We start from the raw sequence: 144179 nt of genomic DNA on the forward strand, positions 1-144179 counted from the left end.
GACCTGGCCACAGTCACTGGTAAGATTCTGACTGGTGTACCAGTCCGAGTATGCCGTAATTAAGTGAGTAATGAGTCTTTTTGCTTTACTCACAGGACTTCGTTCCACAACAGTTGAGCGATCGATCTAAAGTAATAATGGATCCAAAGGATAATCACAACATCATACTTGATATCTCACGGAAAAACATGTGGCCCAAGTCCCAGATGGCACCAGTTCCTGGAGGTTATGAACATTCACATGGACCTCTTTGCTCTGAAGACTCCTCCTTGGGCACAGTTGGAGTTCCTAGTTCAGAGCCACATTACCAGGATGAGAGCACTGAGTCCTCAGTGGTCTATGGTGGTGTGGCTGTCCATGTTGAGGACAATGAAGATTTCCACCAAATTCAGACTGACCAAGCCAAGGAGAATCCTCAGTGGATGGTCAATGGTGATGAAAGTGGACCTTCACTGTCGTCATTAAAGACAACACCATTATCCAATGTAGACGTTTATGAAAACAATGAAGCTCAACAATTATTGTTACAGACACAGAGGAACAGTGATGGGCTTCTTACACTGCCTATGCTGTCACTACAAGTACAGCAGCCTTTCAGTGGACCTACACACACACTGGTGTCTCTGGAGAGGAAACCTCTTCTATCCTACCTCACAGTCTCCTCAGACAAGGGGAGCAACTTTGTGTCTTTGCACAGTTTGGACAGTTCAGAGTGCTCAGACTTTGGGTCAGATCTGCCAACACCAACCCAGGACTACAATAACAGTACCTATTTACCAACACAACCGGAATTTACCCATTTTGATCCGGAGTCCCTGTCCTGTGGCACTTATGACACACCCTACAAACAAAACTGGATGCCTCATTCATGGAACTTCTAAAAATAAATTGTACTTGAACCTGGTCTGGTCTGGGAAGCAAAGAAGTGGATTAAGTTAAAGACAATAAGGAAGTGTTTAGGGAGTTCACCGGTATATACAGTACGTTGTGCGATAAATGAGAAATTATAGATTATAGATATTTTTGAACTCTGACTGAAAGGTTGTAAAAAATCAACAATGAAAATTCCAAAGAATTTACATAAACTCATTGATAATGCTTTGCTTTTGATGTTTTCTATTTTTCTATTTAAACTATGGCCAAAAACACTTACACCAAAGAATACTTTTATTTTGGCAGCTGAACACATTGTTAACTATCTTGGTTTTGTTCACATTATTGCTGAACAAGTCATCCTGGTTTGAGTGGTATTACGGCTTGTTTACATGGAGACCAGTTTCCTTGTAAGCTGTTTAAGGGCTATTTGAACTGTTGGACTTTAGCATCAAACATGCACATGCTGTAACGTGGCAGAAGTCTCATTGGTCTACACATTATCATTCTCTATAAAAGTGTTCAGGAAAAGACAGAGCGTTTAATCGAATACTTCAAGCTGATTGGGTGAAGGGTCACAACAGCAGAAGAAGCAGAGAAAACCAACCACACAAAACGTTTCCCTATGCTCTTTGTTCAAATGCAAAATCTGTATTTCTGTTCGATTTGTTTGTTTTTGGTTTGCTTGGGCCTGTAATTGGCACTCTCGGATCCAGCATGGGGTAAAGCTCAGACAGTACAGCAGGAGCTGGACAAGATAGAGTCCTGAGATATTGTTAGAAGACAGTGCTTTTCTGAATCTGTGCACTACAGGATCGTTTCTGTTTACAAAGCTCATCTCTGGGTTTCAGAATCATGAGAAATTAGGAACATCACCATAGCAATTCATCATTTTAAACTAAATGTTAGATATTTGAACGTGAAACTCCTGTTGTATGTAATGGGAAGCTGAACCCCATGAATTGGAGGACAAAGTGATTAGCATTTATTTTTTGGCCCATAGGCTTTATCAGACAGGACAGTACAGCGTGGACTGGGGTCGAGAGCCAGATTGTGGAGTGACACATGTGGAGTGCAGTGTAGTCTTACAACACTGGATATGAAGGCAGTCACCTTGGCAACATATTAAAATAAACACATAAACGTGTGCTGACCTTTGAGATAAGATAACAATGTCATATCCATGCTCCAAGATCTTGTCTCTTTCCTGTAACAGCTTAAGTACTTACAAGCCAGATCCAGACATGTCGTCCTTAACAGTCATGAAGTGTTGTATTTGTAATTTGATATTCTGTCTGATTGTGAAACTCCAACCATGTTAGGTGAGGTCAAAGTGCACCCCAGCCAGTGCTGATAACAGGTGAGGACTGCAATGTGATACAGTTATTAGCTCCTATTATGATCTACTTTATTATGAGCTGTTCAATGAAGAGCAGTTGTTCTCAAACTATTCTGGCTTTATTTATTTTAATTTCATCATATTTCTTGAAGCACCAGCCCTACTTTATTAAAATTGGAGAATGCTCATGTTTAGATCTGAATTTACATCAAGGGTTAGATGCTTGAGTCCCGTTTTAGACCCAGTTTGTGTCTAGATCACTCCTAATTTGTGGTGGAACCCCTTTATTGTATGAATTGTCTGTCCTTGTGGGTAGTACTTGGGTTTTTTATGATTTGTAGTTTTGCATATTGTTTTGTTTGAGTGTTGTTTGAGTGACTCTGAATGACTATGAAGTACATGATCTGAAATAAACCAGTGAAAAGGACATTGACGTTGCGAGTAATAAATTGACACACCTGATTTTATGCCTACATTCTACCTAACATCGAGAGTCAATGTCCGTGCTCTTCCGTGGTTGGGGATTTTCCACCTGTCAATATAATCCATTTTGTCAGAAGAGGAAATGAGCCTCATTTAAACACTTCAGTCGCCCATGACATTGTAAAAGTATTCAGTTTGCCTTGGGTGTAACTTTTGGTTTCTTTGTTTGTTTTGTGGTCCAATGTCTACGTGGATGATATGTATATACTGTATCACGTCAAAGCCTGACCTATTTCCTCAAATACGTGCAAGCTAAGTCACAATTTTGAGACGATAAATGTATGTTAAAGGGGATATTTCTATGTTTATTTGGAGGTTTTGGTGGTACACTACTACACACTTCTTTACTTTACTAGGATCACAATGACGCCTGAGAACAATTGGCAGCCTCGTGAACAGCAAGTCCAAGTAAACAAATGCTTTAATACGGACAAAATGCCACAGGTAAAAACAAGAAAAATCGCTCTCGGAGAGTTATCCGTCATCCGATGGAAGAGTATGTTGTCCAGTGTCTTCTCGGGAGCTTTTTGGCCCGCAGTGAAAAACACATTCTGTTGCTGACAGATTCTTTTCATTCTGTCAGGAAGAAAGCTGTCTCTCTCCTCTTTTCAACTCTCCAAACCCCAAAAGAAGATGAAGCGGTAGTCGGCGTGGCCCGATCTCTTGAGCAAAAGCAGGTAAGACAGAAAGTAAAAGAAAACCGGAGCGCAGATGAGTCTAGTATTGCTGTGGTCACATAAACATTTCTTCATTTTAAGACGACATAATTATCAAGTGTGAAAAAGGGGCGAACGACTTCAATATTCTTTTACGTCGGTTGGCTAGATCAGAACTCAAAGTCATTATACTGTACAACGACAGCGATTACATGTGTTTGAATTTTGTCTTTAGCATTTGCAGAAGTGTGGAAGTGGTGAGAAACGAGCTGCAACCTACGACCTACACCTACATTCAGTATCAGCGAACATTTGTGTTTTGATACGCCCCAAATCATCTCAACAAGCCAATCTTCAATGAGATCTCCTTGAACGAATCATCTGATGAATTGGAAGTCTGCGTGTAATTGGATGCAATCAGTTGGCCCCCGCCTCTTCCTGTCTCGCATCCTAATGAGTTCTTAATGGGCTTTTGATTAGAAAAAGACAAGAAAACAGCTGTCAAGGCCGGCCAGGAAATGATGCACCGTTCGGGAGATTTTGGTGTCCATTAAGCTCTATTTTAAGAAGCGCCACTGAGATGAAAAGAAAGTTTATTAAAATGTGGTTTCGAGCACGTGCATCCCCACAGGAACCAAGGCACTTAAATCTTTACAGAGGCTGATGAGCGAACTAAATCCAGTATCAAACTAAGCTTCAAACGCATCTTTCATCTGCTAATACCCTTGTGATTACGTTCCATTATCACGTTTAAGACATAGATTTTTTTTATCAAAGAGAATCTGTTTGTATAAATAGGACGTATGGGAGTTTTCTAACACATTTGTTCTCTTAACTGGAAGTTTTAAAAAAGCATTTAACTTTAAAATGTGTGAGTGCAACAATCTTATACAGCACCTTTTGGACACAGACTTTACTTCTACCGAAAGCCACTGCCTGGTGATGACTGACTGAGAGATATTCACATCAAACTCAGAGAGAAGGCAGTTGATGACTTGCCCAAGGACACAACAATAATATCCAGCATTGTAAAGCGTTCAAATTTCAACCCAAAATCAGATAATCATAATTGTTGTTGTTCTTTTGTGTGTTTTCTTTTAAATATTATTGTGGGATCTTATTGGTGCGGGGTCAAGATGTTGATATTGTATTTATCTTTTTTTTTTTAAATAAGAAACAGTATAATTTGGTGACATTAGGGCCAACAACACAATAAACTATAAAAATAAACAATGATAAAGTTGATTTCTCTGGTTGATTTTGTTTTGAGGGTTGTTATACAGTTATTCAAGGGGGTCCAAAAGTGTTTGAACCCCTGGGTTAGATAAATATCATGACAATTCTAAAGCAATAAAGGAAAAGTTCCAATCAGTTTTATTTATGTTTGCATTTTGTTATTCTCTATTGATATTTGTTCAAAGGAGTATCTACAGTATATCAATGCTAGTATCACTTAGTGTCTGGGTTTACATTTTTTGACAAACCATACCATCTGAATCTTACATTGAAGACAGAAGCAGACTTTTCTCACCTTGACCTACATTTCTTTTACACTTACTTTGCACCAAACATACATTAAAGCTCTGATATCCTCTTCGTGACTTCCATGGGTTCCATAAATTCCCCAACAATTTAGCAAAGAATTAACACTTGCCACTCAGGCTTTGATTCATAATTCATGGACATAAAATCAGAGCGGAAATGGATTGTGAATAAGCATTAATGATTCATCAAACTCGACGAGTCAGCCTGCATGTGCCACAAATATGTCGGCCTCATGTGAGCCTCACTTGCCACTGGTACAAACTCATACATATTTTTCTGCTGCTTTGCTTCAGGTGTTTTGGGAACGTGCCATCAACTCCATTAACACGAGCGCTCCAAATCAGCCTGGTGGTGGTAAAAATGTTACTTTTTCCTTCTACGTTTTTGCACCGTTTTAACCTCTATCTCGTCAAAGCTTATTCCATGCATAATTTCCCAGCCTTAATGACAACGTTGTATAGTGAATTCCATGAAAACAAATTTCTAATCCTTTTTTTTGGCCCATTGACCCAAAACAATGTCACCATGAATCAATCTCACAACGTCGAGAGTGCTGGGACCAAACCCCTTGTCTATAAAAGTCTCTGTTCTTGATATATTTTAGAGAGCTGTGTTCTATACAGTATTTCAAAGTTGACAACCCAGTCTTCTGACAGCAAAGTACCTATAGGAGTCAAGTTCACGATTCAAAACCTGTCGAGTGTAAATTTTCACTTGGTTTTCCCTATTTTACTTTGAAAACATCTGCGCTATCTTTAAGGCAGTTGATTTGTTTTTTTTCTTTCTCAAATGCTCTAAACGGCAGACGATCAGTTTAGTTTCCCAAAAGTAGAGGTGATATTGACGGTGGGGTTCAGCTGTTAGTCTATTCTCGGTGTGTCGCTCATGTGTGGTGTGTGCGGGCTTGTGCTGGCAGCCGGTGCTTGTATTGTGTGCCATATTCCAGAGGCAGGTGCAACAGTGTCTAAAGGGGTATAAATAACCCGCCTCCCTCATGATGTTGACTGATGCTGTCCGTCCTCACAGCCCCAGCGCACCTCTCACCACTGGACTCACAATTTCAGAAATAAAGCAGGCTTCCATGGCAACAGGGGGGGGGAATGTGAAGCTTCCTGACACAATTGTTGGTATAAAGGCAAAAATAAGAACAAGCAAGGATCGCCACAAGCCATGCAAACATTTGTGGTTGCATTATTGGGCCGTATTTACTGTTGGTTTTCTGAAAATTCCGAGCCTCTCTGAACTTATTGCAAAAATCATTTAATCCCACAAACACACAATGTGACTATGACATTACCATACAAATAGTCTAATGTTTAAGGCTACTTATATGAGAGCAGTTAATGGTGAGACTAAATGGAGTTTACTGGTAATTAAAATGTAATTGGATCTTGGCTTTTGAAATAGAGCCAAGGTCAGACAGAAAGAAAGTGGTTGGAGTGTTAACACCCTTAGCAATCCCTTTGCCTCCATTTTTGTTTTGTTTTACATATTTCTTACAGCTTTTTGACCCACAAGACCCAATTGTCTCCATCTCTCTATGACTGTGGCAGGTTTTTGGGTGGAACTATTCAACTGACACTGCGTCGAACGAGAAAGACAAGTTTTTGCTTACTCATCCAGGTCAGTGTAATTTCTTATTCTTTCCCTGTACAATTGAACGTCTTGACTATTTCTCTTTACTTCATGCCCAGTTTCAATATAAAATCCATTCAAAATATCCCCCTGGTTTTTGGTCTTTTCAAAATAAAACCAAACGGCTCTATTTCTCAGGGGTGCTGATAATAAGAGCGCATTGTATTGAGCTGACTTTTGTGGTCGGTTTGTGCCAGCTGTTCTCAGAGCACCTCCGGCTATTGCTCTTGTTGTTTGGGTCTTATTGTCGTGGGAGCTATGGAGTCATTCCTTAGCCGCCTGTCTGCGCAGCTTTCTCGCTGTAAGTGGATCTAGCTGATGATCTGTGCAGGGTTTAGTGAGCCCGTTTAGCGATACAAATTTGTGGGCTGTTCGTGTAAGAGCGTACGTGTCAGCGGGCTATATTTACCAGCCTAAGTATACGAGACGGTATTGTTTTGACCACATTGTTGGCACTGGAGGGGCCCTTTGTGTCCAGGGTGAGCCGCATCAGGAGGAGACGCGTTGGAGAGCGCCATCGATGCAGACTGACCGACGAAGCTCATCCAAAGGTGAAGCGACCGTTCAAGGAGGCAGAAAGGACACAGACGAGCGATTGCTTCAAAGCTTTGGACTCTCGCCTGCTTCTCTGAAAAAGTATGTGCCGTTTTCTATACTTGCAGACAAGGGAGGTTCTTGTGGAATCTTAATGATGGGCAGGGCATTATGTGTAAAACATGGCAAATCAAAAAGTGTGGTTTGTTTGCTGATGAAGGTAATCATTTTCTACACTATACCATCATGACATATTCTATAATTTGACTGAACGTTTTGCTTTAAAAATTCGTCAAACTTTTAACTTTCTCTCGCTTGCCTGTGTAATTCCGTCAGCTCTATAGTTGAACTTCTTCTCTTCCAGTGGCGTCAGAGAATGTGCCTTTTAAGTCATCTCCAGGGGATCCACTCAGGGACTTCGTGCTGTGTATTTTCTTTCAAGGGACACAATGAGTAATGTCTTTTGTCCACGTCTTCTGATTGTACTGTATTGCTGCAAAATGAAACTATAATGAAAGAAAAAAGATATGCTTTCCCTTTCAATTTACTGCCCATGTTTTCTTGATTCACTCTTGATTAAACCCACAGGCCCGATCACAGTAAGTAGCAAACAAAAACCTCCCTAAAGCAAAAGCAAAGTAACACAGCAAGCACAGCCAAGAGGAAATGTCCACATTGCAGGTCAAATCAGAATTATGAGATAAAAAATATATATACAAAATGTAATTATATGACGGACTTACCTGATTTGCTGCACTATTACCATCTTGTTGGTCTGAAGCTCATGGATATGGACAAACAGCTTCAGATCAAAATAAACAAAAACAAACACAGACACAGGACAGGACCAAAGGAACATTTTGGACAATTATAAATAAGAATTTAGGGGGAATTTGCTTTGATTTGATTTTTTTCTTGATAATGTGAAAAGCCTGAATCAGATTTTTTCAATTGCGACCCAGGCCACTTTCAAATGTGGTACTAAATCTGATTTGAATCTGATCTTTTGCAAAGTGTCCGCAGTTTGAACAGGCGGGTCACATTAATCTGACTTCTACTGCGCTGAAATGAAACTGGAGCCACTTAAACTTTCTAACTCCAGACATCAGTGACCTTTTAAACTGAATTGGTTTTGTGACAAAGAAACAATTTAACTTTTGCCTATTGAAGACAAAAGATTAAGATAACTATAGGCTTGGCAAATGTTGCTTCTTGTTAGCCTTTTAGCCCATAGCTTGCTGCCTTATGCACTTCAGGATATGCTGTAAGTGATGGAAATGCTGGAGGATAGTACTCATTGTGATGTTAGCAGGTACTGGCAGTTTGGAGGGAGTGAATGGAGCCATCAGTCAGAGCGGGCCTGGTTCTGAAGCTGTGCACTGACTTCCCCAGAGCGGCCCTGTGATTAATGACAACTGCGAGCGGGCAGCCGCATGGCCAGCCTCATCAGCTGAATTATTATTGGTACACAAAGGAGTGGAGGAAATCAATAAATCTGAATATTTGCTGTTTTTCTTCGTCATCAATGACAGTCGACACGGTATGTTTGGACCGATGATTGATGAGCAAACATCTAAGCGTGAGCTCGGGGAAAATGACATTAGCATTTTGCTGTAACTCAGCACAGGGATGGAGAATGGATCCATAAATTAGAATTATGATGAATGAAAAGTAGAGTTTTTATACTCTTAAACTGCTTACTTTGGCATTAACCTGACAGGTGTAGAATTAGCATTGCATCAGTCATGAATGTTGCATGTTAAAACTATTTTAGTGGCAAAACAAAAATGTACCTGGTTTCATTGTATTACTAAGAAGTTCAGACTTTGAGGGAGGGACTTTTTTGTGTTAAATGGCAATAATTTAGCTTTGTAATCACTTTGTATAATTTATAATGATGATTGAAAGCCTATGCCTATGAGTAGAACAAAATTAAATCTAATTAAACAAATCTAAAATCCTATAATATGCATTTCCAAATTAATTTGTCCAAACAAAAACTAAATAAAAAGTAATGCAAGATAATTCCATAAATCGTTTCATCAACATTTCATCAATAAACAAAACATTTAATGGAAGTGACACGTAGCGATAAACAGGATTATATTTCTAAATCTTTAAGAAAACATTGCTTTTCCCCCCGACTACATTCACATTTGTTACACAATCCCTTGTTTGCCTATCATGATGTATTTGTATTGATTACCGTAATATTGAGCTACTACTTAAAATATTCTTCATACATCCAGCACTATATAATTACTTATAGCTAGATTTCTTTTGTTTCTTTTGAATTCCTAACCGGAGCCCTCGCACCCTGTTCTCTACCGTCAACAAGCTGCTCCAGCCACCGGACATCACTCCACCCTCCTCCCCTGACCTCTGCAACTCTTTCCTCCTTGCCTTCAATGACAAAATTTCCAAAATCAACAGCTCCATGACTGCCGTCTCCATTAACTCCATCACCACCCCCACCCCTGCCCCCCCCCCTCTCCCTGACCACCCACCCTTCCCTCCCCTCACCACCTTCTCCTCTGTTAACTCCTCTCATATCATAGACCTCATCACCGCTTCCAAAACCACCACCTGCTCTCTCGACCCCCTCCCAACGACCCTAACCAAGGCCTGCCTCCCTGCTCTCATCCCCCATCTCACCACCCTCTTCAACCAGTCTTTATCCCTCGGCCATGTTCCTTCCATCTACAAACTGGCCTCCATCACCCCCATCCTCAAAAAACCCACCCTAGACTCCGCCAACCTCTCCAACTACCGCCCCATCTCCAACCTGCCGTTCCTCTCAAAAACGCTGGAACGCATCGTCGCCGCCCAACTTCACACCCACCTCCAGTCAAACAACCTCTATGAACCCCTCCAATCTGGCTTCCGCCCACTTCACAGCACTGAAGCAGCCCTGGTCAAAGTACTCAACGATCTCCTCACCTCTGCAGACTCCGGGGCCCTCAACATCCTGTTACTACTAGACCTCAGCGCAGCCTTTGACACTATAAACCATTCCATCCTCCTACAAAGGCTGCGCCAACTGGGTGTTGAGGGCTCTGCACTTGACTGGCTCACATCCTACCTCACCAACAGGCAAGAGTTGATTTCCCTCTCCGGTCACTCATCCACCCTCCCCCCAGTAACGCAGGAGGTCCCCCAGGGCTCAGTCCTCGGCCCCCTCCTCTCATCTGCTACATCTTCCCTCTTGGTCACATCCTCCGCCAACTCAACCTGGACTTTCACTGCTACGCTGACGACACCCAGATATACCTCACCACCAAATCCACCCAAAACCCTCCCCTCAGCCACATCGAAACCTGCATCTCTCAACTTCCTCAAACTGAACAGTGACAAAACAGAGCTCCTCCTCATTGACACCAAATCCACTCTCAATAAAACTGGTCCCTTTTCACTCAGCATCGACACCTCGACCATCACCCCCTCTACCCTGGTACGCAATCTCGGTGTCATCATGGACCCCACCCTCTCCTTCACTCCCCATGTCAGCCACATTGTCAAGACCTCATACTTCCACCTCCGCCGCGTCGCCAAAATCCGACACTGCCTCACCCTCCCCGCTGCTGAATCCCTCATCCATGCCTTCATCTCCTCCCGCCTCGACTACTGCAACTCCCTCCTCACTGGCATCTCCTCCCATTCCCTCAACAGACTCCAAATGGTCCAAAACTCCGCTGCCCGCCTCCTCACCCACACCCGGTCCCGTGATCACATCACTCCCGTTCTCCGCTCTCTCCACTGGCTCCCCATCAAGCAGCGCATAAACTTTAAAATACTCCTCCTCACCTTCAAAGCTCTTCACCACCTTGCCCCCCCCTACCTGTCTGACCTCCTCATCCCCCACCGCCCCACCCGAGCTCTCCGATCCTCCTCCTCTCTCACCCTGGCTGCACCAACATCCCGACTCAAAACTTTTGGCGACAGAGCTTTCTCCCGAACAGCACCCCGACTCTGGAACTCCCTCCCCCAACCTGTCCGCCACTCTCCCTCACTCACAACATTCAAATCCCGCCTAAAAACATACCTCTTCACCCAAGCCTATGACCTCCCCTACCCCTAGCCTCCTCTACCCCATTGCCTACTCTTCTACCCCCTGTTACATCCCCATCTTTTTCTCTCTACTTCTTCTGTCTTGTTCATTTTATCTGTATATTAATGTGTTCTGTACGTGTTGTCCCCCCCTGTCTGTAAATACCCCCCCCTTTTTTATTATGTTCAGCGTCTTTGGGTCACTGAAAAGCGCTATATAAATAAAAGTTATTATTATTATTATTATTATTATTAAATATATCTCCCCTGATGCTAAAGCCTTCAGCTGCCCTGGACTAGTTCAATATATAAGTGCTTTAATTTAAGGGCAGACTGTGAGCTTCTTCTTCTCTGATTGGCTGTTCACTCTCATACTCATCTCTTCCTTCCACAGATATCTGTTGGGACGTTACTATGGAAACAACAAAGGTGACACTGGAGGAGGAGTCATCGCAGATGTCTCACAGCATGAAAGTGTCCTCTCAGAAGAAGAAGAAAACTTTCACTTCCAGGTACAACTTCCGCTGTAATTATTAATTCGAGTGGAAACAGAGCACAGAATTAAGCATTCCTTTTCAGTATTTCATCTTTAAATTCCATAAGTCCTCACAGCGGTTTGTTCGGAAGGACCTCAGCCTGATCGGATGCAGAACGCTAAGTGATTTTTTCCGCAGTCACACCCACTTTTGCCACTTTTCCCACCCGCAGTGACACTTGGAGAGCTCCGTAGTGCTGAGTGCGGTGCTGTTTGTCCAAAGGAAAGGTCCGTGTGCTGCTGTCTCTAGTGTCAACACAGCGTGGTTAGTTAAGGTGTGTTAGATTGTGGGCGCGTGGTGAAAATATCAACGTTTTTCTTGCAGCGAGTGACAAGAAGCCTTTGAGCTGTTGGTCTCCGCGCTGATATGTCAACTTCCCATCCTTTTCTCATGCTAATACTTCAATGTGAGTTATATTTGCTAATTTGACAGCTGTGATACGTGTTTGGCATAATCCTGTCATCAGGAAAACAACCCGGGGTAAATCGAGGATTTGTCTGTCGTCAGTAAAACTTTGGTCTTTGTATCTTAGCTATCCTGATCTGTTTAACACTGAGGTGGAAAATGTAATTTATTTTAAGGAACAGGCTGGTTATTCTAAGCTCAGTGACACATTACATTGTTTCTAATGCGCCCCATGGGCTGGTGGGTGTTACCAGAACAATACATTCACACAAACAAATAAGGCGTCACCGCTCTCATTTGTCTGAAGTAGACAAGGACCAGCGGCTTGGGACCAATCCTCTTGTACAGCAGTCCTATCATATAAATGTGTTTTCAGATGTCATTTATACACATAATTATATGGTATTTTAACTAAGTTTTATATTATGTCAGATCAAAATAATGTGTCTTACAGGATAAGTGGTTTGAGTTCAAATGGAAGCTAGCTTGAATTACAGACATTTTGATTAGGTTTGCAAGATTCAGTTCACTGTGCTCATTTTTCATCAAATCCAAGGTTAGTTAATCATATTTAAGAAAGATATATCATTTTTAGAATACAGTTAGGTTAGCAGCATTTGTACCCTGGAAACCTCCATGACAATATCCAATGATATACAGCCTTTTGATTTCAGATAGCCTTTCAAATTATACTTTTTTAATCTTGCTCAACCCAGTGGATACATCAAGTCCTATAAATATAACTTGTCCCAGTCTGAAGGGGTATGTCGGGTATGTCCGGTCACGTACATCAAGAGATGAACAAATGGGGCTGGCCAAGTGCAAACATTTTAAGCCCCAGCAGCTATCAAAATAAGCTGTAAAGGTTTGACCTGTGGGATATATTGTAACAGCCAGTGGGATCGGCTTATCTGATATATGAAAGTGCACTAGGCCGGTGTCCCCAGTGAGGTCAGGGACACCGGCAGGACGTCGCACGTGCAATTTGTAATACGTGTGATTAAGCCAGTGTTATTTTTCTGTAATGACACTTTTTACAGTATAAAAAGCTGGAATTGGACCTCCAGATCTTGACATTAGCCTCACAGCAAGACGGTCCTGGGTTTGACTTCTGGGCAGCGTGCGGCTTCTGTGTAGAGTTCGCATGTGCTCCCCTGAAAACGAAAATGAGAAGACAGCCCTGGTTAAATAAAGAATAAATAAATATAGGCCTGAAATGGAATCTGTTATAATCTGCAAGGTAAAGGATTGGTTGTGGTAGTTGAATTCTAACTTGAATTCTACTCTCAGTTTTTGCAAAGCTTGCCTCGACCATTGACATTGTGGTAGATCTAAAATTGGCCGTGCCGGTCCTCCAGTGAGTTCAGCGAGATCTAATAAGGATCACTCCAGCCGCCACTGATATTCCCAAGTCAAATTTGCCTCCATTTCCACAGGCCCCCACACTTATTGAATTAGGCAAACAGGCGCGTCTACTGTCGCTGTCACACAATAAGGGAAATTTGATCTGTTTTCTTCTTGTGGTGACAAAACTAAGCATTAGTTTAACTTGGCGTGGCGGACGTCTTCTCCCTCCACCAGGGCGTCTGTTTCCATATTTGATAAATAAATTACCATCGTAGGAATTGTAGAAAGATTTGTAGAAAACACAGAAACTCTTGCAAAGTTTCTGAGCTTTAGCACATGAGTTCAGAGGTCAGGAGCGTTTACATCTGTGTTTGTTTATGTCAGTGGTTCCTCGTGTGACTTTATGTCATTTCTCTTGCAGGTTCCTGTATCAGATTCTTTGTAATCTACCGCAGCATCAGCTATAGAGTCATTGTTTACATGTGCAGGGACTGCTACGCCCAAATGTGTCCAGAAACGTGCTTTGTGCCACTAGATGTGTGAGGAAGTTGCCCATGAAAACAAAATGTTAAAAGCAGAAGTCCTTCTCTGAATGTATGAAAAGGGGAAATTCTCCAGAGCACAAACAAACGAAAAGGAGAAGTTGTCTTAATTCGCCTGGCTGGTTGTTAGACAGGGCATAGAAGGCAGTGCTCGAGGCGACATGTTTGCAGCAACTGTAGAAGAGTTTGGATAACATACACCTGAGCAAATACAACCCCCGGCGCTGGATCATTTTACTGTTTTTACTCCGATATGTTAATATTAAGTTTCAGATATTTGCTTGTTTGAAACTGTCATATGATTTTTGAAATATCTCTATGTAGCGTTTATTACAAAGGATTACTGGAAAATAACTAATGCACACGGCTATAATATTTGTAAAATGTGTACATAAAAAAAAAACATGAATGCAAGTGTTTTTTTTATTTTTTTTATATTCATTTAAATACTTAATTTTTCACATGTTTTCAGCATTCAGCATTTAGACAGTTGCAGATAAGTACAAAAGAAAAACGACTCCACTGCTTCACCTTTCCTCACGCGCAGTGCTTTCAGTCAATCTCAGTGAGTATGAGGCTTTTTCCACACTTTCAAGATGAGTATTTATTACTCTGACAACAGGTTTGTTCGAATATAGTTCTGGACACAGCCTGGGCGACATGGGCAGGTCTCATGGTAACCAGCCCTGAACGTAGTCCAGCACCTTCCTCCACATCGGTGACTAATCCATTCACTTTCACATGTAGATTCATTCTCCCTTCCTCAAATTATTCTGCAAATCCCAGCCAAGTGGAAGTAGTCAGTGCTGCATGAAGAAGCACAACAGTCGGCCGTGATCTCCATTCTTTGGCTCATGAACACACTCTGTCTGTTTGTCAGCCCTTGTTCCTCCTGATTAGAGAAGCTCCCAATAAACAAAAGTGTACAAAAGGGGAAACATTGTCCGTGTAAAAGGACTCGGCAGGTCACCACAGGGTTAATGTAAATATCATTTAGTAAACAGTGCCATTGGACTCATGGACACTTCCTAAACACTGTCACTTTAACCATAAATCAATCACGCACTGCACTGTTCACTTTCTGCACTACATATGTAAACTTAACTGTAAACTTGTGTACATATTAAGCCTATTTTTTATTCTTATTTTTCATCTTATAGCTTATTGTCATTTTTAGCCCATAGCAGATTGAAATTGTTTCTCTTTTTGACCTTTTCATTGTTCATTGTTTTATGTTGCACCAAATCACCAAGACAAGTTCCTATTTTTTGTCAATTCTGATCATTGACAATGGCTATAAACCCTTTCTGATTCTGATTCTGAATTTCACAATTACGTAGGGTTGTAATGATACACAAATGTCACGGTAAAATGTGAACACACTATTCATTTCCCAGAATGATATTTACTGCGATATTGTGGAGAGGCGAGCAGAATTGTAGAAAACCCTTTTCCTTTACAATACATTACAAGCCTTGCAAATCATTATCATCATAACCCAAGGAAGTAAGTAATTAATTGTGCTTAAGATGTATTTTTGTTGTTTTTGTTATTTTTTTGGCTGACAAACAAAAAATACACTTGTTTTCGGCAAATATGTCCTCGAAAAAAGTGGAATTATCTGCCAGTGCAGTAAGTGAATTCTTGAAATAAGCTTAGCAACATATTTATTTAGCATATATTTAGGAGAAATGTCTTGGCAAACAATCTGATTTGTCACGTTTTGAAATTTGCATCGTATGTCATTCCTTTTTTTTTAGTGGCTGCTGTAACAAAACAATGCATTTAAGCAAAGAAGCTTATAATTCAGTACATTATGACAGCCCACGATATCACAATGTTTTGGTTGTTGTTACATCCTAATTCACCTTGCGTTGTGTGTGTTGACTATATTGTGTGGTTTCTTTGTGGTCCCTTTTTAAAACTGTATTGTGTGTGTGCACCACGAGCTCAAGCAAATCCCCGTTGCCACAAACTGAAGCCTACTCGTGGCTTACCCTGAGCTGCACAGACTGACAGAGGGTATTAGTGCCGCAGACAATATCGACACTATAATTCACAAAGTACAGTACATCTTCGTAGCAGCCTCTCTCCTTTATGTTGCGTTGTTTGACTTCAGCACATCAGTGTTTACCTTGCCAATTTGTCAGCACACCAATAGAAGACAGAAAATATCCACTAAAGAGGCGAGATAAGAGCAGAGTTGCCAGTTTAAAGTCAATCCCTGGAGCGCTTAAATAAATGAACGCTCATGCATATTGAGTCGGGCTCCATTAGAACGGCCTGTGATCTATGGCCTCCTCTGCTGTTCACATTGGGGAAAGGAAACGAACCGTAGCTTTCTAAAATCGAACATCTGACTGGTTAATGCGGCATAGAGAATAACATATTGAATAGAGATGCTCTCAGCGATAATTGTGGTGAAATTTATTACCACTGAACTGTATAAAAATAGTTGGGAAGATGGTAATTTAACTTGGTTTTGCCTTCTTTCTTCAGTGAAGAGGAGACCTTCCACAACACCTTCCCCATTGTCCCTGCGGATGTGATGTCTGTGAAAGAGCTTCTGGATATAGGCAGCTTCTCCCGCAACAGGACATGGTGAGACTTTGACGTGCACATATGTAGAGTCCATGCAGCTGTGTGGACATGACCAGCTAAACCTAACTCATCATCAAGAATAAGTCTCTTGCCATTAATGATAGTTTCATATAATTGTCACACTGAGCACATTCAAGTACAGGAGATTATAGGTTGGTCCGACACACTATAACAGTTTATGATACTGTAAGTATATTTTACATAACAAGGTCAAAAATATAGTTAGATATAGTTTGTATAAATGAAAATCATTTGAATGCAGAATATTTTTCTTGTTTTGAGTAGCTTGGATAATTTTAGAAGTACATTTAATGAATAGGTTTACAATATTATAAATAACCACGTGGATTTTAGCTTCCTGTTATAGGTGAGGACTTTCATAATTCATAATATTTCAGTCTAATTTTTTTATCTGAAAGCTCGAATCACCTTGAAACAAGTCCAATAATCTAGCCCCACTATATCAATTCTGCATCTCTAAAAGTCATGTAGCAATACTCTTTTGCAGTAGGAGAGTTTTATTTATAGAAATCATATAAAAGTATATCCAAACCCAGAGAGATCGTGGTGACTTTGACCTTTGACTTCAGGCTATGTGGGATGCAGTTTTGTCCCATGTTGCTGAAAAGTTTGAAGACATTGCACGACTTTACAGCACAGAGTGTGTGACATGTACGCGGAGACACACTGCCTGGGGCGGCTGTCTGTAGATAACAAATGCAGTTTGTGCCTCGTGGCAAGACATCGTTCCCTGTCCTGAGCTCATGCTACCACACAGGATTTACCTCATGACATGCCACCTCACTTTATCTGTCAGATGATTCAACTCTGTTTTACTTATGAAGGTTATACTGTTCTGTCTGCAAACTGGGATCATTCCTCCTTCATGCCATAAGTTAATGCCAAATGCATTATCCTGTCCTCAAATAGGGCTGTGAGTTAATGGTGTTAATGCCATCCTGTGCACATTAAATATTGTTACCCAGCAGCTAATCAACCAAACTAAAACTACCAATCGTATATAAACTAGATTTTAGGGGGGGAAATTACAATAAAAGGACAACATGTGTTCCAGAATACGCACGCCAATTGTTCATAAAGAGTGAGTCTGGTCCCCACGTGCAATCAGATTTCATTTAGAACAAAATCAAACTCTTCTCACCTCAGATTAACAGCGTTTTGTGCTTTGCTCGTTGATTATTGATTCTGAGGAAATCTGTGATGTTTTTTTTTTCTTTTATCCTTGTAAGCAGCCATGTTTATTGTGATATCTACAGACCATGCGTGTCCCTGATCTCTCCGTATAAAAAACACAGATATAATTCTGGACTTTCTAGGCTTCAAAATGTTCAAAACGTTTTAGAATGGTCTTGAAAATATGTCAAAACCACCTACCAACTTTAAAGAAACAACATTGTTTTGTCTTTTTAATAAATATCGAGTAACGTAAAAACACAAGTGCACACAAGACTATGGCGTGCGTGCACACAAGACTATGGCGTGCACACAAGACTATGGCGTGCGTGCACACAAGACTATGGCGTGCACACAAGACTATGGCGTGCGTGCACACAAGACTATGGCGTGCACACAAGACTATGGCGTGCGTGATTGGTGCAGTCGGAGGCCATCGGCGCAAATTAGCCGCCACATTTCCATCAGCCAGCCCCAGGGACAGTATGTCAGAAGAATATTGCTGTAAAACACGCTGTTGACTCCATACGCATTTCTGTTTTCTATATTTCCATACGAGCAGCCTTCTCTGCTTTTCAGTCCTTCAATCTTTGGTGCATGGACCATCCTCAGCAGTGCTAAAAATAACCTGCAGCGTAGAAGGACAAAGGCCAGAATGCCTGCTGAAAGAACCAGGGGAACAGGAGATTGCGCTGGAGGAAACACACGCTGAAAGGGACGCCGCGGTGGTCCTCGTGAAGAGAAAAGCACATGCGATAGTGACGAGTCCCAGCTGCACTCCCACTGCTGCCAACTGCCCTTTTATTAGCCGGCCGTCTCTGATGGCCCTCCGCCTCGCCAACCTGTGTGCTCACATGCCACCTCGTCCATCCAAACGCATCTTCACTAAACCTGACCCAGACCCATCTCCAATACGCTGCAAAATAGAGAGGAATAAAAAAAAAGACAGAGGTCGTGTAAGCATTTTGGGAAGGGAGCTGAAAATCTAGTTGCACTTCACATAATTGACTTCTCCTTGGCTGAGAGAGGACGGAAGGATGAAGTCTAAAGCTCTTGAGGATTGGCATCCTATTTCGGGAAAGGATAGGGGAGCATGACATCTGTTTTGAAATGTATGAAAATGAAATGGCTTGATCTGTGTGCGTGGTTTCAATTGCGTATTATTATCTCGTCTATCAAACGGGCAACATCTTCAGTGGGTGGTTTTCAGCAGTTCGTAACATCCAAAATGAGTGATAAAAAAGTAATCAACTGTCATGGCCAGCGGGTGCAATGTGTTTTGACACTTTATTCCTCAGGGGTTTATACGAGTCTGCTTTGCTTCAAAACACGAGCAACTTATTTAAATCAGAACAGCGTATGATTTTGTACATATTTTGAGATGCTTGTTTTGAAATGAATGCTGTCACAAGAATATTTACTATTGTCTTATCTTTTTTTGAACTTAAGGGCATTCATTGTGTAATGCAGGGTTCATAATCACAACAATTCTTATCATGTGACATTTTAATCGAAACTAGTTCAGTGGTTATTTAGTTTTAGCCAAGTTATTGTCTATGAAATGTTGACAAAATCATTTAAATTGTATTGTAATGGACCTTTTTGCACATGGTCATGATTGTGTTATTACACCTCATAGAATTTGTAGTTAGCTCAATGGAGATACTGATTACTAAACTTAGCCTTCATTGGTTTAAAGTAATAAACTGCTGGGTCACAACAGGTAAATACATGTATTGGATATTTTGCACATTTTGACAATATCATAACGTTTTGGTGTTCAATCCCGTGTTCTATAAGGACCAGACTTGAATGTTGTATTGTAAATAGTATTTTTGTATTGTTTACATTCATATTATACTGTAAATTATTATATACCGGTACTATAATATCTAGTTTCCACTCGTCCTTATTCATTTTTGTAGTTACATTTATGACAAACTTATCCTTACATATTCCATAGCTTTACTCCTCATTAATAGCTTTTTATTTATTTTGAATCAACATAAAATAATATAAGAGAGACACTTTGTACTTTGACATTACAATCGGGCAAATGAACCAAGTTTGAAATAGAAATATGTTGCAAGTCGTATCAAAATACATCAAATTTTCACTGGTGTATTTATATTGAAATGTTTTAGGTGTTTTGCATGTGATTAAATAATTAGCGTCTCAGAGTGTCAATCACAGCGCGCCGCTAGAAGCTTCATACCCTCTGGTAATGTGAGGGATGAAGAAACAAGCCACAATCACAATTTGTGCTTTTTTTTTAACACTGCGTAAAGATGAAGAATATTACAGCCGGTACAAGGGAGAAGATAACAAGAATGTCGATTTACTTACTGTAATAAAGTCGGCATACACTGTTTTACTGGTTATATAAAGTATTTCACGAGGCCCGTCTCTATGAAGCTCATTTTTATTAAACACTTTAATACGCCGAGATTCTGGTGTGCAGCTGGAGCACATTAGCCGTGAGAAGCTGTCAGCAAGAAGTCCCGACTTTGCCCTACTTCTGCGTGCTGTCTTTGCAGATGATGTGGAAAAATAACAACTGTTTGCTTCTCAGAGTATCAAACCCGGCTGGTATCTCCATGACAACCAACACGACTAAAAGGAAAGGCAAAGATGTCACCCACCCAGCGACAGAGGAGCACTTTCAACTGTCTGCACTCAAAGGCTCCGCGGGGGTATGGAGATTCATGTGATTCAGAGCCAGGGTGCACTGATGTGAATCAAAACTGGCACCCGGGTTTGATGTTCTGCTCCGAAAAGGCCAGGTTCACAAACTGGGAGCAAATGTGAGGAGGGTGCTCATGAGGAGTGGCACACGGGTCCACGGAGCACGGAAATATCAACGTGAAATGGGTTTATTTTTCAGAACTGCTGCTGTTACGGCAACTTGAATCAAACCTTTGTCTGAACGTCCGTCACCCATTCCTGTCCACATCCACACTACAAAATGAAACAGTAAAAATGGTTATGCCCGGTGGTGGAGTGGTTAAAGTAGCAGCACACATGCCAGGCTCCACCTGCGGCTGCCATTACATGCTAGCTGTCCTGTCTGATAAAACCTACGGGCCAAAAGGTTAACACTATATTTCTGCAATCAGGATGCTTTTTCTAGTGCCTATACATATGCCATCTTTGTTCTGAGACTGAAGAGATGACCAACTGGACAAATATTGAAATTGTGATTTAATCATTTGATTAAATCCCTTATCTTTAGAGGATTTGTCTGTTAGAGAGCCAAACTAGAGCGTTGCAGACTTCAAGAAGTCTCCTAAATATTTGCCTTTGTGGTTAGCCATTTTCAGCTATTTCCTTTTTAGCTATTTCAAAGATACATTATAAAAGGTTCATTATGTAGCTGCCACTTTTCTACATAATGTTAGCGCTTTGCTTGGAATGTTACACTTTCATCTCTATCTTGCATTTATTCAACTGCATGTGTTTGTGTAACTTAATTGAGCCCGTAAAAAGTGTAATAAAATTAACTTGTGATGCACACAATATGCTGAAAGAGGTGAAAGTGACAGCAGTGACAAACCTCAAACAAAATGTTATTTCAGATTACGTTTCAGCAATTAGTAATCCGTCATCTGATCATTTCTTTCTTTCTTTGGACCACAGAGTACACTTTTAGATATACTCTTTAGATAGAAACGTTGAATGCCATTTTGTGGAACAGCAGGCAAACCAATAACATCTCCATGTAGACAAGCAGGTGGCAGAAAAGTGACATAGTGCACCTTTAAACACTTGTAGGGACATCATGATGGATATGGCTCAAGATGAATATCGCAGAATAAAATGGACTTTGTTTGGGAACGAGGCTGAGAAGATGGAGCAAGATGTCACGAGGACCCAGCACGTCCTGCGCTCTCGACTGGACAGAATAGCACTTCGAAATCGGGTCTGTATCAAACATTTCGTTGTCAATTTATTTTCACTTCGGGCTGCTAATAACATGTTGTTTTCAGGGTGAAGAGAAGGTCGCAGCACACAAAAGTTATCTGGAAGCTCTGAGTAGGAAAGCCCCTGATTTCACCATCCCCCTGCGCTCTCACTCTGTCTGGGAGGGCATGAGGGCCGTGTTCACATGCACTGTACAAGGCTGCCCTCCTCCTAAGATTACATGGTCAGATTTATTTATTATGTGTTATATTATAGTTCATATTTTAAATCATCCAAATTTAGAAAAATGTCTATCTGAAGAATATGACAGTCATGGTATGAAACAGATTTCTGTGAGACTTTTACAATGTGTTGTGCTCCATAATGTTAAAGTTCCAATTTGATTTGATTGATTTATGTTAATAACACATCAGATTTATTTTACAAGCTTCAGTTCAGACACTTTGAACAGGAGTAGAAAGATGATGGACTACTTTCAACTCTATTTTGGCGCCATCTGTTGGTAAAAGTAGTCAGATTATTACTTTCTGCAGTGCTCAATTTGGGTCAGTGAGTTGTTTTGAATCTTTTAACTTGTCATAAAACATTTTAATCTTAATAGAAAAGAACACCTGCAAACTCCCCAATTACAATACAACAATACAAGACATGTATTACTGTTGATGCTTTTGGTTTGAACTTGCAGCAGGAAGGTCTGAAAGCTGTAAGTCATGTGGAACCAAGACAAGCATGTTTACCGTGTGCTTAATGTGGAGATAAACACAACCCAGCTCTGAGTGGAATACATGACGCATATCAATATACAATGACCCGTGTTAATCCGAGCTCTGTGCCGCTCTACTGACCTTGATACATGACTCTGTGTGACAGAGGCAGATAAAAAAAAAAGCGTGGGCTCAGTATTCATGAAGCTGAGCGAAGAAAACATATTCTGGATTCCTGAGGTTTCAACAGCCTAATTGGGACCCATCCAGCCCAGCGAGCAGCCTAAACTGCCCCCAAACAATGCCCAGCACAACACAGACTGCCTGATCAAAACCTCACAGCCACACAGCTCATTCAGCTCAGCTAATATTTACCCGACATGTGCATAAATGATGAGGAGGCAGGCAAAGGGAGTCTCCAGTGCACGTCTCCCTATGTACCTATATTATTCACAAAACTCCTTCAGATGTATTTTTTACTTCCAACCTCAGGTTTAAGGACGGGGTTCCACTGAGATGTCCTCATCATCCATGGAATTACACCCCGAAGCAGAAATATGGCATATGCACCCTGGAAATCAGAAGGTAAGTCAATAATATAACACAGTTGTGATTTAAGTTTGACCACACTACTTAAAATGAATATTATAAAAATGCCTGGGTTATGCGCAGCATAAGTTCAAATGTAGGTCTTGAACTTGGAAAATAAATAGCTATATTACAATTTAATGATGGATAAGATTTTAGAAATTATATATAGGTGGTTTGGTCAGTATAATGGCCTATAAGTAACTGTGACTGCGATGTCCCCCAGGCAACGTGTAAATAGTGCTTATGTTGATGTATATGCAGACTGCTTTATCCAACTCATAAATCCTACATGTCCTCCCAAGGTGCTCCCCTGCTGATGCTGGCAAGTATAAAGTGGTAGCCAAGAGTGCCCTGGGCCAAGCTACGACTTTTGCAACACTTGTAGTCAACTGTGAGTCTTTCCCTTTTCTCTTCACCTTGTGATAAAACAAAAGTTCACCAAGAAAACCCAGGTTCACTAAAGTCTTCTGTTCACATGAAGGAAAATGTCCTTTTCAGCGACAGTAGTTAAGATTGCAAAATATATATATATATCACTACTAGGGATGTCAAGATTATTCGGTCAACCAATAATGGTAATTATTCAGGTTACAATATAACTAAGAACCAAAAGATAATAATCGTGACAATTTCACAAGCAAAATTATGTCTTTTTAGTTCAATATATAGTCCAAGAAATATACCTACATTTAACTTTAATCTGGCTGTTTTGGTCAAATTTAACTTTATTTTGTCTTTCAGAAAGTCACATTTGAGGAATAGCAACATGTCAGACAACAGGAATTAAATAACATTGATGATTTGCCTGTTGTTTAGTCACAGTCTCAATATTCACGATTAATCATTAAATCATGATGTTTTTTCTCACAATAGTTGTAACACTAACATTTGATATCGTGACAAACCTAATTGGTACACGTCATACATTTTAAACACAGCATTGTAGCGACAATTTCACACTGACCACACTGATGTCACGGATTCAGATTGACATGCTCTTTATCAGCCTTTTGTGTTTGCTTATTCTTTTACCCAGCTGTCAGGAAGTGGGTGTAATTATTACGTGGACTTTCAGTGTGTCTACATTTCAATATAAATATCATTAAAATGTTTTGAAGCGCGCTCAGATTTTATTAGCAGAATCCATATCTGTAATAATAACAAAGCCTGCAGCCAGTAACATGCAGCTGCTTCTGTGTAGGATGAAAAAACTTAAATCTGGGCACCTCTCCGATGCAGAGATCTATTTCCATTAATGTACTTTATTAAGTCATTTTTTATGCTTGATATAATCGTTTGAGTCCAGCAGACGGTTGCGCCTCCAGGGTGCTGACTCTGTTCTGCGGAATCTGAGAGAAAATCTATGAACTATCCTCCAAACTCGGCTGTGTAGAAATAAAACGTTTTCTTTCCAAAGCTCTCCAACCCCTGTCCCTGTGCTCATTTATGTATCTTGAAAAGGACTAAATAAAGCATCATTGTAGTGCAAGCAATAGACATTAAAAAGATAGAATTAGATTTATCTTGAAATTACCTGCAACAACTTTTTATATTTGTTTGTGCCTTCTGAACATTATAGGTTTTACTCTGTTTTATATTACCTTTCCCTGAAGATAACAATGAAATAGATTTGTTTTCACAAATAAAACACCACAATTGTGCATTCAGTAAAGACTAAAATGCTGCAATTATGTTTAAATTTCCTTGGTATAAAAGTAAACTTGGCTTTAGTCAATTCCAATGCGACATATTACGACATTTCAAGGTTTGCACTTCCCATCCAAACTTTGAACACTCCTTTCTGTTGTTTTAAATAGCTCCAAGTGAATATTTAATGTGACCTTGATAAAAGAGGCATCGCATCACATGTCATTTATCCTCCGTTTTTGCCCCTTTCTCTTTCAATCCTTCACAACCTCATCCTGCATCCTGGCTCCCATCTCTGACCTCCTCGTCCGGTTCACCACAATCTGTCACGCTCTGCTGCTCCACCATCCAGCATATCACGGTGCTACCTCGGGTTCGGAGCGCTCGCAGACCTCCGGTAAGTTACACGCGGGCCCCTAATGAGAAGTGTCCCCTTTAATCTACCTCGCCAAGCCTTTGAAGTGCAACCCTCCTCCAGCGAATTACGAAGGGCTGCACGCTTTGAAGCCTGCCGCGTCGTTATCTGGCGGCCGGACACATAGAACCACATACGGATGGACTGGGCCGGTGCGAGGTTTAGACAGTGTTTGTTTGTTGTGGCTCTTCATGTCTGCGTGCGCTTGACTGTGGCCGTAAGGGTTTAGGTAAGACTTTAGGTAAGACTTGGAGAATGGTGGTCGGCGGGGGAGAGAGACTTGGCATCCAATTGAGCGGAAAAGACACCTCATGTATTTTTCATTCCTGAGACGGTTTGGCTTCAAGCTTTGGAGCGTTTTCCTCTCTGTTTCAGCCTGACTCGTGTGGAAGATATTGGCGTGTTCTCCGTTTGGGCACAGGATCTGTATATCTTTCACATCTCCTGTCCATTGTTGTTGTTATAATATTATAAATGGAAGGGAAAAAATGATTCATGATGCGTGATGCGACGTGAGATCCAAAATTTGATGGCAGTTGCTGTTGTTTTATATTAATTATAATTTATTTAATTCATGTACTAGTAATGTGTGGTGTCTATTTGTAGTCCAACCTAAAGTAATACGTAAGGTGGGCGATTATGGTAAATAATGTAAGGCTTCTGTGCCAAGACTATTGACTTTGTTTAATTTAGCATTTTGCAAAGCTTTTGGCAAGTAGCTTTACCAGTACAGTACAACATATTTTCCTTATTATTGCTGAATTAAAATTACACATTGAGAATTGTTAAAGTGCTGTAGAAATTGTACAGATTATATTAAAAACAAATACAGAATCCTGATAACCGTTTACATTTTAGCAAACCATTTTTTTGTAATGAATAAGATACAAAACTTATTTAAGATTTATTTTTGATGTTGTCATTGGTGTTGTCATAAAATAATTCTAAGGAAACAGTCGATACTCAATATCAACTTCACCTTCACTTATCACCTCAATGATAATACAACTTTTTTGACAGTGGACTGGAATTTTCTACAAAAAACATAAACATTTAAAAAATATATATTAGTTTGATGTCTAGTTTTGACAAAGACCTTACTATATTCAGGAAAGATCAGAATTTGTTTATGTGATTCTTTTTTGGATTTTTTTGTTTTTCGTTAAATGTGTTGTCTGCTTTAGACTTATCCTCAAAGCAGTGTGTTGTGAAACGTCCCAGGAGCTGTGGGCGACCCAGTGGGATGTAGCATGAGGATATTGTGTTTTTAATTGAATGATTGAGGAAGAAACAGTGCCCAGAGGAAAAGCACTCAGCCATGATTCCTGAAGAATCCTTTGTAACTGTGACAACAAAAACATAACATGTGTATCCAAACACCATCAGCATCCTCCTTCACAACACACTAATAAGCCAGAAGGGCTCACTGGTCATTTAAACGTTTGGTCATCACTGAGTGGACACAACGACCATCACCATTGCTTACGTTTCCTCAGTGGCAATTATTTTCAATGAAGCTTTATCGGCATTTAATAGCATCGGGGCCAGTTTGTTGAGAAGATGGGCTGAGGAATTGCCTGCTGCCATTTTTATGTTGCCTGGCTGTGATTGTCTGATATGGAGCAGAACATATTTTCACAAACAAATCACTTAATAAACAAAAGCGCAACAGTGTGGCTTCATCAGAATCAGCATCGTGCGGTGGGACCGGGGAGTGAAACATGTGACGATTGGGGCGTGCGTTCTGCTTTATTATGGCTATAAAACTGCAATAACATAACATCTGTGTGAGAAGAGCAATTGATGAGGTTCTTTAAATGGAAATATATCAGTCAAGCATCACAATAAATATGAATCTGTAATATGTCATGCAGCCAATACATTAAAATGACAAGTACAGTAGTTATGTTATCTCTCAGTATCCCCAACTAGTACATCAGAAGAATCACATTTTTGCGTTTTCAAAAAGCTTTGCCGATAATAGTATGTATTTTTACATTCTTTTTTCTAGGGAAATGTATTGTATCCTTGGAGTAGTAAATTGATACAATAGATTTTGCATTTGTAAGATACAATAAGTAACTCGATATTCAAAAGACATAACATAACATCTATTCAAAAACTTTTTGTAATTTTGTAAAATACCTTTTTGCTGGTGACAAGCTGGCCAATTGGAGTGCAAAAAAATAAGGCGTAACAAGGGTAAAAACTGTGCTTACGACATGGAACATCATCCCTTTGCCTAATTAGGAGTCTGTGGTTTCCCATCACTCCTTCCCTCAAGTGAGAAATGTGTGAAGGAAGAGCTTGTTACCGCGAGCTTAAAAAGAAAATGAGGAGCCGGTGTCACAAACAGACAGTCAGAACAAACCGAATAGAACACACTCTATCTGCTTCAACATATGTCCGAGATTTCAGCATATTTCTGATCTGACGGGGGAGGATTCTGCATACTGACAGCTGTTGTCCATGCAGTAGTAGAAGTATTTCTTTCGTTTCTTTTTTTAATTAAGATTATTTTTTTACATTTTCAACTTTATGAAGATAAAACTAATTAAAAAAACAAACAAAACAAGACCAGAGAGAGAATGACAGACATAAATCAAAAGGCATCCTTCAAATCAATCAAAACTAAAACACAAATTAACCCAATCAAAAGTTTGCTCACTTTGCCCACTGTCTGTCAAATTTGTCTATTTTCAAACTTAGTCCAAATGTGATTTTTTTTTCCATTTGTCGAATGTCCATTATAATGTCAGTCCAGTCCTTGATTGTCGGTGTGTTTTGCATCATCCATTTTTTTGTGATTGCCTTTTTCGCTGCAGCCAACTGAAATCCATTGGGATGGTGATGTCAGAAATTGTACAGCACTACATGTATTTCATCTTAATTTGTCGTTGCTTGCGTTTGCGCTGTATGTTTAGAACCAGATGTCCGGTTTGGCTGCACTTTTCCCCCGACCTGGGTGACTGAGGGAGAGCGGCTCACCCTAAAGTGCACCTTCTCTTGTCCCCTCCTGCCCTTCCAACAGGACGTCGCCTGGTTCCGAGATGGTACAAAATGAAAAAGATTGTATTCCGTTTCAAACATCTTGCAGGACAATTTATTATATTTCATTTCTTTATGCGTTTGGTTTTGTAGGGGTGCAGTTGGAGCCGTCCAAAACTGTGGACATGAAAACTGACAGCGACGGGGGCACCCTGACATTAGAGCCAATGCATAAAGAGCATGAAGGGGTCTACACTGTTCAACTCAGGACAAGGACTGGGACCAAGGAACACAGCGCTTTTGTCTATGTCAAAGGTGAGCACAACTAACCCTGTAAAATCAAAATGTATAATAGCATTCATTTATTTCAACAGAGAAAAATGTACAATGCCCAATACAACCTTGAAATGACTCAGTATATTAAGTTTAGATCATTTATTTAATATTTTTATTCAAGATTCCGTAACTGGTTTCAACAAATTCTTATTTTCTCCAACATGGTGAGAAAGTATGTCCCATTGTCCCATTGTTTTATTTCAAGCTAATTTATCAAAACGAGTCAGAAATGTCATGAAACAGATCCAATAATACAAAAAAATAATTCTAATCTGAACCAAAATGCACAAATCCAGATTATTAAACAATTTGAACCCATGATGTACAACAATGAAAGGCTGTGCGACATGATTTGACAAAAGTTGTTCACGTTAACCTCCTCACCTGACCTTTGATACAAACACATGTATTCTTGTTGTTGCTTTTTCAGTTTATCCAGACTGAATAAATGGTGTTTGCACTGAATCTTTCTGTAAAAACTCTGTTTGTGTTCGCCATATTTGGTTTGTCTTTTATTTCCTGTCAGCGCACTTCTCTGATTTATATGAGGAAATTGCGCCATCAATCAAGTAGTTCTGCAGTGGCGAGAGCTTGTTAACTTTGTTCACTGAGACCATATATTCTTCAGACTGCTATTTCCTGACGCTCGTTCTGTTCTGAATGCAAATAAGGCTGGAAAACTCCCACTTGACTCATCAACATCTGAAATGTGTCTGGACAGCTGTGAAACGACTATGACATCAATATCCTCTGACATCAAAGATGTATTATCCCTATAGACAGAATTATGCAGAACATAATGGATACTGCGTTCCCAACAGTTAGCAGTCAGCTCTTGTTATCATTTTTACATTACAATCATGGAGATGTGATTTATATAACATAAAAATAGGCAGATATTTCACACTGAATAACATACACTATCCAACTTGTTTCCATGTATGAGAAAAGGAATCCCCCCCAGAATGTTTGTTGTAACAGAACTTTGTGACAATTTTAAGATCGCTGCACGCTGTCTTCATCGCATTCGAAAGCATGTATCCATAGCAAACTTGTGTGGCATATCGAGTGGAGTAGCATATTTACTATTTAACTTAGCTGATAGACAAAACAGTAAAAGCTCCAACAGCGCCATTTGTTTCCATAATTCCCAATTAAAATGTTGTCCATCGGTTGAAGTTCTTTTACGTTGAGCATTGTCCCACAGTTGGAGACATTTACTTATTGTTTTAACTGTTAGTCATTTAGTTACACAAAAAAATATCCACTAAACAAAGCATGTCCCAAAAAAGGTGAGATCGTCCCAGCACCCCATAACCTTCAAGTTAAACAGTTTATGTTTAGTTAAAGGCCAAGCTGAATAGAACAGGCCTACAAATGCTGTGACCTTTGACCTACGGCTGAGAAACACACACAGGACCCGAGCTTTCCCAAACTACCAGTCACCTTGCACAGACCCGGTACTCCTGACTACTCCCAACTATCATAATTGCGTTGTAACTTATGATTTCAAATACATTTTTAGTCTCATTGTAGTTCCCTCATCAGCGAGATACCTTTTACCAGCTTTTACCAGTGGTTACAGCTCATGTCTTGTCTTTGTTGCAGATTCAGCAGCGTCAGTGTTTGGGGGTCCAGCCTCTCCTCTGGCCGTACAGGTATCAGATATCAATAAGGATTATGTCTTCCTCACCTGGCAACCGCCCAGTGCTGACGGAGGCTCCCCTGTGGAGGGCTACTATGTGGAGCGGTAAGCCATGCACATGTGCCGTATGTTTTATTTCCATGACACAACAGGTGCACTTGTGATCAGGCTGGTTGTAATGTATATTAGACTTGTGTTTTCATTCTCCTGTCAATGATCAGAAATATCTGTATGTGCTTTTATGTTGTTTGATGGGTTTGATACTGATGAGAATTCCATGAGCATGTTGATTATGGTGAAGCAGAAAAATGCCCAGATACCTCTCAGTTCCCTAGCAACCCTTTCACAAGTCCGGTCTTTCAGTCATTTTTGACTGCCACACTTTCCTGTTACTGCTCCCTCCTTTTAAGATGACAAAAATACTTGATTTGTCTTTTGTTCATTGGAAAATACTGTATATATTTTGTTATCTCTCAATGAAAATAATCAAGCAGCTGGGTAAGATTTAGTTTGACATCAAAAGCACTTGCGATGCGAATTCTGAGACAAGGCTAACAAATGTGACATACCACAAACATGTATTAAAAGTTAGAAATACACTGAAAACACAATATACAAAATATAGGAGGTTAGGAAGTTAACACACACTTGTCAATCTAAAACTAACCCAAATAATCACATGAACTACTTTAACTTTTGTCTCTCTTCTTCGCAGAAAGGAGCTCAGCGAGGAGCAGTGGACCTGTTGCAACGTGCACATCCAGAAAGTCTGCCACTACCCCGTGTTTGGGCTGAAGCCTGGCGCTTACTATCAGTTCAGAGTGTGTGCTGTAAACAAGGCTGGTGCTGGACGTCCTTCTAAAGCTACAGACCCCATCCTCACTGCAGACCCCCAAGAAGCCACCAGGAAAATGGGTAACTCCACAAAGAACGTTTTCGTCTAATTTCCTCTGTCTGTGCTCTCACCCTGGTGCATAACTCACCCTGACTGCCTCTGGTGCCGCTTTACATGCCCAAAGAGCTGAGCAGCAGACAGAAAACAGCTGCTGTGTGTTGATGGGGATCTAATTGTATTCTCGTCTCAGTCATAAACCTGATGGTACCAGAGCATTCTAATGGTGTGCAAAAGTTCAAGGGTTTGTTCGATGATATGGCCACAGAATAATTTATTTTTGATATGTTTAGGGCCAAAGGGCACTTGTTTTTATTCTGTCTTTGTGATACTTTTGGACACCTTTAAGTTAGCGTAACATGTTGTGTTGTCTTTCGTCAACATCCGAATACTTCTCTGTAACGAAGGAATTTTAAGCTCTGAAATAAGTATGTCACAATATCACGATTATACAATTATACAACACCATGACCAAACAATTTTCTTTCATTGGAGTTGTATTATATGTTACCATATCACCAGCTTTATGAAGTAAGCTTTCTGACTGATAAAGAAAAGTTAATGTGACACAAACAGCAAGATAAAAGTGCTTTTACAGCATGTAGGTTTACTTTTCTGGAGTACAGATTTAATTGAAATGACGGCAAATTTAGCTTTTATGTATAGAGTTTTAGAGTAAATTATGCATTTTTCCCCCACAAAGTGCTTTTAGGCAAGGCAAGGCAAGGCAAGTTTATTTGTAGAGCACATTTCATACACAAGGCAATTCAAAGTGCTTCACACAGCAGGAGAAATGCACTCAAATCACAAAGAAATTACAGAAACAGAAATACAATGAAATTAACTAAATTAAAAATTATCAATCCAACTGATTGTCTAAACTAATAAAATCACAAACAAAAGAGAAGAGTTTTTAAAAGCATAACTGTGTGACAATGATATGTGCGCTACACTCAGCCTTCATCTATTTCATCTTCATCTAAACTAAAATAAATCTAGTCCCAACTTTTAAGAAAGTGCATCATTATGTCTCACATTGGGATGAGAGTGGCCCTGTTTCATGTTTAATTTTTTCCCCTTTTTGCTTTTTAAATTAACAGGAACAAAACAAGACACATGGCATAGAGTGTACATATATACATACACAAATGGGCCATAACATCCTTAATATGAAGACTGGCATATCGGTCCCAGTTTGTAAATTTTCAAATTTCAAATTTTCTCTTTAATCTCAGTTTGTGTCATCTATTTTTTGATGATAGTCACAGATGTTTGTTCTAACGGTATTAAACGTGTGGCATCCAAACATATCTATCTTTCATAGACAGATAGATGGATAGATAGATAGGTAGGTATTGTTTCCATTATCCATATGGTTTTAATTCTGAAGTCATGTGGGATGCGAATGGAGTACAGTTTGCAATGCTTTGTTAATATCAGTCCAATGTTAATGAACAATAAAACAGTCCAAAAACACAAGAAAATATCTACATTTCCCCAGCAACTAAACATGGTGTCACACGGTTCCATGTCTGCATTCATGTGATCGGTCAAAGGGTTTCAGAAAGCTAGTTAGACGGATTTAATTTAAATACATACTTCCTCCTTTCAGAGTTTAAAAATCAGGTACCCCAGCTTTAAGACTATATTGTGGCCTAAATAATGATTCTCCACAGTGGTGGCATCTGTTGCCACTGCTGCCATTCAATTAAATGAATTATGGTGAAATGCCAACCTTTTATAATACCACCAGTTAACCAACTGAACACTGTCGCCCCAGACCATTTTAGCTGAACTTGTGTTTATCTCAATAGAATATGGTTGAAGGTAACGCTAGAAGATACAGACGATGTGTGATAACGGGGGGACAGATGGTCTGCTGCTGTGGTCCATTAAACGCAGATGAAGGACAGGCAGAAGGTTGACTTGCCTCCAGCCTGATCTCCATCCCTCCCCATCGCTCTGCCTCTCCTCTTTGTGACTGGCTGCTCCTCTAACATTACCTCTAATACTGTTATCATGAGCCCCATAAAATTTCATTACTCTGATGGTCTGGTTTTTATGTCCCTTTCTTAGTGGTCAGTGTTGACAGAGGAAGGACGATCACTGTGACCAAAGATGAGCTGGAAGGTGAGAAAGCATCCCCTGTTTCATGTTGTGTATATTTTCATTACTTTTATTATATGAACCCTCTATAGTTAACTACATGCTATGTTTGCATTGTGTGTTCTATAAACTTGACACAGGCAGAACAGTCTATTGTGTTGGCGAACATGCACAATGGCCTATGTTGCAGTGAATGCCTGTGAAGAGGCCCGATAACCTTGGCAACGCTGCTTTTAACGCTTACAGTGAGAGAGATAACACACAACAGAATGTGTGTTTTAAAAGGCAACTTGCAACAGATGCACCTCTGGGGAATTCTGATTTCTGACCTCTTTTTCCTGCAGTTCAGGGTAAAATGGCTTTTGTATCGTGCTACGCTCTTACACAGACTGAATAGTGGTTGTTAAATCACAATTCTATTATCTTTTTGGACAAAACAAACAACAAAAACACATCTACATGTTATGGTCTTGTAATATGTGCAGAAATACAGCGTCTAGGCTTTTATGTATGATGTCCTTATCTTGTATTATTCTTTGTTCTTTAATGTGCTTGAAAATATAACATATTAGTACTGTAAATCAAGTTTGTATTTGTATGTATAAAATTATATTTAAAAGAACTATCATCCTACACACTTTGCATTTTACTTTCAAACTAATTTATCCATACAATAAAATCTCAATTTGCATCTAGAGCTCACTTTACACGACACATTAGAAATGTAAACAAGTTTAAAGAACTCTTTGAATGCATTTTTATATTGGTTTTAGTCTAATTAAACTTGTACAGTGCACTTATGTAAATTTGCCCCTTCCTGCACCTACTTATCTGTTGTATCTTGTTTTCTGTATCCTGGTAAAAGCCAAAACAATACCAAGAAAACTCCCACCATATGACTTTAAACTAGGCTTTCTTACATTTATACAGGTGTTTATAGCTCAAAGGACATTGAATAACATGCATTCTTTCTGAAAGCAGGCTTGCCTTCCCATAGATCTGGCCTGTAACTTGGGTTTGTAACATCACCTGCTCTTCATGGAGGTAGATATGTTTAATGCCAAGCTAAAGCATAAGCATAAAGATGTCCCTTTATGAGACAGCATAAGGACACTGCTCCAGACTGTCATCAGAACGGTGCTGACTCAAACCATTACACTTTAGTTATCTGCCATTATTTAAACTTTGTACGTACTATGCGCAGAGGTGAGCAGTGCTTTTATGTCAACTACTTTCAAGAGTTCTGATGCATGACGCGTAGGCGATGACTTTGTGTTTGAACTTTGCTTCTCCTGCCTGTGTGTCTGTGGTGCCCAGGTGAGGTTAAATCTCCCTTACCTCCGACCGACGTGCGAGCCTGCGAGGTGACAGACACGTACGCAGTGCTGAGCTGGAGCGAGCCGGAGCCCAGAGGAAGAGAGGCCCTCACCTACTACGTGGAGAGGGTCAGTGCCCACATTCAGATTATACCCTTAGGGGGCAGTCTTCTCAGCCATCATTTAGAACTACTTTGGAAAGAAGACTGAAATATGAACTTCAAAGGTCATGAGAATCAAATGCATTTCATATTTATTCATTTTTAGATGAGATACTCTAAATTACAAATGCCTATAGAGCTGGGGTGGGCAAACTGCGGCCCGCGGGCCACATGTGGCCCGTTTGTCTTTATTATCCGGCCTGCCAAACATGCCAAGTAATATTTTCTGCCCTTTGGCATCTGTCTGCACTTGTATCCTTAATAAATATGACGTGAAATGAATTAAATAATAGATTCAATAGCCTATATTTGACAGAAAAGTGATATTTTATTTGATATTTAATTTTTTTTATTTTTTTTTTTCACACCAATGATCGTGGGCCGGCCCTCTGCTACTTGCCTTGATTCGAATATGGCCCTCGGAGGAAAATAATTGCCCACCCCTGCTACATACACAATAAAACACCATTAAAGCGTTTCCCTATAACCTGTATTGTATGTGCTGTACATTTATTTTGAGTCTCAATTTCACTACAGTTTCAGCGCAGCCACAAACTACCCCCCTTTATAATCTAAAAAACTGCCAAAGGAAGTCGATTTTTATTGGTGTTTCATACATTGCATTGGTAATAAAAGTGTCAAATGTGTCAAATGTGGCACATGAGAAAGTGCCTGAGTCTGCTGATTCTCTTTTGGCTTTATAAAGGAGGAAACGTTCAAATAATAATCCCTTTGCCCCTCAGCATCCTATTTCAAAATCATCTATAATTTAGAGTAAATCTCCATCAAAATGCTGCTCTAGTAAATGTATTGTGGTTATGGCAGGAGATGTGGTACTAAAGATTGTGTATGTACCGTGGTTTATATCTTACAAACAAGTTAAGAATGCTACAAAATAAAATGGTTCAAGACTTATGTTTATATTTGTATTATTCAACTTTAAACAACTATTTGGACACTTATTCATTGCATTAAAATATAAGGTCAGTATGAGAGTGGTAAAGTTGTGTGTATTTTAAAACTATGGAGGAGCACTTGCTGGATTACCACCTAATGACTTCACAAAGTCAAACCAAATGCGGAAGACAAACATATTTATCTGACCGGAATCTTTTAATATTGAGGTTTTACCTAATAAGCCTCAAGTATAATTAATGTCTTTGTCTTTCTTGGCGCAGTCATTGGCAGGCACAAACAGTTGGGAGATGGCCAGTCTGGACATGGTGGTCAGCTCTCCTCGCTTCCCGGTGTTTGACCTGGTCAAGGGCAGGAAGCACTGCTTCAGAGTGCGTGCTGTCAACAAGTATGGAGTCAGTGACCCCTCGGCTGCCAGCGCGCCTGTATCCTTGGGAAAACCACAAGGTGACTGCGTGGACTTACCTGCAGTGTGTGCATTAGCCTCTGTGTGTAAGAGGTCAATTACATTTCACAGCACAACTCTCAACCTCAGCCAGTGCCTTTGTCTCAGGCAAGTCTTAAATGGGAATAACATTTAAGTGTAGCTATTTACACGGTGAGCACAATACTTTGTTTCAGACAAATTCCTTCAGAAACTAGAGCAACACAAGTAACCCTTATTTGAAAATCATTTTACTGTTATTATTTTTTTATTATTATTATTATTATTATTATTGTTAGGCCCGAGCGCCACAAGCTGGCGAGAGGCCTATTAACCTCGTAAGGCCGTGCGAAGCACAGCTGCGAAAGTGCGCACATAGTGCGCACGAAATCAAGCGCGAAGCGCTCGCCCACTTCCAAACACTCACTAACGCACTCCTTCACTCATGCACGCCCCGTGCATACTAATTAGTAGTAGGAAAATGGAACTTTACCGTTGTAAACGGGCGAAGCCCGTGCAAAAGTGCGCACTAAATGAGCACTTTAAATTGGGATGGCGGTCGTCATCCCCATATAAAGCACTCATTTGCGCTAAGTAGCTCACGAATATGTTCCCCATCTCTTGCATGTTCCGTGCATATAAGCATGTAATGCAAAAATTGAACATTATTACTGTATAGAGGGCCAAAAACACAAAGTGGGCGGAGCCCACTCAAAATTAACGAAAGTACCCGTCAGTGACCAGGGACCCACACCATTAGGTAGGAAAGCGCGAGCGCTTTCCGAAAATGTATAGTTTATGATATTTGGAAAATGGGAAACATTGTTTTCGCATCGGAATATTATTAGGCCCGAGCCCCAGCAGGGCGGAGGGCCTATTGCGCCCGCATGTTTGGTACCCCGTCGCCCCTGGCAAGTACAGTGAACTAGCCCATGCCGAAGGCATGGATCATGCATACTTACTCCTGCTATGACAGAAATAGTCAACAATGGGTGAATGGGCGTAGCCCATTCACCCATTGTTGACAACAGCAGCGCGAAGCGCTGCATTCCTCCAAAATCACTCCTGGCATCGTCCCGTACGCGAGAATCCATGCCGCAGGCATGGGCCATGCTTGTATCTGCTCAAATCAATGGAAGTCTATGGGGAGTGGGTGGGGCACCCCGACGGGAAAGGGAGTGACGAGCGCGTAAGCGCTCGTAATGATGATTCCACCCCATGGCGGCATCGGGAAGGCTTAGAGCTTTCAAACGATGTATAATTTGTTGTTATAGTGGAAACGGCTATATTGTTTTTGCTAAAAATATTATTATTTTTATTTTTCTTGTTCTTCTTCAGCGCTTTGAACTCTAATTTGACAATTTAAGTTGGACAACTTATTTTGGGATATTGCAGATCTAAAAATTGCTCCCATTTGATCAAAACCAGTCCGATTAGGACCAAATTTGAATCAGTTGTTAAACTTTCTAGTTTGGACCAGTTTAGGCTGACAAAATTGAAATGGGCGCGATAGCGCCCCCTACGGAGTGACCTTTAAATTAACATTGAAGGTCAAAAATTAGTTTTACCAAAATTGTCTCAACTTTACCCAAAATTCTATTTTGCCGTCCCGATCACAAAAGCCAATCACAAAAATGCCTAAATTTTTACGACGTAGTCGTAGCGATGACAGAAACCTTCCATGTTATCCCTATGGGAAAACCACAAAATCTCTCAAATTACCACATTTTTATGTTTTACACTTTACGGTCTCTGTGCCGTGGAGCCAGGGCCGGCCCAAGCCTTCAGGGGCCCTAAGCGAAAACATTTTTGGGGGCCCCTCATCACGTCATCAGAATCAGTTTTATTGCCATTGTCAGTGAACAATTCACATATGTGAATTTTCTTCCACGCTAACAAAGCGCACCAAAACTCCAGGGCATCCGTTTGCCAGTTAGTTTATTCTCAACACCTCACAAGCTCAAATATTGCTAACTTAAATCCCACAATGCAACTTGGTATTCCGCTGACATCACCTCTACTCCCTGTACAAATAACACACGTCCCAGATATGTTTTTGGGTGTATTTGTGGGCGTTAAGGGTCGACAGCCACATTAGCAGTTTAAATTAATGAACGGGGGGGGGGTTTCAGACTTTTTTGGGTCTTCTGGTGCATTTTAATGTGGTCCAGCCGGCTAAAGTAATTAATACATTAGTATATTCAGTAGTAGTATTCAATATTGGCTATGAAAAATAATTATGGTCAAATTGATTCATTTTAACTGAAAATGTAAAAGTAATAGTTACTTTACTAATTTATCTTTTACAGCTCCCAACTGTTCCTTCTTGCCAAAGTGACAAACAAGTTATATTAAATTAAACAAATGGCATAAGCATTGCTTGATTAACAATTAACACTGATAAAACAGTGCAAACATGTTATTCCCAGAGAATGAACAGAACTAGAAGTGAAGGTCCAAACCTCGCTATAGTGAAGAGACTGCGTTTCTGCAACTTTGCCACTTTTGTATAAAAATATATAGTATTATTCTATAACAGACGTAATCATAATATGTCTGGTTATTTTTCACTATCAATTTATTATAATTTATAACAAATAGTCTAATGATGCTGTTTAAATTGAAATGTTTTATTGCTCTATTAAAAGTTAATTACAATATAAATGTTTGTTCTGATCAGAACACCACACACTGGACTCCTGCACCTTTACGTTCCTCTCATTCCACGTTAAGAAGTCAAACTAAAACAGACATCACGAGTCACGATTGATCTCACACATGGTGATGTGAGAGAGGGACGCAAACTCAAACCGCTCATCTCTGACTGAGGCTGCACAGGGGCCCGGGACAGGGGCCCGGGACAGGGGCCGCACACTGTTCACTCCAAAGTCTCACGTCAGAGGTTCTGGACGAGACGGCGCTCGTCTGGACCGGATCTTCGCCTCTTAGTGACCTGGGGCATAGACGCCCCTCCCCGGCCTCACCTGCAGCTGACACTACGGGGCTGGTGTAAATGTTAATCTTATTATCTTTCATTCAGACACATATTGTGCGCGGGGCAGAGCTCTCGTCGCCTCCAGCCTGAGCGAACTAACGTGACAGAATCGTGTTGTTTCAAACAGCAGCATTAACCGTCTCTTTGTAAGAGAAGTTCAAAACCTGGAGAGTGTTGTTGAGTTTGCAGTTTCTTTACATCGTCAAGAAGTTTCTTCTTTTGTTTTTTGGCACCAGGAGATATATTCTTCTGGACATGAGGACCACGCAGGGACCACGTTGTGTTGTGTTTATGTTTTGCTCTCGTTCTGCTCGCGCACAATGAAGTTGACCAATCAGAGCAGGTTTGGTGCCTTGGTTGCCAGATTGTCATTACAAATAAATGCGGTTTGTGCGTTATATGTTACCGCTGTGTGCGCTGCCGCGCCAGCAGCGCTACTACACTAGTGGCGCACGCTGCGCTTGCACTTCTCATAAGACGGGTTGCCAGATTGGGGGCCCTTTTAACGCCTCGGGGCCCTACGCGGCTGCTTAGTTCGCTTATAGGCTGGGCCGGCCCTGCGTGGAGCTGCAAATATATGTCATAAATGGGAAAAACGCCAAATCCTTGAAATGTTCACATTTACGCTTCACACTTTAACAAACTCCTCCTAGTGCGTTTGGCCCACCAATCTCAAAATCGGTGTACCTCCTCTAGACAAGTGGGGCATCTAAAGTTATTCAAATTTTATGGATAACATTTACGGTCTCTTTGCAGCTGAGCCGCAAACTTTTCGCAGAATTTGGACTATTTGGCCTTCAGAGTGGCCTATAAACAAGAGTTTTTCCAAATGACATGACATTTTGCACACAATTCTCATTTGCCATCCCCAAATTAAAAGTATGGGAGCCAAAGTCATATTTGGTAAAGCGTAGCCGTAGCGATGACAGAAACATTCCATGTTATCCCTATGGGGAAACCGCAAAATCTCTCAAATGACCACATTTTTACACTTCACACTTTAACAAACTCCTCCTAGGGCGATTACCCGATCAAGTTCATATTTGGGGAGAATCATCTACACAAGCGGGGCATCAAAAGTTATGCATATTTTGATTTTAAGTACTAGGGTCTCTGTGCGGTAGAGCAGCAAATATATGTCACAAATGGGAAAAACGCCAAATCCTTGAAATGTTCACATTTACGCTTCACACTTTAATGAACTCCTCTGTGGGCAATAGCTCGATCAAGCTCATATTTGGGGAAAATAATCTACACAAGCGGAGCATCAAAAGTTATCCATATTTTTATTCCAAGTGTCACGGTCTCTGTGCAGCGGAGCAGCACATTCGACCGACATTTGTGTTCATTTGCACTGGTTAAGCACAGGATTGTACATGTCCAATGTGTCGCTGTCTTAGTTCTTAGACAATTGCGTTAGCGCCAACTCTGTAAAATGCAGAGAGCAGAGTCGGAAGGCCGGCGGCCCGCGAGGGCCGTTGGATGCCGCTTGCGGCTTTAATTATTATTTTTCTTGCTCTTCTTCAGCGCTTTGATCTCTAATTTGACCCCCTGAACATGCTCAAAAACTCACCAAACTTTGCCCAAAATTCAGAATCGGTGAAAAATTTTGTTTTTTCTGGGCCATTTTTTTTTTCGTTAAAAAATGGCGCGACAGCGCCACCGACAAAAGTCAAAATACATTGCGCCTATGGGAGACGCCCCGAGGTCAACTTTGGCGTAAAGCTACGAAATTCGGGACACGCATTCCTCTCGTGAGGACAAAAAAAATATATTATTGTGGCCACGCCCCCAGACTTACCCTATGGCCGCCATCTTCCTTTGAGAATGAAAACACGCTGTGTTAGCCATTTTGTTCACGTCAAACTTTGACGAACTCCTCCTAGGGCGTTTTGCCCACCGACTTCAAAATCGGCGGACGTCCTCTGGACAAGTGGGGCATCTAAAGTTATCCAATTTTTTGAGATACCTTTAACGGTCTGTGTGCGGCGCAGCCGCAAAGTTGGACAACTTATTTTGGAATATTGCAGATCTAAAAATTGCTCCCATTTGATCAAAACCAGTCCGATTATGACCAAATTTGAATCAGTTGTTAAACTTTCTAGTTTGGACCAGTTTAGGATGACAAAATTGAAATGGCCGCGATAGCGCCCCCTACAGAGTGACCTTTAAATTAACATTGAAGGTCAAAAATTTGTTTTACCAAAATTGTCTAAACTTTACCCAAAATTCTATTTTGCCGTCCCGATCACAAAAGCCAATTACAAAAATGCCTAAATGTTTACGGCGTAGTCGTAGCGATGACAGAAACCTTCCATGTTATCCCTATGGGAAAACCGCAAAATCTCTCAAATTACCACATTTTTATGTTTTACACTTTAACGAAGTCCTCCTAGTGCGTTTTGCCCACCAACCTCAAAATCGGTGTACGTCCTCTAGACAAGTGGTGTATCTAAAGTTATCAAAATTTTAAGGATAACTTTTACGGTTTCTGTGCGACGGAGCCGCAAACGTTTCCCAGAATTCTGACTATTTGGCCTTCAGAGTGGCCTATAAACAATAGAGTTTTTCCAAATGACATGATATTTTGCACAAAATTCTAATTTGCCATCCTGATCATACAAGTATGAGAGCCAAAGTCATATTTTGTACGGCGTAACCGTAGCGATGACAGAAACATCCCATGTTATCCTTATGGGAAAATCGCTCAAATCACCACATTTTTACACTTCACACTTTAACAAACTCCTCCTAGGGCGATTGTCCGATCAAACTCATATTTGGGGAAAATCATCTACAGAAACGGGGCATCAAAAGTTATCCATATTTTGATTTTAAGTGGTACGGTCTCTGTGCCGTGGAGCTGCAAATATACTGTCACAAATGGGAAAAACGCCAAATCCTTGAAATGTTCACATTTACGCTTCACACTTTAACAAACTCCTCCTAGTGCTTTTTGCCCACCGACTTCAAAATCGGTGTACGTCCTCTAGACATGTGGGGCATCTAAAGTTATCCAAATTTTAAGGATAACTTTTACGGTTTCTGTGCGACGGAGCCACAAACTTTACCCAGAATTTGGACTATTTGGCCTTCAGAGTGGCCTATAAACAATAAAGTTTTTCCAAATAACATGACATTTTGCACTAAATTCTAATTTGCCATCCTGATCATAAAAGTATGACAGCCAAAGTCATATTTTGTACGGCGTAACCGTAGCGATGACAGAAACATCCCATGTTATCCTTATGGGAAAATCGTAGAATTGCTCAAATCACCACATTTTTACGCTTCAAACTTCAACAAACTCCTCCTAGGGCGATTGCCCGATCAAGCTCATATTTGGGGAAAATCATCTACACAAGCGGGGCATCAAAAATTTGTCATATTTTGATATTAAGTGGTACGGTCTCTGTGCCATGGAGCTGCAAATATACTGTCACAAATGGGAAAACGCCAAATCCTTGAAATGTTCACATTTACGCTTTACACTTTAACAAACTCCTCCGTGGGCAATAGCTCGATCAAGCTTTACTTTGGGAAATATCATCTACACAAGCGCGGCATCAAAAGTTATCCATATTTTTACTCCAAGTGCTACGGTCTCTGTGCGGCGGAGCAGCACATTTGACTGACACTTGTGTTGATTTGCACTGGATTGGCCATGTCCAATGTGTCGCCGTCTGTCAAGTTCTTTTTTAATTCAACACAATAAGGGCGCCATCTTTATCAAGTCGAAAGCGCAGAGTCGGAAGGCCGGCGTCCCGCGAGGGCCGTTGGATGCCGCTTGCGGCTTTAATTCTTTCTTCTTCTTTCTTCTTTCTTCTCGGGACCAACCCCCCTATTTTTCACCCAGTGAACATTGACAAAAAGTCACAAAAAATTGCAAACCTCTAAAAATCGTGCCTCTCTACATTCTGGCTATTTCCCTTTTCTAAAATAAAAAAATTGGCGCGTCAGCGCCCCCAAATGTACAAAAATGCATTGAGAGATGGGAAATGACCCAAAAAAAATCTGATCGTAGAATCATGAAATTTGGCGCAGAGGTAGATGGTGACAAGAGAAGTAAAAAATATTATTACGGCAACGCCGTCCGCCCAACCAAATGTCGGCCATATTGGTTCAAAAATGGCTAAACATGACTTCGGAGTTTTTCCAAACGTGGTACTTTTACGAACTCCTCCCAGGGCGGTGGCCCTAAAAAGCTGAAATTTGGTGAAAATGCTACTGAGGAGTGGGACATCAAAAGTTATTCAAATTACATTGATACCTGTCACGGTCTCTGAGCGGCGAAGCCGCAAACTGTAGCAAGAATTTCAGAAATCTCCCAAATTTAACATTTCTGCCGTTTGCGCAGATAAAGTCCAAATTGCGTCAAATTAGAATCAGTTGTTAAACTCTTTGCCCTAAACCTACTTGAAGTGAAATAAATTAATTTGAAGCCACAGCGCCCCCTACAGATTTTATATGGAGGTTAAATATTTAGTTTTGCGAAATTATATGAAATTTGACACACAACTCAATTTTGGCATCCCCATCAAAAAAGTCAATGACTCATGTCATAATTGTTATGGCTTTGCCGTAACGATGACCGAAACCTTCCATGTTATTCCAATGGGGAAATCGCCAGAACATGTTAACACTTTAGACTTTCACAAACTCTTAGGGCGTTAGACATATTAACCTGAAATTTGGTGAGACTCATCTTCAGGGGTGGACCATCAAAAGTTATCCACATTTTTATTCAAAGAGTCATGGTGTCTGTGCGGCAAAGCTGCACATTTTGCCAAGAATTCAAAATAAAATAGCTTTTTGATGGTAAAACAAAGGGGAGAAGATGTGACAGCGTCACAGATTCAGCAGTAGGCGTAATAAAAGGACAATTGGGGCGCGTTAGCGCCCCCTCCTCTTGCGGCGTGGCGGCGGCGTAGCGAGGGCCGATCATTGCCGCTTGCGGCTATATTTTTTATTATTATTATTATTGTTTATTTATATTATTACTATTTTTTTTGTAAGTTGCACTATGTAACTTTTTCTTGTGGAAGATCTGCCATCTTGTCTCCATGGTGATGGTATTGCTTTGTCTGGAATATTCCACAGTATGGCTTTATACTTGTCTAATCTTAAATCGTAATACCTTGAAAAACAACTCTCCACAGACCTGTAATGGCCTGGTGGCGTGGACCACTTGTCTCCATGGTACGCATTTAATGTACATATTATGTACATTAAATGCGTACTGTGGAACACCACAGGCAAAGCAATAAGAAGAAAAAGTAAATTTGAACATACAAACTTCTTATTGTTCATCTTATTTTAGATTTATGGAAAACACTGCATTGTCATCTAAAAATACAGTTTGTGTCATAAAGTGCACTGATTGTATTACTTCTATCAATCAATCAAAATGTATTTTACACAATGTACTCTACGACTATAAAAACGCTTTGCCAAAAAATAAAAAAGGAATTAAACAATTAAAACAAAAGACTATATATATATATATATATATATATATGTGTGTATATGTATATGTATATGTATATATATATATATATATATATATATATATATATATACATATATATATATATATATATATATATATATATATATAGATTTATAGATTTATGTTAAAAAATTATGTAAAAAATTGTAAAATACAGACAAAATTCCCTCAGTCATATGCATACACTTTTGTTTTTTAGCTAAACCCGCTCCTCCTCACTCACTCATGCCCCTCAGAGACACAGACACCTCCGTGCAGCTCAAGTGGCAGGAACCCGAGGACAAAGAGGGCATCCTGGGCTACTACCTGTACTGCTGTGAGACCGGCAAACAGAACTGGAAGACCATCAACAACAAGCCCTATCCCAAGACCAGGTAACGGGGCTTTCAGTGTTTGTCGTATCCAAAAGTCGCCCTACTTAATACCCAACTGTATCTGTATGGTAACTGAATTCAATCTGTTATCTGTTACAGCTTCATTGTGCATGGGCTCAAGACTGGGAAAGAGTATGTGTTCAGAGTCAAGTCTGTGAGCAGAGCAGGGAACAGCATCTACTCAGAGCAGTCGGCCCCCATCACAGTCAAAGCGGCCATTAGTGAGTATGGCTTTCACTGTAAAAATACACAGAGAACACGATGCTACACTCAATATCAGTTGGTTCAATAATGTCTCCTGTCGATCAAACAAGATTTTACCGTTTTCCACACGTATTATGGATGTTTGAAGTGTCCAAAAATCAATAGCCATATAATGATTGAGACAAAAACTACTCTTTATATTCAGTTTTGCTGGTATTGATAGTATGAACTGTCATGAGCGTTTCATAGGTAGTATGATCACATGGTAAAATAAATAAAGCATCGGTTGAAAAAAACATAGCATAATGAACATGAACATTCGTGGTATAGGACTGGTACAATGACTTGCAGATTCACCCTATTGGTTCTACAATGTAAAGTTTTTGTTTCATCTACAAAAATGTATTCTTATATACAGTTTATTCTCTTTTGGTGTGGTCTAGGAGTGCCATCTGCTCCGTCTGCCATTGCTCTGCTTCTGTGCACCGGCTCAGAGATGGTTGTGGGCTGGAGGGCGCCTGCTCATAGTGGGGGAGACCCTGTGCGAGGCTACTACCTGGACAAGAAGGATGAGGGAGAGGACATGTGGAGAGAGGTCAACGTGAAGGCTGTCAAAGAGAGGAAGCTCAAGGTCTGGGGATTTTCAACTCTCATCCAGAGTTTTAGGGAACTTTATGAAAACATGCAGTAACTACAGTAACCTCACACAGCCTAAACAGTAGTTATTACAAAGTGTTTCATTTCATTTGTCTTGTCACTTAGCAACTGAGTGTCCATGGAGACATGTAAAGTTAAATCTTTCACCTTCCTCTCTAGATTCCTGCTGCTTTGTGATTACGCATTGCTCAAATTTGTACTTTTCTTTTACAGTAGTAACAAATGAATAAAAATGCGATTCATACAAGTAGAATGACCTTAACATTTTGTACATTTCAACATGGAATAACGCATGCTGAATGGTTGTTTTAGGAACAAACAGCTCTCCCTATTGATAAAAGTGAGAAACTGCAGGGCAATGTCACCTAGGCCAGTTGTACTTTTACTTTGGCTTGTTTTCCGGTTTGCTGCATAATGCAAATGAGCGTAATTGAAAAACTAATTTAATTTGGGCTCAGGCTTCTGTCCACTTTCCAGGTAGTTGTAGTGCAGTCAGTCAGACTTTGTTTTTAACTATATTTCGACTGTAAGGTATGCTACTGATCCAAGCCTATACATTTAAAACATCTCAAAAACCATGTATAAGTTTAGCAAGACTTTCATATCAAAACTTTGTTACATCACTCTGCCACGTGTCAGGTAGGGAAGGGGGCTTTTTAAATTGCTTTTGCTGTTACTGTGAAATACGTTCTCCTCGGTTGTGCATGTGTACAAGTCTCTCCATGGCCTAGCACCAAAGTACATCTTGGATATGTTAGTGCCATATGAACCATCTCGGACTCTAAGGACCTCAGGGACCGGCCTCCTGCTGGTGCCAGAGTCAGGACTAAACATGGGGAATCTGCATTTCAGTTTTATGCAGCTAAAACCTGGAACAGTCTTCCTGAAGATGTGAGACAGGCTTCTACTCTGACAATGTTCAAATCTAAGCTAAAAACAGTTTTGTTTAGCTGCGCATATGACTGAAAGGATTTTTTCTTTGCACTCTTCTCTTTTGTTTGTGATTTTATTAGTTTAGAAAATCAGTTGGATTGATAATTTTTAATTTAGTTAATTTTATTGTAGTTAATTTTTATCTTTGCACTCTTCTCTTTTGTTTGTGATTTTATTAGTTTAGAAAATCAGTTGGATTGATAATTTTTAATTTAGTTAATTTTATTGTATTTCTGTAATTTCTTTGTGATTTGAATGCATTTTTCCTGCTGTGTGAAGCACTTTGAATTGCCTTGTGTATGAAATGTGCTCTACAAATAAACTTGCCTTGCCTTGCCTTGCCTTGTGTCAGTTAGTTGCCCTGGAGCCGCAGCAGAAGTTCACAACTGCTTGCACAAGTGATAAGGGCCTTAAAGTCTAAATGGCTGTGAATAGGGGGATCAATGTGCAGATCGATCAGTCTGAATCCTTCTCTTCCCAATGCTAAAGTGCCTGGGAGATAGCAAAACATTCAAACAGCAGCTGTAGCACTAACACCCTGTACAATACCAGCCTCAAGGGAAATGGAACAACACAAGAAACTTTTTTCACCGAATCCAATTATCATTAGAGCACACTTTGTTATTGCTTTCTTTGATTTACCACTCAAGCAGGTTCTACTGTAATGGGTTTACAATGGACTAATCGTTTTATTCTTGATATCTAAGGTGTCTAACTTGACCAGTGGAAACTTGTACCAATTCCGTGTGTTTGCTGCGAATGCAGTGGGTGTGGGCCAGCCCTCGGAGCCCAGTGAAGCGTTCCTCTGTGAGAAATGGACAATGCCAGAGCCAGGTATATTACCTTTTAATATAGGATACAATCTCAACATCTTTCATCATCTCTGTGACCCGTTTGGTACACACATGTGAAATCTGGTGAACAAAACAAATTATACATCCAAGAGGGACTTGTCTGAATAGGTCATTACAAGCCCAGGCACACACGCACTCAGAGTCCAGGCTGTCTCGGCACAGCATGCAACCCGTTCTATTCCAGGCCTCTGACACACAGTGAATGGAGAGGCACTGGCTCACACATGCTACTGTTAAAGCGCACCTCATTAATCTTAGCAAATGGGCTCCCCTCGAAGCCTTTAATAATTGAAAAGTGACCAAAAATCATTAGGCAAATTAACTACCAGGTGCCACAAAGTCACTCCAAGATTAAGAACTGTACTTCAATGCTGTTTTCTTTTAATGTCCTCCAAACTTTTTTCGTTGTATACTTTTTTTATATTATTTCTTTCATTCTTTCTTCTTCAGGTTGTCCCTATGACGTACAAATTAAGGAGGTCAGAGACACTTCCCTGGTTGCAGTGTGGGCTCCACCTTTGTATGAAGGGCAAGGGCCCATTACTGGTTATTTCCTGGAAGCCAGCCAGGGCGACCAATCAGACGAATGGACTGCTATTATTGACCAACCCATCTCTGGTACACATTACAAGGTACAATTACAAATACATTTTCCAGTATGAAGCATGACGGTGTACTTCTACCAGTGTACTACCTGTGTACTTCTACTACTACTACTATCATTTCTTGCGTTGTTGTAGTTTCCATTGCTTTGATTCAGTCACAGATGAAATCCAGATGTTTGGTGTTGTAGGTGTCAGGTCTGGAGACAGGGCAGACCTATTGCTTCAGAGTGACAGCGGTGAATGCAGCTGGAGCTGGAGGTCCCTCTCTGCCCTCTGAGCCCGTCACTGTACGCACACCACCAGGTACTGCACATTTAGGCTGGCAGATATGTAGTTACTGTTTATATACAGTATCCAGTGAGAGCTTCACTGCCAAAACAGAATGAACAATCAACGTAAAAGATACTGTGAATTCAACTATTGTAGAATTCTGCTCAGGAATGGCCTGAAGTTTTTAAATGTTATAACAATTGACATTTACAACAATTATACATGTTTTCAATGAGTAAACAAATACCTTTGCCATTTTTGTAGTAATGTGAGAGAAATATATTTGCGAAACTTGTAAATTATGTCACTTTATGTCCAGTTAATTCTTCGCCCCCATTCCATCAATATCTATTAATATCCACATGACAATGAATGATCTATTGAAAATTAATCAAAGTGTGACTTTCTTTCTCCATATCACTTAATTAAATTCCCACCGATGCAGGCTCTAAAGACATCGAGATTGGTGTGGATGATGATGGCTTCATCTGTCTGACATATGAGGCTGATGAGATTAATGAGGAAACCCCTGGTCTCTGGAGCAAAGACTATAGTGAGCCTATAGATGAGAGCCGAGCACAGGCACACAGCCAGAACCACAGGTATGAGCCAACAGTCAGGAGAAGATTGCAGGTGTTTTTATTGCTCTGAAATCATTCTTATTGTGAGTATTATTAAGAGTGTAATGCAGTTCTCCTAGCCTAGCCGAAACGTTGCATAATGCATCTTTAAAGTTTAAGATTTTACATTTTGAAAAGAACTACAAAACAAAATGTAAAAAGACTGATTTGATGTTGTGACCTTATTAAAAAAAAAAGTGGAAGGTTCATTGTAGTGTGATTGAAACCTAAGGCTCTGAACCAACTGAATTAGTTCTGAGAAAAACCATTGTGCTGTCAATGATTATTTCTCTTTGGGATTTTGTGCCAACTTCCCCTGAATTTCCCACTCGCACTGTTTCATTTCTTCAGTGAATGTGAGAAGAAAAGTTTCATTATAAGTTGACTTGCTTTGGGGCTATAGAGATGGGAAACTTCTTTGTCTGCGTGTAACTCTGGGCTGTCTGGGAGGTAGACTCACTAATAAGAGGCTGGATTACTCTGTCTTGTCCATCAGAGCCGCGCTCACCTTCACTGATGCCTCGGAGGAGGATCTGGGCCTGTACTCAGTGGAGGTGACTGACAAGCCCAGCATGTCGTCCAGCTACGATTTCACTGCAGAAGGTAAGTGCAGAGCGTCTGAAAAGGGCCCCGAACATCCAAGGCATATGTAGAAAGGGAAACTAAATATGTGACAGTGAGGAGATGTGATTGGATGTTGGTATAGATGTGAGTGAGAAGTAAATAAACAAAGCGATTTGACTTTAATACAGTCTTCATTGTGAAAAATGTTAAAAGCATTTAAAAGTCTGATTTAATCACATTTCGACAGTGTGAAAAGTGTCTCGTTTTTGTCAATCAATCATGACAATCAGATAATCCCTGATAATAAAATAAAATAGATAAAAACAATCTCAAAGATGTATTCCAGTCGAGGGGATTTATTACTGACTTTAAATAAACATGTCATGCTGTAAAAGAAATATGTACACAGTGATTTTTATTGTCATGCCTCATTTTCTGAGTTGGTATTTACACATTTCATCTTATCTGCAACACAATTAAGTATTTATCATCGATTTATTTTTTGTGTACAGATCTAGAACGCCTGAAAGAGCTCAGCTGGCAAGTGAGAAATCCACGTATGTAATTGACTATGTTTTTATTCTTTGCTACAGTCATGATATTACAAAAACATGTCTTCCTCACACCAGTTTCTTGCACGTTTAAATACCATAATGAAAGCATATTGGAGTCAAAGCATGTGACTATACTGTATGTGAGCTTTATTCAACGATGGGATAATCTGATTGGGACGAGCTGTGTTAGATGAGCGTTTAATTTTCTGTTGGCAGTGATCGGGCTGAAGACGGGCTGGCAGGTGGAAGTCTCAGAAGAAGGCAGGGTGCGTTTGTGGCTTCAGACTGAGAGCCTGAGTGATGACGCTGAGCTCCGACTCATCTTCAATGACCAGGAAATCCATAGCACTCCTGTGAGGATAACACCAAAACATGAAGTATTTGTACCTCCAAAGTTCTCCACCAGGTTAAACGTTAACATGGCTTTTTGTAAATTCAGACTGTGTAAGTTCAAGTCGCCGTGCTTTATAAAAAGGCTATTAACACTGCATATAATGTCGTGGAGTTTGCTAACAAAGATGAGCAGGTGCATCACACAGCAGCGGGTCTGAAGGTGACACATCTGCCAATATCAGACCTGGACAGATGCCAAACAACAACAGAGCTGTTACAAGTCAGATATGTTGAGATTGTGGCTCTTCAACACTGTTTCATACGTTCAACAATCTTTAACGATTGTTGTGCGATGTCTTTGCTATTCTCATCATCATCGAAATAGATCTATTTTCGTTATGTACCACAATATAAGGCTTGGCAGCAAAAAAAACAAAATGGCATTTTCATACACATTCATTGTATTGACTTGATATTGAAAAGCCACAATGTGGAAAATGAGTTTTTGTGCCATTTGAGAGAAACGTATTTTGTCTTATAATAAAAAATTGCATAACCGGAGCTGCAGCAATGTATAATGTAACACAACAGGCTCAGAATAATCAATAAGGCATGTAGGGTAAGAGATGCAAACACACAGGTCTGGTATTATAGAAACCTTTAATTTCATACTTTAATTTAAGAATGATTATATGTGATTTCTAAATTATTATAGCTGAGGTTTATGAATTCAAAAACCATTTATCTGATTAGAGCCCTTAGGCCTGCCATACATCACAGAGCAGACATGTGCACGCTCAACATGTTAAGTACACTTATCCTGATGAACTAAAAAGACATATACCGGTAATGAGGCCTTTGTGCTATGACATACTAATATTTACTCTGTGGTTTGATACAATATCTCCTCCTCATGTGTCCTGGTCTGAGTATATTTTCTGTTTGTCTGCAGCACCGGAAGATCACCTTGGACAAGGCCCAAGGTCTGGTGGAGATTCTGTTCGATCCACTGTCCCCAAAGGACCAGGGCTCATACACGGCTCAGCTGAGAGACGGCAAGGCCAAGAACCAGTTCACTTTAGTCTTTGTGGATGATTGTAAGTTCATTAGGTTTCCCTGTTCTCATTGGGTGACAGTTTACACATTCAATAACACGGGTGTTAAATAATAATGATCAACTCTGGTCTTAACTACTACATGACAGAGAAGGACTTTGAAACTCTGTCATTCATGATTGCTGTGTGACATCAGTCTTACTGTTTATCTGTGTAAAATGTGTTCAAATTGTGCCTTTCTGTCTCTTGGTTAGTGTTTCATCAGACTTTGGCCTTGGCTGACGCAAACCGACACAACCATAAAAGGAAGTCTGGTAGGGATCTCTCTGTAGACCTGTAGACCTCTGATGTGTGCAGGTTCCCATATTCCTTTGTTCCAGACGTGAAACACCTTTATTCACAGCAGTCAATGTCCCCAATGATCCCCATGTGCAAACATTACACCATATCACCAGATTCAAGTCCATGAGACTGGAAAAGTCCAATAGGTCCATTACTGCGGTGCTTATTTGAATTGATTCTAGTACTGTGTCATTTTGCATGTAATTGTATGTTTAATGTTTGTGGTGAACAACTTATGTGTATTGTTTTCTAGGACCCCATTTCCAGGATTATTTGTCCTGGTCTGTGACAGATCGGTGTGAATTGGTTATAAAGTGCAAGGTAATATAACTAGACAATCAGACAGGCCTCGCACAAAGACAGTGTTCATTGGGTATTTATTAACAACACGCAAAACCCGTTGTTACATTTATATCCCAAATTCTGAGTTAGCGGGGAATATGACTATAAGACGGAGTTTACCAAATTGTGGATGCCAAGACTTCAGGCCCTTGGTCAAAACAATTTATATGATATTTAGCTAAACAGAACTTTTGTAAATTACTATAACAAAAACTGAAATGTACAAAATCATGTTTGCTTGAAAAACCATCTGTCCTTCTCATAGGTGACAAATACAACTAAGGAGACAACCCTGAAGTGGTTTAAGGAAGGCGCGGAGATGAAGGAGGTTGTGTATGACCAGACCTCTGGGCTCAGCTCATTCACCATCCCTCAGGTAGTGTGGATTTGTTGACATTTCTGTAGTACAGAAAAATATTGTCACCTTATCTTCACCTTCACAGCCTTAAAAATATTTTGTTTTAAAGTGTGGTTGTCTTGTGGGTATTCATATTTCATCTGAAAAAGTTATGATTATGTTTTTATTCAGTAAGGACAGTGGTTTCTCCTCAGGTGACCCAGGAGGAGACAGGCTCGTACAAAGCCGTGGTGTCTGATAAGAGAGGAGAGGATCAGAGTATCTTAAGATTATCAGATGAAGGTAGGGACACTATTCCACTGACATCCACAGCAACAACTTTATCTGTACTTGTGTCACCTTGCTCTAAACAAATCTAACCGTGAATATTTGTTTTGTAAAATCAATTCCTTCTGAAGGCTTAATTGTTCTCTTGATTTGCAGAGTATGACAAGCTTCTGCAGCAGCTGAGTAAACGCTGTGGTGAGTTATTTGTATTTGCATGAACAGCCTGGGCAAAAGTTATTTTCCTAGCGTGTGAATATGAACCTGTTGTAATTAAGTGGGCTTTATTTAGGATCATTATACTTCGCAGTAGCGTACGGTGACTTTTATGGATGGGTAAGCAGAGTTTGGGTCTTTATCAATATTTGTGGAAAACATTTGCACTCTAAAGTAAAAAAAAAACAACTAACATGCAAAAGTCAGTCTGGAACTTTGCTCCCCCACATGAAGGGCAAACACCTGTCCTACTGAGCTAAACCTGTTTATACTTCACTGATCAGTTCATTACAGTTAGGGCAAATGTTGCACCCTCGAATGACACAATGATACATTCCGTTTTGCAACTTTTAATAAGTCCACGGTTCAGAATACACACATTTGAGGCATGCAGGGTTCCAACACCCAGAACACACCTGGGCCACGCTCAACACAATGAATAGGCGTGGCTGACTTACTTTTAACTCCACACACCGTCCAGGTACAGCCCCTTTCATGGACGTGCACCCTAATTCAAGTGCTCCATGATAAATGTACAATCTAACACACAAAAGTAATAACAATTTAGCAGTCTATTGTACCATCACAATTAAATATTAGCATAATAAATTAGATGAGTATCACAAACACAGGTTTATTCAGCGTGGTTTGAGCATAGATCCATGGGTTTGAGGCTGTGTGGTCCTCAGAGCGCATGTGCTGGTTCTAAAAGCTCATATTAGAGAGCGGAACATGAACGGGCCTCTGAACACGGTCAGAGAATGAAAAGGGGCAGGAGAAGAAGGACCAAGCTTCCCACGCAGTAATGCTCAGCGGCCGTGACTTCCAGCCAAGCTTCAGCAGCAAAGGTGATGGGAAAACAGGCATATTTTGATATATTTCGGAACTATTAAAGTATAGTTGTGTGTGACATACAGTAATTTTACATTTTATTGGTCAATCACTGCTTGCCTTGATTGCCCTGACCGCACCCCACTGATACATTGCCATGACAACAGACGCCTATGTTAACTTTCTGTGCAGCGCTGTCAGCCGGGCCGCTAAGTATCGAGTGCACCGAGGAAGGATTCAGGCTTTTCTGCTCCCTCAAATATTATATTGACTACCTGAAGACCAGCTGGCTCTTCAAGTGAGTCTGACACTAATACTAATACTACTGCAACAACTACTACTATTACTACTACTGCATGTACAAGCTGCTGGAGGGATTGGGAAGGCCTTTTTAAGTAAATAGTGCAAAAAGGCCCTAACTTGGTCTTGTGGTGTCACATAGAAATATGTTTAGGACCATACAGTGGAACATTCCAGGCAAAGCAATAACATCTCCATGGGGACAGAAAAGTTACATTATGCACCTTTAATTATACTTCATCCACTAACATTTTAAGTATTAATCGTACTTTTTTAAACAACAAAAACATGTAAATTAGTTAAATATATCTTAAAGACTACCGCTTGGTCTTTTTGCTACCATTTCTATCAAAACATATGGATTTAAAGACAAAACACACTGATGATTTAAAATGCCCTTCTCAGATAATAAATGCCACGTATGGAGTTCTTGGACTGGTCTGGTAGCTCCATCTGCTGGCTAACTTATGTAACAGCATGAAGAATTACTAAAACTATCTTTGTACCAGAGCAGTCAAACTGTTAACAAACTACTGCTCTTTTGTCTTGTAGGGAAAAGCCCATTGACCAGACCAGATCAAGAACAGGCCACAGTGCACAGAAAGTCTGGATAGATGTCCTCAACCCAACTGATAAGGACAAGGGGACATACACCTTAGAGATGTTTGATGGAGGAGAGACACATAAACGCCACCTAGACCTGTCAGGACAAGGTAAGGGAGGCCACTTTTAACTCCTTCAATGTCATTATGTTTTCTTTTGTTGGGAATCAGCGAATAATCAGCGAAGAATATTAAGAAGGACAATAAATTGCAGTAATCAGCCATATCGTATACCATTTATTTCCCCCTCTACAGCCTTTGCCGATGCCTTGCAGGAGTATCAGAGGCTGAAGTAAGTGAAATAAGTGCCGTGTATCTAATATGAGTTGGTGTGACAAGCTTAACCCGGCATGCGTCAAACTCAGCTGAATATTTTACTCTCAACTGTCCTTAAATCTCTTTGTTTTGATCTCACAGACAAGCCGCCCTGGATGCAAAAAGTGAGTGTTTTGTGACCGTAGCAGAGGATGATTGTAGATGGGGTTTGATTGACAGATAATTTGATTTAATGTTTTGTGGTTTTAACAGGGAGAGCACACGTAATAAAAGGTCTGCCTGATGTGGTGGCGATCATGGAGTGCAAGGTATTATTAATTCAATTCAATTTATTTTTGTAACGCCCAAAATCACAACAATAATTGCCTCTGAGGGCGACAGTGAAAACGTATTAAACAATGTCTGTGGGGACGAGGGACGATGTTCCAGAGTCCTCTGTCCTTAGACCTTCCTTCTCGGCCAGGAAAAACTACAAAAAACCTCCTTGGGGAAAAAATAGAAACCTGGAGGAGTTCCAGAGTGAAGGAGAGATCTGACTCTCACAGATGGACAGGCGGCCGCGAGAGAGACAGTGGAGCTGGACCCACTCAGGACAAGAACCAGATCTTCTAGGCAGATGAAGGACCGTCCATATGGGGTAGAGACCGCTTCACCAGGAGAGGAGCATCTGGGTCCACATGTCATCAATGAGTCTATCCCACTCCCCTCTGGGATAGAGGGAAGTGAGAAAAAGAAAAGGCAATGAACAGATTGCAAGTGGAATTAAATATGAAATATTGTTTGATAGAATAAGTAGTCAGAAGAAGAGGATAGTGCTCAAGTTGCCATACTTCCCCCAGCATAGTTGCTCCTAGGGCAGCGTAGCTAAAGCTGTGGGTTTATATTTCTGTTCCTAACTACTCTGACCATGAGCCATTTCAAAGAGGAACGTTTTAAGCCTGGACTTAAATGAAGAGACTGTGTCGGCCTCTTTAACATGGACAGGAGCTGGTTCCATAACACAGGAGCTTGGTAGCTAAACACTCGACCTCCTATTGTGCTTTTAGAGACTCTTGGGACCACCAGAAGGCCAGCATTTTGAGAGTGAAGAGCTCTGTTTGGTACTATAGCATTTTTGAGGTAGGATGGGGCCATGCAATTTATGGCTTTGTAGGTCAGGAGTTGGATTTTAAATTTGATTCTAAACTCGACAGGAGCCAGTGAAGAGACTTGAGCATCGGTGTAATATGCTCTCTTCTTTTAGTTCCCGTAAGTTACTTTAGAGCAAGGCGAGGAGCTTTGGAGCTCTGGTTTACATTAACAAATTGGTACCTATCAGGGAGCAGGGCAGGGCCTCTGACACCTACATCACATTCTAACCTCTGCAGTAGAATGTTGTGGTCGATGGTGTCAAACGCTGCGTTGAGGTCCAACAGAACCAGGATTGAGACCAGTCCATCGTCAGCGGCTAATAACAAATCATTTGACTTTAACTAGTGCAGTGTCAGTGCTGTGGTGGGCTCTGAACCCTGACTGGAAAACTTCAAATAAGTTGTTGTCCTGTAGATATTAACCAACGAAGGAAACTGTATGTTTCCCTGTCTTTTGTACATGGCACAGACAAAATGAATCTCAAATTTGTCTTTTTTTTTTGGATAACGACTTTTTAGGTACCGGAGTACCTGAATAGAAGTAATCATTAAACTTTATTTATTCCAGGGAGGCTATTTATACTTTGTGCCCAGAATGGTACAACCAGTGCTCGATGAAAGTTCTTTATCCTGATTAATTATTTTTAATATGTTTCTCTCCTTTGTTCACTGGACTTACCTTTGCCCTATCACTGTTTTAGTTTAGTGTATAATATAATGATAATATACATTTTCAAGAACAGAGAGGGGAGATATCTTTTACATAACTTTAAAATCACTAAACATTTCCTCAAGCACCCTTCGAAGCAACTGGTGTTGGCATTTTAGGCGCTACAAAAATAATTTTAATTGAAATGTGGAGTAAGATTATGGAATATATCTATTTATATAGTAAACAAATATTCTATAAACCCAAGACAGTTCAAATATAAATATACATGGATGAAATGAGAGAAGTATTGATCATATCTATGCTGCAGCCAACTTTACTTAAATCAACTGCAGCAAGTATCAAATTGTAAACTTGTTTTGTCATACGGCAGAGCGAAAAATAAATGAACTACTACTACTACTACTAATAATAATACTAACACTAATACTTCTACTACTCCTGTGTCCACTTCGCTACACTTACAAAACAAGTGTGTGTTGTACATACCTAAGAAAGGCGTTTAAATTATTACCGTCAAGAGTGACTTTCGTTCATTTCCTGTTTTTCCATTTTACTGGAAGCATCTACCTGTTTTGTCAAACTAAATCATACTTGAAAGTACGGTGCAAGAAAGGCAAATAATGATGTCAACATAAAGCAGTTGTCACTTATAGATTTATGGTTTCAAGTCAAATAAAACATTTATGCTACTCTAGTAACTATACTATTTCTTCTAACTCATACGTATATTATATAAGTAGAAAACAAAGTATCCTGTTAGAAAACCACTCAGAGAAGAACAATATATTCAAACTAACTAAACTAAAATTCCTGTCTCACAATCTCTACTTTATTCATGAACTAATGGGTACATTATCCAATTTACAAATTTAAAACAATTAGCTTTCTCTTTCAAATCTATAACAGAATGGAACAGACTGTTATAGATATATTTTAATAAAAACAGAAGTGCCAACATTTGTACATTTGTACTATTTCAATACATCATTTTACTTAACTATGTAGTTAAGTAACTGTGGGGAGTAAGATAAGAAAAGATGAGCCTTTATTTGTCCCACAATGGGGAAATTCCAGTATTGCAACACAGAGTAGGTATAGAAGTATAACAATAAAAAACAGATAACTTATAAAAAGTAGGGTTGGAAGGGGAAAGAGATTTTTATAATCAAATAAATGAATGTACTATTAATGTATGCAGTACATTGCCTCACGCTGTGTGTACATTGTATGTATTTTATGTCTCTGAGACTGCAGGTGGAAATCTAAAACTAAAAACTCAAATCTGGTACAAAGCATCTCTTTAATATTTCCCTGTACACGGTCCTTGTGAAATGAACTACATGAACTGAACCAAAACCTCTGTTCCTCTTCCCAGACTCTGTGCTTGACGTGCTTTGTTGATGGCGACCCCTACCCAGACATTTTCTGGCTTCGAAATGACAAGCAGATTGAAGGTCACGGCCAGTTTGCCATCACCAAGGAGCACAAATGTACAACCATCACCATCAATAATGTCACCATGGAGGATTCTGGGAAATATAGCATTTTAGTGAGCAACAAATATGGCTCTGAGACGGTAGATGTGACTGTGAGTGTTTATAAACGCGGGGATAAGCCACCAGATCATGCTGTGATGATGGGCTGAAAACATATTCAAAATAATGAACCAGTGTGAAACAAATACGACTTTTCCTTTTAGCATTAGAATAAAGTGTTTCTCTATCTGCCTTGAACTCATGGTTGTGCCTGAGATATTTTTTGTGTTATCGGATTATTAAGGGCAATGTAAAAACGTTAGTGCATGTTGAGATTTAGCTGGTGGATTATCAATAAATGAATTAAAGAAAATGTGCAGAATATGTGTCTGTAATTGTGTATAAATGTGAGTCTTCCTGTGAACCAACAGAAGCAAACAGTCCGCAGTGCCATTGACCCGAGAGCAAGGCCTCGATGTGGTATATTCACACTTCTCACTCGTGTCGGATAGAAATATGAACTCCTTTTTAACAGCCTTGACTCAACAGAATGTGTTCATTGTGATCAATTTACATTAAACAATGTAAAAACAAGGCTATACGTAATATATACTTGGGCCAGCAACAGTGCACCATGCCAAGAACTGCAGAAAGTATCAAACTAATGAAGGTGATCTGAGAGAGCCCTCACTCATAGCTTTTTTAATCTGAACAATATTTAAACCTCTTCAAATATTCTTGTTCTATTTTCAGTAGTAAAAAAGTTGCTTAGTTCAGTTCAGTTGGTGCAGAGTTATTGAACTTCAGGTTGTTCAAACAGTGAGGATTACTACATTGCTGTTACTTATTAGACACAGTCCTTTTGCTTCGTATAAGAGAAGGGTTCCCCCCGAGTGTCTGCCTCCACTTTGCTTTAAGCTCCACACAGTCATCTCAGCCTGCAGGAGACCAAACATAATCATGGCCTTCAACGGAACATGGCAGGTTTATGCTCAGGAGAACTACGAAGAGTTCCTCAGGGCCATGGGTGAGTGAACAATCAATATCGTTAGCCAAATCATCGTAACGTAGATCCACTTATGTTGTTTGTGGTGTCAAATTTCCAACAGAACTTCCAGAAGAGGTAATTAAGATGGCCAAAGACATCAAGCCCATTACTGAAATCAAGCAGAGCGGCAATGACTTTGTTATCACCTCCAAAACTCCTGGAAAGAACGTGACCAATGCCTTTACAATCGGAAAGGAGGCTGACATTACCACCATGGACGGCAAGAAGCTCAAGGTACCGCAATGCGCACCATGTACCTGTATATGTAAAGCATTTTTGGTTCATCCGGGTATTGCAAATTAATTTTGGTCGGCTCTCCTACAGTGCACTGTCAAGATGGAGGGTGGAAGAATGGTGTGCAACACTGGAAAATTCAACCACATCCAGGAGATTAAAGGAGGCGAGATGGTTGAGGTACAGTAGAATATCATACAAATAGATGTTTTTGAAAATTTAAATGTAACACTCCGCTGGCTCCTTTGCAGACGTTAACCATGGGCTCAACAACTCTCGTCAGAAAGAGCAAAAAGATGTGATGTGTGGATATTTGAATAAAAAAATGACTTCGTAAGAGTGCGTTGGGGCTTTTTTGTTCATTTGACTATCAGCATTATCATGCCATTACGAAACATTGTCAACGGACTATGATTGTCACCATTCAATAGTCTTGTCTGTCAGCTGGTTTGATTTGCACGTCATATTAGCTAAGATTGTTTAAGTTTTATGTTGAGTTCAATATTCTCTGCATTATGGCCCTTGCCCCTTCTGAGATTAAGACAATTCATAACCAGTGGCATAATTCAATACTGGAGCAAATGTTAATACTATAAAGCAACATTGACATTTAGCTGTCATTTTATTATTACTGCTTTTCTTATGGTAGAATTGCAATGAAGCCCTTATTTTTATACTAATCTTAGAAATCACCTTTACCTGGATAGGCCTAATCTATTCCTGTGTATGGTGTAATTCAACTTACCTGTAGAGCTCAAATCATTTTGTGTGAAAGAATGTAGAGAGAAACACAGACAACGTTTAGGGGGAAGGGGAATGGGTTTATTTTTTTTTCTTTTGGAATTTTGGTTTCAAATAAGAGTGCATCTTGTATTTTTCTTTTAACGCAATACCAATAGTTACCAATCTCAAATGGGGCGTACAACATTTAAATTTCAGTGACATTTAATAGAGGGAGAAATTCAAAGCCAATTAGTTAAGGTTCAATTTAAAAAGGAGACATTGCTTTGCAGGACCCAACCAAACAGGAAATAAAATGCGAACAAGAGAACGAATACAAACTGGCAGAAGCAGCTGGCTGTGAGCGGGCGGAAGATCAGCTGACAGTCAGGTGATTCTGGGAACATTTGGTCTATCTGTAGCACTCCCAGATACAAATGGATTGCAACACTTTTCAGCATTAACTTAGGCACAAACAGGTCAAGATTACAGTAAAATATAAGCTCACATGATGCAAGCACATTCACACCCAGATCCAAACATAAGCAAAGTCTCCGCTGGTCCAATAGTTTATTTTTACTCATTTAAATTTATTTTGTTTGCACATAGCATCTTCTCTCACCCTACACTGTGCGCATAATATAAAACAATAAAAAATGTGTGCAACATTTCTGGAATTAACAGTGCAGGGGTGCTGAGAAATGCTATAGGCTTTTTTAACAAAAATATTCATCAGTATTGAAGTCAAGACATGACCTTAGCATGTCTTATACATTCAGTGTTATTACTAAAAATACTTTTGTCAAGCAGCTCAAAACTGACCTGCAAATGTACATATGCTACAAGTACTTTACATTTTATTATTTACATGGCTCTTTATCATTTGTCAACTTCATACTTTGTTTTGTCATCTCTAAGCTGGCCATGAACAGCTCCAATTCTGCACAGAGAAAGCAACAAGTGCCTCAACAGAGGATTAAAAAAGTGAAAGGAGATAGTCAATTAAGCCTCCATCATTCTGATAGCATTCTGACCTGTAACTCAAAATCTGATTGCAGTGCACAGGGTAATCAAGGCAGCAAGTGTTTGTCGATGCGATGGTCACCCGTTTTGTAAACAAACACCAGCCACTGTTGTGTCCCTTAGGCCACGTCACTTCAGGACTCTCCACAGCTTTGCCTGGCCTTTAACAGGTGCAAGCAGCCAACAGGACCAAAGTTAAGACAAAATTCTACAATCTTACACTTAACTCTGGCCCTCTTCCGCATGTTGAGCTGCTGCACGGCTCTTTGTAGGCAAAGTCTGGGAGCAGAACATGTGGATTAGAACAGTCAGGATCACCCACCCAACTAAATAATAGTTGGCTTAGTGTGGATAAACTGACTGAAACTACACTGGGCAACACAATGGAGCAAAAGAACTGCTTTGGTTCACACAGCATTTCATAAGTCTTTCAAGAACAACAAAAACATGTACAAAATAATGCTATGATAGAGTGTAGCAGCCCTTTGAGCCAACTCCTATAGTGCATATGCGCACAGCGCAATAAAAATATACAGGAGTTCAAAGCCCAAGGTCTCTGTGCCATGGTCTCTTCACCCTTCTGTTTGAGGTTACACTTTTGACCTATGCTCCCTAGCTTATAGCTCATCTCCAACAGGAAGATAGCTTTGTCCCTGCAGAATTGCAGTTTGAGTGTCACAAATATAACAATAATTAACAGAAACCTAGCTACTGGCTACAAATGTGAATTTGTATAAGCACTGGAATAGAAAAAAAAACAAAAATGTCAAACAAAAAGCTGTTTGGAAATAGACTGCACTTACGGGAACTAACCTGAAATATAACACTTGATGGAAAATAAAATGACACTCAAAATCTGCTTCGATAGCCAACTTAAAAAAAAGAAATACAAAACCAAAGTACTACAAAAGGATACCCAGATTATCATAAGTCTCAGAAGATTACTCCTCCATTGACATCACCTACCAGCAAGGCTGCAATGCTGCAATTGTTCTTATAGAGTTAAAAAGGGAACAGAGTTAGCATTTACAGCATAGTCTGCAAACATCCCCTAGTCTGAAGGTCAAATCTAAAAAGGAGGTAAAAGTATCACAGCACTGAGGTGTTCCTGGTGGGTGTGTGCCCTCAGAGAGTCCCAGTTCATTGGCCAGTTTAACCATCAAACATGTGCGCCTCACGCTTGCACCTTCAGAAGGCTCTTGAGCTGGAAGGCCATGATCTCCCGACTGTCACAGGCGCCCATTGGAAAGGACACCCAATGACTGGGGGGTTTGGGCAGGACGCTGGGCAAAGGTGGTTCGCTGAACTTGGGCCCTGCGTAGCTTGGACTTCCTCGGGTGCTTAGGAGCGTGTTGAGGTGAGACACCGCGCCCTCCCAGTTCTGGTCATAGCTGATGGCAAAACGGACAGCGGCATTCTTGTCTGCACACGCGGCCTGCCACGCTTCAGGAGACCTGTGGTACACTGCACCTTTGTCACTACGGCGATGACTGTGGTGAAGGCCCCCTGCAGATGCTGCCATTGCTGATCCGTTCTGCTCACGGCTCCTCTGCTTAGCTCGGCCAAGTGGGTGGTTCTTCTTGGACAAAGATCTCTCAGGGTGGGAAACTGGAATGTTGTACCTTTCGCCACCTCCCATGGTGTTTTTCACTGCGTCACCTTAAAACATAAGACAAATAAATGGACATGTTAAATTGCATGTTGTGCGGACCACATACTGCGCAGAAGGCTGCACACAGCAGCGCCGCCCACTGATAAGCAGCGGCTACGTCATGGACTACGTGCAGAACAACAAGCAGCCCGCCCCTCCCCCACACACCAGAGCAAAACAAGCTGAGCCTTACCTCTTTGTTGTAAGGAAAGTGTTCCACAGGTCTCTCTTTAACCGCACTCCTCCAACCGGGCCCCAGGTCCTCGAAGTAGTTCTTCTACTTCTCACTGCACTTTTGTGTCCAGCAAGAACTGAAGTTCTCATGTGCCAAAGAGCGATGTTTTGTCGTAGAACCAAGCTGAACATTAATTCACCTCGGCACACGGCTGCTCAGGAAGTCCCAATCCTGTAAACAAATGTGCGTTAAAACACACTGCCCAGTCCTGTACGTGTGCATTTACCACACACTGCACTTGTGCATGTCCACAAAGGTCTGAGAGCTGAGAAAAGCAGCTTTAGAACAGGGGGGTCTAACTGCGTCATCGCACGCAAACAAAAAAAATATTGCAAAAAATACTTTTCTGAATGTTAATCATATACTTAATAAATATCCACGTTAAAAATGCTTATAACCCCCAGTGAGTGTCTTGTAATTGACAACTGCGCAGTCTGCTAAAGGCATCGCTTTCCTTTGTTTACGGTGACACGCATTACAGAGCGGAGAAAATGCAGATTTAGCTCAACAGCTCCAGATACTAGGTGTAAACTGGCCTGAAAACCAACTGCTCACGCAACACAGGATTTGTTTTTGTGGTTAGACTATTTTGGCGTCAAACCAAAACAAAAACGAACTAATTCAATATGGCGACCCAGAACAAAGCGTACTCTAAAATGACTCTTACCGACTTCCTCTGGCTCGGTAGTGGAAGCCCTTCGTCGAACAAAAATATGGACAGCTTTTGATATTTCCCGACGGACTAAACAGAAAGTATAGTAAGCTATAGTTTCCAACAATCCGTCCCCGTCACGGCTTGAATGGTAGAAAGTGGCCGTGGTCTCCGCCTTAACTCGACTCCCTCCGATTTGCAACAAAATGGACTCTACGCTGGGGCTATGTAGCTGGAGCTTACCCAGATCCGACCAATCACATGTCGAGTTGTCTCAGCTCAGCCAATCAACTGACAGATCAGCAGACGCATTCAGCCTGTTGCCAGACGGGTGACGTCAATGCGCGTCCCTCCTTCTCTTCCTTTTGTTGAGGGTATTTCCTGAAAGAAGAGAAAAGAGCCGAGAAAAACAACCAAGATTTTACACTTTTACACAGTTTTACGCACACTACGACTCAAGTCCAGTCGTTGTTGATTAATATGGACTGTAGCTCCGATGATATCCCGTTTAAGATAGATGTTATGTAATAAATGTATCAAAATTGTGGAGAAAATAGTCATGGGCCCCTTATAAGGCTAACAATGGTTTGTGTTGATCCGATAAAGTAGGCCTTTTTTGAAAGACTAAATATGATCAAATAACATAGGCTACATTCAGGGACATATGGACCTGTAATCACAGGATGTTGTTGTGGGTTTCTGTCTCAGTGTCTGCCCTCCCCCCACTGTTTAGTTGAAGTAGTGGAACAGATGTGGGTCGGTGGGTGGGTTAAAATACAAACAAAACAAAGAAATCAGACAAGAAAACTACTAGGGCTATGCTAAAATGTTAATATTCAACTAAGACATAGTTTCAGATCGGTTCAGTGGTCCATGGCTCACTTGTAGAAAATATAGGGTGAAAGATTAGTCCTTATCCATGTCTGCCCTCTGAGGATTTGAAAACGAATTGCACAACATGTTGTGTCAGCCAGACCTCAGAGCTGAAGGCCATGCAGAGACGCTCCCCATACGGAGCCTTTAAAGAGGGCTGTACCAGCAACAAGTTTCAGCCATGTTTGGAAAGTAGGTCATGTTTCCTGTTGGGCAAATATAAAGCATAGGCTATGTTCCAAATTTGACCAGTCGCAGTGGAATCATAAGCTATACTGGACAGAAAGAGAGCTCTACTGTTATTTTGATGTTTAGAAGTAAAATGATAATAGGGAATGTGAAAGCCTACTGAATCAACAAGCCACAACAAGTCTTCTACCCACCATTAGCATGTGAGAATGAGCCAGGCCGTGATGTCAGCCAACCAAGAGCTGTTTGGAATTAGGAACCAAACTGTGCCATAAAACACACCCATCCACTGTTTTCTGAGAGAGGAACAGGTAGTTTCACTGGGACAGTAAACGTTTAGAACCGATGACAAATATGAGTATTGAGAAACCAAAATTTTGTTGTAAATCAGGCATTTCCAAATACGCCCCCATCAGACCAATTTTTCATGGCTCTCTTCCTGGTGTACTTGCCCAAATTACCCAATGCAGTTCTATTTAAACTGCATTTTTTTAAAAATCTAAACCCAATATCAAACATTTTAGTGTGTCTCAAATATGTCTTATTAAAGTTCTAACCTGTGCTAAATGCAGTCATTTTAATCATTTACTGTTTACACTATGGCCCTTGATCAGGCTTCTGCTTCTGCTATGTTTCGTTATGCAGCCCTTGATGTAAAAAGTTTGGAAAGTCCCGGTAATAGTAATTTTCTATTTTATTTAACCAAGTGATTGTTTACATATCTTGTAAACCTTATGAGATAGGCCTAGTGTTACTCTCCTAAACCCAAATTGTATTCCTTAATAGTCAAATGTTTGTGTTTACTAAAAGTTCATTGAAATGGCGTGTTTACGAAGAGTAACATTTATTTGACTTACAGTAAGTCAGTGATGTTACTCACAAAGTGTAAAAAATCATAACTTTCTTTTGGATAGTGACATAACTAATCTAAACTTAAAATTCAAAATGAAAAAAAAATAGTCCTGTCCCAATTACAAAACAATAGCAAGTACCTTTATTCTCTAAAATAGGCAAATACCATACATTTAAGCAGCAGTATTAATGGTGGAGGGTCTGCCACCTGCTTGTCTCACTGAAGATGTTATTGCTTTGTTTTTGCCTGGAGGTTTTTCCATCTCCTTGGAGACAAGAAGATGACCTCCAGGCCAAGTTGCAAGTCAGATCTGTGGAGAATCGACCGCAATCACAGTGAAAGTATGTTTTTACTGTATTTTTGAGCAATGAATATACCTGTTGTAGATAGTTTGGCCTATGTTTAATGACAAGCAAAGCAATAACATCTCAATGTTTATGTCTATATTATTTAATATGGGACAGTGCACATCAATGAACATGTGTTGGTTCAACATGTAGATTAGAGTTAGCCATGCAGGCTTATTTTCATCTGTAGTCCCATTGGGAGGTTGATGAAGACAGTATCTAGCTATTCTTGTGCCCCCAAAAATGTCTTTGTATGGCTAGAAGCTATGCAGCCAAAAAGAAATCAAATATGTTCTCTTCATTCTAGAGTCACGACTTTGTCATTAATAATTATTACATAAATATTTGAGTTGACGTTCTTGTATGTTATTAAATTCACATCTGCACTCAGTGGTATTAATCATACCTAATGGGATTGTTTTCTGCTGTCTGGTGCAATGGTAATGAAAGCCGGAAATATAATTAATAAAAACATTTTTAGAGACCCATGCAAGTCCTCTCTGCGTATCCATGGAGAGTGTTGTGATATAATCCAAATGATAATTAAGAATAGCAGCATACAGGCCTGGCCTACACCTGATGTTTGAGTGAGAGAGGACAAATCTTATTGAGCCTTTCTGTCTTCTTCTAATCACATTTCCGCTTCTCTGACCTAAGTCTGGATCTGCAGCTCAGAAGGGAGACCCAAGGGCATGTGTTTTATTTGGTTTATACACAGAAATATCCTCAAACTGTCACTTTACTTTGCAGGTCACTGTATTTGTTCTCTTTTCTCTGCCATTTAATTTACCATGGTAAATTGAAAAACTAAAATAGGGGTCATTTTGCCTCAGGTCACGATGTGGTGACCTGATTATTTCTTTAACTTATTTTCTGGTAATTCACTACAGGGGCTTCAATTAAGTTAAGTGATTATAATAATAATACATTAAAAATATATATATATATATATATATATATATATAAGAAATGTAAAAAAAAAAAGAATAAAGAAATAAATAAGCAGCTACCCATTTTGCACAGCAGCACCCTCTAGTGTACAAAGTGATACTCTACTCAATAATGTGCACTGTCTCAATGCTTGGTTTGCATATTTGCATTTACTAAACAATTTGATAGGATTCACAAACATATCCATGTTGGTGCTGCAACAAGAAAACTTTGACATCCTTCAACTTGTCTCTTCTCTAAAAATAGCACAAGGGATGTTCCACCGGAAGGCACAAATTACATTTGATTTTTAGATTATGTCAAATGAATATGAAGTGATTTAATAAATCCCGTACCACCACCGAAGGGGAAAAGTATAGCCGTCAATGAAATGTCCATCTTTCATGTTGATAATTATGATGTGATTTGGTATGGATCATTTCAGTAATCACAAGGCTGTCACCGTTCACTTTGATATAGACATGTGAGTGGGATGAAATGCGGAGCAACCTCACAACTATACAGTGTTATCATATATTTTAAATGTATTTTCATTTTCAAATGTATTTGATGTAACAGAAATACTTGATTCTATTGTATTGCATTTATAGCCTAGTCTTTTGTATTCACCAACTTCTAAAAGACATTTATAAATCCATTACCGGTAAATCTTACCGCTTGTTTTCATGAACACAACAATTTTCACTCATCTTTCCCTGCTGTTTTTGCACCCACAATACAACACCTTCTTTAAGAGCTCTCCTCCCTTGAGTCTGCCGTGACCCTCCTCCTTTAAAACACAGCAACATTTGAACATTTAGTCATTTAGTCATTGGCTGTTTCCACACACACGGCTGTTATGGTTGTCATTTTTACAGAACTTGATGCATGTTTGAGCTATGGTAGAGTGGCTGGTGAGTCCCTCCCACCCTCTCTTCCTCTGCCCTGTGATCATAACCAGCCTTATCTTCCTCACTGCTCACTCGGGTCCAGTCACCTCCCTAGGTCTGAGCTGTCACGCTGATTCCCATCTTCTACTGAGAGACCAAGCTAAAATCATCATTACTATTCATCTTCAAACCACAATTAAGGTAAGCCTTACTTATAAAGACATCATATTTGTTGTGCTGTATAATTTCTAGTGAAAATAACTATATGAGCAGGATTTTTTGATTATTTAAAATTATTAAAACGACGATCTGGTGTGCAAAAACGTGCAGTTGTGTTGAAACCCATAAGTGGTGAAAGAAACTGCAACCACAGTTTCCGCTAAATGGTTGCACAGTGAAAATTATAGCCAAAAAAAAAGCTGAGCTACTTTTTGAGCTACAGGAATAAATCAAATAAAACACAAACTGCAATATGGATAAACAAAAGGAAAACAAGGGAAAATGATGATTAAGGCGATGTAACTATGTTTAAAAGCTGAAAAGGGCATTTATAACTATGCTTTCAATAAGATATACATATATTTTTATATTTCCTTAAGAGTTTTGGTTTCAACACTTTATATGCTTCATGTATAATTTTACAGCTTATAGTTATTATTTAAGTGTGACATTTGTGAAGAAGCACAATTTTGAAAGTGACCTAATACTTCATTCTGTAAAGTCTTGAATTTGATATAAATATTCAACAATCATTATCTTGAAATAATAAAAAGTGCAAAATGATTTCCAATCCAGGGCACAAGCTTCCAGGCATTTACGACACATTTTTTTTTAATACTTTACACAAATCCTCTTACAGCAGCTTTTCACACTCAGTTTAATATATTGATTGCTTTCAGGAGGCACTCTGGAGGAGACCAGGCACAGCCACTGACCTTCACCATCGATCCATGTCTGTCTAAGTGCAGTGCTGTGCGTGACCAAGAGAGGGCGCTGGTTTACCCGTGAGAGCGCATCAACATGCTCAGTTTTTTTTTTCTTTCTACAAAGGATTTAATAATCAAAGGTAAAGTATGCCTATTTCAACATTTAGATTGCATAGATATTTATCACCTAAAACTATTCAAGAATGTATTTAAAAATAGATGCACCACAATGTCAATTTGATTAATTGTATTGCATTTGTCAGATGTATCAAGGAGAGTTTAAAGCTAACGACAAGTGTTAGCCTTGATTTTACTTTAGAAATCTTTTTACAGTGCTAATGGTCTTACTGATTTCATGTTTTATTTGAATATCTAACATCAGGTGATATGGAGATTTAATGGTACGCGTCTGGCCTTAAATGGACACTGTAATGATGTTTGCCCTGACATCTAAATGACTTTCCATAAAGACCCATAAATGTTAAGCTCCAAGTTAAATATTGGCAGGGGAAAAAAGTATTTCAACTTGTAGTCAAACCACAGATTATTAAATTATTACTAATTATCTACCCTACATATCATGTGCAACTGGCATTTCAATGAAAATGTATATTCTCCTTTTTCCTTGTTTATACAGTTAAATTGTGCTTCTTTACTTACTGCTTTTGAAATGGAAGCCTGGGAGGCCCGTGGTTCTATAGAGAACAGAGAATCAAAAAATGTCTCATTCCCAATTGGTGAGTATTAACAATCTTCTCTTTTTTGGAATTATATTTTGTAAACTGGGTATTGTGTTTACAGTAAACAAGTCGTGTGTGAACCTGGCGTGCTACATGGTCCTGACAAAAGCTGAGCAGACAGCGATTGGCTCCATCTGTTTCCTGGCTGGTCCACTCACCTTCCTGGAGAATAGTGTGGTTCTGCTGGTGATCTTGGGCACAGCCGCCCTCAGGCAGAGGCCATCCTATCTGTTCATTGGCAGCTTGGCTTTAGCTGATGTGTTCGCCAGCTGCTTCTTCACCACCAGCTTCCTGGACTTCCACTTGTTCCAGCGCAGCGATGGACCCACTGCCTACCTGTTCAAATTAGGTGGAGTCACAATGGCCTTCACCAGCTCTGTGGGCAGCTTACTGCTCACAGCGCTGGACCGTTACCTGTGCATCCACCAGGTGTCCTCATATAAAGTGCTGGTGACGCGGCGCAGAGCCCTGCTGAGCCTGCTCATCTTGTGGACTGCCACCACCTTCATCTCCTTTCTGCCACTCATGGGCTGGAGGTGTCCCACGGGTCTGACACCACCTTGCTCACGTCTCTTTCCTTACATAAACTCAGCCTACCTGGCCTGTTGGACCAGCTTTGTTCTGGTTCTACTGGCTCTTATTTTAGGAGCCTATGTTCTGATCCTATGGAAAGCCCACCGCCATGAAGCCTCTATGACAAGTCTGCAGGCAGCAGCGACATCAGGACAAGCCCGCATGAGAATGGATATTCGGTTAGCTCGAACATTTGGCCTTATTCTGCTTATCCTGGTAGGCTGCTGGCTCCCTGCACTGTCGTTCATGATAGCAGATGTGTCTGTGGTGCTGAGCCTCACCCAGTTGAGGGGCTTTGCCTTCTGTAGCACACTGTGCCTGGTGAACAGTGCCGTCAACCCTCTGCTGTACGCACTGCGCTGCCGAGAGCTCAGGGAGGCTTTGGTGCTGCTCACTCACAGACTGTGTGAAATGGGCAAATGTAAACAGCCCACAGAACACCTTGCCCCAGAATCACACGATGGACAGGACATAGGCTGTTCGGTCCTGTCTGAGAATGAGGTGGTCAGCAACAGAACCTCACAGATCACCTCTGTGTCTCTGGCAGGGAACAAAAACTGAAAAAGGGGGATTTACGTATTTTCAGAATGCCCACACTGATGGTGGAAATGTATCAAATATGTATTAAAACACCAAGTTAGTTTTACTCAGATTTTTTTTTTCTGTGTCAAAGGAACTTAGAATAGCTGTTCAACAGTATAAGCTTGAAAAACACATAATGCACCATATTTTGTTTGTAGGGTACATTGAGTAGGAATAGCCTAATAATATTGCACTTTTAAGCTACTGTATATCCTTATTCATTCACTTCACAGTCACAGCTTCTCCAACCACCATTCACATCCACAGTGTCTTGCCCAAGGACAAAATGACAGTATGCACTGGTTGGAGTTGGGATGATCAAATTGCAAAACCTCTGCCCCCTGAGTCACCTCACCAGATGCATAAAAGTATGTAAGCAGGATATACTATACTGTGTACTGTAAGCAGACTGTAGCTGTTTTTGTTGTATTTTTGTATTTGTTGAATTTATATTTGATTTTGGTCTTTGTCACTGAATATACATGGACCTTTCTAAATGCACATGAATGCCAGGGCACCACAAAGACTCGTGACATTGGGGTTTTACATGTGCTCTTCATGTGCATTCAAGCAGTGTGCTGCAGAGGAAAGTGAAAGGAATGGCAGCCCACAGTGGAACAACTGGCAGCTACAATAACGCACACATACAAAGCACACAGTGCTTGCCTTTCAATAGACTTGAATGCTAGTTGTTTTGATTCGTTAAAAGCCTTTCTTAGTTTTGTGGTTTGTTACAAACGAGGTATTGTTGAGTAATCAGGGTAAAAATCCCCAAATCATCAACAGAATCAGAAAACGTGTATTGCCATTGTCATTGAACACAATTCACAAACAAAGGAACCTGTCTCTGCATCAAGGTGCAACCTAAAACAACGAATAATAAAATAATAATATTAGCAATGTGGAAAATTTTGCTGAGCAGAGCTTGAAAGATTAAGTGGTAGTTTATTGTACACCAGGTTTGGCTCTTGTTCACCCATTGAATTCTGGATGTTCTGAATTGTTAATAAACGTCTAATATACACTTCACTCATGCTAGTGTTTATTATGGAGTATATTAAGATGTTCTGGCTGTCTGAGATGACAGGCCCTGTGGTTTATTGCTGTAGTAACTAAAGCCTATACATTGCAGGGCCGTAGCCAAGGGGGGTTCGAACGAACCGCCCATTTGGGCCGAAAAGGTCCGTCTTGAGGGACCACAGATATTAGCCCTTTTGGGGTCGACGCCCGCACCGGTGCGTTTTGAAACATGGTCGGCTTTAGGACCGCGCAGCATGAAAACTAAGTGACGTAGACGGCTGCCGTCGACGTCAAAGAGGAAGAACGAACGAGAGGAATCGTGCTGTTTTTGAGTAGTTTTGGAGAGTTTTAGTATTTCAAGTATTTCATTGTCAGTAATATAGTTGTTGTGAAGCAAAATGAGGGGCACACTTCATGTTGATCAAGTTTAGTCCTGCTTTAGTCCTGGTTTAGTCCTGGTTTAGACCTGGTTTAGTCCTGGTTTAGACCTGGTTTAGACCTGCTTTAGTCCTGGTTTAGTCCTGGTTTAGTCCTGGTTTAGACCTGGTTTAGTCCTGGTTTAGACCTGCTTTAGTCCTGGTTTAGTCCTGGTTTAGTCCTGGTTTAGACCTGGTTTAGTCCTGGTTTAGACCTGGGTTAGTCCTGGTTTAGTCCTGGTTTAGTCCTGGGTTGGACCTGGTTTAGTCCTGGTTTAGACCTGGTTTAGTCCTGGTTTAGACCTGGGTTAGTCCTGGTTTAGTCCTGGGTTGGACCTGGTTTAGTCCTGGTTTAGTCCTGGGTTGGACCTGGTTTAGACCTGCTTTAGTCCTGGTTTAGTCCTGGTTTAGTCCTGGGTTAGACCTGGTTTAGTCCTGGTTTAGACCTGGGTTGGACCTGGTTTAGTCCTGGTTTAGTCCTGGGTTGGACCTGGTTTAGACCTGGTTTAGTCCTGGTTTAGACCTGGGTTGGACCTGGTTTAGTCCTGGGTTAGACCTGGGTTGGACCTGGTTTAGACCTGGTTTAGTCCTGGTTTAGTCCTGGGTTAGACCTGGGTTGGACCTGGTTTAGTCCTGGGTTGGACCTGGTTTAGACCTGGTTTAGTCCTGGTTTAGACCTGGGTTGGACCTGGTTTAGTCCTGGGTTAGACCTGGGTTGGACCTGGTTTAGACCTGGTTTAGTCCTGGTTTAGTCCTGGGTTAGACCTGGGTTGGACCTGGTTTAGTCCTGGGTTGGACCTGGTTTAGACCTGGTTTAGTCCTGGTTTAGACCTGGGTTGGACCTGGTTTAGTCCTGGGTTAGACCTGGGTTGGACCTGGTTTAGACCTGGTTTAGTCCTGGTTTAGTCCTGGGTTAGACCTGGGTTGGACCTGGTTTAGTCCTGGGTTGGACCTGGTTTAGACCTGGTTTAGTCCTGGTTTAGACCTGGGTTGGACCTGGGTTAGACCTGGTTTAGTCCTGGGTTAGACCTGGGTTGGACCTGGTTTAGACCTGGTTTAGTCCTGGTTTAGTCCTGGGTTAGACCTGGGTTGGACCTGGTTTAGTCCTGGGTTGGACCTGGTTTAGACCTGGTTTAGTCCTGGTTTAGACCTGGGTTGGACCTGGGTTAGACCTGGTTTAGTCCTGGGTTAGACCTGGTTTAGTCCTGGTTTAGACCTGGGTTAGACCTGGTTTAGTCCTGGGTTAGACCTGGTTTAGTCCTGGTTTAGACCTGGGTTGGACCTGGTTTAGTCCTGGGTTGGACCTGGTTTAGTCCTGGTTTAGACCTGGGTTGGACCTGGTTTAGTCCTGGGTTGGACCTGGTTTAGTCCTGGTTTAGACCTGGGTTGGACCTGGTTTAGACCTGGTTTAGTCCTGGTTTAGACCTGGGTTGGACCTGGGTTAGACCTGGGTTGGACCTGGTTTAGACCTGGTTTAGACCTGGTTTAGACCTGGTTTAGAGTTCCTTCTGAACATCACTCACATGGAAGTACAAGGCCTGTGATGTGGCTCTCTGTGTCATTTTGGACAGAAACTGTTTTGAGAAGTAGCACAAATAGAAAAAACGCCTGAGGATTTACCTACTTTTTATTGTAAATAGTGGTTTATTGCTTGTATATATCACAAGAATACTTTTATATGTTCATATTTGCACCTTGTGGTTCAGTTTGAACCTTTTTAAATGCTTGGTTGAGCATGTTTGAGGGTTTTACAATGAAAAAAACCTAATTTTTCTAGACGGACTTTGTGTTTTCTGTGTGTGTTTAGGTCCAGTATGTTGAAATAGTATGTCAAAGTGAAAAACTAACTAACTGATCATATAGGTGAGGTTGTCACTGTCACTGCAGGTCACTGTTGTAGTTTATGTGTGAAATTACTGTATTTTTGTTTTTTTGTGATAAAACATTATATGTATACATGTAAGTTATCTACCTCATCATACTAAAAAGGTCCACCTTGACACAAAAAGAACCCCCCCATAGAAATCCTGCGAGATGCAAATGGGCTGTAAAAATTCACCTTAATGAGGTTCATAATTAACACCATACACTGGTTAATAGTTATTTCCTTCTCTCTTTACCTGGTTCCCATCACCAGACGTGTCGCGAACCTACAGTTTAAGAGTTCATCTAGAGATTTCTACTTTGAAAACGGGGATGTATTCCCCACGGAGACGACATAAAAAGTCAATAATGATGTTTATACGTAATAAAGTGTTCAACTATGTGTATTAAATTATATATGCGTCGCCACAGTGCCTGCGTATGCTTTTAGTTATTTTTCAAACGGGTAAAGGTGTCGCTTTATTCTCAGAACTCCCCTCCCTGCGCACATGGTACGACCCACCATTGTGACGTTTTAAAAATTCAGCAGGCTTCAGTTGGCCCCAACTCAGAAGAAAATCCGTTGTTGTGGAGGAAGAAAAGGCTCGGCAAACACGGAGCGTTAACGCTGCAATCAGGGCGGTGGAAACCTACACTTGTGGGTCGTTTCTTCACTTTATCTTGACGTTTTTGCTTGGCTAACATGGCGTGTGGAGCTACGTTAAAGCGGTCGATGGAGTTTGAGGCCCTGCTCAGTCCCCAGTCTCCGAAGCGGAGAAGGTGCAACCCTCTACCGGGGACTCCCAGCACTCCGTCCCCGCAGAGATGCAACCTGCGCCCGCCCGTCGACAGCCCCACACACGCGATGTCTCCGGCTGCTATGGGGGGCGAAAGTCGTCTCACCCCAGGTATGGAAACTAGGTCGATAATGACTTTTTGTGCGTTTGCTGGTGGGTGTCATGGGGGAGGGGGGCTGGGTGGAGAATCAGATGGGGGTTGGAGGCTAATCGTTAGCTTAGCTTTACGTGAACGTCAGTCAACGGCTTCACTAAGTTATCATCGCACACTGTGTTTGTGGGCGCTGCGTGTGGATTCTGAGCTCTTCATGTGTAGATCATGTAACTGTTCAACCAGGCACGTCGCTCCCACTGTGTTAGTTTGGCTCTTTTACTTCTTAGAAATGCACTGTTGACTTATTCAATGATGGCCTGTCCTTTACCCTCACACTGCTCACACTGAGGCTGGAGATATGAGCCCTGGCCTCCAAACAAAGGCCCGGGCCTCGTGTGCTGGTGGTATGTGCTCCCGGGGACACTTCCCTGTGACTCTGTGAAAAGACAAATGGCAGCAGACAAACATAATCCTGGGCACATCCAAACTGCCCCTTGTCTCTCAGCCTGAATCATTGTTGGACCGTTTCCCCTCTGACCGGGCCTGCAGCTCCTCTGTGCCTCTCTGACCGGGCCTGCAGCTCCTCTGTGCCTCTCTGACCGGGCCTGCAGCTCCTCTGTGCCTCTCTGACCGGGCCTGCAGCTCCTCTGTGCCTCTCTGACCGGGCCTGCAGCTCCTCTGTGCCTCTCTGACCGGGCCTGCAGCTCCTCTGTGCCTCTCTGACCGGGCCTGCAGCTCCTCTGTGCCTCTCTGACCGGGCCTGCAGCTCCTCTGTGCCTCTCTGACCGGGCCTGCAGCTCCTCTGTGCCTCTCTGACCGGGCCTGCAGCTCCTCTGTGCCTCTCTGACCGGGCCTGCAGCTCCTCTGTGCCTCTCTGACCGGGCCTGCAGCTCCTCTGTGCCTCTCTGACCGGGCCTGCAGCTCCTCTGTGCCTCTCTGACCGGGCCTGCAGCTCCTCTGTGCCTCTCTGACCGGGCCTGCAGCTCCTCTGTGCCTCTCTGACCGGGCCTGCAGCTCCTCTGTGCCTCTCTGACCGGGCCTGCAGCTCCTCTGTGCCTCTCTGACCGGGCCTGCAGCTCCTCTGTGCCTCTCTGACCGGGCCTGCAGCTCCTCTGTGCCTCTCTGACCGGGCCTGCAGCTCCTCTGTGCCTCTCTGACCGGGCCTGCAGCTCCTCTGTGCCTCTCTGACCGGGCCTGCAGCTCCTCTGTGCCTCTCTGACCGGGCCTGCAGCTCCTCTGTGCCTCTCCTCTCTGTGGGACATGTGGGTGCACCTTCTACAACACTGTGCATGACTCTGGAGACACATTGTGCTGTCTGTGGTCTTCCTTCCATCACACAAATGCAAGGGATCCTTTTGCGTAGTCTGTATGGTTTATATGATATCCTCACTCTTGCCATACTTTGGGACAGATGTGCAGTTGTGCCCAGATTTGTTCGGTTTATTTGGTCATCTGTAAATCAACAAATATAGTTTGTTATAGAGGATTTTGTCAATGCCACATACGCCATTCGATTTGTTCAGCCGATTTATTGTAGTTATTGCCGTATGGACTCGACAGACTCTAAAACGCATACAAAAAGCTCTTATTAGAAAAAGACTGTGTAATTATTAAATCAAAATGTGATAAAAGAAAAAAAATAATCAGATTTTCTACAATAATGCACTTTATTTGTACATTTTCTCGATCTCGAACACTTCAAGCATGTCATTTCAGCCTTTTCCTTGGTTGATAATGTATTTTAAACGTCTCCAATGTATAATCAAAACAATCGTTTGACTTGATGACAAATTGAAAAGACAATCACTGACTTGTCGACTCCTTAAATAATCGCCGGGCCTTGTGCAGAGGAAACCTTCATTAGCATAAGTCGTTTCTCTGATCAGTTTGGAGTCGCCGTAGACGTTCGGTTCTGATATCAGGCACTGGACTCGCCTTCTCCCAGAAAGAGGCCCCTGTGGGAAAGGCGCTGCGGGGCCCGTTTCGCTGCTGCACTGTGCCAAGTAAAGGTCAGCTGTCACTCCTCCTCCTCCGCCTGGTGGACTGGCATGTGGCAGTGCAGGTAGGTGCATGAAAGAGAAACTGAGCACATGTCGTCAGTAGTTAAAGGAGATACAAACGACAACCCGTTAAGATTTGCACTTCTGGTTGTGCGAGTTGCATTGGAAAAACGGTAGGTGACTTTCTGGGTCGAAGTAGATTGTGTTTTGACATCGTTTTGACTTGTCCGTCTGTTCTGGAATCTACTGAATGTTTTGCTCGAGCGTTCTCTTGTGAAGACATTCTTTCCTCCCGCAGTAGTCTCATGAGTTGGTCCCTTCATTATTACTGGTCCCTTCATTATTACTGGTCTGAACATTGAACCCCCCCCGGAGCTCTCCACCTCCCGGAAGTACCCTCGGAATGATACTCGGTCCCACCACTTTGGCAGGGTCAGTGTTGCCAAGCGACGGCCACATTGAGGCCAGCTCTGGTTGGCAGCAGTGGATAAGGAGCTGCATTAGAGAGGGCTGCCGTTTGTCATCACTTTCTCTAATTTGGACTGGATACGGTTCATTTATGAATTCCGGGAATCCTGAATTCCACCACTATTAAACTCGCGGTGTAAAAGCAAAACAGAGAATGTAAAATCCTTTGTAAAAATGTATCTTAGTTTAGTGTCGCTTCTAAAAGGACAGAATATGGTGTGTGGGTTGTCCCAAAAGTATCAAAAATCAGATGCTACTCAAAACTAAAACGAGTATAGAACCAGATACTCGCTGGAACAAGTGTAAATGAATATAAAGACTAAATAACCTTTCCTGAGCGGTTTTAGAATGAGCTTGAGCTTTATCAGAATAGTCTTATGGAAACAAAGAGAATAAACATTGAAATATCAAGCTTATTCTTAAGTATCAAAATCCGAGTTTGACATTTTAGTTTCGTGACAACACCAGTGTATACAAAACGTCAGTGCAAACGAGACGTGTTGACATTACAGCAAGTCCCATTACGTACAACTCTAGTAAAATATCATTCATTTTCAAATACCATAACAAGAACAAGATCAAATTGAAAGCCAACTATTGCCCCATTGTCCAAGAGACTCAGACTAACGCTGTGAAACACTAACACGCTGCACTTCATTTCTAGACATCAGCAACAGAAAAATAGCTAATTTTCTTGCCATTTTTCATACTTTTTACTTTCTCGTGTGTTTTTTCTTTTTTCATGGTATAATTGATGAATAATCCAATTCAAATGTCATGGTTGATTCCTTTTATAACAAAAGACGGCCTCTTAATATTGTTCCCATTAATGATACATTAGTTTGAAGTGTCTCTCAATTATATAGCCCAAATTTCTTTCCTGTCACTCAATCAATCACTTGTCTAATTATCTGCCCGTGGCCCCGTGAGGCGTGGGACGGCGTTTTTGTCCAGACACGGCTTTATTAAGAGTGAAAGCCCCAACAGCCCTCTACTGAGCCTGTCAGATTAGCCTTGTGTATTGTTAATGCTCAGAGGTTACAAAGGCCACATTCTACAGGAGGGCCCCAGTCATTCAGCGCCCCGACCCACCCAAAAAACAACCCGCCGCTGAAGATCCTGCTTTCCTCGCGCGCCTAAAAAAGCTGGACACAAGCGTTAAACACGGCCCGGGGCTCACTCCACCCAAGATAAATGAGGCCTGTTTATTCAGATAGAGGAAGGGCTTTTTCTGCTCCACTCGATGGGGTCCGGGCAGTTCAATGTTTGGTTATCTTTCCACTTTGCCCTGAGCTGTGTTGTTGTTGTTTTTAATTCTCTTTTGACCTTTTTGGATGGATTTGAGCTTGTTTACTAAAACTAAAAGCAGTGAATTCTCTTGTTATTTGAGTAAAGGGGGGCAGAAGATCGATACTTGGATAATATTGTGATATGTTTTGAAGAGTATTTGGGTCAAATAAGGGTTAAAGTTATTTGTCTGTACTTAACTAGGTAATTTTACAGTATTTTCACATGTGTCCGATTCTAAAACTTCGACTAAAACATTAATTTGTGTTCTAAGACATTTCTGTTTGGTTGAGATTTACATATCGCCTCCACTACATTTGAGACTAAAGACTAAATCTTCTCAAATCAAAAGTTTTGACATTTCTTCAACTTATTCTATTAGAATGAAAAAACAAACAAATAAATGATATATTGAGGTATTTGGCCCAATTTCCCTAAAAGATATGATTGCATAACCTTGCCATTTGAATGAAGTTTACCCTCACATCTAGAGGTCAGAAATCAATGCCCATAAAATAAATTCTGATGACTTGGCACACCCTGTTTTAAATAAATAGCTTTTCTTTGAACTCCTGCCATTTTAACTTTGATCACAAGCAAGATTCAAGCATTTTTTGCTTCTGTTCTTTCTTTGACCGAACCATTTCTTGAAATATGAGCTGCAAAAGAGAACTGAAAGTGAAATATGGTTCTCATATTCCTTTTTTTTTTTTTTTTTAAATATATAAGCCTGCACTTTTTGTTTGGCCACAGCTGGTTTTTTGTGTTGATACCACACTTCCTGTCTCTAAGCTGTTGTTTGAAGCCATGTTGGTTGAGAGCCCAGGGGGAAGTGCCACAGTTTAGTCACGACGGCGAGTGATGATATGCCTTCCTATTCAAATGTTTGTTCAGGCTGGAAAACACCCTTTGCTTTGTGCCACTAAGCACAACATACTTGGCGCAGTTGTGGTTATATCGCACAAGAAGAACAGGCAATATACTGTATACTGTCATTTTCTTTTCCGTCACTTAAATATATTGTTTTGTGTTGTTTTTCTGGCCCCACAGAGCAGATTTTCCAGAACCTGCGTCAGGAGTACAGCCGTATCCAGAGGCGGCGACAGCTGGAGGGAGCCTTCAACCAGAGCGAGGCCTGCAGCTCCAGTGATGTCCCCAGCCCCAGCTCCTCCCTCGCCGCCCCCAGCTCCCCTCCAGGTAACGCACGACGGCAAGGCTCAGGAGGACCAGGACTGGGACAGCAAATTATGTTGTTTTTGTTTTTTGGGTTGTGATTGACACAGTGAAGGAAAACGAAGCACACAAAATGGCGTCCCTATGAACATCTTTGAGCCCCAGTTTTGAAACACGGTTTGCTTACAAGAGGCTGCAAACAATGTTTGATTGATTCATCACAACAAATGTAGTTATCGAATCATCTCCAAAACATGGCATGAGCAGAAAAGAGGTTTTAGGATTCAAACGAAGCAAACGTTCAAAATTAGACAGGAAACATTTTGTGTTGGATTTGAAAAGAAGTCTGTTTTGTCCGTTACTTGGCTTCATCTGGGTCTAATTTAACAAATTCACAGGACTTTTGCAATCAAACAACAATCGATTTAATTGAGAGAATAGTTGAGAGTGTGATATTGACTTTTGTAGATACATAAATACTTGAATGATCCTGAGAGAAATTGTCTGTTTCTCAGTTTCACACATTACATACATGATTACATTTATGACAAGTGTTAGGGGGGGAACTTGCTAAATGTTTTTCTGCATCCATAAACCACTGCACCTCACTTTTAGCCACATGATTCATATCCATTGCAGTTTGACAGTATGTTCACATTCTGGGACGTGGCGTCTCGATATAGATTATCCCTGCCCTTGTCAACTGTTGCATTGTGCGTGGCCAAAGCCGTAACGGGAGCTTGTTTAACTTGTATCAAACTCTTGTCCTGACCCAGCGCTTCACAGGCCGTCATGGAAACGAGGCTAATCTCATCCCATATTGTAACACGGGGGTTTATAGTTTCAAGGCCTTTAAAAAAAAAAAAAAAAAGATAAAAAGTGGAACATCACAATCAAGTTGATAGAACCGTGTGCAAATTGGGACGAGATGATATCTAGATGCATAGCTCCGGGGCTGCACTGCTTTTTCACATCTGAAATTGTGTCATAGATCATTCTGTTGGCATCATTTACAACTCCTGAGAGTAAAGCCGATGCACCTCACTCGCTCTGCCAACGCTTGCCTTTGTAGACAGTGAATTTACAGTTTAAGCCCTGATGTCTATAGGTGTCTTCAACCACCGAGGAGGAATGATTTGCCTGACGAAAGGTAGCTCCACTTGTAATCGCTGGACTATAAATATGAACTTTGTGCTTTTAGGCCGACTGAAGGAGGAGCTCGTGAACATTTTGAACCTGTGATTTTTTTTCCCTTTTTTTTTTTTTTTTTGCAACTCCTTCTCTTTTCAGGCGCCTCCAGGAAGGACCAGCCCTCTTTTACGCTGAGGCAAGTAAGCTACCTGTGCGAGCGGCTCCTCAAAGACCACGAGGACAAGATCAGGGAGGAGTACGAACAGATCCTAAATACAAAACTTGCAGGTAAAACTATCTTAACTGGGTCAGCCCTTCATTTTATGTTCTTATTTTGTCTGTGGATCTAGTCTCATCTCATTTCTTCATCTTTCTCCTCCAGAACAATATGAATCTTTTGTGAAATTCACGCAAGAGCAGATAATGCGAAGATACGGAGCACGGCCCGCAAGTTGTACGTTCCACAAAGTGCAATGATAAAACTCCTTTTTTTGTTTTATCTTACTAGGAATTGATTGTATCTCCTTGTTGCGTTTCAGACGTCTCGTGAGCTGACATCGGCGAACCCAGCTTCCTCTCACAAGATGGCTGCTCTTTTATTCACCCCTTTTTTTCTTGATTTACTTTCTACTTCGTCTTTTTACCCCTCCCACCTCAAAACTGTTCAGGTGCCATGGTTTTCCCTCCAGTTTTTAAATCCACAAGTTCGAATAAGCAATCGCTGCTGGCCAAAAGGTGTATAAGAATCAAACGTAATGTAAAAAGTCCACTTGTCTGTGCCCTCTTGTTGATATGCTCTCTGGAAATCCTGACTATAGCGGATCTGTGTCAATCTCTCGCTGGCGCTGTAGAAAAAAAAGCTTTTAGGCTCAGTGATTATTCTGTATACCCTCCCAGCAGCTGTGTTAAAAGGCTCCACACGTCCCACCTTTTTTGTCCCAAGCTCCTCATTAACTCTTTACCCAAGAATGTGCTTTTTTTCCCCTCCCCCTTTTGAAAAATTAAAAGTTCAGTGATTCAAGTTTTGTCGTGATTTCTCCTTGCTGTTCAATAACAATGACAATTCTGAATAATTTAATATTTGTTTTTGATGTGTGTGGGAATTCATACTTCAGAGACACACACACTCTTTTATATGCAAATATTAGAATTCCTCTGTGTTGAACAATCGTATGTGCATCAATTATTAAAGGTGTAGATGTTCAGAAAGTATGTAAACCAGTGAGCCATGGTGTATATCAAATCTACCTGGTAAGCATAATCAATATATTTTGAAGCGGCATCAAATAAGTAACATTTTAGTAAAAACGCACTATAATAAAAGCACATGTTGGATGTTTTTATTACACTGCAAAACGTGGATTATTACTGTGAGCGGGCTTGCATCTCCACAAACCTGACATAAAATATTCAACAGTATGGCATAAAACTAGTCTTAACTCCATGCTCCATATTACTCCATGGTAATACGATGGAACCATGCAAGTAACGCGCCACCTCCAGAATGTGACATACATCAAAGTAAATGTAAAGAGTATTTATATTCTAATAGAACCTTTATGTGCTGAAGAATCCATAGAGTCCAGGGATCTCACTGTTGTGCGCTCTGGCGCCATCTGGTGGTGGTTTAGAGGATCGTTATGACTTAAACCAAACCTAAACCCCAGTTCCTGTAGAATTAAAAACCTTCATTCACAAGAGTTTCTCCTGAAAACGGGGAAGGGGGGCTCTTGGCAGCTTGAAACAGGTGATACTAAATCCAGCCTGTCGAGAAAGCCCCCCGTGTGTATGTGTGTGACGTCAGGTTCAGGTGTGACGTCAGGTTCAGGTGTGGCCCCGGGACGCAGGTAGGCGCTCAGCATTCAGGGCGCATTTGGAGACGGGTTGAGACGTTTGCAGGGCAGAGACTGGGCCAGGACAGGCATCACGGGCTCATTTGGATGGAGGAAGGAAGTTTGTTGTACACACAAAAGCAATGGAACGGCTATAATTATCTCCCAGTGCATTTTTACAGCGAGCTTTGGGACACTGGTTTTGCGGAAAGGACTCCGCGAACGTGTTGCCAAAATGGAGGAATAGTCTTCTAGTACCTTCTACCCAATATATTTCCTCCAAGAAAACCTGGAAACCGGTTTGTCCAATTGATATCGCGCTTTTGTTCAGACGCGTCTCTGCAGCCTTTCTTCTTGGAGTTTTCTGTGAGTAAAGCCAGTCCTCATTTCACATTAGGTGCGTGTTGGTGGAATTAAATTATCTTGTGGGCTACTTTTTATTATTAAACCAGAGTGTTTCTAAGCAGCAATTGTTTGGCGACCCTCCTGTGGCCAAATGGAACGACTTATACTCACTTTAACGCAGTCACGCAGGAAACGACATGTCAGTTTTGAGCGGATGCTGAAGCTTGCCTATTTGCATAGTTCATATATGTCAACAAAGCTTATTATAAAACATTTCTAATTCTCTATATTCAGTCGTTCAAGTCGTTGCGATTCTTCCAGTGGAGCTCACACATTGCAAAAGTCTGTAAGGGTTTATTTGAAGCTGTGGTTCAGAGTAAAATTTATAAAACTAGGTCTAAATAAGAAATTATAAGCTTATGATAATACATTTGTTACATGTAAGGTGACTTATTTTGGTCCCTTGTACCAATTAGGGATGTCATGATTATTCAGATACAAAATAATCATTAGAACCTAAAAAGATAATTGTGACAATTTTAGAAGCAAACTTAAGATTTCTTTCTTCAATATATATCCCATCTGGCTGTTTTAGGCACATTTAACTTTATTTTGTCTTTCAGAAAGTTTTGTAAAGCTGGTCACAAACTTGTTAGACCAGAACTTCTCAAAGTGGGGGATGCACCCGTTTGGGGCGCAGAGCTGTGCCAAGGGGGACGAGACATTTGGAGAAATGTGCACACATTACGTGTTGGAGTGGGTCATTCTGCCTCTGTGGCCCTCACACACGTATCTGTGGCCCTCGCACACGTCTGCCTCTGTGGCCCTCACACACGTATCTGTGCCCCTCTCACACGTCTGCCTCTGTGGCCCTCGCACACGTCTGCCTCTGTGGCCCTCGCACACGTCTGCCTCTGTGGCCCTCGCACACGTCTGCCTCTGTGGCCCTCGCACACGTCTTCCTCTGTGGCCCTCGCACACGTCTGCCTCTGTGGCCCTCGCACACGTCTGCCTCTGTGGCCCTCGCACACGTCTGGCTCTGTGGCCCTCGCACACGTCTGCCTCTATTGCCCTCGCACACGTCTGCCTCTGTGGCCCTCGCACACGTCTGCCTCTGTGGCCCTCGCACACGTCTGCCTCTGTGGCCCTCGCACACGTCTGCCTCTGTGGCCCTCGCACACGTCTGCCTCTGTGGCCCTCGCACACGTCTGCCTCTATTGCCCTCGCACACATCTGCCTCTGTGGCCCTCGCACACGTCTGCCTCTGTGGCCCTCGCACACGTCTGCCTCTGTGGCCCTCGCACACGTCTGCCTCTGTGGCCCTCGCACACGTCTGCCTCTGTGGCCCTCGCACACGTCTGCCTCTATTGCCCTCGCACACGTCTGCCTCTGTGGCCCTCGCACACGTCTGCCTCTGTGGCCCTCGCACACGTCTGCCTCTGTGGCCCTCGCACACGTCTGCCTCTATTGCCCTCGCACACATCTGCCTCTGTGGCCCTCGCACACAACTGCCTCTGTGGCCCTCGCACACGTCTGCCTCTGTGGCCCTCGCACACGTCTGCCTCTGTGGCCCTCGCACACGTCTGCCTCTATTGCCCTCGCACACATCTGCCTCTGTGGCCCTCGCACACAACTGCCTCTGTGGCCCTCGCACACGTCTGCCTCTGTGGCCCTCGCACACGTCTGCCTCTGTGGCCCTCGCACACGTCTGCCTCTGTGGCCCTCGCACACGTCTGCCTCTGTGGCCCTCTCACACGTCTGCCTCTGTGGCCCTCTCACACGTCTGCCTCTGTGGCCCTCGCACACGTCTGCCTCTGTGGCCCTCGCACACGTCTGCCTCTGTGGCCCTCTCACACGTCTGCCTCTGTGGCCCTCGCACACGTCTGCCTCTGTGGCCCTCTCACACGTCTGCCTCTGTGGCCCTCGCACACGTCTGCCTCTGTGGCCCTCGCACACGTCTGCCTCTATTGCCCTCGCACACGTCTGCCTCTGTGGCCCTCGCACACGTCTGCCTCTGTGGCCCTCGCACACGTCTGCCTCTGTGGCCCTCGCACACGTCTGCCTCTGTGGCCCTCGCACACGTCTGCCTCTGTGGCCCTCGCACACGTCTGCCTCTGTGGCCCTCGCACACGTCTGCCTCTATTGCCCTCGCACACATCTGCCTCTGTGGCCCTCGCACACAACTGCCTCTGTGGCCCTCGCACACGTCTGCCTCTGTGGCCCTCGCACACGTCTGCCTCTGTGGCCCTCGCACACGTCTGCCTCTGTGGCCCTCGCACACGTCTGCCTCTGTGGCCCTCGCACACGTCTGCCTCTGTGGCCCTCGCACACGTCTGCCTCTGTGGCCCTCTCACACGTCTGCCTCTGTGGCCCTCGCACACGTCTGCCTCTGTGGCCCTCGCACACGTCTGCCTCTGTGGCCCTCGCACACGTCTGCCTCTGTGGCCCTCGCACACGTCTGCCTCTGTGGCCCTCTCACACGTCTGCCTCTGTGGCCCTCGCACACGTCTGCCTCTGTGGCCCTCGCACACGTCTGCCTCTGTGGCCCTCGCACACGTCTGCCTCTGTGGCCCTCGCACACGTCTGCCTCTGTGGCCCTCGCACACGTCTGCCTCTGTGGCCCTCTCACACTCTTTGCCCCTGTCGTTAGCCTTACAGCAGAGATGGACCAAGACCCTGAGACCCTAGAGCCTTTCCCCGTGGACAGAGACGGCGTACGCTTCAGCATCGAGGAGGACGAGCGGGACAAGGGGAGGAAGCTTGGATGCTGCGAGAAGTTCCAGCGTGCTGTGTCCAGATTTTTCCTCCCAGAAAAAAGCCGTGACGTGTATCTGCAGCGGGCCAACTGCTGCCCACCCCCCATCTTCATCATCCTCATCAGTATAGCAGAGGTAATATCACGCGCACTATGGATTGTGTGGGCTATTCATGCCACACATAGCCTATATTTAGTTTGTTGGATGTACAGTAATTACTTTATTGATTTGCTGTGCTCATTAAGTGGAGCAAATGTATAGACGAGGGGAAAAGAGTGTTATTTTTGTTATGTCTGGTTTTAAACACTGTTGATTTTGAAGGCGACACAATGAACAATGATAAGAACTATGGGCTTTCTGTTAATAATCTGTAGTAGTATTTAGTCTCTACCAATGTTAGGAAAGAGTTTTCATTCATTCCACAACTAAGGCTATAAGAATGAATACATTGACTCGTTATTATAGTATTTACTTTTGTATTTTATAAGCCACTTGCTTTTCTTTGCTATAAACACAACCGTTTAAAAAAGAAATAACAACTTAAATTTGTATAGTGCCTTTCAAGATACTCTAGGCCCTTTACAGGATCCATACCACAGTTACAAAAACATCCACATTTAAAGGAATGTGGACAGTCAGCAGGTGGTCATGTGAAAAGTAGGTTACCGCGTTTCTCATGAATATGAGATAGGGAAGAATATTGTAGTAGCGGTGTACTTCGACTACATTGTTTGCTTAATTGCAGAATTGCCTCGATGGTATTTGTGGTGTATTGTGACATACTGTATGGGAGTTTCCATTTGTTTGAGATGTTGTACTCCATGTGTTTTCAATAAACAAAGATGCCATCAACCACAATATGAAAGGGTATAAGACAATACTGACTCATAGTAGGACAAATAGTTGATTAAGACATACATTTAGACATTTAGCAGATGTCTGAAAGCCCTAAACAGTAATCGAAAAACACTACAAGTTAGATGGGTTTACACTTGTAATTAGGGATGTCAAGATTATTCTGTTAATCGATAATTGTGATTATTCAGGTCACAATATACTCGTAAGTCGTGACCATTTTACAGGCAAAATTAAGGATTTCTTTGTTCAATCTATAGTCCAAAAATAAACCTAAATGTAAAGAACTTATCTGGCTGTTTTTTTATATTTGTCTTTCGGACAGACCAGTTTTCTAAAGCCGGCCACAAACTTGAGGAATAGCAAATGGTCAAATGGTCACATTTATATATTGCTTTTCTACCGTCAAGGCACTCAAAGCTCTCACCCATTCACACACCAGAGTGCACAGATACTGGAGGCAAGGCAGGTTAAGTGTCTTGCCCAAGGACATAACCTGAGGCAACTGTGATTGCACTGCCAACCTGTGGGTCAGTGACCTGATCTGTCCGCTCTACCAAGTATGTTAATATGTTACTACATGTTAGACCACGGGAATGAAAGAAAATTAAAGATTTCACCATTGTTTAGTCACCGTCTCAATAAGCGTGATCATTTGTTTAATCGTGATGTTTTTAACTCACTAACATCTCACTAACATTTCATGTTGTGACATCTCTACTTGTAATTTAGGTGGTTGCATCAGGGTCATTGGAGATCTAATATAATGTAAATTCATATAGTCAAACGACTGCTGCTTTGTGAGTGACAGAAGTCCATTAACTTCGCATTTAATGTCAGTGAACACAAATGGATTCATTTATGCCCTGGAAATGCACAAGACTAACTGTGCTGGTGCCACTCTAAATATATGTGTCTGTGCTTCTGGGTGTTTAGGGTGTTGGACCGGTCCAGTCCACTATAGCTTCTACACCTATATCTAGTTTTTACATGTTTTATCCTTTATAACTTTTAGGATCATCTCCAGTGTTTCCTCTGTGGAGCCTCTGCACCAGGAGCGGTGGCTGCTCGGGTCTAGCTCATGGGCCCCTGGTGGAGGTCTGGTGCTTCTACCTCATTTCTCCTCTGGGCCCTGTGTCTGTGTGCTGGGGCTGCACGCGACGCTCTGCTCCTGGTGCAGACTGCTCCTCTGATGGCGCTTCCCCAACTGGTTCATCTGCCACATGTTTCTTCTTTGACCCAATTCCACTAGTTTGTTTTATTCCAACAAATAACAGTGCTGTATAACTGAATATCATACTAAGAATTGCTGTCAGTATTCTTCCTAATAATCAAATGTTGTCTCATTGTGTTTCTCAGTTGGCAGTGTTTATCTACTACGCCGTGTGGAAGCCTCAGAAGCAGTGGGTCACCCTGGACGAAGGCATCTGGAACAGCCCTCTGACGTACAAGCCGGAGCGCAGAGAGGAGGCGTGGCGCTTCATCTCCTACATGTTTGTCCACGCGGGGTAAGAGCGGTTTGGGCACATCAGAGAGTGGTCCGGACCAAATCCCCTCAGTAAACGTCAATGTAACCTAAGCATAGTGTGTACAGCGGTCTGACTCACGTGTGGCTTCACTTAGCATGTTCTAATCGCCCTGGGCTTTGTGGATTAGTTTGTTTTGCTTGTTTTTTGGTAGAAATATTGAATAATGATGGCAAAAACTACCCTAATGCCGACTTGTTTATGAAAAAACATAATAGGTCAACATGTGCAGCTGTACAAAATATAATGCTGTCAGGTGTATACTTTAATAAAGATAAATTACATTTGTGAAAACACATCTTTAAAATTTCCACTGTCTACTCTTAATACATGCACTTGAACTGGGATACTAAAGAAAATACACAAACATATACTAAACACCACTTGATACTAAAAAAATAACAAAAATCTCATTTGGAAAAGTATTTATACTGAAATGACAAAGATTTTCCTGAATAGTTTGAGACTCTGTCAGTAGCACAAGACCACATGGTTACAATGAAACAATTATCAGTTTGTGTTGGATATGTATATTACTTAAAGAGGATTTTTAAGTTATTGTAGAATAAAAACAATATGTCAGGCATTTTAAGATAAGATAAGATATTCCTTTATTGTCCCACATGGGGAAATTTCATATTTCAAATTTCCTATTCCCAACACTCCTTAGAAGCAACTATACTTTGTCATTGCTGTTCTCTACAGTATTTGTGAAGGTGGTGTGGCTTTTATTTACTACTAGAGCTGTTGTGGCACTGCACCTTTTGTAGTTCTCTGCGTAGCTTTGATTTTTGACTGAACAAAGAAAACTATAGTGGTAGTTAGACCCTTGTGTTTTTTCTTAAGAGTGGAGCACATTGTGGGAAACCTGTTGATGCAGCTGTTACTGGGAATCCCTCTGGAACTGGTCCACAAAGGATTTGAGGTGGGGATGGTGTACCTCTCCGGGGTCATTGCAGGTGAGTACTAATCTGTATAAACCTAATGTAAGATTAGATGAACTGTCATGACATGTACCCTTTGTATGTGTGTGTTTGCCCCCAGGTTCTTTGGCCAGCTCCATATTTGACCCTCTCAGTGCCTTGGTGGGGGCCTCTGGGGGAGTTTATGCCCTAATGGGAGGCTATTTTATGAACGCAGTTGTGGTAAGTTTGAGTAATGGAAGTATATTTACCAAATGCATGTTTTCTAATATGATCTTACTGAACAGAACTTTCGAGAGATGATACCACTGGTCGGCGTGTTTCGTATCCTTGCTATTGTAATTATTGGTAAGTCTCCTTTTGGATTCTAAAAAAAATTCATTGCACCATTTTAAACCATGATGATTTGTCTTTGCAGTGGGCACAGATTTTGGATTTGCTTTCTACAGACGATTTGTCAGCGAGGAACAAGGATTGAGGGTGAGCTTTTTTACCCTGTAGAATTGTCAACTCATTACCTCTTGATCACAATCAAGACAGAGATGGAGTGATATCCTATAGTGGTTTGGATAAAGTATTTTAGTGATATTTCTATTATGGGCATGTAGTAATGACAAATATGGTCCTTACATGCTCTCAATGCAACACGCCTCTGTGGTTTTACCTCATGCTGGAATCATCCTCCATTTTTAGATCTGTTTGTCTGAGGGACTGAATACAAACCACATGTGCTTATTTCTGTGGTAAACTTGCCTATCAGGTTTTTGAGCTGAGGTCACATGTCACTATGGTCAATTAAGTTATCTTATCTGCCTGCAGGCTAATGTTTAACCAAACGTGACCGCTCCTTCCCTTCACAGGTGTCCTTTGTGGCTCATTTTGGAGGGATTGTAGCCGGCATGACTATTGGCTATGTCTTCTTCAGTGACTACAATGAGAAACTGCTCAAAGACCCTCGTTTTTGGATCTGCATAGTGGGGTTCTTGGTTTTCCTGCTCTTCGCTGTGCTCTTCAATATCTTCCTGTCCCCAGCAACATAAATACAAACAAGGAAAAAAACTGTACATTAAGTGCCGAACACTAAAGCTTTGATCACACACTCAGGTATATTATGACAAACTTGTCAGCATACTCCATAAAGTAGCTACTAAAATATCAAATATACCCTCTTAAACTTATTTTAGGACCAGTTTAGTGCCTCCTGGTGTTTTTGTATAGTATTACACGTTTTAAAGTATGTAGTACATGCTTTCATGAACTGTTGTTAAAATATTATAAACCAACTCATGTTTTATACACGTCTACTTTTTGTACATGTTGTTAAAGAATTTTGACTTTTTTACTTGAGTTTTATTAGAATTAAATAATGCAAGATTGTAATGCGAAAATGTTTTTTTCTATACAGTTGCTCTCAGTGTACTCCTACTCTTTATGCTGGAATGTCACTTTTCTTCCCTGGCCTGATGATTTGTTTCTTCTTTCTGTTGAAAGCACTGCACTAATTACGGAAGACCTTTTGGTGGAAAATACCTTAAATACCTGTGCCTGCCATGATTGTTTCCACATACAAACTACATACACCTCATCACGTGAAACTTAAAACACTGGTGCAGTTTTATAGACCTGTTCAGGGATTACAACTACCGCTAAACCTTTTTAATACAAAAGGTTCAGAGATTGTGTGTTTTTGTTGTTGCTTGTTTGTGTACATCAAAACTTATAATATATGGCAATTTTGCACAACCTTGAACTATTTATTTACTCTTAAGCTATTTTTGGACTTCTAATGTAAATGGACCAGTCTCACTGGTGGATTGTAGTGTGTTTTCCAGCTGCAGTAGAACGTCACGTCTCTCCTGAACTAAGTCAATCAATATTACGTAGCCTGTCAATATTCAATTACTATACACATTCTCAATCAAACATATTTTACAGAATGTAAAAATAATGTCTGTCAACGTCTGCAGTGTGTTACCTTTTTGCACTGTAAATCATGTAATGTCTTTATCATTTATTTACACAGGAAAAACCCAATGAGAGAAACTCTTTTTGTGAGTATCCAATTAAAAACAAAATACAGATTAAACACAGGCAATTCAAATAAAATGCCAATAAAATGAAAAAATACATAAAAACACACCTACATTGTCTTTACAATGTAGGTGTCTTTACAAGACAATGTTACAAATCATATTTTCCTAAATTGACCATAGTTGTTGTAATTGACAACCATCATCAGCTGGATACTGGTGTTTATCTTAGCACGCCACTTTAATCGTGTGTGGCTGAAAGATTTCTTCTAAATGTAATAAATGAAGTCAACAAGTGATAATTACTCAGTGAGGTACGAAATTGAATAGGATGAGCTATTGAGTTTCCCTATAACAACAAAGTATTGACTTCACTTTGCCTGAGCTTGTGTACTTCTAACTGGGAACTACAATGATTTGTATTGCATAAATATTAACCTAGTAATCATGGATATAGTTTCTTACGCCTAAACACACAACATTAAACTAAAAGAGTGCTAAAATGTACAAATCACTTTAGTTTATAAACTATATACACATTGAAAACTTGTGTCTTTATAAGAATGAAAGGAATAAAAATATGAAAACTTGATGAATTTGAACAAAACAAGTAAAACATGTACACATAAAAAGTATGTCTCTTTACTTCATCTCTACATCTGTGTTCTGAATGCAGTGCTACAGAACAGTATTGACTTTCCCTGGACACAGCACAGTTGGCATCCTTTCGTCGGCCGCTCAGTTGGTGCCTTACTTTCAGGCAGCTCGGAGCAGTGGGGGCTGGCAAAGTTTGGGCGATGAGAGTGAACCAATGTGGACGCCGCTAACGATTTGTCTAACTTTTTTGGTGAGCACATCCGGACTGCATGACCCTAGGAGATTTAAGTAATCATCGGCAGTCCATCCACGCTGCTGCAAGGTGAAAGTCCTCTTAACTTCTTCAATGACAGACAAAATGTGACTAGAGTTTGAATTTTAGCATTGTAGAGTGTTTACTTGGTGCTGGCATAAGGTGGACCTACTGTTGAATCTTATATCAAATGATTGCTGGTTATTTGGTTTACTCTGATATTGTTTCTTCAATATTTTGTTTGCTGTTCCTTTCAGTCAAAATGGCAGAGTGAAGATGGGAGACTGGAACATCCTGGGGGGGATTTTGGAGGAGGTGCATATCCATTCCACTATGGTAGGCAAGATCTGGCTCACCATCCTTTTCATCTTCCGTATGCTTGTCCTGGGGGTGGCAGCGGAGGACGTGTGGAACGATGAGCAGACCGACTTCATATGCAACACTGAGCAGCCGGGGTGCAGGAATGTGTGCTACGACCGCGCCTTTCCCATCTCCCTCATCCGTTACTGGGTGCTGCAAGTCATTTTTGTATCTTCGCCCTCTTTAGTTTACATGGGCCATGCTCTGTACAGGCTGCGGGCGCTAGAGAAAGAGCGACAGAAGAAGAAGGCCCTTTTAAAGAGAGAGCTGGAGTTAGTGGACGTGGAGTCGGTGGACACCAGGAAGAGAATTGAGCGGGAGATGAAGCAGGTGGACCACAGCAGGCTGAACAAAGCTCCTCTGAGGGGTTCTCTGCTGCGCACATATGTGACCCACATCGTCACTCGCTCTGTGGTGGAGGTGCTCTTTATGACAGGCCAGTACCTCTTGTATGGTTTTCACCTCCACCCCCTGTTTAAATGTCAGCGGCTCCCATGTCCCAATGCTGTGGACTGCTATGTCTCCAGGCCCACCGAGAAAAGCGTCTTTATGGTTTTCATGCAGTGCATTGCAGGTATTTCACTTTCACTGAATATTCTAGAAATAATGCATTTAGGCTACAAAAAGATCAAGAGGGTCCTTTTAGAATTCTACCCTGGTTCAGCCTCAGATGAACTTGAAGACTATTTTTCCAGCACAGGTAAAAAGGAATCTGTGATACAAATGTACACCAGCTCTGCTCGAAAGGCAACAATTGTTTCAGCTCCAAGTGATTACAACCTCCTGGAGGGAGTCCACGACACCATTACATACCCTAACCTTATGAAACCGTCAGCCTTACTTCCCCTACAACAAAAAGCCTGCTCTAAATCCTCTGCGCACAGCTCTCACGAGTGTGAGTGTATTACCACTGCAACTGAGCCTTTTACTGCATGCTACGACTTTCTGGCAACTCCAAAACAACAGGAGGCAGAAGACATCCTCCAAGTAGAACATGTCAAAGACAATGACAGCAGTGAGAGCACTAGCCCTGAAGCTAAACTCCCAGAGGCTCACTCATCCTCGTACCCCACACTGCCTGTGAGTGCTGTGCGGAGGCCTGTCCGAGCACACGGTTCTTTTAAATTCTCCACAGTGTTGGAGGGAAGAAGCTCGGACACAGACTCATTTGGTGGAGCCAAGACCAATAGTCGGCACACATCTCCTCAGATATGCTCAACACAACAGGAGAAGTCCCAGAGTCCACAGTCTACCTCAGCGTCCAGCTCCTGCTCACACCACCACTCCAGACCACCCTCCTCCAGCTGTAAGGTCTCCATGTCAAGTACTTCAAGCAGCAGACGGGCACCAGACCTGCAGATCTGAAGACAGCATCTGCATCTCTTCTGTTCATTTACAGAGGTTTTAACAGGAAAAACACTTTTCATCAAACATATGTATAGTTTTTCTAATAAAAATGTTTTGGAATGTCACTGGGATACATGTCAGACGTTAATGTTAAGCCTAATTAGATGCATAGAACAGTTAAGAGCCTCTGAAAATTAATTTTAAAATAATTCAAACAGGTGTTCTTTCTTTTATTTTTCAAAATATGTCACATTTTCACACAGAAAACAGGTGTATCAAAATCACAAGGTGACTTTGTCACCTACAAACAAAGTGCCAAATGAGTTATAAAGCGCACAAGTTCTTTATGTGGACAGTACAAAATACTTTACGTAGCCATGTACAGAATAGATTAGAGTAAAATATACTATACATTTGAAATGAGTGAAGAGTGTTCACACGCCATTTTCAGAATAGGGTTCATAATGATGCAACTATAAAGAAAAGAACATTAAGGATTTCATGTAAAACATTTGATTGGCTCAAATAAGGACAGATGCTCACCTTTGTCCTTAGCTCCTTGTTTTCCTCAGTGAGGTTAGTACACTTCTCCCTCAGGTCTGACAGCTCCTGCTGCAGAGTGTCATGGTCAGAGTCAGACATGTGGGGCACCAGGTGCTGCTTTACAAATCTGTCATGTTTGTTAAGGACAAAACACGTCTATATGTAACTAAACACATCTTACATGAGTGTATTATGTACTTCATCTAGTTAAACATTAAAGCATGTAGGGAAGGATACTCCAAAGCATTGTTAGGCTTTTCTTCTTGTTCATAAAGACACACCAAAACTGCAAACAAAAAAGACACAATATCATATCTTTTATTTCAATAAAGTGTAATTGTTGAACAAATGGAGTCTTTACCACTGGTGAGACAGTCAATCACACCACCTTTCTCCAAATATCTGCGAAACTGCTCCCTTTTGGGTTCTGGGGCCTGTTATGAGGGGGAAAACAGAAGGCACTCGATTAATAACTGGAAACGAGACATTTAAAGGAATTCCCAATCGCAGTGCAGCTCTAGAGTCTGTGTCGTTTATGCGTTTGTCCCATTGAATGTGTTTGTTCTCGAGCTCGACAAAAAAAATAACCACTGTTTAGGATAGTTAAAGTTTTAAATCGAACATTCAAATGCTATTCAAGCAGCAATACAAACATACTTACTCTTGGATAATTTGCCATAATAAACTACTGATGTTTTCTTCAGTTGTGACTTAATAAGTTTGTTTTCACTTTTCAGTAGTGATGCCGTATTGAAACACTGCCTGGAAAAGTGGGTCTGAGCGCGGATCACGTGACTTGTTTCGCGGGTGTTTCACTAGAGGGCGCTGGTCTCAAACCTGACTTTATTGAGGGCTTTAAACGAACCATAGAACAGAGTCTGTCTCAAACGTGGTCTCAAACCCATGACTCTAAAGAAACACTGCTTTGAAACGTTGATCAAAGCGCTGATCACGTGACGTAGATAGCTTGTCGCGTGACGCAGACGGTTCCTGAACTGCTGTTGTTTCATGGGTGTTTCACTAGGGGGCGGTGGTCTCAAACCCGAGTTCGTTGAGGGCAGAACAGAGTCTTGTTTCAAGCCTATGACTCTGTAAAGTCTCATCACATGTCACATTGTTGTAGTCATTGGCGATTCGTTTTTGTGTCAACAGCTGTCCTCGGATGTAGCTGCTTTTCCAATGTAAGGGAATAAAAACACACATACGTTGAAGAAAGTATACTGCGTCCTTCCATAGATGGAACATTTAGGTACATTTTGAAATAAAACCTTTAATGTAAAAAACAAAATCCTTGTTTTTATCAAATATATTTATTTGAATTTTAGTGTAGAAACACAGTTGAATCAATGATACACACAACTAAAATGCAAAGTTGTTTTATTGGCAAACATCGCACATGTGGTTCGAACCCGATAATATAATAATATAATAATAATGCTATAAGTGTTCGAAACACTGTGAATGCGGTAGTACTAAAACACACCACTAGATGTCACTCTAGAAAAGTGTTGCGAACTGTTTCAAAGCTCAAGTTGATTGTTTGACATTTTAGACAGCGCCAACCAACCCGTAAAATTATTACGAGGAAAATGCCATACAATATACAGACATTTTACACAAGCAGCGATTTATTTTTTATTTTCAGCCAATGTCTATTTACGCGTGTTACCGTTTCCAAATACACTTGAAAGCTTCATTTGAATCAGACTAGTCTGCTCTCTAGTGGCATCGTAGTAAAGCAGTGAAGTTAGCTGGATTCGCTTGACTTAAACTAAACATTTTTAAATAGCTGTATGTGCCGGATAGAATGCAACTGGCACATGGTGAATTGTGTGCCAACTTCGCAAACCAACATTTACATTTATAATCGGGTGATAGGTCACAAAACAAGTCTGTGTACTAGTCAGGTGACAGCGGCCAGCCTCAGATGACTGACAAATCCCTTCAACCAATCAGAGCTTAGTTTGTAATCTCGTCAGCCAATTGGGATTAATGGGCGGGCGATAAAATCTTTTTTTTTTCTACGAGAGAGGAAATCCTCCAAGTCGCCCGACAAATATTGCCTATTTCTTTCCCTTTTCCTGCGGCGGAGCGGTGCGTTTCTCCGCCGGATCACAGGCAGCAGCGTGGGGCCCGAGCCCGAGCAGCGCGGGGGGGATCAGGGGTAACGACGGGCGTTGGGTCAAAATGTCGATCCAGTACGAGGTGGAGCAGCTGGCTGACAGCTACGGGGTGGCGGACTCCTTCCCCAAAGACTTCGGCTACGGAGGAGAGGAGGCCGACATCGAGGACAGCCAGGCGCCGTCCGACAGCAAGCCACGCATCCTGCTCATGGGCTTGAGAAGAAGCGGGAAGTCCTCCATTCAGAAGGTTTGACCGCCGCCGCCGCCGCACACTTCCAAGTTATGCAAGCCGCCGTAACCATCACGTCAGCTAGCAAGGCACTTTAGCATGTGACCAGCTGCGACGCAAACTGGCAAAAGTGTCAACTAAAGAGCTACCGGTGCATCTTTAGCACGAGTTGCTAACGTCTTGCTAGCTCTTCCCATTAGCTACATGATAATAAACCGGGCGGAATAAGACGTGTGGCTCTGTGTGTGTGGGATGTGTGCACTTGCAGCACGTGACTGTTTGGTTAGCGTCTTCTTGTCCGACCAAATGCCAAAATCTAAACCGGTCGCACCGATTCCTGAGGCGCAGGGCAGGTCCGATTCGGTCTGGTTTGTATGTAGTAGCACTCACATGACAGCAGACCACACCTTTCCTCCTCCTGCCACTCACAACAGTCTGGAGTCGTCAAGCTAGCATTATTTCCTCCATATGTTTGTGTTGTGTTCAGGTTTAAATCGCTAGCATCGCAGCTGGAGGCCACTCATGAGCATCATGTGTTATACACCAGATTACATTTGATGATATCTGCTACTTTGGTGTTTCCCTTGGGATTTAATTCATGTTTTTGACGTGTTGAAAGAGTGTAAAAGTAATGATATTGTACTTCTACCTTTTTAAAGACAAGGTGCAATTTGGTTATATCCTGTATGACTGTATAACTAGCATGAATAATGTCAATGTGTTTTGATAAAAAAACAAGTGGTGTTTGGAATCAGTGCTTAATGTCTATTTAACAGGTTTTAATGTTTTTTCTTTTTATGATGTTGTTTGGTGAGCTCATCTCTATGGTAAATATTTCTTATAGTTTTTCCATCAGTCAAGTTGTAAAAGTAGTTTTATGGCGGTGTTACATTAGCGCCGACTTTATTTTGTAGACTTTATTCTGTTGTTGTTGTTGTTGTTTTATGGCGGTTGGCATCCAAGGACTTTATTCTGTAGACTTTATTCTGTAGACTTTATTCTGTAGACTTTATTCTGTAGACTTTATTCTGTAGACTTTATTCTGTAGACTTTATTCTGCAGACTTTATTCTGCAGACTTTATTCTGCAGACTTTATTCTGTAGACTTTATTCTGTAGACTTTATTCTGCAGACTTTATTCTGTAGACTTTATTCTGCAGACTGTATTCTGTAGACTTTATTCTGCAGACTTTATTCTGCAGACTTTATTCTGTAGACTTTATTCTGTAGACTTTATTCTGCAGACTTTATTCTGTAGACTTTATTCTGCAGACTGTATTCTGTAGACTTTATTCTGCAGACTTTATTCTGCAGACTTTATTCTGCAGACTTTATTCTGCAGACTTTATTCTGCAGACTTTATTCTGTAGACTTTATTCTGTAGACTTTATTCTGTAGACTTTATTCTGTAGACTTTATTCTGTAGACTTTATTCTGTAGACTTTATTCTGCAGACTTTATTCTGCAGACTTTATTCTGCAGACTTTATTCTGCAGACTTTATTCTGCAGACTTTATTCTGCAGACTTTATTCTGCAGACTTTATTCTGTAGACTTTATTCTGTAGACTTTATTCTGTAGACTTTATTCTGTAGACTTTATTCTGTAGACTTTATTCTGTAGACTTTATTCTGTAGACTTTATTCTGCAGACTGTATTCTGTAGACTTTATTCTGTAGACTTTATTCTGCAGACTGTATTCTGTAGACTTTATTCTGCAGACTGTATTCTGTAGACTTTATTCTGCAGACTTTATTCTGCAGACTTTATTCTGTAGACTTTATTCTGTAGACTTTATTCTGTAGACTTTATTCTGTAGACTTTATTCTGTAGACTTTATTCTGTAGACTTTATTCTGTAGACTGTATTCTGTAGACCTTATTCTGTAGACTTTATTCTGTAGACTTTATTCTGCAGACTTTATTCTGCAGACTTTATTCTGTAGACTTTATTCTGTAGACTTTATTCTGTAGACTTTATTCTGTAGACTGTATTCTGTAGACCTTATTCTGTAGACTTTATTCTGTAGACTTGTTTCTGTAGACTTGTTTCTGCAGACTTTATTCTATAGACTTGTTTCTGCAGACTTTATTCTATAGACTTGTTTCTGCAGACTTTATTCTATAGACTTGTTTCTGCAGACTTTATTCTATAGACTTGTTTCTGCAGACTTTATTCTATAGACTTGTTTCTGCAGACTTTATTCTATAGACTTGTTTCTGCAGACTTTATTCTATAGACTTGTTTCTGCAGACTTTATTCTATAGACTTGTTTCTGCAGACTTTATTCTGTAGACTTTATTCTGCAGACTGTAGACTTTATTCTGTAGACTTTATTCTGCAGACTTTATTCTGCAGACTGTAGACTTTATTCTACAGACTTTATTCTACAGACTTTATTCTGTAGACTTTATTCTACAGACTTTATTCTGCAGACTTTATTCTGTAGACTTTATTCTGCAGACTTTATTCTGCAGACTTTATTCTGTAGACTTTATTCTGCAGACTTTATTCTGAAGACTTTATTCTGCAGACTTTATTCTGTAGACTTTATTCTGTAGACTTTATTCTGCAGACTTTATTCTGCAGACTGTAGACTTTATTCTACAGACTTTATTCTGTAGACTTTATTCTACAGACTTTATTCTGTAGACTTTATTCTGTAGACTTTATTCTGTAGACTTTCTTCTGCAGACTGTAGACTTTATTCTGTAGACTTTATTCTGTAGACTTGTTTCTGCAGACTTTATTCTGTAGACTTTCTTCTGCAGACTGTAGACTTTATTCTGTAGACTTGTTTCTGTAGACTTGTTTCTGCAGACTTTATTCTGTAGACTTTATTCTGTAGACTTTATTCTGCAGACTTTATTCTGTAGACTTTATTCTACAGACTTGTTTCTGTAGACTTTATTCTGTAGACTTTATTCTGTAGACTTTATTCTGTAGACTTTATTCTGTAGACTTTATTCTGTAGACTTTATTCTGTAGACTTTATTCTTGTGAAAGTTGAGTTCTATAACAGCATACTTCCATCTCCGTGATGTCATCAAAAAGCACCATTCTATTTTTAAAAAATGCAGAGAAAATGTGCTCACCACGGTCTAAACAATCATTTAACAAAATAAAAGTGTTGTCAGATGTAATTATTTGTCAAATCATAACTATTATAACTACTATTAACCATACAATTTTAAATAGATTTTGGTCCTTGTTTACAGTCAGGTTGCTAAGTAACAGTTGTGCAATTACCTCTAGCCATGTCAAACCAGGAAGTAACACATTTTTAATTGACACCAAAATAGCCAAATTGGAGGAAAAATTGACAAATATGCAGTCTAATGTGTCTATGCACTTTAAAGCGGACATTTAAAGTGCATAGACACATTGACCTGTAACTGTTTTCACTCTACGTTATTTTATTCAATGTTGTACGGTAGATGGATTGATTCATACCCGTTTGAGGGACCCTATGTCGTCTCTCAATTTCAGACTTGAGTGCTTACATTTCTGTTTTCATCTACCCCCTATCGCCCTATGTACTTGAGATAAACATTTTTAAACTAGACTAGGAAATGCATGTTGGGTTTAACTTTTTTTTAAATGAAAACATGTAAATCTGCTGCTTGTTACTGTGAAACGTCTCCAGTTCTGCAGTTTTGAACAGGAAGTCAACGGACCTGTTTCTGTTATCGAAGCTGTTTTCGATCAATATTGTGTTTTACAATGAACAAAAATGTAAAATAACGATCTACTTATGATGAAAATAAATACCCCTAAAAAGCATGATATTTCAAGCCAAATTAAGATTGCATTATTTCCTTCTTTAAATTGTCCTGTGCTCTGTATTATCTGATTCACCAGGAGGTAACTCGTGTTTTATTTATGAGGGAAATAAGCTTGTTTTTACAATATCAGGGTTATAAGATATTACGTTTTATTACAGGCACTTTAGCATTCTTAAACTGCTGTTGAGTGTGAGTTTAAACCAATCCTCCACCACCTGCCAAGTTTTTCTTTTTTTACTGTAAGCCTGCAGAAACATGTGATTTGGATTAGGGCTTGGCGGTATGTGTTTTTTTTGTTGTTATTCAATTATGTAATTTAAATGACAAAAAATAATGCAGAGAACATGACAGATTGTGAAACTAAACGGGGAATAATACATACAAAAAATCTAAAGAAGGCAAAGGAAAGCTCAAGGAATTATTTTGACCAAAAGTTTAATGACACTTTTTTTGTCCCGTTAAACACAAATCAAATGTCTGTCAAAATCAATTTCCTGGACATGAACAGGAAAAAAAAAGTCAAATTTCTTATTCCAAAGTCTGAACTAATCTCTATTAAAATTGGATCAATGATACAGCCCTGATTTGGATTTTCCCAAGTTTCTTCAACTTACGTGTGCTTTTTAACAGAAAAGCACAAAATTTTCATACTTCAGCTGCCAAATGCCTTCTTTTAAACCTATTCTACATGACATTATGTACAGCTGATATCAGGCAGAGGATGACGTCTGTGTGAGCTGACACGGTTGACGGTTAATAAAGACATGCAAACAGTGACAGTCAAGGTGAATATCCAACTTGTACATAATAGCAGTTTGATTCAAATAACACCAGCTTCACTTTTTTTTTAATCTGTTTTTGAAATGTTTAATTTGCTTAGCTGTGTTTTTTTTCTTATCCACTTGGTATTTACTTGCCTATAATTACTGTAGCATTACATTTTACACCTCGGTTCATACTCTGTTTCTTTTGTTTTTATAACTTGTGGGTCTTATAACTGATTATGTTGCGTTATCGTGATCTTTCAGGTCGTATTCCACAAGATGTCCCCGAATGAGACGTTATTTCTGGAGAGCACTAACAAGATTTACAAAGACGACATCTCCAGCAGCTCTTTCGTAAACTTCCAGATCTGGGACTTTCCAGGCCAGGTGGACTTCCTCGACCCCACGTTCGACTACGAGATGATCTTCAGAGGAACTGGCGCGTTAATATTCGTCATCGATGCTCAGGTGAGGAGCCGGATCAGATTAACGGACGGTAATTTGAGGAAGATGTCTTGAAATGCTTGATATTTGTTTCCGGAATGTATGTGAATGGGCTTAAAACGATCAATCCGCAAAATCCGTGCACTTCAAGTCGTGTATTTGTATTTTTGAACCTTTCTGTGTGGATCAGATCAAATAAGTCTAGAGATTTGCTTGACCAGTTGGTGATTCAGCAGTATAGTATGTCCCCCCCTGCTTCCTTAGACATTACTTTGCACTTTTCCTCGCGAAGTGATGACGCTCTGCAGCTCTGTTTGTTCAGAACTTGTGACTTGTGACTGTGTTTTGTCACTTAACAAATCGCCACTGAAGCTTGGTTTTCCTGTCTAGTTTTTTTGTGCTTTTTTTTTTTCATTGTAGTTCAAGTCGATGCAGATGGCGACACATAACTTGCGGTACAACATTTGGTCACGATTTATTTGCAAGTTGTATCTGTATGTTGTTGTCAAGAGCGTGGAGATGTGTCTGTTTTGAGCGTAGTGAATCACAATATCAGAAAAAAAGTAGATTGTTACACTAATAAGATCACATTAAGTCTTTACTGCTCAGCCTTGCCTAATAATAGAATAAAAACACCTTATTGCAAACGCTCATTTACACTTTATCATCAAGGCGATACATTGGGAAGACTTGAGGAGTGGAACAGTTGCGAAATCACTGTTTGTCATTGATTTTTCTTTTTATAATTGGTCTGAACAGTCTTTGCGTACACAATACACATTAGAAGTAAATAGCATTTTTAATATGGGTTTTTGTCGTAGCTGATGTTTGTTTTACGTTGTTTCTGTTATCCGAGACCCAAATGATAAGATCTGGCAGAAATGGCCAGCCAAAACAAACTCTGACTGATGATATCCAAGTATGTAAAACGCTATATGCACGCAATACTGTTAAAGCGCATTGTGCAACCCCGATAAGCATTACTCTCTTCATGCCTATTGCTGTTATAAATGAGTAACATGCAGTATTTCTCTCTGTTGCAGGATGATTACGTGGAAGCTCTGACTAGGCTCCATCTCACGGTGTCTCAGGCGTACCGCGTCAACCCCGAGATCAACTTCGAGGTGTTCATCCACAAAGTAGACGGGCTTTCTGACGACCACAAGATCGAGACTCAAAGGGACATCCACCAGAGGGCCAACGACGACCTGGCCGACGCTAGTTTAGAAAAGCTACATCTCAGGTATGCACGGGGTCAGGGTTTCGTCAGTGTCACAGCAAAATAATCGATATTTAAAGGAGGGATAAGCGCTGACGGCGTGTTGAGGTCGTCGCGTATAATAAGAAGTAGTACTTGACTGTAGGATACAAGCTATGGACTAACATTGAACTGAGACGGGTCAGAATTCTATGATCGAATTTTGTTGTTTAGGTGTGAGATTGCAGATTTGTGGACCTGGTTTACGGTTCATATCTCTGTAAATACTGGGCCTGTCCACATGAAACAAAAACTGGCACAAAGCTCTTTTCTGTCAGTAAATAAACTGTGAAATGATGTGTTGGCTTCAGAAAGCGGTGCCATTTTCAACCCTAAAGGCATGATATTTGTCAGGTGAATTAAAATTAATGAGAAGTTTGTGAATGTTCAACATTTGTGAATTTGCTGTGTTACAAATTAGAGATACATAGGCCCCTGCCCTCTGAAATTATGACATCAGATCCTGGAACAACCTGTCAGAATCAGAGAAAAGGTTTGTCATTGTAAGTGAATAAAAACAGATTCATAAACAAAATAACTTTTTTCGGTGATGAGGTGCAACATGAAACAACAAATATAATAGCAGGATATTAAGAAAATCATAAAGCCTGAATAAAAAATTGGGTTAACTAAATACACTAAAATACTAAACTACTTTGACTGAATATAAATGTATATATAAACACACAATTTTACAGTTTCGTAGAGTGCATTCACTTTAAGACACAAACAGCTACCTTTTAACCAAAGGTAACGCCTGGGGAATTATTTACATGGTACGTAAAGTTATAAACTAATAAATGATCTAAATATTAATTATTCTGAGTGCAACTTGAAGAAAACCCCATAAAGATGTAATTAAGACAGAAACAGACTTCTATACATTTTAGTCAAACTGAACCCATTATTCTTTTCAATTTATTTCCATTTTGAGAAACGTGCTGCATCATGGAAGTTATTGCTTTTTTGTTGTTGTTTTTTTTTAAACATGATGCAGCTTTAATCAGTTAAATCCATTTGCATGATGCGGCTTTACTGGTCTAATCAGTCCTATTCCTGAAATGATCGCAGTCACACATGACCTCACTGCAGGAGTTCTTCACAAAACGGTGCCAGATTCAACTCTTGTCTTCTAATGAGAATGCCGCACTCACAGAGCAGAGCGGCTGTTTGTGCGCTAATGACGCCGCCTGCTTTTCATTTCTTCATATAATTCACACTACTCCACACCATTACTGCTGTAAGCTAATGACCCTTAGGTTTGATTCATGTTGTTTGTGTTTTTGGATCATTACAATACAATCCCCTGTACTGGTTTGACATAAGCATAATGGATTGTTGTTTTGAAGACACGGAACAAGAGATAAATGTTATTATTCACTATTGTTTTGAGATGTTATTTTTTTGTGGGGACTTTACAGGCATTGTGCGGACTGGTATATCAATAAAGTGTAATACTGGTATACAATAAAGGAATATCTTATCTTATTCTGTACCCGCTTTGTTTGTTTAAGGAAGTGCATAGCGTCTCTCACGACTCATTTATCACTTCCTGTTTTTCGTCCTGAACAGCTTTTACTTGACGAGCATCTATGACCACTCCATCTTCGAGGCCTTCAGCAAAGTGGTGCAGAAGCTCATCCCTCAGCTCCCCACACTGGAAAACCTCCTCAACATCTTCATCTCTGTAAGAAAACCGGCGCACTTTTGGCTCGTCACTGACCGTGTGATTTGTGTGCGACGGCGTGGCTAATGTGACTCATTCTGTACTCGGTGGTCAGCACTTCCTGCATCACTTTTACAGATAAAACAAGTGAATGTTCAGCTAATCCGGTTCAACAGCACATTCAAATCTTTTCCAAAATAAAATGAGTAAAACGAGTATCAGATTTATCATAGCAGCCTTAACTGTCGGATTTAAGGGAAGCTTCAAATAACAATACCGAACGAATAATGGAATCTGTCTGTTTTTGATTTATCCACTGTGACATCAAAATTGATTCTTCATTACTCAGTTTATTATAAGTCTGTGGAACTGACTTTAATACCAATCGAACAATATTTGTGCATTTTAAGCAAACGTTTTACAGTTATAGTTGCCTGTTCTGTGCAGTGAAAACCCCCTGTATTCTTCTCATAAAACAAACTCTGAAGTAAAAATAAACCGCTCAGGCCAATATTAACACTTATTGGCTGTAAAGCTCTGGCCAAGGCTGATCTTTAGTTTGGATTGAAGTATATTTTTATTATGTAGAGCAGTGCAGTAATCCGGTTTATATTAATTTGTCCTTTGTTTAAAAATGGCCTTTACATATCAGCTACAATTTGTAAGCCATCGACTGCTCTGGATGAAATAAAACCTAATGGTCCATCTCTATTCAGATGAATCACAAATGAAATCTTGTTAATGTTGGATGTGATTGTTGTTTCAGAATTCAGGGATAGAAAAGGCCTTTCTGTTCGACGTGGTCAGTAAGATCTACATAGCCACAGACAGTTCTCCAGTGGACATGCAGTCCTACGAGCTGTGCTGCGACATGATCGACGTCGTCATCGATGTCTCCTGTATCTACGGGTGAGGAACGCTTTTACCATATTTACAACAGTTACGTTTGGTTTGGAGCCTTCAGACGTTTCCTTTCGGTCCTAATTTGTACCCGTAATCATTCATCAACCAATCAAAATAAATATAAGTGTGGATCATAGTGTGATGTTGCCCGCAGGACTCTTCTAGATTTGCTCTGATCTAGTGGTTCCAAAACTGGGGGATAAGATAAGATAATCCTTTTATTGTCCACACATGAGGAAATTTCATTGTTGCAACGCAGGTAGATACAGAGGAAAAGGACAGATAACTTATAGGAAGGTTAAAAAAACACTCTTAATAGAAGAACTCTTATAAACAAAACTCTTATAAACAAAAACTCCTATAGACAAAACCTCTCATTTCCTAGTAGGGAATGGAGGGGAAAAATAAAGATAAAAAAAAAAAACCGGCTAGCGTAAGACAAGATAATACTAATAATAATGTTAAAATAAACACTCTGGGGCATCTCTGAGGTGTTGGGTCATCAATAATATGATTTAGGCAAATTTTATCGTAAACATCTGACCCACATGATTGGGAAAAAAGGCATATGGACAAAACACAATTGCCGTTTATTTTTTCTGAAATGAATGCTGGTGAGATCCATGTTTTCAGCCGGCCGCAGAGATGTGTGTTCAAACTTAACTTTCCATCATTGTGTAGACAATTCCCACATAGAACATGAGCTCGCTGCAGGAAAACATAGGAAAACTGAAGCTCATGTACATCGCTCTGTGGACTGGCTAGTGAAAGGTCTAATGTTATCCACGCGTTTGTGACAGTCTGAAGGAGGACGGCAGTGGCAGCGCCTATGACAAAGAGTCCATGGCCATCATCAAGCTGAACAACACCACTGTGCTGTACCTGAAGGAGGTCACCAAGTTTCTGGCCCTCGTCTGCATCCTGCGAGAAGAGAGCTTCGAGAGGAAAGGTGAATGCTACTGTCCTTTCTAATAAAGTGACCCCATCAACTCTCCTCAACTTGAGCAGTAACATTTCAGACAAATATCTAATGACTAATGTTGTAGCAGGATTTTGTTCAAAGTGTGTGCAGCCTGTGACAGACAAAGACTTTCTCCTGCTATTCTGATAGTTTGAACACATTTAAGACTGAAATATGAGCTGTTAAACTTATACAAGAATCTCAAATCTGTGGGCAAAGCACTAAACGCTGTCAAACTGAGGTGAAAAAATTTATTGACTTGTTTTGATTAAAGAAGTCTTCTACATTTGAGAGATGTGCGCTATAAATTAACTGTTATTGCCTCGGACCCTAATCCATTCAAAGGGAGAGCAGGAAGGGTTAATACTGAATAGATATTTAGAGGTTATTTGTAAGGCTCTTCCACCCTTTTCCTACGCACTAATCCTGGTCTTGCGCATTCTTGTGACAGCTTTACAGGTGTGTGTAACTCCTCAGAGCACGGCACATGAAATGATTTGGCCTCATGTGTATTTAGAAGCGTCTTCATTTAGACTTTTAATATGGAATTGCAGACTTTTATAAAGGGAAACGGCAGTGATCAAACCTACTTTCACTGGAGAACTTGACTTGTGAGATGTATGTGTTTGATTTGGATCATTTTGTCTGAATATGCATCTGTGAAAGAAAAAGGAATTATTGATTAGATCCATGGTGCTTTTGGTGTTTGTTCCATGTTTATTGAGATGCGTAATTAACATAGAAAGAGGTTTAATAGTGCCACGTTAAATTGACCATCGTTTCTTTATTGCTTCAGAAAGATACTTTGAATTAAAAATGAAATAAGTGTGATCCACATGACTGAAAACGGGACTGCGTTGACGTGCGACCAAAGCGGCACGGGCGGCGCAGAGTTTTCTGCTTTTCAGGCGAATCGAGCGGCGCAGACGAGGCAAACGGGCGTCAAAGTGTGAACATGTGTGAACACTGGACGAGGCGTTTAGCGCGGCGGAAGCACAGAGCGATCCATGTGAACACAATGTGCAACTGTTTCATAATCATAAGCCAATTAAAGTCCCAAGTTTGTCACTGAAGCCCAGAACTAAAACATCACTAATGTGAAATGAGAGAACATGTCTCCATGAAAGTTTAAGAAGAGTCTGTTTGCTTCTTGGCAATATTATCACAACAATCGTTTTAAATGTTAAGTTAGCCATTTTAAGAAGGCTCAGATCTACAAGTTCTCCATGCCTTAATAAGTATTTTGAATATATTTACATTTAATGCATGAGTTCAATTCACAAAGGCTAGAATAATAAACGAACATGAAACATGACTTGCCCTTTAGAGCAAGTAGAGAAGAAAACATCAAAGGAACATTGTATATCCACGAAAGAGCCTAGATCTAATCCTCCTCTTGTCTGCGTGTTCAGTGCTGAGAATTTCCATAACCTTTCACATAATTCCAACTGCTCCATAAGTTTAACTTCTGCTCCAGGATATTATCTCTATATAGACATCTATTTGAATCATAAGATGGAGATTGTCCAGCCGTTTGTGCTTTTATACTTTTGGATGAGTGCAGTGCGTCTCGGGGATAAAACAAAAACCACATGTGTTTGATGCAGGTTTGGAACTCTTGAATATGATGCTGTGCCCCTTAGACACTCCTCTCTTAGAGCATGAGAATCATGTCTCCAAAACTGAGTCTAGGTTTATAGACATGACTGTGTAATCCCTCATCCGTCCAGCAGTGTTCCATTGTAGAAAAAGATTCAGTTGTTGTCATTTTTTTTTAAAGAGTCCATATGATTACAACTGAATCTTTTTCTACTAGGTTTATAGACGTACTTCAAAACATGGTTATCAGGATAAAATAGGAGCGTGGGATATTCATTTGCCTCATATGACTCTGTTCCATAAGTAAAAACTGAATCTGCTTCTGGAGAGTGAATATTGCAGCGACCAGAGTGTGTGCTGCAGATTCACATGCACCTAGGTGCTCTTTGTACATGAAAGAGCCCTGACCTCAGTGGCGGCTGGTGGTGCAAAATATAGGGGGGGCTATTTGACATGACCATATTTTAAATGTCCAAAATTGAATATTTAACTTTGTGTATATATACATATTTTAAATACACATTTACGACTGAATTAATTAAACACACTTTATTTCCACTTTTGGTAATGATAATACAATGACTTGGAGGCAGCTACCATTTGTGAGAAAATACTTGACATAAAATGACATTTGCACTTTATAAATATCAGATTGTGAAGAGCAAAACAAAAATCTCAGTGATACTGTGACTTATAGTGTATAGTAGCAATTACTACATGACAAGAATTTCAACTATTGTTGGTGCCTGTTTCATAGAATGACTTTTAAGTGGTATAAGTTACCCTAAACTACATGTGTAACATTTTAAATTTTTATATTTAATCATCACAGACATTATTGCTGTATAGAAAGTTGTTCTTAAAGAAAAGACATGTCATTTAAAGCATTCTTTCATGGGTTTTCTAATAATCAAACCATATTTTTATGAATAGAAGTTATGCGATACTTCATGCTTAGCGTTAGCCTTATCCAGGTAATAAACTAAACACTCCTCTTTGGTGTGTTTGCAGTCAAACGGAGCACATGTGCTACACTGGGTCATTAGATGTCTCATTTGGACTGATAAGAAATCAGCCGCTTTCACTTCATTACGAATATAGTTTTTATTCACAGCCAGCAAACAGTTGAGGAGCTCATTCTGAATAGTTTTGGACGTACCTTTGTACGCAGACGTCTGTAGATGCAGTTTTAAAAAGTAAATACAAAAAACTAAGCGTGTAGCACTTCCACGTAAAGTTGATGAAGTCTCATCAGTCTTAACGACGCCCTGACCACGGCGCGCGCACCTGCTGCGCTGTGTCTCCAGCGTAAACAGCGTAGCTCCGTGGCGTAAATACTATGCCATTTCAGAAAGTTTTACTATGGCTTTTCCCATAGTGACGTAGTCATTTTTTCTCTGAATGTGATTGGCTAAAGATTCCCATTGCTTTTTTGCGAAGTGATTTTCAAACAGCCCCACACGTACATCGAAAAGAGACGATGTCGCAGACAAAGTATATACCGGGTGTATATATATATATTGATTTATTTTTATTTATTTATATTACATATTTAAAATAATAATAATATAACATAATTCTGAACAAATTATATTGTTTTTAGACAAAACAATTGTTGAATACCGTTTGACATAATTGGCCGATTTTCCAGGAGGGGCGTCGCCACATCACCCATAATGGACCAGAAATCTATTGCGGCACACTGTTATTTCAACATCCAAACAACTGCAGATAACCCTGTGGTATTCCAATGATTCATTTAATATAAAACTTTGATATTGGCAACATTAGTGGGCTGTGCTTTTACGGTAAAGAGCCCCTCAGTCCGAGTGAGTGCAGTGTGGTGCCAAACACAAAGCTCTGAGTGCTCTAATGAAGGCAACTCCTCAGGGGCAAAGGAGACTTCAAGAGACCTCCTGGAGGAACTAATTTGGAAAAACACATAGCGTAGCATAAGCATATTTGTAGTGAGGTGTGTGTAAATACTTGCCCTTATGTTAAATACATGTCCTTCAATTTCAGGTTTGATAGATTACAACTTCCACTGTTTCCGGAAGGCCATCCACGAAGTGTTCGAGGTGGGCGTGTCCATACAGCGTCCAACCGGTCCTCAGGCGTCGGGCTCACCTTGCAACAAGGCAGTAACCCTCAACGGCACACCACGAAGCATGGTCTAACCACCCCAAAAAAGAACTATAACAAACAATGCACAAAGATGAAAAGAGAGGACTTCACGCCTCTAAGGAGCCTGTTCCAGAACGCCTGTAAGGAGGACAGAGACTGCATGGGACGCCTATGGTGACCCCAAACAAGACGGGACTAGCCCAGGAGCACAGAGAGGTCAGGCTTGGACAAAAAAAAAAGAAAGAAAAGATAAGAGGGTCCAGTCCTCTGCTAACCGCGGAAACGTAAGGTGTGGTAACTTTAGAAAGACTACAACTACAAATACTCGCCTTCCTTTCCTGCTGCTGTAACTTCTCATTCTGGACAAGCTGTGATGTCATTCTGGGACATCCTGACCACTTCTGTGCCAACAGAGGAACACAAATACTGCTTTAGTGTTCAGAGATGGCCTTATGCAGATGAAGCCGGTCCCAAACCCAGGCTGCTGCTGCTTCTCACCACCACAGCTCACCTCACCCTGCCCGCCCGAATGCTGCCCTCTACCAGCTTTATATTTTTATTTTTGTCTCACTCATCAAGGGAAATGAAGATTCTGTGAGCCTGAAAAGGGATCGAGCTGTCTACTTTACTTGTGTGAATGGAAGTACAGAATGCCTGAAGATTTTGAGAGACAATTCAGGAGGACTCCAAACAGTATTCCGATGCACTCGGCGGCGTTGAAATTCACAAAATCTGCTTTCTGGTGTCTGCAAATAATGTTGGAGACTTGCAAAAAGCACTGCCGAACGTTGAGGAGGTAATTACGATACTACAAATTAGAATAGGTTATAGTAAATAATAAATGACATCACATGCGTTATCCGTTTTGCAAGCTCTCCAATCAGTTTTAACACAACCAAATTAGAGATGGATTTTGTTTTCATTCCAAGCGTGGCGTCCGCTCGTGCCGACCACAACACTGCTTGCGTAGCTCCAAAGGCGGTAGATTAACAAAGTGACAGGAGACTTTTGCTACTACTATGGTGTCTTCATATATGCATATTTCTTTTATATCAGGGATAACGCGAATGATTCCGCTTGGATCGAAGGTATCTAACTTCATGTAAAACAACTCATCACTGTCAGAAGAATATAAGCACTTGCACATCCAAACTGCGATGAATGATTGACTCTGTGTATGTGACACTCTACTGTGTGGAATAAATCAATTAAATTTCCCCCTTGGTAGTCGTCATTTGTAGTTGCAGTATTGTTCCACACGATGGCGCCAGAGGAATATCTGAGAAGATGCATCGGTTGCACTTTTCCCCCTCAATTGTATCTATATGTTTATAATATGCATGTATTAGTAGTTGCTTTATGGTAGATTATAACTCATGTTTAAGTAAATGTCAGTTTGCTAACATTCAACTGCATCCTGGGCAATGGATTTGCATAAAAAGCATTAAAGTGAGTTGGATTTCCACAGTATTGATATAATGGGTTTAAGGTCAGAGCTAATTTGTACAGAAGTCAGGCTTAGTTTGTCTCGAAAGAGAACAGAAACAATGGCCTTTCAACCTTTTGCTAATTTGCTTTTCAGTCCTTTCCAAAGACATTTCACATTTTCCAAAAAACAGGTGCAGTTAATTGTCAGTTTCCCTGAGCTCACTGTTGTGGTATGGCATTAATGAGTCAGAAGGGGGAGGAAAAGACCCCTTATTGTTTTAGCCCATATAAAAACAAGTGGATGAATCGCTTCTCCATGCAAGTTATTCAGCAGTTAAGTTAAATAAGCCTCAGAGCCACTGTCACGAGCCATTATGTGGGGAGAAGGCGCGACAGCTAAACACCACTTCCACACAATTTAGATGCAATAAAACACTGACAGCTTTTTTATCCACTTCATTAAGCCAGTAATTTCTTCTAAAATTCTCCCGCATTAATCCTGTCGATGGTTTCCCTGCGGTTCCTTAAGCTCTCCTCCAACCTTAGCTGCCTTGCTTTGATGCTTACTCAAATAGGCGCTAATTTCAGATAAATTATGCATCCACATGTAGCCCGGCCATGCCAAGGAATATAAAGTGTGACACTGTGAAAGATGGTGAATTAAAGCAAAGTGTGATATCTTCAATGGGCTAATGGCAGAGAGGTTAGGCCTGTCGGACACATTGTTTACTGATGTGGGGTTGCTTCATATTCAGAGAAGGCAGTGTCTATGATGTGCTGAAGGTCAGTGGATCAAGTGCACAGCTTGTTTGGACAAATAACCAGCATTAGGAAGACTGTCGGGGGGCTAAAGGCCACCCTAAAATACACAAACATAGCTTGTACCATCTTTAATATTACAATATACCTTTATTCTAAAACTACTACTTTTTATGTCAGGTGAGACTATGGTTTGTAATCTGGCCAAAATGTTTTTTACACAAACAATTTATTTTAAAATATTATGTATTTGATTATATGTATTTATTTATTCAGCATTACCTGATGCTAGAGGGGAATAATTATTTAAAAAATATTCCAAAATAAACTGTTATTGCATTTTTTTCTGACAAGCATGTATTCGATTTGTGATTAATGTTTACATGATTTGTCATGCCTTATTTGTCGTTGGATTCTGCTCAGAGTGCACATTTTAAACTCAGAGAGACTGACATCATATGCATTTTAGAACGTCTTTGTTGTAGAGATCTTAACAACAGCAGCTCAGCAGCTTTTTACACAAAAGGCCATATTTTAATGTTTGCAAGGGAAATTATGCAACACTATAATTGCAGTCTTTGCACATTGGATTCGATTGGGATTAATGTAGGAATAAAATAATAGTCAAGTAGTGGAAGATTATGTCTAAAAGTGATGCACCATGTTTTCTCTTTACATTTTGCATAAAGATTTTGCTTGTGGTGTTTGAACATTTATAATTCAAACAAAAAAAATGACCTTTTCAGCATCAGCAAAACAATTTTAAATCATAGTCAACTCATGCCTAATTTGCCCTCAATAATATAAAGCTTTATGATTATGACTGTGATTTCTTGCAGCCTGTAGATGGCGCTGTTGACTGTCATTTTGTGTCTTGTCCTTGACCGTGCTCTTACTCCACAGTCAGTGCACACAACATAAACATGACAACTTCTATGGAAATACAGGAATTTGTTGTTTCGAGGATTGAACAATTAAGACGTTACCAAAAAATTAAGGCGAGTTATTTGTAGAGCACAATTCATACAGAAAGTAGTTCAAAGTGCTTTACAGAATAAGAAAATATGCATTAAAACCACAATACAAACAAATAAAAACATAATTGTAAATATTTCGAATATTTAGCAATCAAAAAGTAGAGATAACACTCTTTCAATACTTTGATAACTTATAATACCATTCTAATTTGGCATCTGCTGCTTAAATTGTGCCATCAGAGACACTGCACATGACCAAATCTATGTGTGCAGTAATTCAATAAACATAATTTTGCCTGATGTCACGCTCACATCCGCTCTTCATCTTCCATGTCTTAGGATCATTATGGCTCAGATATTGCCGGTGCGTTCTTAATAAAACTCCACTGTGTATTATCTCCCATCTTTACATTTTATTAGGCGTGCTTGTGAGCGACGAGGGCCCAAATGACGATACTTAGTGAGATGTCTCAAATATGTGACAGATGTAACACGGAATTCATTTGGGTTATTACAATCCCACGCATGAATGTAATTAATGCAGCCGAACACCGCCAATGCAATATTTGTGCTTCAACACAACAAGGAGCTTCATCTTTATAAAGTAGGCCTGCATATGATTATGTTCACTATGTATTATAATTGTATTTATCTGTATTTAAGTACTAAGTTTCTACCACGCGTTTCTAATTGGATTTGACCACTTTTCTGATATTTTACAATTACAATTTTGTTCTATCGGAATCATTTTGTTCTATACACAAACTCAAAGAAGTGGTTTGTACAAGATAGAATAGTCATATTTGGAAAAGGGTTAAGTGAACAGATATGATTCCTGAGGAGAGCGTGTACTACTCTTTGAGCCAGTGTGCAGTGTCTGAAAATGAATGGTAATCAGTATGCAGAGAGACGGATTATTATCAATTGCAAATCCCTGAAAAAAATCTAAAGAAAAAACTTGCACAATATGAAACATTTGCATATGTCTACATTCTGATATTACACAATGACTATCATTTTCTAATGCCTGTATTTAAATGCTTGGACCTTCGAAAACACACATGATAAGATAAGATAAGATATTCCTTTATTGTCCCACATGGGGAAATGTCATTGGTGCAACGCAGGTAGATACAGAGGTAGATACAGAAGAACAGATCACTTATAGGAAGTCTGCAATATGCAATAACAAAAAGATTTCAATTCACAATATTTTCTCTTGTAGAATATTAACTATGTGCTTTGTGTACTTGTATTGTACCTTTCAGTGTCTTCAAACCTGTTTTGTCACACATTCTGCATGCTTAACTTAATAGTTTAGGAAACATAGGTAGACAGCCAAAATCAATACAATTGTTCCATGGCACGGACATTCAGTCAATGAAGCTTTGTTACAACCACAATCAAACGTGAAGATTGTGTTATTCTTACATATTGATCTTTAAATTAAATAACCAGGATTGTCCCATTGAAATCTGGAAAATATTTTTCAGTGGATTCTTGGCCCAAGTATATATTTTTTTAATCTTTTGATATACATAAGGAGAAAAAAAGTTTACATTATATAACTCCATCCATCTCTCTCTTATATATAAGGTATTTGTAACAGTTAAGGTGACAAACGGGTCAACTTAACTTTCTTCACAACAGGCTTTGGTTCTTGCAGTTCTTAGTTGATTCCCTTGGCTCAGTTTAGCTTGATGTAGGGCTAAATGTGCAAAAATGGATTTCATTGTATTTTCACATTTGATATTTGGTCCGTGTCATTATTTTGTATTGGCAAGATATTTTCTGATTTATTTATATCCGTCCCAACTTTTTTGCACTTGGTTGTGGGACAGTATGGAAAAGTGTAAGTCAGGTAAGGGAACATTACCATCTTCTGTCTTCTGTGGCAATGGTCCGTAGCACAGCGAGGCCAGCAGCAGCAGCAGCAGACAGCTAATGGGCACCAACAGCGCCCAGCCATCCCGGGACAAGGCTGACAAAAGGAGCAGCGACACATGCCATTATTCCAACCCCATACAGACTTAGGGGCGCACACGTGAAAGGGCCAGCCAGCGTGGAGGCCCTACGTGCACCCTGAGCCTAATGCGACGCGATGGAGGAGCCAGTGGATTATCGTGGAGACCATTTTCTTAGCAACACTTGTCTGAGCCATGCACGCTTCAACTCATGCATCCGCTATGTATGCAATGTGCGTATATTTGACTACAGCCTACAACCGTTTTGTTCCAGTGAGACGCCCGGATCAGTCACCCATCACTTGCTTTTGGAAATTCAGGGACCATGTGTAAAATTTCACTATGGCCATAAATATTCAGGGGGTTCTGGTCATTTGAAGCACCCCCTCTATCAAAAAGTATTGGGGTGTGGTACAGGGAGTGTCTGGATTGGAAGAGCACAGGGCTGTTAAGCAGTCATTTTAGTGGGATAAGAAAAGTGAGCTTTAGCCAGTGTAGCGCGGTGACATGGGACAGTGTTATTGACTGTGGCGGTGCGCGCTGACAGTGGATTGTCAGGCCCTGCAGTCATTTGCCAGACTGAGCGAACGCACGCAGCCAAGTTTGGAGAGCTTAGTGCAAAAGAGGAAATGTGAAATATGAAAAAAAGAAGAAGAAGAAAAAGAAAAAAAACAGGGGTTAAGAGCAGAAATGTCATGCGAACAAATGGTTGGATTTCCACACAGAGCCAGCCACACAGAGACAGGAGGAGTCGTGCTGGGTGTCTGACACTGATGCTGCCAGACTAATCAGGGTTCATTCTACATCTCGCGCTCTCATTAGTGAAGAGGACATACAGGCATTTATGACGTGGGATGATGCTGCCGTACTCCTGTTGACTGAGACGCCTCTCTTTTAAGATGATAGATTATTACTGTAGGCTACAACCAGCATGGTATTCTTAATATTAAACCTCTGTGATATTTGAGGGAAATCATTTGAATGCTCACGATGGCTGACAAACTACACTACAATATGACAACACCATTGGCTCCAGTCAACACTGATTGCAGCACTTCAATCTTTGCCTGTTATGTGTTCTGTAAATATGAACGACTGTGATGCGTGATGATTTGTGGTGCACTTGACCGGGAGAGCCTTATTAAATGATTTCTTCTCTGAATTTGTTTTTTGTAAATAAAGGATGGGTTGATTAGAAATAGGAGACAACAAACAACAAGTACATACAGTGAAATGTGAGATGGGTGAGAATAAATGTAATGGAATGGCTGAGTGGAGCGGGTGGAGTTTTTAGACTTGATAAATGGCCAGTACCTGTGCCACAATAAGTTTTAGGGGTTGCTCCATAGTTTTTTTTACTTTTAAAAATCTTGTTCACCATATGACATACAGTGAACTGTTCATATGTATGTGGCATGGTGGCAGAGTGGCTTCTCTCACCCCACAGCAGAAGGTTGTTGGTTGGTTGGCCTTTCCTCTGGGCTCTGGTTTTTCCCTGTAAAACATGCACATTAGGTGAAATCCTCCAGCTACAGCAGTCTTGACCAAGACTAGCACTACGGGCCCACTGCTCCTGATAGCTTGCCCCAGTGGCATTGAAGGATGGGTCAAATGCAGAGAACAAATTTCCCATAATAAAGTGTTAACAAAAATAACTAATTTCCAATTGAATGTACCAGTATTATACATGATCTGTTGTCTTTGTTTGGTCTTTGAGGTTGCAATATGGAACAGTTAAGACAACTGAAAGACAGGTATTCAGGTATTGTACCATGGGTATATATACTTTGGTCTTTTATTTACTGTATTTATGTGTTTATTTATTTACTTGTAATATGTTTGTGAATTTCTACACTTCTCAATGCCCTGTCAAAGTGCCATCATTCTAACACTTGTTCATAGTCAGAAACTTGGTGTAAAAAGTAAGTTCACCAAGTACTTGCTGCTCTCAAACCTTCAAACCCAACTTTTAATGCATTTAAGCATTGTCAAGGAGTTGGAACACCCACAATTGATACTTAAATAGTACAAGAATTGGAAAAGGGTTGCAGCAGTTGCAGAGAAGGTGTACCTGGTTTGAGAGGATCAGGCAAAAACTCCAAAATAGCTCATCAAGTCTCCACGGTGACAGACAGTGATGGCTGAGGTGAGTTGCCACCTGCCTGCAAACTATAGCCTCACTGCTTCTCTATGGTCCACTAAGTTCAACTTTACAAATAATTTAATTTGCCCTATACTTATAATTCATTTGCAATTATCATTATTAAAATGTAAGAACTTTTTTCTTTCTGTGAAGTATTACTTTAACACAAGCAAATGTTAAATGTTTTTTTCTGGTTCCTTATCATTTTTTACTGCTTTGTAGTCAGTGAAAAAAGGTGGGAAGTATCCTCAATTGTACTTTTGTGTTGTAGCAGAAACCAATATATTATTATATACATTTATCCCACCATTACAATGTACTGAATCTTCAAGGAATATAGTAGAACTAAGCAGTACATCATGAAGTACTTCCAAATTCTTTTGCGTACTTCCCGCACTTCTTCAAGACACATAAGCAGAGCAGCCTTTTCCGTAATGTATGGCTCCTCTATATTCCTTCTTTGTTGTCCAAACATGCCCTTTGGCCAACCCACTTTTATTTTTCTTGATTTATCGTCTTTAAGGGCCACTGCAGCAGAATACAGAAGCAGCGGCTATTAGCACAATAAACAGACATTTTGGTGTTGGATGCCTTGGCCGGCGTTGTAATGGCTGTCAGAACGGCCTGAGAGGATGTGGGGCACAAGTGGACTTAAACATGATGGAGTGGAGTCTGGGGGCATTTGCAGATAATGGCACATTTGAAAGAAATATCCTCCAGTCAGAACAGTAAGTGTCCACAATGACTGACTCAATTAGAATGGACAGAGAGATATGGAGTAGACAAATACATTATGGAAAATATAAGAATGGTAGTGTGCTGCATATTGAGTTGTACTTTCTTTCACTTTTTCATATTTTTGTGATATTGTATGATTAATAATGTGTCGACAAAACCTGTAGAATATGAACTGATGTGAAACGGTGAACTCACATGAACTCACATTGGTTTGTACTTTTAATTTTTTTTTAATTTAATCTCAAAACAAACAACAGAACAAAAGAGAGGGGAAAAGTAACAATAATACTAATAAATGAAACAAAACCGTTACTGTATTTATTTGAAAGGATTGTAGGTTATGAACATTTTTGAACCACAACTAACTGTTTTCTAAATTTAAAATGACCCCAGAAAGAGTAGCTGACCCATCTATTAAAAGAGACTTCTATGCTTATTTTCATACTGTGAAGTTTAATCTGACTTGTCAAGGGAAGATGATTTTGTACAGTTTACAAATGTGATGTGATTGAGTGAACTAAATAGATCCATCAGAAATATGCAAAAACGTGTCGCTAATTGTCTTAATTGAAGTTAAAGTATTGTGCAAAAAGTGAATGGACTGTACACCACAAACACGCAGAAACATCACTTACTCTTGACTCTATGCTACATTTTTGTTTTTTTTACTTTCATCAGCAGCGATATACTAGAGTATTATAAAACATCTTCATACAAGTGTTGATGTTATCCACATTTCAGTATATTACTCTACATGTGACTATCCTACAGTATTAGTAGTGTTGTTTTGCGTTTGGCTTAGTATAGCTATCAGTAATATTTAGGCCAACAATCTAAATTAGTTGTAAAATGATTATTCTGTTCTCTTCTGTCTTCTTTCTTTGGGCCAAATAAAATAAAATGAAACATAATCTTCCAACTTTTTATATCACGGTGGAATCATTCTTGCTCACTGCAGTTGTTATAAATGTAAAACTTTAGGAATATCTGATAAGATGTCACAGGGAATACCAAATTAGTCTGTTGCTGTGTGTGTGTGTGTGTGTGTGGCCTGACTAGTATTGTGACGAGTATGATAACTTTTTCTTAGTTTCTTGGCTCCTTGCTACTTTCACTCCTTCCCGGGACCCATCCTTCTCTTCTCTCTTTCTCAGTCTAGCAGCCATGATAATGACCCTGCTGTCTGGCCCTGCACCTTCTCATAACACAACTTATCAGCACAGAACAGCAGAATATGTATTTTTAAACCTCTCTCTCTCCTGCACACACACGCACCACAGTTTTACAATGCAGAACCTGGGCTAGTGCTGAGGTCTGGATTGGAAATGTGATGTGTGGTTGCTAATGCATACAGAACACAGGTGAGGCTGGCCCTTTTCTTTTCTGTATGTGTCAATAGTGTCGAACACCGTGGGCCCTATACAGTAACCAGGGAAGCCCATTACAGTATACCTGAGTAATGAGAACCCCAGCGCACACGTACATGCATGCTCCTGCTGGTCTGGTGAGGCAGCAGACAGACTCCAGCAGTGTTCTACAGCGCGGTGCTCTCTATGTAGTGACGCTGTGTGAAGTGCAGAGATGTTCGACACAGACTCCAGCTGCTACTGGCCCTGTATTCAAATGGCACCGCAAGACACCAGAAAGCCATCTCTAGGATCTTATTATTACGCACACTCTCTTCTCTACTCACTCACTGTTTTTGTTCTTTTTTTGTGTTTTTCCAAAAAAATTCTCTCTACTCATCATCTATAGCATACCTGCCTTCTCACTCAGCTCCACTCCAAAAGCTTTTTAACTGTCATGAGCGTGTTGTAGTGAACAGGTTCTCTGCATGGCTGTGCTGGAGCTCAACAGAAGTTCAATAGTGAAACTGTGACACTGCTGACAATGTTCATGAACAATTTGTAATTCTGGTTTAGAATATGTGTCATGTAGATGGAGAATAGAGGTGGCTGCAAGATGAAACAAACAAACAAAACAAAACGCCCAGATAAAAAGGCCTAAATAAACAAACAAACAAACAAACAGACAGACAAGAGTTCTGTGGATCATAAGGACATAAGGCTGAATATATGTTAAAAAAAATGTAGTTTGACAATTGCAAATATAGACACATTGCAATATAATAATAGCCAAAAAAAATCAAATACATAGGTTTACAAGCTATCCACATTATTTCAACGGGATATTTTACGCATAACGAAATAAAATCAACTAATAAACACAGTAATAAAGCCATAAAACATAAATAATAAAACAAATAAAACAGGTAAAAACACCGGTGTAAAAAATAACAAAATAGCATAATATAATAGACTCATAGGCACACAAATAAAAAAAAAACTTTGTATACATTATTCATATTGTAAAAATATGTCCAGCTTCATGACTGCGCATGCGTCAGGACGCTATGGTTCAACTGAACTTACCGCAGGAGAAAAGCTGCATGAATAAATATTTTTGAAGTTGCAAAGATGTCGCAAGTAAGTTGTATTCCTGCTATTTTACCTTTCATTGATATTTAGTCATATGTTTTTTGCTTTTGCAAAAGACTGAACATGATTTTCATTTTACACATGAGAAAGCTTTAATTTTCACGGGAGAGTAGCTGGTGTCAATTAGCTCTTAACCAGCGCACGTGGGGCTAGCTATCGTGCATGATGATAATAACTAAAGCTACTTCCCACCAGTGGCGAGCTTCGGGACCTAGTTCCTTCAGACTAAATACAACTATCAGTACAACGACCCAAAAGAGCCTCTCAGTCCCTGGACTCGCTGCTCTCACCTTTGGAGACGATGCAGACACATTAACCATCCACAAACATTGTTGCCCATTCCACTCTTTCACCCAGAAGTCAAACTACACTGACAATCTAAAATGCATAATACGGCCTTTGCTACAGATAATAGTGAAACGCCCTGCTCATCTCCGCCATCATTTGATCGATACAAGAACATAAACGCAGAGCACACGTGCAGACAGAACTAGTATAGGTAACAACTAAAGACATGAGGAGACTTGATCTGAGTTTACCACCTCATAGAGCCCATCATAAGGCACATCACACTGTTATTACACTCTCTTAGGTCACACTCACCACTGTTGCCTTCGCCAGATGACAGGTTTATTCCCCTGTTGTACATGTCAGTATCTTGTGTAATCCAGAATTAATTCATTCTGTGTTCCATCAGATCCTAGTGTCATAAATCCCGGTTGATTTTAGATGCACTTTTGATGTTTTAGGACAATTTACATAGCGAACACAAACTGCTCCTCTTTGAAAATATATGCCATCGTTAGTCCCAGTGAAAGCTTCAAAAGAATCCATCTTATCTTTATTTCTTGCTCTTAAACTCTGAAGTGAAAAACTTTGAACATGAGCGATGCTGTTTTTTCTCCTTCCGGGCTCTTTGGCTCGTGCGCGCCCCCTGGTGGGCAGAAAGTGAGTGCAGCAGGCGAGAGTGAGGTCTGTTTTGGATCATTTAAGGTTTTATGGCAATTTCTGTTGATTCTGTTTTATATGATTGAACATGTCACATACACATCTCTGGAATTGTGCCAAAACATATAGGATGAACAACTTAAAAGTATGCAGAAAAATTGTCCTTTTACTCCCTTACCTATTGTAAGAGCCACTGTAATTATTATTGTAAGCAAACCTACAACAGGCTTTAACATGTGACCGTGGAACTGTGAGCACATGTTCTGTCTAAAAACTGTCAGACTCGGACATAACCTGCTAGTTTTGTGAAGTGGAGCAGAGACTGCTGCCACCGATTAGACGAGAGACGCAGCTTTTTCAGTAAATTTCAAACTTTTATCTTGCCTGATTTCCACTGATGTTATGCTTGTAAGTGCTTAGTATGTTTTAATAGTTCAGTTTTAGAGCCATTGTTGACTGTAACGTTAGAGAGAGGCTAATGTGAGGCTGTGCAGTGGATTCTTTTATTCCACTGACACTGAAGTGAATTTGAGTGTTAAAACTTTAAAACGTTCGATAGTGACCTCCAATTTTGTGATTTGACTGTTTATTAGCGCCACTGGTAGCACTGCTCCGTTAGCGTGTCATGTCTTCTGCCTACCGTTGGGCTGCCCCAGTCGGACGTGACATAATTGCGACTGCTCCTAGTCACATTATTCTGCCCCACCCACTTTTCCCTCTTTTTGTTTTTGTTTGTTTGTGTCACGGATCGGCACTTCCATTGTAATCACCCTTCCGGTCGAGCAAGAACTCTGCTGGCTTAAATGGGAGCGAGGGAAAAGTCTTACCACTTAATATGATATGTAGATTACTGGTAATTTGTGTAAAATATCCAATGTTCATGTGCCTGGACGGACTGGAAACGGCTTTGTAGTCTCTTTTCTCGAGGTCGGCAGGCCGGATTACGCCAGACAGGCGTCTGGAATAAGGTGATAGATCTAGAGCTAGCTGTCAACAAACGTTCAATGCAAACATGAGTTTGCCCTCTAAAGGCCCCTCCAATCATTACACCGGAGTAGCACAGGTGGTCCTCGAAGTCATGGGCGGGACTCAAGCCATCACACGTGGCCACTGTTTTAAACCAATGGTCATTGGCACGTATCACCAGTTTAGCCTTTGGCAGCTAGCTACATCCGGTAGTTCACAGTTCAGTGAAGAGTTTAAGATCTGAAAATAGGAAAAAAATGCCACAAAATCTGACCTTTGTAGCTGTAGGTCCTCGTAAGCTGAACACAAGCAGTTTGTTTTTACAGCGCACTCTATGGGAAAAATGCTTTTTGGACTGTGGAGGATTTTTTTCACTGCAATTCCAATGGACTGGCTACTAGTCCAACTCATGACAGGTTTAAGCTAGCAATACCCCATACAGATATTCTAATAAATCCATGGCCCGCCATGTCACTGTACTAGAGCTAATTTCAGCCTGTCAATCACTGTAAAGGGAGATCTATTGGTCAGTCCTAACAACACAAGGCCTTCGAATGAGCGGGGCCAGTGACCTCCAAAACACCAAATCTAATTGGACACTGTAGTTTTCTGTACTCAGAACATTACTTCTTATTATTTCCAACATATTTTTGCCTTAAATAATTCATATATATTTAATGCAAAGTAACAATAATTATAATATTAAATTGAACATTTAAATGCTGAACTGTTTAGACCTTCTGTGAAGGCCTACAAGTCCCTGACGCTTCCAACTAATATTTCATTACAGGTGAAGATGTAAATGTGTGACATGTTATTTTTCTTTGGTTAATATTCTGTGTAGACGATGGATGCAGGCTTTTAGATAGACACCCGTCTTCCCGTAGTTTGGACAGAATTTTGAAATTTGGATGTGCATTTTCGAGGGCAGGGACGACCATTTTATTAATAAATCTTAGAAAAAAGGGAATATTATCATTCAATCGGGCCGGGAAGCATTTGACAATAGTCCGCCATTACAGTTTACTGTTTACAAGTGAAAATTTGCATGCTGCGTGCTGATTGGTCAACGAAATTTGTGTGCTTGGCTCTGATTGGCTGCCGGGCCGCGGTCCGGAGAATACCGAAGCTACTCGTTTTTTTGCCTAGTCGGCCAACGTACCTCCGGACACAATTATTTGAACGGGGTGTTTTCAAATCTAAAGGCCTGGATGGACGAGGTCATTTTTTCTACTGAAAGTGGGAACAAAGTGAATGTTGTGTTTTCTCATTTAAAAAGGAATGTGTTATGTATCTTCTAAGTAGTTTTATAAGCATTTCTATTTAAATGTGAAGTAATGGGCCTCTCAAGTGCTTATAATGGGGTGTTCTCTTGTTTCTTCCAGTAGTGATATTTTTATTTTCATAACTATGTCCGGTAACTCTAAATGCTCTAAATGCTGTGCCACACATTAACTAATTTACATTCTTGTAGTTCATCAACCAAAGGGCACATATACAGGATTTATAAATGGATAACCTCATTGACAACTAAAGAAACGTGATAAAGTGAAATTGCCAGTTCTTCTAATTGATCCTATAGTATTGAAGGTACATTTTCTCACACTATACTTGGTTTCCCCTCTTCCTGTTGTTGTTCTCTTTTCAGTTTCCCTCCCACTTGCTTGTGTGTAGCTGTGAAGTGCGAGTCTGTGCATGTTCCCTCGCACATATAACATGCACACAACGCAGCAGGACTGGGCCCCGCGGCTGCTGGCTGTTTTGCAGGTTGGATCCACACCGATGCTTTCACTGACTGCACTATTGTTATTTAAATGTGGGAGGGCGATCAGCTAGCATTAATGGCATCCTCGGCAGCAGCACTAGACTCACACACACGCACACGCACACGCGCACACACACACACACACACACACGCGCACACATGCACACGCACACACACACACACACGCACACACGCACACACGCACACACACACACACACACACGCACACACACACACACACACACACACGCACACACACACGCACACACGCACACGCACACACACACACACACACAATCGGGTACATATAGACGGGCTCACGTGCACTGGCAGTCACACACTTAAAAGCAAGCCTAGTAGATGCACCTTTAGGGCTATATGAATAACAAATACCTCTGCCATCTGCAAAAGCACAGAGTATTTCCAGCTATTTCATACATTAGTCAGCAGTCCTCTGACTTAGGTACTCTCTACACATACACTTGGTGAATTAGCAATGTCCTCCTCTTCCAAGACATGTGGCATCATAGGAGATGTTTTTTTTAAGTTAGTTTTTGATGTGAAACTTTCTGTGACATTGACAGAATGACCTTGTCTCCTCAAGTTGAGTGTTGTAGGAGGCGCTAAAGTCATTTGCTCCGGCAATGTTTTGTTCTGTCAAGGCCAATCAGAGGTAGCCTTGAATACCTGCGCTGATGGTATTGTTTTAAACTGGTGAAGACCTCCCCCACCTCCTGACACTGGCAGAACAAATGGGATTAGACAGTTACCCCTGGCCATTAACACATGATCTTTACCTGCTTTTTCTTTCTCTGAAAAAAAAAAACAATACAGCCCTGAGAAGCAGTAAATCTCACTTTGTTAGTTCTTTGGACATCCAAATATATTAAACATAACATATGATGGTAGAGTCCTGTGTAATTCTAACAATATTGGTAAATGCAGTACATATTCCACAATCATCCCTTTAATTGTCTTATTGAACTGATATATAATGGTTAAGTACAGTTATTTGAGGTTTTAAGTATAGTTTAAATCCACAATATGTATAAAATGCTGTCTCTTGCATCACTTAGGCTGTTATTTCTGTCCATTACGGTTGCATTGGCTCTAAATCCCAGTATTTTGCAGTGACACGTGTTGGGATGTGTTTTCTGTGTGTCCAGGAGTTCATTTGTGCCGTCTGCAAGGGTGTGCTGAAGATGCTTGTCAGTAGTGATCCCATTTTCATTACTCACTGGCTCAAAGGAGGAGGTGAGGCCCTGGCCCAGTGCAGTGATAAATGCATTACCCCAATAAACCCTGTCTCCACCGAATGCTGACTCTCAAACACACAGAGAGACATGCACGTGGAGAGATACAGGGCTCAGTGGATGGTGAAGAGACAATCCAATAGGAAGGAGGAGGCTGACAGGTAAGAAGAGATGAGAGAGTGAGGGAAGCCAAAAAACAAAGACTGAGAAGATTGAGTTAAGTGACACCTGACATGGAAGAGGAGCCACTATAAAGATCCTAGATGGGGACTGAGTTGAGCTGCTAAGTGGAAGATGCATAGAGTGTCTATCTACAGATGGAACTGCCAAACGGGACGTTTTTCATGGGGCCAATTTATGTAAATCGCTATAGTGCTTGTAGGAACAGGTCAATGTTGGCTTCCGGTACAGCGGTGTGCATGTCCAAGATATAATTTGTGTATTTACTGAAAGTTATCGTGAAGATGTTGATGATAATGTAATTATCAAAACATTGTTTTATTGTAATGTTTTGAAAATTGGTTGAAAAGCACCTGCATTTACATCAACTTTTACAGACTTGTCAAGAATTGTCACATATTTTGATATGAGCAGAGCTTGATTATTTGAAAATACAGTGTGCTAAATAGTCTGTAAGAGTGCAGCTTTTACTGCGGCTCTCCTGAATAGACCAGCATATTCGCCCTCCCTCATTTGTTCCGGCCCACCTCTGTAATGAGGTGAGGGGAAACGGATCAGAAGTCTGAGAGGAGTGGACCGTTTCAACACCCAGCCACTACAACACACGGGTCAAGTGCGCCCTCATTAGCTGCCATCACAGTGACATCACATGCAAAAGTTCGCCTGTGCAAATTGAAAACATTCAGTTCACATCAGTTCAAATGAGAACATCAGCAGAAACAGAGATGCTTTAGACATGCTTTAATCACTCTGTATTCTCTATGAATGAGCTCATGTGCTGTGTGGATTAGTGTGTGAAGCACCAAGAGAGAGGGGGTTGTAAGGGGCATAGAGTCAAGGGGACTGACCTACTGATGGCTGAGGAGGAGTGGGAGTCGCCAACGCACGTGCAGCACATAATGAAAGGTTGAACTTTTTGTGACCAGGGTGGCATACCAAATGAACCCGGCCCAAGCGTCACAGGAAAAGGAAAGGAAAACAACAGGTGACCTCAGCCAAAGAGGAGAAGAAGAGGCAGCGACTCTTAACGAGGGAGGGGAGGGGCGGGTGCTGGAATGGAAGGGGGTGGGGGTTGATGGGATAGAGGTCTGCCTGACTGTGTGCGCACTGTGAGAAGGAGAAGGTACAGCACCGACACAGACCGAGAGGCCCCCGTTCCGGTGCTGCCACGGGGGCCTGAGTGACAGAAATTAATAATTAGTGACAATGATTGACAGCGCTCGCTCCATCTGCGGCTCTCCCTCCGCCTCCCAACGCCTGCCTCCGCCAGCGAGCGCGGGCACAATGAGCTCCAGAGGGATTGTGGGAGACGCACTTGATTGACAACTGCCTCCTGGAGAGACGGGACGGAGAGGAGGGGGGGTGATAGAAAATAGGAGGGAGGATCGGAGGGGAGAGGTGGGTGACAGGGGGCAAAGGGGGACAGTGAGGGGGTGGGGAGATTTGGTGGTGCAACGATGGACAGAGGTTTTTTTTTTTTCAGCCTTGGAGATTCAATAAGGACTGGCTGATATCCACAAGCCTCTGTCCTCTCCTCTATTACTTTCTCCACTTTTCTCCATCACATCTCGCCATCCCATTTCCACCATGCCGCCGCACTGTAGAGAACCATTATGCAAAAGTTACAAAATTCCCGCTGAAGGACAGAGAGATAAATAGAGGAATTAGAAAGGAATTTGAGGCCTGGGCTTTTATGGAAGAGGAGGAATAGCCTGTAAATGGCCATCGGCCAGGGATTTGTCACTTGTCCAAGCTGTCTTTCTCTTCTCTCAGTCCACACCACCCTAACATTTCCCTAAATGTTGTTGGACTAACAATATTTTATTATTATGAACTTTGAGCTGATATGCACTTTATCTTTGTAAAGATTTTCAAACATTGATAATGATTAATTTGCCAGAATGTAATGGTGTACTTGATTTTGTGTTAAATCTTTTTCAGCTGCGCCCTTATCTGGACCCTCTCTTTCTTGCTCTGGGATGGTCTCATCTGATATAGGACATGTCTGGACTGGAGGTAATGTTCTTCAATACAGCTTAATCGGCCTACTAGCCTCCCAGGCTTCTGCAAAACAACTGTATCCAAGCACTACATTTACCTGAGGGTCTTGCATACAATACGGTGTAATCCAGTAGGGAGTCAAGTTCACATGCTAAAACCTTATTGATCCCCCCCTTGTCCAAACAGTCCTATATATTGTTGCTGGTGCCTGTCGCTTACAGAGGTATAAGTTATATAAACCCTGAAGCTATACGCTGGCTACATTTTGCTGTTAAAACAGCATTGTACCCAGAAGGACATTACGGATGTGCACAATTTATGTTACGCTGCTGCAGTTTGCTTGCAAACCAGTTCATCATGGAAATGTTGGAGTTTTAAGTCTTATAAGATACAAAAAGAAATCAGGCCCAAAGACTTAGATTGGACAGTTGCAGGGCAAATGGTTGAAGGCCGGAAACAAATCCACATCGTCACAGTAGAAACAACCACACAAGTGCAAAGTCCTTAACCATTGCACCACCACTGAGTCCTAACGAGTCCTAACAATATTTAACAGTGGTATAAAACATATATTTTATATTAGTCCTTCCTTACCTAACCCTGCTGAGCCCTCTTAACTTTGTTGCAGCTCTTAGCAAACACAGAGCACACGCATAAAACAGACTGTCAGGAGCACGTGGAGCTGACAGCTGGTAACTGCAGGGCCCAGCAGGTGCAGAGTGTGCGATGGCCCCAGAGGGCCCCTGACTCACGGCCAGAGCGGCTCAGAGGTTGTGTATGGATGGAGGAGTGAGGTTGGCTGACTAGCCTGCAGTGGACTTCACTTCAGCTCCTGTGATTGATTGGAATGGGCCTGGACATGGGCCGATGTGTTGCCTTTGGTCTTTACCTTTGACTACCTTCATTACATCAATACCCTTCATTTTCATCTTCCTATTTTGGTACTTTGTTAAAGTTCTGATATGTAATTCCGTTATTTCACTAAAACTATAGATGTAGTGTAGTTATTTCTAAAAAAATGTAATACATAATTATTTTAAAGACTGCACATTGATTTACCTTTCCTACTGTATATGAAATCCTTGCCTATGTGTCGTGTGAGGTGCCCCTGGCACTGGTGCCATCTTGAAAGCAGGTGCAGAACACACCTGGCCTGCCGGCTGCTCTTTGGTCTGCCTCACCTTTTGTCAGCACCATGTTAATGAAGGCCCTGTCAGTGTCCACCGCTTGCACACTGGGGTGCCGTTTAATGAGTTTGCTATTTGATCACTATAGACACCCGGCATGAGCTGTGCTTTTCTGTGCCTTATGGACGATGATCCTCTGTGGTTGTATTCCTGTGTGTGTGTGTGTGTGTGTGTGTGTGTGTGTGTGTGTGTGTGTGTGTGGTGGCTCAAAGAGAAGGGCAACACGAAGGATGGGGTCGGTCAGCTGATTGGGACTAGTTTCTAATAAAAGGGGGAGGGTGGTTGCCTTTTAAAAACGATGATTTTTATTCTATCCTCCTCCCACTATACCCAAGTGAGTCGTGGCTCTCTTTTCAGGGGTAGATGAAAGCAGATGGGCACAGGGCTTCCAACAAAAAGTGCCAAGCGATCACAAACAAACCTTCAGATGAATCACATCAAAGGCGCTGCCCCAATTGTTAGCCCTCTCCTATCTGCGGAAAATTGGCTCATTAAGGGCAAAAAATGACATTGTTTACATTAGCTAGGGCCCTGATTAGTGCCAGCCATGTTTGTTGTGTTGCTCTGCTGTCCGCTTACCAACAGGCCACTTCAACCTCTCTGCACAATCGCTCCTTTGAAGGCTTTCTTTTCTGTGCAAAAAGGAGGTAGAAAGAGTGTGGACAGCAACAAAAAGGAAACAACACAGAGGTTAAAATGCCCAATACACAGATACACAAGCACATAAAATCACTGTTCCATCCCCTCACAAATGGACAAGATAGCCAGCCTCTCTAATCCTCGCTCATGGGCTCTTCTCTTTATGACTAATTAGGTTGCTTGTAGAAATGGAGACTATAGGATGGGACAGTGCGTCCAGTGATGAGTCTGTTTGTGCTCTAATTGCACTGATAAAGAGCTAGTGTTATTGGCGGCAAAGAAAAGAAAGAAGGATCTTGACAATAAAAGGGCCTGATGCTCGGTGCCGACGGTCACGTTTGTGAAAAGAACACCTTTTGTGGAGCAGAGCTTTTGTAAACTCTGATTTATAATGTGCGCAAAGTGCCATGTGTTTTAAACAGAGCCGTGCTTACGTGAGCGCGTTTGATCCCATGGATCTGAGATGGAGGGGTCCTTCTATCATCTCATCGCCCACTTGAAATGCTTTTAACACTTTCTATCCACTTAAACTACTCTCAATGTCCCAAACCTTGTTAAGTCACTCAGTGGAAAAAAGTGATCTGATATAATTGTATTAATAAAAAAGCTGTAATAAAATACTATTTATCTTAATTTACAAAAGTAAACAATACAATTGAGCCATGCAGATATTGAAATACAAAGAATTCCCTTTTCATGCTTTAATACTCTTATTTAGTGGGATGTAAGTGCAATTGCGGCCAGTCATCCTTTCTACAATGTTTAAAGAAAAAGCACACAACTATAATGGGATATGGTCAGTAAGGCCGCTGTTATTTTATTACTTGGTTTACGGAACCGACGCACTTAGATTATTGATTTCTAATTTATAAATAAAATACTTTTTTATCACAATTTTTATAAAGTACAGCTGACAATGCAAAATAGCATTAAATGAAATATAAAAAGCGGTATTAAGTCAAAAGATAAGGGTGCGTGCGTGCCAAAATCCTGCGGGAGTCATTTATTTTGGAAAGTATTGTACTGACACTATGCGCATATGCGCGATGCATGATGGGTATTTAAAATGGTGATACCACAGTGGCCAGTGCTCAGAGCGCTCAGCACGTGGTTTCGCATAACCGTACTTTCTGGAGGCCATATCGTCTTGAAAAAATATGCAAGTGGTGATTGGGATGATACAGTTGGAGATGTACTAAACAGACACCTGCCGGACAAAATATGTGATCGCAATGTCATGGAAATCACCTGCAGCAGCACCGATGACTAGGGTTGTGTTCAACATATCGATACGGCGATATATCGTCACGCACTCCGTATCGATAAGCGCCATACGGAGTAACGATACGCGTCACAGTATCAATGTACTGAGTCACAGTATCAATATTTTCATTATCTTTAAAAAAAAAAAATTAAATTAAAAAAATAAGTATATATAAGATAAGATAAGATAATCCTTTATTGTCCCACATTGGGAAATTTCATTGATGCAACGCAGGTAGATACAGAGGTAGACACAGAAGAAAAGAACAGATCACTTATAGGAAGTTTGAAAAACACTCTCAGTAGAAGATCTCCTATAAACAAAAATTCCCATAGACAAAACCTCCCATTTCCCAACAAGGGATGGAGGGGAAAGATAAAAATAAATAAATAAATAAATACTATTACATGTGATCACGACAGTAATTGCACATGAATCACGACAGTAATTGCACAGTAGGACTAACAGTGTTTGTTGTAAAGTCTGACAGCAGCAGGAAGGAAAGACCTGCGAAACCTCTCCTTCACACAGCGAGGGTGGATCACTCTGTCACTGAAGCTGCTCTCCAGAGCGGACAGAGTGTCCTGCAGGGGGCGACACTCATGGTCCAGCATAGATGTGAATGTAGCCAGGACCCTTCTGTCCCCCACCTCCTGCACCGAGTCCAGAGCACAGCCCAGGACGGAGCTGGACTTCTTGATGACTTTGTCCAGCCTCTTCCTCTCCCTCTCTGTGATGCTGCTGCTCCAGCAGGCCACATCGTACAGGAGGGCTGATGCCACCACAGAGTCATAGAAGGTCTTCAGGAGTGGCCCTGTCACTCCAAAAGACCTGAGTCTCCTCAGGAGGTAGAGCCGACTCTGGCTCTTCCTGTACAGTGCGTCTGTGTTATGAGTCCAGTCCAGTTTGTGGTTCAGATGAACACCCAGGTACTTGTATGAGTCCACTCTCTCAATGTCCCGTCCCTGGATGTTCACTGGTGAGGGGGCAGTGGGGTGGCGTCTGCGGAAATCCACCACCATCTCCTTGGTCTTCCCCGCGTTGATGAGGAGGTGGTTGGAAGTCCTGCGCCAGTCCTCTGTACTCCACATCATCGTCGTCCGTGATGAGTTCGATGATGGCAGAGTCGTCAGAGAACTTCTGCAGGACACAGCTGTCCGTATCGTGTCTGAAGTCTGCAGTGTAGAGGGTGAAGAGAAAGGGCGCGAGGACAGTGCCCTGGGGGCCCCCACACAGTCCCTCTCAGGCTCTCAGGTCGTCCAGGATCCACTCTGCCAGGTCATACTCCACACCAGGATATATATATATATATATATATATATATATATATATATATATATATATATATATATATATATATATATATATATATATATATAATTTAAAAAAAAATGATTTTTGTGGTCCGTAGGCTTTAAACAAGGTGGAATAGTACTTTTGATCAGCTGTTTTTGACGCGCTCCTCTCGGGCGAGGTGAGAAGGAGCTGTGGACCTGATCAGAAGCTGATCTGTGCAGAAGATACTGCTGCAGCATGTTCAGACCATGAAACATGCAACACTTTACTAGAATGTGTTCCTTAAATTTCTATTTTGATCAGTTGGTTGGATGTATGAAGTTATTAGAGCAGAATGGATTTATAAATAAGTGCTTTGTGGATAAACATGACATTTCATACATTTTCTTATCCAGAGTAAAAAAATGACCCATTTGGTACATTTTTAAGACCCATTTTTCCAAAATGTATCGGAATACGTATCGTAATGAGGGAATTGTATCGGAATATACAAGTATCGAGATGCACCAGCCCTACCAGTGACTCTGGACTCCTCCAAAGTGGATGCTGTTGAAATGTCAACTCCGCTGATCCTTCGATATTATAATAGATCCATGGTTCATACTCTGCCTGTCGCCATATTTCCTTGAATTATTATTTTAATGTTTTATGAAGAGAAAAATATATAAACCAAGTAATAAAATAACTGCGGCCTAACTATGAAATGTAAATCTGCAATTAAATTTAATTGCATTTTTAGCTTGAGTTCACGGATGATGGCCGTCCACTGTATATTACGAGTTCACCTGGGTAGATCGATATTTATGTGTGGGAGCAGATATATAATGACCTTGGCCTAAGAAACTGAACACTGTCACAAAGAGCCAGGCTAGTGATGCTTCAGCCAACTGAAACACACCCCTGCGTCCTTGTCTGCCCGCAAGTGGAGCTCCAGTTCTGATCCAGTCGCCGCTCGAGAGGGGACCAGGAGCATCCAGTGAATTTGCCCGCTCCGTGGCCCGCTCTGTGGCCCGCTCCGTTGCCCGCTCCGTTGCCCGCTCCGTTGCCCGCTCCATTGCCCGCTCCGTTGCCCGCTCCGTTGCCCGGCGTGCTCCGTTGCAAATAGGCATTTCCAGCAGTACAGTTTGCAGTGCTTCTCGGAGCCATTGATAGCACAGGTGGCGAACAAACCCGCCTGTGACAGGCTTTGCAGCTTCGGCGTAGGACGACCTCTCTCTACAACGTCTAACTTTTCTTGAAAAGTTCGTCATGAGAAAGGCGTTCTAATTATATCATTGACCAAATAGATATCTTTTCCTCCTTCCGCCATTGTGGGTTGAAAAAACAGCTTACTAGTACGCAAATGCGAGTGTTCTGATCCTCGCGGTAGCCACGGTGTCTATCACGTCGCGCTACACTCTGTCTGTGCTCCGGAATGGTGAAGACGCCCTCGCCTAAACTGCACGTCATCTCACCCATGGCTTTCTTCATATTAGCAGCGTTGTCGCGCAAAATTACATCAACCCATTGTTTGTCGACCTGCACCCGCACTGTTGATTCTGAAGGTCTGAGGGCAGATTTGAGATCCCTGGCAACACATGATGGCTGAATATGATTGGATATAAGATCTAACATAAAGACCAGCCCTCCAAATCTCAACCTGGGGCTGGAAGCAATGCAACCAAGAGGAAACGATGAAATGCAGAGTATAACTCTTACTCTGTAGAATAATTTAATACCTATTTGTGGGAAAATATATATATATTTTAAAATCATATTCTGATTATGTTTATGCCAGCAGAGAAGGCCTTGCTGGCCCTGATGGCCCACCACTGGCCTAGGATCAACAATCAAGTTTAGCGATAGGCGGAGTCAACTTCGAAGGCAGTGCCTAAAGAGTCCCACAACACACACACAAAATTTGTGGACCTGGGGGGAAGGAACTTTGGTGAAATCACATGATTTTGTGCATTCTGGTCCATTTTAGATGTACTATTTTACCGGTCTTTGTCCATTCACTTGGTTACATGATGTGGTTTTATTTTATTTTTGGATCTCACTTCCCCAGTCCCTGAGTTTGGCTGCACTGCTCCTGCACCACTCACGGCAAACTTTTTCTCTGTGGTGCTAAAAACATGCTTTATGTTGTAGGCGGCTTAAATTGATTGTTTATTTTGTAAAACTGAGTTTGACTTCGCAGACCACGCTGCCGTGCGTTTGTTGGCCACATTGATATCGGTTTGTGCTATCTGCTCTCAAAGAGAGAAAAAAGTAAAAAGAAGGGGTGACACGTTGATGGAGCATTCAGAGAAGTAACTATAGGGTACAGGGTTCAGAATAAGCGGTATCGTATCGCAAAATGCGACGCAATTTCTCTCAAATGCGATGCGTTTGTCAGAAAAAAGGGCTTTTGTATCGCAGCTTTTGCGATACAAAAATGCGTGTTTGATTGTAAAACCAAAGCGCTTAAAAGTACTGATCACTCGTCAATCGATCGTCAACAACACCATGACACATGTGGACGCTGTGTTGACGTGACGAGTCCGCTGCTATCACAGACCACGAGTCTGAAAGTGGGAGGAGCCACGTGCGGTAAAGTTAGTGTCACAGATTCGGACTTCTGAGGTCAATAGCTCCTAAACGCAAAAGTCTTTTCAGATCACATGCCAAAATACTCATATTTACACCGCCAAGTGACGACAACCTCGTTTTTAACAATCAGATGCGTATTTTGGGCGCAGCGAATTACACTGCTCGGAATGCGCAGCCGGAGCCGAGACGAGTACTTAGGGACCGTCATCTAATAGCAAAACGAAAAATGGAAATGTTTTATAGCTGGAATGGAACGTCAAATAGAGCGGTACAATTTGAATAACACAATAAATACACCATGATGGACGCCACAGCAACCTTTATTTTTCCATCAGAAGCTTAATACATATTTTTTGTGAGTGTAAAGACAATATGTAAATGAGACTCCTGCAAATAGTCATCTGATTGATGATGATATGGAAGAAAGTTGTAAATGTTAATTAATCTGTTCAACAACTAATTTTATTTGCAAGTTTTCTGTTTTAAAAAAAATAAAAAAATAAAAAGTGTTTAAAAGTTCATTTGTTAGGAGTTTTTTTTCAAAAATAGAATGTTTACAAATACATTTGAAATAAATAATCTTGTTAGTCACTTTCGTGTTTTGCTATGCAATTATCAAATTGCTATACAAATTTGAAAAAATTAACGCAGCACCGCTATACAAGTGAAAATCCTTAATCTGAACCCTGGGGTAAGAAGGAGTGATATAAGGTTTGTGTAGGTCTCTAAACGGAGAAAAGGACAAAAGTGCCTTGAGTGTAATAACTGTCAGTGATCAATTTGTTGTGAGTATACGCAAATCTAACTGCACTTCTGGCGGGTATATGGCGTATACCTGCGTGTCAAGTTGACTACACCACTGCCTTGATGTCGGTTTGTTAAAAATTATACTGGAAAAATAATGGGTTTTATTGTCCCTATTCTGTGGTCCGACTCTTGTTTGATGAATCCATTCACAGATTCAGAGGATCTTCTCTAGGGCAGGGGTGTCCAAACTTTTTTCACAGAGGGCCGCATTTTGAAACTTGTACGGAGCAGTGGGCCACAAACAACCTGACAATGTTGAATCATTCAAAAAAAGGAATCATTGGAAATTTTACATTATTTCGATGAGCCTCCACACCTTCAACAAGACTTGGAACATTAATATTAGGTTGGTATAACATCAAAATGCTTGAATGTTTCCTATTTCGTTTTTTTTGTTTGGACCAATTTAGCAGGAATGCCCAAAATTGATCTGAGGGCCACATTTGTCCCCCGGGTCGTAGTTTGGACATGCCTGCTGTAGGGTCACAGACTGATATAGTCTAGACCAGGGGTGTCAAACTCATTTGGGCCGCGGGCCGAATTTCGACGCTCAGGCTGGGTCGCGGGCCGAACCTAACGTAAAACATAAAACTATTAAAAATATAAGAAATAAATAGCTTTATAAAGCCTACACTGTTTTGAAGCAATTACAGGGTCGATAAAAAAAAAAAATACAAAACCTTTGTTCTCATAAACTGAAATGTATTTAGAAAAACAAGTAATTTCACCAACACTGTGCTTCAGTTTATGTGCATTACAACTTCAGAGTTGATCTACAGTTCTACACAGAGATAAACATCTGACTTTATAACAAAATAAACTTCTCAAGATCTAAAAAAAATGTTTAAATGTACTAACTAACATTTCCACGTCTGTGTAGTTATCTGTACACCTGAACTGACACACCACTAAACTTCTGCTCAAAAGTGCTTAAAGTGCACTTCTCCCTCAGCAGCTCACACAGCAGTGCAGCAGAGGGGGAGGGGCGGCCACCGGCGGCATTGTGGGACCAATAGTTTTAGCGATAAAAACGGTTACGGATGTAACTACGGTTCTATGAATGGATTAAAAAATATATATATTAAAATAAATAAATAAATAAGTAAATTTGAAATGTAGAACCGTAGTTACATCCATAACCGTTGTTAGCGCTAAAACTACACGTCCCACAATGCCGCTGGTGGCCGCCCCTCCCCTGCGCGTTTCTTCACTGCCGTGTGTACTGCGGAGGGAGAAGTGCTGAGAGAAGTAAGACGCGCATTTGCGCACTTTACAGAGGTCTGAGCTAGGACAGAGACATGTGGCTTTAGGAAACACGTGGAAGAAAGAAAGAAGACGGTTTTGTGGATGTTAGAGTTGTGCTAAAAGTGAAGCTAACAACAAGAAAACTAACTTCTGTGATTATGCTCTGTGAGGAAAACATCCTCTACAAACCTGGACAGCTCAGCAGCCACAGGTAAAAACACAGGTCAGAGTGTAATAAAGTCTGAACATGACTGTGTCCACACTAATGTGACTGTGACACAAACACAATGCACTCATTTGAGTCACTACATGAATCATTTGTCACTAAGATCAGCTTAAACTATGAAAATAGCGAGCTCATATTGAGTTTGAGCAGAAACACGTCTGTGATATGAACATTTCACATCAAAGTCCATGTTCCTATTCCTGCTGCTGCATGAATATGGACTCAGTCTTTCACCTGCTGCACATTTTGTGCAACATTCTCACAACTATTACTAGGCTGTAAAAATGCTATGTATTTCTTATATTTTTTATTGTCGGTGTAATCCCTCATTCGTCCAGGCGTGTTCCATAGTAGAAAAAGCTTCAGTTGTAGTCATCTGGACTCAGTTTGAAAAAATAGACGTTTCGACTCTCATCCAAGAGTCATTGTCAATAAAAGAATTTAGATCGAGAAATCCGATATTAATACTGTTCTGTGGTAAGACCCGCCCATTGGGAGGAGCCTTCCTGAAGTAGAAAGAGTTGTTTGTTTCAACAGAAACTCCCCCCTTGTATCTACCGAGCTAGCCTATTCAGAATCTTAATGGGCTATTAGAATCCTCTTTGTCTTTGTGAGACCCTGGCTCAACCACCCTGAGTACCTGATTAGCATCTAAATGTCCTTGTCCTGGTCCTCTACCTTTCCAGGGGTTCAGTAACCCATTATAAATAACAGGAAGATTGAACCTTAGCCCTCCATTTCTGTTTAAAGAAGGTCTTTCTTTTTTAACAAAAATAGCTTCCTTGACTCCTCTTTCAAACCATATTTTCTCCCTGCTTAAAACCTTCACCTCACCGTCTTCAAACGAGTGATTAGAGGCTTCAAGATGGAGATGCACGGCACTCTGAGGTCCTGAACTTGTATTTCTTCTGTGCTGATAAAGCCTCTTGTGTAGAGGCTGTTTCGTCTCACCTATGTACCGTTCTTTACAGCTTTCTTCACTGCATTGGATCGAATAAACTACATTGCTCTGTTTTTGAGTCGGCAACTTGTCCTTAGGGTGAACCAGTTTTTGTCTTAAAGTGTTTCCTGGTTTAAAATAAACAGGGACTTCGTGTTGTCTAAAAATTCTCTGCAGTTTTTCCGACAGGCCAGACACATAAGGGATAGAAACACCCTTCCTTCTCTGTTCAGTTTCCCTTTTGTCCTGCTTCTTAGTTCTCTTCACTCTGTTGAGAGCCCAAGCGGGGTAACCACAGGCTGAGAGGCCATTTCGGACATGTTTTTCCTCTTTCTTCTTGCCCTCTGAGCTGGTGGGCACACCTTGAGCTCTGTGTTGTAAGGTTCTGATCACACCCAGCTTGTGCTGTAGTGGGTGGTTGGAACCAAAGAGCAGATACTGGTCCGTGTGTGTAGGTTTCCTATATACTTCTATTTGGAGTTTCCCGTCCTCTCCTCTGATCGTGGAACAATCAAGAAAGGCCAAGCGATTCTCCTTAGCGTCTTCTCTTGTAAACCTGATATGTGGGTCCACAGCATTATTAGAAAAGTTGAGCCCTTTAGAGAGCACCTCCTTTTCTGCCTGTGTCAGAACACGATCTGATAGGTTCTTAATCCAATTGTTTTTGCTGGTCGCTAATTCGTCTGTCTCAGTCCTAATGTCTAGCTCGACCTTACCTGCATTCTTTTTGTTCAAAAGAATGTTGAACTTCTTGATTTGGCGTTCTGTGCTGTGCTTCTTGTGCTGTCTGTGTAAAATCCAGCACTCTTTTGAAAGCTTCTTCAGGGAGTATGCTGGTTAATTTCTCCTGTAAAGTTCCTGTTCTGTCTTTCAATTTATCAATTCTGACGTTGTTTTCCTGGATCCTTTCACTGAGCATCTGCATAAGGCTCCTTCTCCAAATCTTCTCTGCTCTGTGTCCTCTGACCGGTGATTTGATCTGCAGGCTCTTCGGGATCATATTGTTCTGTCTGCATCTAAGATCGAACCTCAAGTGATTCCTGTTGTCTGCTAGTTTCCTGGCTACAGATTCGAGTTCCCGAACTAAATCCAAGGTTTTAGGCCCAAAATTCTTGGAAATATGTCGGTGTAATCCCTCATTCGTCCAGGCGTGTTCCATAGTAGAAAAAGCTTCAGTTGTAGTCATCTGGACTCAGTTTGAAAAAATAGACGTTTCGACTCTCATCCAAGAGTCATTGTCAATAAAAGAATTTAGATCGAGAACTCCGATATTAATACTGTTCTGTGGTAAGACCCGCCCATTGGGAGGAGCCTTCCTGAAGTAGAAAGAGTTGTTTGTTTATTGTTTTATTTTGTACATAATATTTGGCCCATGATTTGACAAAAGAATTTGGTTTGATGGAACACAGTGGCTCATGCACTTATTCTATATTATTATTATTCTATATTTTGAAGGCAAGACGCGTAACTTAACTTCCTTAAACGCTCCCACGTATGTTTGTATTTAGTGGTGTGTCGGTTCAGGTGTACAGATACCTACACAGACGTGGAAATGTTACTTAGTACATTTAAAAGGTTTTTTAGATCTTGAGAAGTTTATTTTGTTAAGTCAAATACAATATTTTTCAGTTCCAAATACCTATTTAACAATATTTAACAATAGACTAAATGTTTATCTCTGTAGATCAACTCTGAAGTTGCAATGCACATAAACTGAAGCACAGTATTGGTGAAATTACACTTGTTTTTCTAAATACATTTCAGTTTATGAGAACAAACGTGTTTGTAATTTCTTTTAATTGATCCAGTAATTGCTTCAAAAACAGCGTAGGCTATATAAAGCTATTTATTTCTTATATTTTTTTTATTGTTTTAAGTTTTACGTTATGTTCGGCCCGCGACCCAGCCTGAGCGTCGAAATTCGGCCCGCGGCCCAAAATGAGTTTGACACCCCTGGTCTAGAGAGAGCACCGGGAATGTGCACACGCTCGTGCACGAGTGCTCACGCCTATGTGTCATGTGTTGTCCATAATAATGAGTGGAATAAACAGCCCTTCTCTGTGTTAAGGCAAACTTCTGTTTAAATGTCATAATCTCTCTGGATAAAATTATTTTAGGCTAAAAGATGTATTTGCTGATGATTTGCTGAATCAAATTATCTTTACTTATGCTCCTTTCCAAGAGTGTCTTCTTTTTATGCTTCCTGGAGGACGGGCTGAATCAGAAAAGCGTGCTGTGACATTCACCAGTGGTGAGTAGGCTCTGTCCGTCTGCTCATCCAAGGGGAAGGATAGAGACTGTTCTCTGGAGACTGCAGGAATCAATCAAAAAAACACTTTGGGCACATATATGAGGTACCAATAGCACTGTAAGAAGGTTAAAAGTTCTGAAAAGTAGATTTTGCATGATATGGGACCTTTTAGGTTTGGAGAACAAAAGGTATACTTGTTTCTTACCAGATCATAATTGAAAATCAAGGAAATGCTTTTATATGTTGAAGGAATCCTTTGGCTTAGAGCAGGGGTGTCCAAACATTTTTCACCAAGGGCCGCATTTTGAAACTTAAACGGGGCAGAGGGCCAAAAAAACTTGACAATGTCGAATTTGTTGAATGACAAAGTGAATAATTTGAAATTTTGCATTTGACGTAATTGCAATGAGCCTCCACATCTTTAATTATACTTGGAACATTAATATTAGATTGGTATAACATCAATAGGCCTGAATTTCCCCAATTTCACAGTAAAAATAACTAGTTTTTGTTGTTTGGGCCAACATAGCAGGAAGCTGGAGGGCCAACAAAAATTGGTCTGAGGGCCGCATTTGGCCCCCGGGCCCTAGTTTGGACATGCCTGGCTTAGAGAAACACTACTATTATAGCTATTTAGAAATAAGGAGTTATTATAACCAAGACATTAAATTAATGTCCGTTATAACCTTCCGACTGAAATATTTTATTATTATTATTAGGCCCGAGCGCCACAAGCTGGCGAGAGGCCTATTAATCTCGTAAGGCCGTGCACGGCTGCGAAAGTGCGCACATAGTGCGCACGAAATCAAGCGCGAAGCTCTCGCCCACTTCCAAACACTCACTAACGCACTCCTTCACTCATGCACGCCCCGTGCATACTAATTAGTAGTAGGAAAATGGAACATTACCGTTGTACTTTACATTGGTCATCCCCATATAAAGCACTCATTTGCGCTAAGTAGCTCACGAATACGTTCCCCATCTCTTGCATGTTCCGTGCATATAAGCATGTAATGCAAAAATTTAACATTATTACTGTATAGAGGGCCAAAAACACAAAGTGGGCGGAGCCCACTCAAAATTAACGAAAGTACCAGTGACCAGGGACCCACACCATGAGGGAAAATGTATAGTTTATGATATTTGAAAAATGGGAAACATTGTTTTCGCATCGGAATATTATTCTTTCTTTCTTTTCTTCTTCTTCTTCTTCTTCTTCTTCTTCTTCTTCTTCTTCTTCTTCTTCTTCTTCTTCTTCTTCTTCTTCTTCTTCTTCTTCTTCTTCTTCTTCTTCTTCTTCTTCTTCTTCTTCTTCTTCTTCTTCTTCTTCTTCTTCTTCTTCTTCTTCTTCTTCTTCTCTGGACCAACCCCCCTATTTTTCACCCAGTGAACATTGACGAAAAGTCACAAAAATTTGCACACCTCTAAAAATCGTGCCTCTCTACATTCTGTCTATTTCCCTTTTCTAAAATAAAAAAAAAAATTGGCGCGTCAGCGCCCCCAAATGTACCAAAAATGCGTTGAGATAGGAAATGACCCAAACAAAATCTGATCGTAGAATCATGAAATTTGGCGCAGAGGTTGATGGTGACAAGAGAAGTAAAAAATATTATCACTGCAACGCCGTCCGCCCAACCAAATGTCGGCCATATTGGTTCAAAAATGGCTAAGCATGACTAGGGAGTTTTTCCAAATGTCGTACTTTTACGAACTCCTCCCAGGGCGTTGGCTCTAAAAAGCTGAAATTTGGTGAAAATGGTACTGAGTTATTCAAATTACATTGATACCTGTCACGGTCTCTGAGTCTCTGAGCTGCGCAAACTTTAGCTAGAATCTCCCAAATTTAACATTTCTGCCGTTTGCGCAGATAAAGTCCGAATTGCATCAAATTAGAATCAGTTGTTAAACTCTTTGCCCTAAACCTACTTGAAGTGAAATTAATTAATTTGGCGCCACAGCGCCCCCTACAGATTTTATATGGAGGTTAAATGTTTAGTTTTGCAAAATGATATGAAATTTGACACACAACTCAATTTTAGCATCCCCATCAAAAAAATCGTAAATCTACAGAGACGAGAGATGTAATGCGATCCGTTGTGCTATAAACAAACGCACGTGTAGCAGCGGATGATGTTGCGTGTTCTGCACTGGAGGTGAGTGCGCATGAGCACTTCCGCTTGAGTTCTCAAATCGGTGAAGAAGGAATTATGGAGGATTTTTTGGCGTCAAATCTGAATCTCATTTCCTCGTGGCTTGGACAGCCTATAAGTCCTCCCACATATCAATCATCCCTTTTGTCCTACTGCACACCTGCAGCCTGGTTCTGGCTCGTCCCCAACATAGCAGCACGTTTTCCTGGCTGCGCATGCGTGGGTGATTTGCCGGTGTATGTTTAGCGAGATCCTTAAGAGTACAGGCTGAAGGACGGCAGAGGAAGACTGTGTTGGAGCTGGCTCAAAAGAGACGAAAATCTGCGGAGACGAGAGATGCGATTCGATCCGTCGCGCTAATAAACAAACGCACGGGGCTGTTCCGTGCTCCCGCGCGGGGATCAGGGTGCGCATGCACACTTTTCAAAAAGGGACAAACAGTCGCTTGAGTTCTCAAATCTGCAAAAAATCCTCTATTATTCCTTTAAAAGAGACCTATTATGCAACACACTCAAAGTTGTATTTAGAGCATTCATGCATGTTTGAGTTATCTTTTTTCTCCTGCGGACAAAACACCATGGGCTGTATTTTGCCCCCAGAGGTAGTGTTAACGGGAGCTTGCCATTTTGCTAACTCCCTGACCTTAACGCTGGCATGAAGAGGCTGGACTTGGCCGCTGGAGGCTGGAGTGGGATGGTGCCAGTTTATGGTGATAGTGTTTGAACTAATGACTGATAACTGTGGCATTCAAGAGCACCACTTGTGTGGGAGAGGTTTGCAGTCATGCCTCATATACAGGCAAAGAAAGAAATGAGCAAATTGGGACAAATTGGAAAACAGGAAATCACTAAAATAAAATACAGTACTTTCCGGACTTCAAGCCGCTACTTTTTTCCCACACTCTGAACCCTGCAGCCCATACAATGGTGCAGTTAATTTATAGATTTCTATTGGCTAATGGCCTCCGAGGGGTACTCTTGCAGGAAGCGCAATCATTTGACACACTGTAGAAGAAGACGTCAGTGGACAGTGGTCACAGTATTTAAAGCTTGAAAACGCGGTCTGTTTTATTACAATTAGACTCATATTCACCGAGAAATTAGTCTAATTAGGTAGTGAATCTAGACACGGCTGAACGCAAAGACACACGTGGTATGGAATATACGGGGGTCTGCAGTTTAGAAATTGCTGCATTAAAATTAAACTTTCTTGTCCAGACCTGACCCCTGCATCACTACCAAGGACTATCATTTTGCGTAAATATCTCATGTTACAACGTAACACTCGCTAAGCACAAGTTCAGGAGCAGATGAACCAGATGTGAAGACAAAGACACAGGTAAATCAACCCATGAAGTCATCAAGGGCAGAGGGGACAGTAGGACAGCTCAGATGGATTTTCTGTTTGTTAAGCTTCAAAATGCTGTGTGTTTTATTACAAACCAACTCATATTTACTGAGAATTAGTCTAATTTGACCTGTGGAGCAGTAGACCACAGTTGCACTGCGAGACCCCCAGTTCAAAAGACAAAAATGGCATATGTAAATATCTCATGTTAAAACGTGGGCACCTGCGGCTTATTGACAGGTACTATGTATAATTTTTTGTTTCTTTGTAAATTCCGTTTGAGAGGCTTTTATTCAGAAGTGCTCTACATCCCGAAAAGTATGGTAAATAAATAATGAAAAATTTAATTAAATATTGAAATGCAGCCTCGAAGTGTTTCTTTATTTAATTCACCTCATTTGTTTTTGCGCAACACAGAGAACTGTGCTTATAAACTTGACTTGTGATCCATAAATGAGGGCAAGCAACAGCAGAGGGAGCGGATGATCCCAAAGTGCACACCCCCAGATTGCTGTGGTGACAACCTGCATTAAGGGTAATTCATACTTCATAAGAAGCAGAAGTT

General features: G+C 41.0%; 10 protein-coding genes across 10 annotated transcripts in view; 8 read left to right on the forward strand and 2 right to left on the reverse strand.

Annotated features, from left to right (window-relative positions):
• Positions 1-2198, forward strand: part of ifnlr1 (interferon lambda receptor 1) — a 5213-nt gene extending 3015 nt beyond the window's left edge. Inside the window, exons 6-7 of the mRNA XM_072461431.1 lie at positions 1-19; positions 96-2198. The exon at positions 1-19 is cut by the window's left edge and continues 103 nt beyond it. Coding sequence (XP_072317532.1) covers positions 1-19; positions 96-881 — 805 coding nt within the window. The 3' untranslated portion in view covers positions 882-2198. The remainder of the gene's footprint in view (positions 20-95) is intronic.
• A 4662-nt stretch (positions 2199-6860) lies between these two features.
• myom3 (myomesin 3) lies at positions 6861-58507 on the forward strand. The gene is made up of 37 exons (XM_072460265.1): positions 6861-7167; positions 11507-11624; positions 16442-16543; positions 21509-21656; positions 21724-21881; positions 22855-22947; positions 23256-23344; positions 24953-24997; positions 27940-28068; positions 28157-28318; positions 29948-30089; positions 30700-30899; positions 32953-33006; positions 34300-34427; positions 35638-35821; positions 44502-44676; positions 44776-44897; positions 45324-45511; positions 47178-47304; positions 47775-47956; positions 48118-48232; positions 48645-48801; positions 49316-49422; positions 49896-49940; positions 50154-50290; positions 51223-51367; positions 51580-51639; positions 51921-51988; positions 52275-52385; positions 52562-52649; positions 52791-52829; positions 53871-53976; positions 54531-54691; positions 54836-54872; positions 54998-55020; positions 55109-55164; positions 58035-58507. The coding sequence occupies exons 2-37, from the start codon at positions 11527-11529 to the stop codon at positions 58302-58304; spliced, it is 4251 nt and encodes a 1416-aa protein (XP_072316366.1). The 5' UTR covers positions 6861-7167; positions 11507-11526; the 3' UTR covers positions 58305-58507.
• Positions 58508-59003: 496 nt separating this feature from the next.
• fabp10a (fatty acid binding protein 10a, liver basic) lies at positions 59004-59753 on the forward strand. The gene is made up of 4 exons (XM_072460266.1): positions 59004-59161; positions 59244-59416; positions 59507-59596; positions 59668-59753. Exons 1-4 carry the CDS (start codon positions 59095-59097, stop codon positions 59716-59718), a joined length of 381 nt encoding a protein of 126 aa, XP_072316367.1. The 5' UTR covers positions 59004-59094; the 3' UTR covers positions 59719-59753.
• Positions 59754-60216: 463 nt separating this feature from the next.
• pnrc2 (proline-rich nuclear receptor coactivator 2) lies at positions 60217-63932 on the reverse strand. The gene is made up of 3 exons (XM_072460762.1): positions 63713-63932; positions 63004-63216; positions 60217-62818 (listed from the first exon to the last, which is right to left on the reverse strand). The coding sequence occupies exon 3, from the start codon at positions 62796-62798 to the stop codon at positions 62334-62336; it is 465 nt and encodes a 154-aa protein (XP_072316863.1). The 5' UTR covers positions 62799-62818; positions 63004-63216; positions 63713-63932; the 3' UTR covers positions 60217-62333.
• A 5418-nt stretch (positions 63933-69350) lies between these two features.
• Positions 69351-70638, forward strand: cnr2 (cannabinoid receptor 2). The gene is made up of 2 exons (XM_072460655.1): positions 69351-69442; positions 69507-70638. The coding sequence occupies exons 1-2, from the start codon at positions 69376-69378 to the stop codon at positions 70577-70579; spliced, it is 1140 nt and encodes a 379-aa protein (XP_072316756.1). The 5' UTR covers positions 69351-69375; the 3' UTR covers positions 70580-70638.
• Positions 70639-74438: 3800 nt separating this feature from the next.
• Positions 74439-81870, forward strand: akirin1 (akirin 1). The gene is made up of 5 exons (XM_072460123.1): positions 74439-74807; positions 79596-79742; positions 81009-81137; positions 81232-81303; positions 81389-81870. Exons 1-5 carry the CDS (start codon positions 74603-74605, stop codon positions 81397-81399), a joined length of 564 nt encoding a protein of 187 aa, XP_072316224.1. The 5' UTR covers positions 74439-74602; the 3' UTR covers positions 81400-81870.
• An 836-nt stretch (positions 81871-82706) lies between these two features.
• Positions 82707-90133, forward strand: rhbdl2 (rhomboid, veinlet-like 2 (Drosophila)). The gene is made up of 8 exons (XM_072460122.1): positions 82707-83047; positions 85677-85917; positions 87997-88145; positions 89010-89122; positions 89208-89308; positions 89374-89434; positions 89505-89566; positions 89947-90133. Exons 2-8 carry the CDS (start codon positions 85690-85692, stop codon positions 90124-90126), a joined length of 894 nt encoding a protein of 297 aa, XP_072316223.1. The 5' UTR covers positions 82707-83047; positions 85677-85689; the 3' UTR covers positions 90127-90133.
• Positions 90134-92192: 2059 nt separating this feature from the next.
• Positions 92193-93736, forward strand: gja9a (gap junction protein alpha 9a). The gene has a single exon (XM_072461155.1). It carries the CDS (start codon positions 92243-92245, stop codon positions 93689-93691), a length of 1449 nt encoding a protein of 482 aa, XP_072317256.1. The 5' UTR covers positions 92193-92242; the 3' UTR covers positions 93692-93736.
• Positions 93737-93993: 257 nt separating this feature from the next.
• Positions 93994-94961, reverse strand: LOC140374100 (c-Myc-binding protein-like). The gene is made up of 5 exons (XM_072460884.1): positions 94878-94961; positions 94578-94650; positions 94454-94502; positions 94217-94343; positions 93994-94146 (listed from the first exon to the last, which is right to left on the reverse strand). Exons 1-5 carry the CDS (start codon positions 94893-94895, stop codon positions 94108-94110), a joined length of 306 nt encoding a protein of 101 aa, XP_072316985.1. The 5' UTR covers positions 94896-94961; the 3' UTR covers positions 93994-94107.
• A 1293-nt stretch (positions 94962-96254) lies between these two features.
• Positions 96255-111288, forward strand: rragca (Ras-related GTP binding Ca). The gene is made up of 7 exons (XM_072460303.1): positions 96255-96586; positions 101381-101584; positions 102604-102803; positions 104391-104505; positions 105251-105393; positions 106188-106336; positions 109970-111288. The coding sequence occupies exons 1-7, from the start codon at positions 96404-96406 to the stop codon at positions 110122-110124; spliced, it is 1149 nt and encodes a 382-aa protein (XP_072316404.1). The 5' UTR covers positions 96255-96403; the 3' UTR covers positions 110125-111288.
• Positions 111289-144179: the final 32891 nt, after the last annotated feature.

This window comes from Eucyclogobius newberryi, unplaced genomic scaffold, assembly GCF_026437365.1.
Source record: "Eucyclogobius newberryi isolate DKJ021-1_F unplaced genomic scaffold, fEucNew1.0.hap1 SCAF_3, whole genome shotgun sequence".
Lineage (NCBI taxonomy): Eukaryota > Metazoa > Chordata > Actinopteri > Gobiiformes > Gobiidae > Eucyclogobius > Eucyclogobius newberryi.

Bases quoted from the DNA above. Each gene is read 5' to 3' on its own strand.
- gja9a (XM_072461155.1), top strand. From the start codon at position 92,243: ATGGGAGACTGGAACATCCTGGGGGGGATTTTGGAGGAGGTGCATATC.
- cnr2 (XM_072460655.1), top strand. From the start codon at position 69,376: ATGGAAGCCTGGGAGGCCCGTGGTTCTATAGAGAACAGAGAATCAAAA. The intron at 69,443-69,506 runs GTGAGTATTAAC...TTGTGTTTACAG, and splicing joins AAATGTCTCATTCCCAATTG to TAAACAAGTCGTGTGTGAAC.
- rhbdl2 (XM_072460122.1), top strand. From the start codon at position 85,690: ATGGACCAAGACCCTGAGACCCTAGAGCCTTTCCCCGTGGACAGAGAC. The intron at 88,146-89,009 runs GTAAGAGCGGTT...TTTTTTCTTAAG, and splicing joins TACATGTTTGTCCACGCGGG to AGTGGAGCACATTGTGGGAA. The intron at 89,435-89,504 runs GTAAGTCTCCTT...TTGTCTTTGCAG, and splicing joins CCTTGCTATTGTAATTATTG to TGGGCACAGATTTTGGATTT.
- myom3 (XM_072460265.1), top strand. From the start codon at position 11,527: ATGGAAACAACAAAGGTGACACTGGAGGAGGAGTCATCGCAGATGTCT. The intron at 23,345-24,952 runs GTGAGTCTTTCC...TCCACCATCCAG, and splicing joins TGCAACACTTGTAGTCAACT to CATATCACGGTGCTACCTCG. The intron at 54,692-54,835 runs GTAAGGGAGGCC...CCCCCTCTACAG, and splicing joins CCTAGACCTGTCAGGACAAG to CCTTTGCCGATGCCTTGCAG.
- rragca (XM_072460303.1), top strand. From the start codon at position 96,404: ATGTCGATCCAGTACGAGGTGGAGCAGCTGGCTGACAGCTACGGGGTG. The intron at 101,585-102,603 runs GTGAGGAGCCGG...TCTCTGTTGCAG, and splicing joins TATTCGTCATCGATGCTCAG to GATGATTACGTGGAAGCTCT. The intron at 104,506-105,250 runs GTAAGAAAACCG...TTGTTGTTTCAG, and splicing joins TCCTCAACATCTTCATCTCT to AATTCAGGGATAGAAAAGGC.
- akirin1 (XM_072460123.1), top strand. From the start codon at position 74,603: ATGGCGTGTGGAGCTACGTTAAAGCGGTCGATGGAGTTTGAGGCCCTG. The intron at 74,808-79,595 runs GTATGGAAACTA...CTGGCCCCACAG, and splicing joins CGAAAGTCGTCTCACCCCAG to AGCAGATTTTCCAGAACCTG. The intron at 79,743-81,008 runs GTAACGCACGAC...TTCTCTTTTCAG, and splicing joins CGCCCCCAGCTCCCCTCCAG to GCGCCTCCAGGAAGGACCAG.
- pnrc2 (XM_072460762.1), bottom strand. From the start codon at position 62,798: ATGGGAGGTGGCGAAAGGTACAACATTCCAGTTTCCCACCCTGAGAGA.
- fabp10a (XM_072460266.1), top strand. From the start codon at position 59,095: ATGGCCTTCAACGGAACATGGCAGGTTTATGCTCAGGAGAACTACGAA. The intron at 59,417-59,506 runs GTACCGCAATGC...GCTCTCCTACAG, and splicing joins TGGACGGCAAGAAGCTCAAG to TGCACTGTCAAGATGGAGGG. The intron at 59,597-59,667 runs GTACAGTAGAAT...GCTCCTTTGCAG, and splicing joins AAGGAGGCGAGATGGTTGAG to ACGTTAACCATGGGCTCAAC.
- LOC140374100 (XM_072460884.1), bottom strand. The intron at 94,503-94,577 runs GTAAAGACTCCA...TTTTGTTTGCAG, and splicing joins GATTGACTGTCTCACCAGTG to TTTTGGTGTGTCTTTATGAA. The intron at 94,344-94,453 runs GTATCCTTCCCT...CAAACATGACAG, and splicing joins AAGCCTAACAATGCTTTGGA to ATTTGTAAAGCAGCACCTGG.